The 144,179-nt window shown below is 39.9% G+C and overlaps 9 protein-coding genes and 1 long non-coding RNA gene across 14 annotated transcripts in view; 7 read left to right on the top strand and 3 right to left on the bottom strand.

Annotated features, from left to right (window-relative positions):
- Nucleotides 1-4,463, top strand: part of LOC118234240 — a 4,990-nt gene extending 527 nt beyond the window's left edge. Inside the window, exons 2-3 of the mRNA XM_035430650.1 lie at nucleotides 1,224-1,370; nucleotides 2,942-4,463. Of these exons, the coding sequence (XP_035286541.1) occupies nucleotides 1,351-1,370; nucleotides 2,942-4,463 (1,542 nt within the window). The 5' untranslated portion in view covers nucleotides 1,224-1,350. The remainder of the gene's footprint in view (nucleotides 1-1,223; nucleotides 1,371-2,941) is intronic.
- A 15,767-nt stretch (nucleotides 4,464-20,230) lies between these two features.
- LOC118234297 lies at nucleotides 20,231-83,819 on the bottom strand. Of its 2 annotated transcripts, none has more exons than XM_035430737.1 (3): nucleotides 83,738-83,819; nucleotides 24,383-24,523; nucleotides 20,231-22,841 (listed from the first exon to the last, which is right to left on the bottom strand). In XM_035430737.1, exons 2-3 carry the CDS (start codon nucleotides 24,400-24,402, stop codon nucleotides 21,434-21,436), a joined length of 1,428 nt encoding a protein of 475 aa, XP_035286628.1. In that variant the 5' UTR covers nucleotides 24,403-24,523; nucleotides 83,738-83,819; the 3' UTR covers nucleotides 20,231-21,433. The 2 variants fall into 2 exon arrangements, with proteins under 2 accessions (XP_035286628.1, XP_035286627.1); XM_035430736.1 differs by lacking the exon at nucleotides 83,738-83,819 and adding an exon at nucleotides 27,112-27,344.
- Nucleotides 27,544-30,944, top strand: LOC118234309. 2 transcript variants are annotated; one of them, XR_004766649.1, is made up of 3 exons: nucleotides 27,544-28,112; nucleotides 30,255-30,304; nucleotides 30,621-30,944. It is a non-coding gene; the product is annotated as an uncharacterized LOC118234309 (long non-coding RNA). The 2 variants fall into 2 exon arrangements; XR_004766648.1 differs by lacking the exon at nucleotides 27,544-28,112 and adding an exon at nucleotides 29,226-29,370 and having other exon boundaries at nucleotides 30,621-30,943.
- Nucleotides 35,530-38,116, top strand: LOC118234241. The gene is made up of 2 exons (XM_035430651.1): nucleotides 35,530-35,549; nucleotides 36,946-38,116. The coding sequence occupies exons 1-2, from the start codon at nucleotides 35,530-35,532 to the stop codon at nucleotides 37,772-37,774; spliced, it is 849 nt and encodes a 282-aa protein (XP_035286542.1). The 3' UTR covers nucleotides 37,775-38,116.
- On the top strand, nucleotides 52,631-56,235 carry LOC118234289. Its single transcript, XM_035430724.1, has 2 exons — nucleotides 52,631-52,938; nucleotides 54,419-56,235. Exons 1-2 carry the CDS (start codon nucleotides 52,715-52,717, stop codon nucleotides 55,938-55,940), a joined length of 1,746 nt encoding a protein of 581 aa, XP_035286615.1. The 5' UTR covers nucleotides 52,631-52,714; the 3' UTR covers nucleotides 55,941-56,235.
- Nucleotides 60,621-64,868, top strand: LOC118234292. The gene is made up of 3 exons (XM_035430729.1): nucleotides 60,621-60,820; nucleotides 61,254-61,385; nucleotides 61,752-64,868. The coding sequence occupies exons 2-3, from the start codon at nucleotides 61,366-61,368 to the stop codon at nucleotides 63,274-63,276; spliced, it is 1,545 nt and encodes a 514-aa protein (XP_035286620.1). The 5' UTR covers nucleotides 60,621-60,820; nucleotides 61,254-61,365; the 3' UTR covers nucleotides 63,277-64,868.
- On the bottom strand, nucleotides 73,751-78,854 carry LOC118234293. The gene is made up of 3 exons (XM_035430730.1): nucleotides 78,645-78,854; nucleotides 78,066-78,212; nucleotides 73,751-75,525 (listed from the first exon to the last, which is right to left on the bottom strand). Exons 2-3 carry the CDS (start codon nucleotides 78,083-78,085, stop codon nucleotides 74,010-74,012), a joined length of 1,536 nt encoding a protein of 511 aa, XP_035286621.1. The 5' UTR covers nucleotides 78,086-78,212; nucleotides 78,645-78,854; the 3' UTR covers nucleotides 73,751-74,009.
- Nucleotides 83,343-89,221, top strand: LOC118234286. Of its 3 annotated transcripts, none has more exons than XM_035430717.1 (3): nucleotides 83,343-83,404; nucleotides 83,830-83,872; nucleotides 84,445-89,221. In XM_035430717.1, exons 2-3 carry the CDS (start codon nucleotides 83,853-83,855, stop codon nucleotides 86,981-86,983), a joined length of 2,559 nt encoding a protein of 852 aa, XP_035286608.1. In that variant the 5' UTR covers nucleotides 83,343-83,404; nucleotides 83,830-83,852; the 3' UTR covers nucleotides 86,984-89,221. The 3 variants fall into 3 exon arrangements, with proteins under 3 accessions (XP_035286608.1, XP_035286610.1, XP_035286609.1); XM_035430719.1 differs by lacking the exon at nucleotides 83,343-83,404 and adding an exon at nucleotides 83,572-83,635; XM_035430718.1 differs by lacking the exons at nucleotides 83,343-83,404; nucleotides 83,830-83,872 and adding an exon at nucleotides 83,886-84,014.
- Nucleotides 89,222-121,955: 32,734 nt separating this feature from the next.
- Nucleotides 121,956-126,375, top strand: LOC118232967. Its single transcript, XM_035428251.1, has 2 exons — nucleotides 121,956-122,089; nucleotides 123,195-126,375. The coding sequence occupies exons 1-2, from the start codon at nucleotides 122,070-122,072 to the stop codon at nucleotides 124,558-124,560; spliced, it is 1,386 nt and encodes a 461-aa protein (XP_035284142.1). The 5' UTR covers nucleotides 121,956-122,069; the 3' UTR covers nucleotides 124,561-126,375.
- A 15,052-nt stretch (nucleotides 126,376-141,427) lies between these two features.
- Nucleotides 141,428-144,179, bottom strand: part of LOC118232963 — a 3,513-nt gene continuing 761 nt past the window's right edge. The window contains exon 3 of the mRNA XM_035428240.1: nucleotides 141,428-143,837. Coding sequence (XP_035284131.1) covers nucleotides 142,349-143,837 — 1,489 coding nt within the window. The 3' untranslated portion in view covers nucleotides 141,428-142,348. The remainder of the gene's footprint in view (nucleotides 143,838-144,179) is intronic.

Here is a 144,179-nt window from a genome sequence, read left to right on the forward strand (position 1 = left end):
CACGTCCATCTGTCTTTTATAACCCCCCCCCCCCCCCCCCCCCCCCCCCCCGACTCCATTTTAATGATTGCCTGTGTGGCTCTGCTCAGTCTGTAACTGATTAAATTATTGTTTTGAAATGTGAAGGAAAATAAAAATCAGTATTGTACCTAGATATCTGTGATGATATTGGTTTGTATACGTAAATGAGGGCTTGAAATGTTTTGTTTATGGATTAAACATAACAAATGTGTTCTGTCCATGTCCATCATGTTATTGAAATCCATTGCAATTAAGCTTTAGGCAAAGTTAAAATAGAACCACAAGTACCCTGGACTCATTACTTACAAGAAGATAAAAAAGTGCAAGTTTTGTAACCCAGTTGCAGTTTCTTTAAATTCACCTCAAGCTGGCGTTGTTGTTTGTGTTTCATTTTACCATCATGAGACGATGTCTGCCTCCCTTCCCTGGTCTTGTCTCTAGGCTGCATTTGCATTGCTCGAGATTTTCCAGGTCCTCCTCTGGGTCCTGCTTTAATTCTGCTCTCCTGTTTGTGTCCATATTGTTTTTCTCCTAGCTGTGACTCAAAATATAAGTGGAAGTGTTTTTGACAAAATATGATCATCCCCCTAGAGCCTCTTATCCAAAGAACATGTGAGGATGTGAGTGTTAATTTATTCTTTAAATTGATAGTCAATTGGTTAAAAAACATAGGAGATTATGGCCAATTAGAACACATTTCTTAAGACCAGTATAAAAATACATCCAATCGTGCTTAGTCTATAAAAGTTAAGAGGCTCAGGAAGATGCCTTTTTTGGGGCTGTAGGTGATCTGAGAAACACAGGTGAGAACATGGCTTTGTCTGATTTCTCTTCATTTATTTGCAATTCTTCTTCACCAGATTGTCTGCTTCACAATGTCAGGGAAGATAACATCAAAACAAGCAAATTTACCTTCAGTTTGTAATTTGCATACATTTGTAGCTGGGTGGTTTTTGTAGATGTTTATCTCCCTAGGACTGAACCCACGTTTAGTACACAGATTTCTGAGAGACTACATTTGTACATCAGAACACTTCCGTGTTCTTTGTTTTCTCACCTTGCTTCCTTATGCAGGAGAGGCAGAGGGTGTGTGTGTGACGGATCTGCAACATGAGCAATGGAAGCTAACTTCTGATTTCAATGTGCATCAGTGGGGTTTAGTTTGTCAAACTAAATTATGTTTTTTTTTATCTCTTTTTCAGGTGCAGGGACAGTTCCTCTCATGCACATGCATGCCAGTTTCCTGATTGAGTTTTCACGACTTTCCAAAAATTCTGTCATTGTTTTCTTTCTGTGATTCAAAGAGGACTGGGAACTGCAAACTCTGGGATGGCACAATCTCACACAAGGTAATATGTGACTGCAGTTTCTACAGAACACATACTGTAGAGGTGGTAAACGTAATATTGTTTTACAGTAGCTTTTAGATATTCAAAAGTTCCTTTTAGGTGATGTTTATTGACCGGTAGCAAACTCTACAGATTGTCCAATGAGAACAGAGTATACACAATAGAATAATACAAAACCTCCAAACAGGAGGTATATTATGATGTTCCTACCAACATCAATCGTATGCACCATTCGAATGGACTTTATTCTTTACTTCAGTCTTCTCTAGAGCTTAAGCCTACATTGTATTTTTGAGTTTGTTGGTGTGTGTGTGTGTGTGTGTGTGTTTGTGTGGTGAGTGGTTCTTCAAAACAGAAAAAAAAACACAAGAAAATATATTTCTATTAAACATGTAGTCAGGCTAAAATGAGGGAGCTAAATTAATCAAGTGCCTGAAATAATTACCATTAATAAACTACAATACCTCAAGTAACCACTGAAGTTTATGAGCTTCACTGAGACTGGTAATTCCTGGTCGCATAGTATCGATCTACAACATAATCAATTTTGCAGATTTGAGAAAGGTGAATCCGCCTGATCACAGCCTCGCACGAAAAAATAGGCTTTTTTTTTTTTTTTACATAATACAAAAAAAAGAATTATGGGGCAGCTGCTGCCATGGTTGTTTCTTCAGAAAGACTTCCTTAAATCACAGCATATGATTGGTTGCCCAGATGATGGACTTTCAGCCACAATGTATTATGGTTCTCTTGAACATTGCGTAAGAGGGATTGCATACTCCAAAATGCTTGCTAATCCAGTATACATCTGGCACTTTTCGCCTACTCAAATGGAACATGCTATGCAGGGAGAACACGCTATATACTTATTTTACTATTGGGGCTTATTTAGCATACCAGTAAGTATGCTAAGTACAGGTAGCTTGGAATTTGTAAGGCAGCCGTAGTACACATCCAGGAACTTTTTACGTACACAAAACAGATGTACTATGCAGTGTGAGTTAGTCAGTATGCAGTGCAATAAATTCTAATTTTACGTCACAGTTAGGATGATAAGTATGGATAGTATGCGGTTTCGAACACAGCCTAAGGTGTGTTTTGGGGTCTTTACAAGGTTCTGAATTCACCCGTAACCTTTAATAGGTGCCTAGATATGTACTCAACATAAAGCCCGCTGGACATTTTTGTACAGTTGATATTTTGGAATATTGCAGATTTGTTGCATAGATTGCATTTTTGTCTCTGGTCTGAATTATTTGTTTGTGGGAAAGTTGGTGCAAATCTATGGCAAAGGAGTGTTTTAATTATGTGCATCAAATGATATACTAATTGTACTCTGTGTAAACTGAATAACTCTGCCCATCTATTCATGAATCATGAGGACTATTGACTAAGGCTGAAAAAATTAAAAAATTAAAAAATAATTTTCTCTTCAACTATAATATTATACTGTATCTGTCTCAATGTCCTGGAGGCGTGTGCGTGTGCGTGCGTGCGCGGGCATATGTGTGTACTAATTGTTATAAAGAACAAAATAAAAATAAGTTGTTTTATTTCTCTTAATCTTTTAGTTACTGTACAACAAGAGAAGAAGTTACATCTAAGTGGTCAAATGTAATTAAGAACAGTGTACAGATTGCAACAGAACCCAAACAAACATACCTGCTGAACACAGCCAAGATAGCACTGAATAAAGATGGAACAGCCAGGAGATACACGTTTGGAAGAAAGGACCTCAAAAAGAACAGGACAATCATGATGGTGGGAGAAACAGGAACAGGGAAGTCTGCGCTCATCAATATGATGGTCAACTACATGCTGGGTGTAAAGTGGGAAGACAAGATCAGGTTTGAAATCATTCCAGATGAAAGCAAAACACCTCAAACTGAATCTCAAGCCACTGTGATTACTGCCTATGAGATTTTTGGGCTGGAGGAACTGTCTGTTCCTTTTTCCCTCACAGTCATTGATACGCCAGGTCTGGATAAAGATAAAAACATTGCTCAGAATCTGTACACATTCTTGGAATCTTTAAGTGATGTTCAACAAATAGATGCAGCTTGCTTCATGGTGAAGTCTTCTCAATTTCGCCTAAGTCCCAGCCAGAAATACATCTTTGATGCCATTCTGTCTATCTTCGGGAAGAACATGGAGAAAAACTTCATGATTCTCATCACCTTCTCAGACTGGATGCCACCTCTAGCTCTTCAGCTAGTTTCTGAGTCTGGTGTACCTTTCCTCAAAGATGAAAAAAATGACCCTGTTCACTTCCTGTTCAACAACTTTCCTCCTCAGACGTTTGCTAAGACATACGAAGAAACATTTAAAAAAGCCTGGGATAATGGAGCAGAGAGCTTCAGAGAGTTTTTTAAGGCTTTAGATAAATTGGAGCCGCGAAGCTTGAAGATGACCAAAAACGTCTTGAGGAAACGTTGTCGCCTGGAAAAGGATATCCGGAACTTGGAGAGTCAGATTAAAAAGGAGAAGGAGAAGCACAGGGCACTTGAGGAGCTGCAGAAAAGACTGAAAGAGTACAAAGAGGACATGAGGACAAGTAACACCTATCAGAATACATGCGCAGCTGAGCAACATGCAACTTCCAGCACTGTGTCTGAGGCAAACCGCCACACTCCATGGTGTTCCTGTATATACTCAATGTGGGGTTTTATAAGGCGTCTTGTAATTGCTATGTATAGGAGAATTGGAAGATTAATGGGAAATCAATATGTAGACTTTCCCGAAACCAGCAGCTCCGAGGGCCACCAAAAAAAAGAAGACGAGCCACAATACGAAGAAAGAATAATAACATATGAGGATCCTAAAAAAAATGCCGAGTGCAAACTAGACACAGACATATCCAGAATTAAAAAAGAGCTGAAGGACATAGAGGCTGTGAAGACCGAACTGATGGAGAGTTGTTACCAGTCCGTTCTCGAGCTTGAACAGCTTGCTCTGAAGCTTGATTCAGGTTCTACTCCTCAGAGCGTTCTCAGGCTGATTGAAATGCTGAGGGAGAACGAAGACACAGAGAAGGCGGAAACGCTGCAGGTGATGCTGACGAGATTAGCACGCACGGAGAGCACGCGTCTTTAGTGAAGCCTCTGTAGTTCTATGCGTTTTCTGCAGACAGTAGTACCTGACACATCCACGCCTGCCTCCTGGGCGTTTCTGATCTGTCAGGAAAGTGTTTCTGTATTAGGGTGAGAATTTAACAGTGTAACAAAGCCATTGAAGACACCTGACTAATTAGAAACCTGATGAAACCATTTGTTCTGAACATTATGGTTCCTTGAAATAGGGGGCGGAGGGGGGGGGGGGGGGGGGGGGGGGGGGGGGGGTGGGGGGGTGGTGGTTATATATAAAAAGTAATGTTATTTCTGCATAGTGATACCAACATGTACTAAAATACCCTTTAATAAAAGTTGAGAACTATGCTTTAACCACTTTTGCATTGTTTGAGTGTAAATATAAAATTGTGGAGTACAAAGACAAATCAAGAAAAATTGTCTTTGTCCCAAACATTATGGAGCTCATATATATATATATATATATATATATATATATGCTTTAGCTATTGACAAAGACTATTATTTGCTCAATGAAAATAGTTAAGAATACAAACAATCATTTACTTAAATGCCTTTGTTTCTCAGCTATTTACTGTTTGATTTTCTAAGTGTTGTGTATTGCTGAACTTGTTCGATATGTGAATACCTTTCTATCTGGATAACATTTGACAACCCAACTAATGGACAATGTTTAAACAACTTGCATGTCCATGTGAAATAAGTTAGCCAATGAGGAGTATCAAAGTGAATCTAATTGTAAAATGTAGAAGTGGAAACAAGGGTTTTGGGTTTCATCTTGGTCACCCTCCTTTGGTAAAATCTCACTGATTCCATCCTTTATGAAGCTCTTCCCATCTTCACTGTAGATGTAACATCCCTCTCGTTCTGTCTGATGTTCCAGCTAGATCAGGGCTCCTACAGGAAGCACTGAACTTCACTATCTGCTGAAATGGCAAAATTCACTGTGGTGTGATGTTTTGCGTCCTGTGAAACCTGCACATTTGTGGAGGCCGATGTATTAAAAGTTTAATGTTTTGTGAGTGCTTTAATGAATTAGGGCAAGGCTTTAATTAAAACAATGAAGTTTATCTGTTGTCTTGTAGCCAACTTTACAGCCACTAGCTATATACTGGCATCTAAAAGCTTGTGTTTTTACCACTGGCAAATTATAGAACTATAATATAAATGTAATAAATTCTTGTTTTTTGTGCTAATCAGCACAGCATGGATCTTTGTTCTTTTTCCATTTATATTTGCAAGGGGAGAACTTTACATCAACAAAAACTCACACATCCTGAAAGCACACTCCTCCTGCACAGTCCTTATAAAATGAAGAAAAAACACTAAATATATAATATAAATATATTGAACATGTAGAGAAATACATGGAAATATTAATGTTGTTACTATTTACCAGTAATATGAAGTTGCATTCTGATATTCTTGTTATCGTTTTGAGAGTGGATTGTGGCAGTAGAAAGAAATACTGTTACTTTATTAAACATTGAGCACCAAGAGTGTTCTGCCCCTGCCACAAAAATACTAGCCAACTTTTGTTATTATTTCCCAGTAATATAAACATGTTCTATGGTTCTATCAGTTATATTTTTAGTTCTCCCTTTGTGCTTGGTCCCCCAAATTGCTGCTTGCAGCTATATTTAGGGGGCCAAGCACCAAGCATGCGTAGGACCCCTATTGTTTTTGCTATGATTATTCTTCTTGTATTTTTTCTTATGCTTCTCCCTACATTGTCACCCCTTTCCCATGCTCAAAAACTCATGAAAATTGGCAGGCATGTACGGTATAGCTGCCAATGTATTATGCATGACACGCATGCAACTGGAACTCTACACCTGCAAAATTGCAACATTGAAAAGATTATTACAGCCATGCCATTTGACGTACATCCACCAAAACACCTAATTTTGAACCAATAATATCTAATGTCTGCCACATTAAAAAAACAAACTGACACTCGACAGAGTGACACCCCTGGGAGGGAGATGCCAGAACAGATAAAGAGTTACTAATTACTGCAATGGCCTACATCTGTGGTCTCCGTCTTCGACCTGCAGATGGCGGCCTAACCACACCACCCCTCCAGTTTGAATTAATGAGATACAGACAGTGCTTTGTATGTGTGAGAAACTTGGCATTTTTGTACGTTGAAAACATTTAATTATGAGATTAAACTTTAGCACCAAGAATGTCCTGCTCCTGCCACAAAAATACTTGTCAACTTTTGTTATTATTTCCTGGTAATACAAACTTGTATTCTATGGTTTCATTTTATCACTTATCCTTTTAGAGAGCAGAAAAATGCTGGTAATTTGTGTTACAAGTGGAAAATCAAGGTGATACCATTATAAAGTTAAGATAGGCTGCATTGACTATACATTGCTGCAGGAAACCTTGTATGCAGATGAATGTTGTATATAGTTAGTTCATAATTAGGATATGGTATAGTTATACGTGTGCACATAATGTAGCTCATCATTAACAATGATCACCAATAGGGCTGCAAAGGGTCTGAAAATGTCTGGGTGCACTGTGACCAGACTGAGTGAAACAAAAACAGAATGAATGTAAATAAACCCACTCCGGCCCAAATGCGGGCTGGTGCAGCTTTAGGGGTTAAATAAAAATAATGCTAGCAACTGTATGTCTTGATATTACTGGAGATATAAAACAAATATGTGACAGAGGGTTCTGGGAAGTGGAGATGGACGTGACTTACAATGAAACTGAAAGCAACATGGGCTATTTTAATGACACCACGTGTTTCAGAGGGGAAACCTGGATGTGTACTGTCTCCCATATCAGCAGTAGTGTTCACGAATGAGCTGGGGGTGGTTGCAGATAATTGGGTATACCAAATTAGGGTGAGAACTGAATAAAAACAGCCATACATTAGGCACCAAACCTGGCCTGTTTCTTTGGTCATGTTCTTGGATTGATTAACTGATTAACAGCTTAGCTGGCCAGTTGGTAAAATTCAAAGTAAAGATACGTGTGTCATATGGCTACATTTTGGCAAGTGTGTGTAAAAGAGCCGTGCAGCAGAGACGTGCTACAGGATGTGCCGACCACAAACACCTGCCTGCTCTCTTGCAAAGTGAGACAGAGAAATGATTCTGAGAAGAACGGTCAAGGGACAAACAAGCCACTTCACACATCTGCCGAGATGTCATTTCTAAAATTTATATTACTGAAAATGCACATGTATCCTGTTTATCAGGATTTAATGACAGCCTGTTGCTGGTCATGCTATAAAAAAGGAAGTCTCTGGGCTGAGTCTCAGAGCACTAGGTAAGAGTGTCTCTCAGGATAAGTTAATGTTTGCAAACATTAAAGCTTGAAAATAATTTTGTGTGTAAGTTGTTTGACCCTCTCACCGCCGGTCGATGTAGACAGAATTTCCACCACATCAGCTTAAGAGGAGCTAAAAACCAGAGCTAGGTTTTTGTTACGGGTTTTCTTCATTCTACTTTGTTTGACAAAAATGACACAAACACAAATGGAGCATCGCGTAGTTCTGGCAGGCCACGAGAATCAAGCGCTCCGGCTGAATCAGCTGATGGCTCAGCTGAGTGATGTTCGCCTATCACAGTACATTCACTAACAGGGCGGTCTACTTAAACAGCTTCCCTCTACTCATTTGGCTGCTCCTCCTGCATGCAAGCGCTGCACGTTGCTTTGCAAGTAGCTAGCTCAACAATACGGCACCAAACCTGAGATGCGACTATTGGCAGTAATATCAATACCCGTCATTCTTACCTGGCTTAATTATACAATGTCCATCGCCGACCAAGATGAACATCTCTGGACAGAGGACGATGCCGTAGAAACACAGCCGCAGCCCGACGGTACAACCAGACACGCCCAGGACGAAAACTCCACTTCCGTCCGTAGGAGCTCTCGCCTGGCAACCCATAGCCCCTCCAACCGACGCGCTTCTAACTAGCCGGTGGAGAAAATCCTGGAAGCCCTATTCCGACGTGGACTGCATCCTCCCCTCGGCGCCAGCCACAAAGAACTCTTCAGTTTTCTGACCGAGAAGGTTCCCGATCTGGATACGGCCACAGCCGCAGAAGGTCCCGCAGCCGCTCCACCCGCCCCCAGGAAAGCTACAGCTAAACGCAAAAACTGCGCCAGCGCCCCCTTAGTTCCCTGCCGGATTCAAGCACTGGAAGCTCCCTCTTCTACCTCAGATCCCCGCTCCGCTACCTACTTCCAAGGGAACAACAGACCCGACATCTCCCTGTCCGCCGTCGATGACGTCAGCTACGTGCCACCTCCTACCGTCATGGCACCGCGGAGAACGCTGGCAACTGCAGTCCCCGCGGCCCTGGCTGGGGTGCCCTTCATTCCTCCAGCGGCTGCCATTTCTCCCCAGCTGCGAGCTTCCATTCTGGCAGCTACTGCGGAGACGGGCATCCCAAGTCAGCGTGCCCCAGGTGAATGCGCCTTGTAAACAAGAAAAAGCATTAAAGCCATCTACGCCTGTCAACATTCCAGAGCTGGGCAAAGCTCTGAAGCAGCATCCCAACTGTTGTTTTGTCCATTATTTGATAACCGGGTTGATTCACGGGTTTTTTGCTGGTTTATCCTTTCTCCCTAAAGCGTCCTGTGTTCGCCTAATCTTCGGTCTGCTCTACACGAACCAGGAATAGTAGACGAACTGCTCTCACGAGAGTCTGAGAAAGGTTATATGATCGGTCCATTCGATAGCTCGCCATTTCCGCTTTATCGTATCAATCCCATCGGCATGGCCACATGTAAATACTCTTAATTAAAAAAAACGCTTAATAATGGACTTATCTGCCCCTCATAACAATGACGTCCCTTCTATTAATAGTCTCATTCCTTTGCAACAATTTTCACTATTCTATGCCACAGTAGATCACGCTATCGAATTCATAAAAAAAGCCGGTAAAGGCGCCTGGCTTGGTAAAGCCGACATAACGGATGCTTTTAAAATCATGCCTCTCCATCCATCTCAGTGGCATTTATTCGGCGTAATGTGGCGTCAAAAAATGTATTTCGCGGTCAGGCTCACCTTCGGTTGTCGCAGCAGCCCTCGAATATTCGATACATTATCGGAAGCACTTTGCTGGATACTCTTAAACAACTGTAAACTACCTTTCGTTATACACCTACTAGACGATTTCCTAGTAGTAGATTTCCCCCATTCCCAGCCAGATTGCTGCATTACAGCTTTAAAAAACACATTTAAGGAACTGGGCGTTCCTCTATCGGAGGAGAAAACTAAAGGCCCTGCTAAAGCAATCGAGTTTCTGGGCATTATCCTGGATAGTAACCTCATGCAGGCATCCCTGCCATTGGAAAAACTGGTCCGCATTCGCGAAGCTATTAAATCTGCGGCGGACGCGGAATCTCTTTCAAAAAAGGAGTTGCTCTCATTACTGGGGCATTTTAATTTTGCAACGCGAATAATCCCTCAGGGACGTTACTTTAGATCCAGACTCCTCGACCTCTCAAAAACCTCAAATAACTTGCACGATCATATCACTTTGGACGCAGGTTGCAGATCCGACCCGTGATTTTGGTCTAGGCTATGCGACAATTGGAACGGTATCTCGTTCTTCCACAATGATCAGGTAGAAACGTCAGCCACCCTTAAGTTTTTTACCGACGCAGCACCCTCAATCGGTTTTGGGGGATTCTTCAATAATCAGTGGTTCGCAGATGCATGGCCTAAAGAGCTGCAGTCATTGACTTTAAATGCCCACTCTACAGCACTGCTCGAATTATACCCCATAGTCCTCGCATGTATCCTTTGGGGAAGCCGCTGGCCAAGGAAACAAATTCTAGCCTATTGCGATAATGAGGCAACGGTCAAAATAATTAATAAAGGGCGTTCATTCGTTCCTTTTATCAATAGGCAAATAGGCAGGTGAAAACCCTCTGCATTGACCTGCGACACATGGCCATTACTTTATGAAAGGGCAACAGCAAAGGAGAGGAAAGAACAGGTGATGGATCAGTCGGCTCCAACTGTGATTTGTGTACTTGACATGCCATTGTAAACACAGAAGGGAATATGATTTATCTGTAATTTACACGGTCATATGAAGAACAGCTGCAGACTTACCGACCCCTCTCTCCTCTGGAATTCACCAAAAAAGTGTTTCCTCCTCCCTTATGCTATTGGCCAGAGCTTTATATCATGATCAACGTGTTTTCGTTGGTGGGAAGAATGGCTGTTTCATGTACAAAGCAGTACTTCAGAGAATTGATATTTGGGGTTTATGTCTATTTGGCCATTTTGTACAGGAAAACTAGAAAGTCAAAGTCAAGTAACGCTAAAAGAATTTTTAAAAAGTCAGCAAACCAACTTGCATGAAACAGAGCACAAAATAACTAAAAAGCACTCCTATTAAAATAAACTAATGTTTACAATGGTATGTCTTGACATTACTAGAGATGTAAATAAAAATATGTGACAGCGGGTTCTGGAGCGTGGGGATGACAGTGACTCTCAATGAAACTGAGAGCAGCATCGACAACACAGACACAGATCTTCAGATATGAAATTAAAAGCCAGTTTGTCAGCGACCAGTTGGTACCAGTTCGCGAGGTCACATCAGCCAATAAAGACACAGATTTCAGAAAATTCCATTCACCCTCATGGCCTTTTATTAAGAAACACAGCTAATCTGATATAAAATTGCTGCCAAAATAAAAAACAACAGCAGGCTGATACAGTTTCATGCAAGACTTACGTGGGCACCTCTGTTTTTAATATATGGGACATCAGGGATGTCCAATCTTATGAGAAAAGTGCCAGTCTCGGTGTAGGTTTCTGTTTTAGCCCAACCCTACAACACTTGATTCAACTGATTTATTTATCACGCTCTTCAATCTAGACCTTGATGAGTAGAACCACGCTGTCTAATGCTCAGGTGAAACAAAAAACTGAAGTGAGAGGCCTCGCACGCAAGGGGAGAGACATCATGTGATCTACTCCACTGTGGCCTGAGGACCAGGTTAGGCTCCAGTCACAGGACGACAACAAAACATCCTCAACACACTGGAGACTGCACTGGTCATGTAGCTGAATGTTTAAAATCATTTAACTTCTTAGACAGCACAACGCCCTCACAAAACAGGACAAACTTACTGAATTTTACTATTCTTCAGACTGCACTGGTCATGTGACTGAGTGTTCAAAATGATTTAGGTTTAGATGATGGTAGAATTGTGTACCACTCCTGTAGGTTCTTGATATTTTTCAGTGGAGCACGCTCCTACCAGTGTTTCATAATAAGCATCTGACTGGAATGGAGAAGAAAGAACAGGTGATGGATCAATTGAATACATAGTTGAGGCCAAAGGTTTACATTCACCTAGACTAAAGATATTCAAACTCAGTTTTTCACAACTCTGCACATTTCATGTTACCATACATTTATTTTGGATAGTCCATTACGACATTTATTTTGTTCACATCAGAGGTCATTTTAAAACAATCGATTAGAGACAAATTTATTTCAGCTTTAATTCACTATATCAGAATTCCAGTAGATCAAAAATTTACATACACCAAGTTGTCTGTCTCTTTAAACAGTCTGGAAGATTCCAGAAATTCATGTAATGACTTTTTAGAAGCTTCTGGTTGACCAATTGTCATAGTTAGGAGTTAATTGGGAGTTAATTGGCACCTGTGGCTGTATTTAAGGACCTACCTTTAGAGCCACTCCCTTTTTGCCCTTGATACCATGGGAAAATCCAAGCAACTCAGCCAAGAACCCAGGGAAAAAAATAGTGGACCTTCACATGTCCAGTTCCTCCTTAGAAGCAATTTCCAAACTGCTGAAGGTAACACGAGCATCTGTACAAATTAACTCCCAGGGCTGAACGAACTTTGGTCCGAAAGGTTCAACTGAACCACAAGACAACAACAAAGGAATTGGTGAAGGAGTTAAAGGCATCAGGAACATCCACCATTACGAGAATCCTACATTGCCATGGCCTGAAAGGCTGTCGTGCAAGGAAGAAGCCCCTACTCCAAGACCGGCATAAAAAAAGCCAGGATGTTTCATCTGACCAGAACTGTTCGGCCATAATGATCAGCACTATGTATGGAGAAAAAAGGGTGAGGCTTTTAATCTTAAGAACACCATCCCAACTCTGAAGCATGGGGGTGGTAGCATCATGTTGTGGGGGTGTTTTGCTGGAAAAAAAGATTGGTGCACTTCAGAAAATATGAGGATTATCTAGAAATACTGAAACAACACCTCAAGACATCAGCTAGAAAGTTAGAACTTGGTTGCAACTGGGTCTTCCAGCAGGACAATGCTGTGAAAGTGAAAGTATTGAAGTGGCCATCACAAAGCCCTTCTAGTGCAGCTGTAAATAGTACACGCCATAATGAAATCACTACGAAATGGGATGCCTGCATTTTCTGACTTCACACAGGTGGACCGTGGCCGGAGCCGCAATGTCAAGGCCAAGAGGCGCCACCTCCCACCCCAGTGACCATAGACTGTAGCCCCTACTGTAGCTTAGTCCTCCGCAGTAATCAGGAAGTGGCGCAAACTGTACCTCATTGGTCCACAACAAATATTATAATAGTGCCCAAATGACACAACAAATCATGAAATCGACCCATGGACAGTCATAAGACGAATAAAACACACATATTGTGACTATTTGTTCTCATGAGAAAAATTTATTGACTTTGTATTTTGACCGCATTTGTACCGTAGACTTACATGGAAACCGGATATGAAAACACCTATACTGGAGCCAACAGTAGTGGCGCTAGTGAGCAACCAGGAACAACAAGACCAGGAAATGAGCTTCAAAAACGAAGTCTGGATTTGGCCGCTTGGTTCAGCCTTTAGGATATCAGTTGGGACCGGCAGTTGAGATCAGTTGGGACCAGCTGGGACCAGAGAAGGTAGAGCAGCATCCTGCTAGAGAAGCATTAATTGCCTCCTCCACTTAACAAAATGAGTAGATCTACGCAACGTGATCCCACTGATGCTGGACAGTTTTCTACCGGTTGCAATCAATGGAAACATACAAATTAACATCAATAAGGCATAAACTCTTGTTAGCTCACTGATGCTAGCTTGTTGGCTAGCTAGTTTGGCAGAAAAAAAGAGAGTTTCCTAAAGTTGCATAGCAACCACCTGGCAAAATCTTTGAAAATTTTAAAATTATTCTTGTTTTGAAATTGTTCATAAAAACAAAGACAGGTTTGTAATTATAATATATATATATATATCCAGTGAGCGCCATAATTCATTGGACAGTAACACATTTTTTGTTATTTTGGTTCTGTACTCTAGAACTTTGAGTTTGAAAGGACACAATGACAATGAGGTTGAAGTGCAGACTGTCAGCTTTAATTTGAGGGTATTTCAAAACGGAAGACAATTGGTGAACAAAACACATCAGCATATGCGATTATGGCCAAATAGAACACATTTCTTAACCCCAGGGCAGAAAGAAATCCCACCCTGCTCAGACTATATGAGTTAATAGGCTCAGGAAGACACACCTTTCGGGACTGCAGGTGATCTGACAAACACAGGTGAGAGAGCAGCTTTGTATGATTGATATTCATTCTGTAGATTTAAGCTGTTGGATCCTCATTCATAATTATACTTCATCAGGTCGATGTTACTGATTGGGTGCATTACAATGTCAGTGAAGTTAACTTCAAAACAAGCTTATTTATACTCAATCTGTAATTTGCATACATTTGTAGCTGGGTGGTTTTTGAGGTGGTTGATCTCCTTAGGACTGAACACACGTTTAGTACACAGGTTGCCGAGAGACTACATTTTTACACCCAAACACTTCCATTTTCTTTGCCTGTTTGCCTTGTCTCCTTTTGCCAGATAGGAAGATGGTGAGTGGATTTCTTCCTGAAAGATTTACAACATAGGGAAAGGATGCTACCTTCTTTGAATGTACATCAGTGGGTTTTATTTTGTCAAAATAAATTAATATGTCTTGATCTTTTTCAGAGAAGGTTCCTCTCGTGCACATGAATGTTTGTTTCCTGGTTGGGAAACATTCTGGAGTGTTTTCTTTCTGTGCTTACAAGAGGACTGGTACCTGAGAACTCAACAATGGTTTGTATGCAGCAGTTACTGTAATATTGGTATTTTAGAGTACTGCAGATGGATAATCTGTTACGTAGATTGCATTTTTGTCTCTGGTCTGAATCATTTGTTTGAGGGTGTGTGTTGGCACAACTCTATGGCAAAGGAGTGTTTTAATTATGTGCACTGAATTATTTATTAATTGGATTCATAAGGCTGACAGATTTTTTAAAATTATGTTTTCTTCAGTTATCAGATTATCCTGTATCTGACTGAATGTTCGACAAATGTGTGTGTGTGGCAAATAACAAAGTGAAAACACACAAGTTCTTTTGTTTCACTTTTTTTAGTTTTAGTTACTCTACAACAAGAGAAGAAGCTGCATCTAAGTGGTCAGATGTAATTAAGAACAGTGTACAGATTGCAACAGAACCCAAACAAACATACCTGCTGAACACAGTCAAGAAAGATCTGAATGAAGCTGAAACGGTCAGGAGATACACATTTGGAAGGAAGGACCCCAAAAAACGGAACAGGACAATCCTGTTGGTGGGAGAAACAGAATCAGGGAAGTCTTCACTCATCAATATGATAGTCAACTACATGCTGGGGGTAGAGTGGGAAGACAACATCAGGTTTAAAATCATTTCAGATGAAGGCACAAGACGCCAGACTAAGTCTCAGACCATTGCGATTACTGCCTATGAGATTTATGGGCTGGAGGAACTGTCTGTTCCTTTTTCACTCACAGTCATTGATACACCAGGATTTGGAGACACAGAAGTGCTTGAGAATGATCAAAGAGTTTCTCAGAATATTTACAAGTGACTTACTTCCATAAGGGGCATTCAACAAATAGATTCAGTTTGCCTTGTGCTGAAGGCATCTCAGAATCGCCTCAGTCCCAGCCAGAAGTACATCTTTGATGCCATCCTGTCCATCTTCGGGAAGAACATGGAGAAAAACATCCTGACTCTCATCACCTTCTCTGACTGGATGCCACCTTCAGAAGCTCTTGAGGCAGTTGCTGAGTCTGGCGTACCTTTCCCCAAAGATGGAAATGTTGAACCTCTTCACTTCCTGTTCAACAACAACCTTTCTCTCAGAAGAAATATGAAAAATCATTAAAATTGCACTGGGATAACGGAATTAAGAGCATGAGGGAGTTCTTCCAGACTTTGGATCGAATGGAAACTCAAAGCTTGAGGATGACTGAAAATGTCTTGAGAGTGTAAACACCTCACAGCTAGACCAATGAGGGTTTGTAGCTGGAGGGGAAGGTATCGCGTGTTCTCCCTTGGCTGGTGTGATTCAAAACCGAGATGTTAGTTATTTTTCCTCTGTTCGTAAGAACAGGGCACAATTATAATTAAGAATGCACTGGTTCCGTTGCCACGGGTTAGATATGAAGGCGCTGCTTCATATCCCGCTTAAAACTGGCCCGAAACGGATCAGTAGCATTCAGGTTACTCTCCGTTCGCAAACGGGGCTATGCTGTCATCAGAGATATATCCGATCTGTCGCCGGACTGTCAATATCCCAATGGGAGCATCAGAATATTCACAAATGCGCGGAACAACACATCAAATATATCCATGACCACAGCAAGAAAGCGTAACAGTTACTAGGTTTTACCCTCATGATAATCTGACTCCATATTAATTAATAAGTTATGTTCCAAATTAGAATTTAGGCTTGATTTAGAATGGAACTCAGTTCGTCTGAAGTTCTACACCGAGGGTCAACGCAGTTTCACCCGGTACGCACCGCGGATGCGCCCGTAACGACAATTTCACTAGCTGTTTGCAGACGACACAGCGGTTGTGAGATTTCCCTCATGGGGAGTATAACCTAATTAGGGTTCAGGGACTCCGAAAGGGCCAATATTGGTCATCCCAGGATCAACTTGGTTCTGCTGACGGTCCCGCCTTAACTGAAAACTTGGTGATCAAACAAGTCCAACGGGCAGTTCCCTAGTCATAATTGGGGGAAACCGACTTAGAGGGCTGTTACAAGAACGAAACATTGACCAAGACCACACAAATCAAGTCATTAACAGTTTTAATGTCAGGTAGGTTATACACTTAAAATAGTCAATTTGTAGTTACAGAATTTAGAAAATAGTCTAACAATCAAAGATAAAGATGAGCATACCTGACAGCAGTCTACACACAGAAAGAGTCTTGTGTGGGAAGTCTGATTGCAGACTCCCAGAGGGCCCTGTTCCTCTCCTATAAGAACCCAGCGGAAGGCAGGTGGATGTCGCCACAAAAGGCTCATAAAACCATACTTGGAGGGGGAAGATTGGAATTTGGCTCAGACAGGATCAGACAGATGGATTTACTAGGAGGAGTGTCCCAAAAATACAGTTTACTTCCAAATTTATTAAAATAGATTTTCTATAGGTTTGTTGGTTTTAAAACCTAAACCAGAGCATCACTCGCACAGAGACCATAAAAACCATACCAAATATGAATATTTGTTCTTGTGATTGTCATGAAAACTCTGAAAAACATGAAATAACTGTACAATCTCTTACATGAACCAACTGCCAACTCTCAATGTCTTTCCACAGTGTATCAAGATTGCATAGTGTAGTGTAGCAATGTATTCAACCCAAATCTGGATTTATTTCCTAACAAAAAGTGTGCTTGAGTAAATTTCTTTCCTTATGAAGGTAGGGAGACAAGTTACCCAGTGACACCAGGTGAGGGCACTTTGGCTGTCCCTCAACTGTCCTGAGCAATTTGCCCCATTTCTATCATGTGATTTTATTACTTGCAATCTGAAACCTCCAGGACGTTGGGGTAATTTTAGAATTGCTTTACCGTAGAAAAGAGGTGTCACCTGTTAACTGTCGCAAAACCAGATGCCAAGGTCTTACGGGCCACTCTGTCCCGACAATATCAGACTCTGCACCTGGCGAATTGCTTTACGACAGTCAGAGAGGAAATTCCACTCTATGCCTGTTCCCGTGGGCCTTACAAGAGAATGCCAGAGACTGGAAGCTTGTATCCAGAGCTGTGAGAGTCAGATCAAGGTCGTGGAGATGAAGCTCAAGGCACTTGAGGAAGTCAAGAAAACTCTGGAAAAGCACAAAGAGGACATGAGGAAAAATAACAACTTTCAATATAAATACACAACTGTTGTCATGAAAAAGGTCACAGCTGTTGAAGCTGCACTCCTTTGTCCGAAGTGTGAGGTAACCTGCCACACTCCATGTACGTGGGCACCTGACCTGCGGTGGTGTCATGTAATGGACTGGAGTGGGAAATGTACGGCCTGTCCCGGAAAATGCAGCTACAATGACCATGAAAAAGGACACACAGTATATAAGCCAGAATACAAAGAAATTTGTTTCATTGTCTCCCACATTAATGGTCATGCCATACTAACCTTGTGTCTTAAATATCCAACCTGCTTCCTCAAATATAATAAATTGCTGTAATAACTAATCAGCATCGCATTGATCTTCGTTCTTTTTTCTTCTTTTTTTTGTCGATATTTGCGAGGGGAAAACTGTTAATCAACAAAACTCACACATCCTGTAACCACACTCCTCCTGCACAGTCCTTATAAAATGGAGAAAAAACACTAAATATATAACTAAGGACACCACAATTTATTATGATTTCCAAGCCAGAACTGTCGATCCAGCAGCATACAAGCACATTTTTTACGAATTAGAATAAAGAATGAAGGAAAGAAATCAATATATTAAATGTTACATTATTCGCTATAACATGACATTAAAAAAGCAAAGTTGCGAATATATTTTATAATGCCAAAAAGCTTCAAAGTATTGCAGTCTATGCGGATATCACCAAGCTTATAAATGGCTTCACAGAAAGAAAGGTTTCTTCAGAATTGAGTGAAAAATTCAAGACCTAAATTTTCAAAAAATATATCTGTGCAATAGAATTCATAAATTCACCTCTCCTGAGGTCAAGGAATTTCAGGGGGATGCTTGTACGTACAGGCAAGTCCAAAGAGACTAGTAACATTGCAGTCTTCGGCCTTGATCGTATGGCAGTTCCCGTCAGAAAACCCTGGTGCTCCTAAAATAGTCACATTTCTTATATGTTCTCTCATCACAAGCATGGCACAAGCAAGGGCTTTACGTGCCATACCACTTAAGAAAGCAGGGCAAACACATGGAAACTGTGCTTATATATCTGTTATAATTGATATTTATAAAATAGAACAAAATTACCCTGACGGTGGCTTGTGATCATCGGCAAACTCGTCAACATTGGTCTGGTTGGCTGGAGTGGCCCTTCACCAGTTCAGGTGTTGGTTAATTTATTGTATTTAATTGTTAATTGATTTAATTTGTTAATTAATTTGTAACTGAAACCCAGGTGCAACTGATTGGCTCAGCCTATTTAAGAGACTGTCGAGGCAGGAAGAGGGAAGGTGAGCCACTACTATCATTTGTACTGCTGGTGCTTTTAAAATAAATTATTAGTATTTTTCAAGTCTTATTTTCTCAGTTTTTAAGCTTTTTTAGATTGGCAAAGACAGTGTCCCCAAGCTTCGAGGTTCAACACTCTGCCCTGGTCTTATTTTAAGCTCAGCCCAGGTGCTTAAAGGTGTGCTGGGAGTTCACACCGAGAGCAAAGCCGTGATTTTCGTTTCGTTTTATTTGAGGAGAAAAGAAAAAGCAAGTAATGCTCTACTGGAGTGTTGGAGTAGCTGGAGCCGGCTGGGAAGGTGGGCCAGATACGGGCGGCGCACGGGAAAGTGGTCGCTCTGTTTTACTTTTGTCTTCATTATTTTAGCTTGTTGTTTTAGTTTATTGTTTTTGCCTGGGACCCGCAAGGGGGAAGGGTGAAGGTGTCCGTTTATTTTATTTTGTGTTTGTGTGGGTGCACTCTATCTCTCTCCAACCGTGGGACTGCTGCATCTCCCTCCCAGGGGTGTCACGCTGTCGAGTGTCAGTTTGTTTTTTTAAGAAGTCTAAATAGCAGAAAATCAATGTGGCAGACATTAGATATTATTGGTTCAAAATGAGGTTTTGGTGGGTGTACGTCAAATGGCATGGCTGTAATAATCTTTTCAATGTTGCAATTTTGCAGGTGTAGAGTTCCAGTTGCATGCGTGTCATGCATAATACATTGGCAGCTATACCGTACACGCCTGCCAAATTTCATGAGTTTTTGAGCATGGGAAAGGGGTGACAATGTAGGGAGAAGCAGAAGAAAAAATACAAGAAGAAGAATAATCATAGCAAAAACAATAGGGGTCCTACGCACCCTTGGTGCTTGGCCCCCTAAATATAGCTGCAAGCAGCAATTTGGGGGGCCAAGCACAAAGGAAGAACTAAAAGGATAACTGATAACATGAAACCATAGAACACGTTTATATTACTGGGAAATAATAACAAAAGTTGGCTAGAATTTTTGTGGCAGGGGCAGGACACTCTTGGTGCTCAATGTTTAATAAAGTAACAGTATTTCTTTCTACTGCCACAATCCACTTTCAAAAGGATAACAAGAATATCAGAATGCAACTTCATATTACTGGTAAATAGTAACAACATCAATATTTCCATGTATTTCTCTACATGTTCAATATATTTATATTATATATTTAGTGTTTTTTCTTTATTTTATAAGGACTGTGCAGGAGGAGTGTGCTTTCAGGATGCGTGAGTTTTTGTTGATGTAAAGTTCTCCCCTTGCAAATATAAATGGAAAAAGAACAAAGATCCATGCTGTGCTGATTAGCACAAAAAAACAAGAATTTATTACATTTATATTATAGTTCTATAATTTGCCAGTGGTAAAAACACAAGCTTTTAGATGCCAGTATATAGCTAGTGGCTGTAAAGTTGGCTACAAGACAACAGATAAACTTTTATTTAACAAACATCATTTTAATTCAAGCCTTGCCCTAATTCATTAAAGCACTCATAAAACATTAAACTTTTAATACATTGGCCTCCACAAACGTGCAGGTTTCACAGGACGCAAAACATCACACCACAGTGAATTTTGCCGTTTCAGCAGATAGTGAAGTTCAGTGCTTCCTGTAGGAGCCCTGATCTAACTGGAACATCAGTCAGAACGAGAGGGATGTTACATCTACAGTGAAGATGGGAAGAGCTTCATAAAGGATGGAATCAGTGAGATTTTACCAAAGGAGGGTGACCAAGATGGAACCCAAAACCCTTGTTTCCACTTCTACTTTTTACAATTAGATTCACTTTGATACTCCTCATTGGCTAACTTATTTCACATGGACATGCAGGTTGTTTAAACATAGTCCATTAGTTGGGTTGTCAAATGTTATCCAGATAGAAAGGTATTCACATATCGCACAAGTTCAGCAATACACAACACTTAGAAAATCAAACCGTAAATAGCTGAGAAACAAAGGCATTTAAGTAAATGATTGCTTGTATTCTTAACTATTTTCATTGAACAAATAATAGTCTTTGTCAATAGCTAAAGCATATATACAGCAAGCTCCATAATGTTTGGGACAAAGACAATTTTTCTTGATTTGGCTTTGTACTCCACAATTTTATATTTACACTCAACAATGCAAAAGTGGTTAAAGCATAGTTCTCAACTTTTATTAAAGGGTATTTTAGTACATGTTGGTATCACCATGCAGAAATAACATTACTTTTTATATATGACCCCCCCCCCCAACCCTGCCCCCTATTTCAAGGAACCATAACGTTCGGAACAAATGGTTTCCTCAGGTTTCTAATTAGTCAGGTGTCTTCAATTGCTTTGTTACACTGTTAAATTCTCACCCTAATACAGAAACACTTTTCTGACAGATCAGAAACGCCCAGGAGGCAGGCGTGGATGTGTCAGGTACTACTGTCTGCAGAAAACTTAACGCATAGAACTACAGAGGCTTCACTGAACCTGCGTGCTCTCCGTGTGTGTTAATCTCCTCACACAGTCTTCAGCATCATCTGCAGCGTTTCCGCCTTCTCCATGTCTTTGTTCTCCCTCAGCATTTCTATCAGCCTGAGAACGCTCTGAGGAGTAGAACCTGAATCAAACTTCAGAGCAAGCTGTTCAAGCTCGAGAACGGACCGGTAACAACTCTCCATCAGCTCTTTAAGTCTTTTCTGGTCCTCATATGCTCTTATTCTTTCTTCATATTGTGGCTCGTCTTCTTTTTCTTGGTGGCCCTCGGAGTTGTTGGTTTCGGGAAAGTCTACATATTGATTGCCCATTAATCCTCCAATTCTCCTATATGTAGCAATTACCAGACTTGTTATAAAACCCCAGATTGAGTATATACAGGAACACCATGGAGAGTGGCGGTTTGCCTCAGACGTTGCATGTTGCTCAGCTGCGCATTTATTCTGATAGGTGTTACTTATCATGTCCTCTTTGTGCTCTTCCAGTCTTTTCTGCAGCTCCTCAAGTGCCTTGTGCTTCTCCTCCTCCACTTTAATCTGACTCTCCAAGTTCCAGATTTCCTCTTCCAGGTGACAACGTTTCCTCAAGACCTTTTTGGTCATCTTCAAGCTTTGCGGTTCCAATTTATCTAAAGCCTGAAAAAACTCTCTGAAGCTCTCTGCTCCATTATCCCAGGCTTTTTTATATGTTTCTTCGTATTCCTTAGCAAACGTCTGAAGAGGAAGGTTGTTGAACAGGAAGTGAACAGGGTCATTATTTTCATCTTTGAGGAAAGGTACACCAGACTCAGAAACTAGCTGAAGAGCTAGAGGTGGCATCCAGTCTGAGAAGGTGATGAGAATCATGAAGTTTTTCTCCATGTTCTTCCCGAAGATAGACAGAATGGCATCAAAGATGTATTTCTGGCTGGGACTTAGGCGAAATTGAGATGCCTTCACTATGAGGCAAACTGCATCTATTTGTTGAACATCTCTTAAAGATTCCAAGAATGTGTACAGATTCTGAGCAATGTTTTTATCTTTATCCAGACCTGGCGTATCAATGACTGTGAGGGAAAAAGGAACAGACAGTTCCTCCAGCCCAAAAATCTCATAGGCAGTAACCACAGTGGCTTGAGATTCAGTTTGAGGTATTTTGCTTTCATCTGGAATGATTTTAAACCTGATCTTGTCTTCCCACTTTACACCCAGCATGTAGTTGACCATCATATTGATGAGCGCAGACTTCCCTGTTCCTATTTCTCCCACCATCATGATTGTCCTCTTCCTTTTGTTGGGGTCCTTTCTTCCAAACGTGTATCTCCTGGCTGCTCCATCTGGTATCTTGGCTGTGTTCAGCAGGTATGTTTGTTTGGGTTCTGTTGCAATCTGTACACTGTTCTTCATTACATCTGACCACTTAGATGTAACTTCTTCTCTTGTTGTAGAGTAACTAAAAGATTAAGAGAAATAAAACAACTTGTGTTTTTATTTTGTTCTTTATAACAATTACCACACACACACACACACACACGCACACGCACACACACACGCCTCCAGGACATTGAGACAGATACAGTATAATATTATAGTTGAAGAGAAAATTATTTTTAAAATTTGTCAGCCTTAGTCAATAGTCCTCATGATTCATGAATAGATGGGCAGATAGTTATTCAGTTTACACAGAGTACAATTAGTATATCATTTGATGCACATAATTAAAACACTCCTTTGCCATAGATTTGCGCCAACATTCCCACAAACAAATAATTCAGACCAGAGACAAAAATGCAATCTGTGCAACAAATCTGCAATACTCCAAAATATCAACTGTACAAAAATGTCCAGTGGGCTTTATGTTGAGTACATATCTAGGCACCTATGAAAGGATACGGGTGAATTCAGAACCTTGTAAAGACCCCAAAGCACACCTTAGGCGGTATTCGAAACCGCATACTATCCGTACTTATCATCCTAACTGTGACGTAAAATTAGAATTTAGTGCACTGCATACTGACTAACTCACACTGCATAGTACATACGTTTTGTGTACTTAAAACATTCCTGGATGTGTACTACGGCTGCGTTACAAACTCCAAGCTACCTGTACTTAGCATACTTACTGGTTAGTAAAATAAGTATATAGCGTGTTCTCACTGCATAGCATGTTCCATTTGAGTAGGCGAAAAGTGCCAGATACTGGATTAGCAAGCATTTTGGAGTATGCAATCCCTCTTACTCAATGTTCAAGAGACCCATAATACATCATGGCTGAAAGTCCATCATCTGGGCAACCAATCATATGCTGTGATTTAAGGAAGTCTTTCTGAAGAAACAACTATGGCAGCTGCTGCCCCATAATTCTTTTTTTTTTTTTTTTGTATTATGTAAAAAAAATTGCCTATTTTTTCGTTCGAGGCTGTGATCAGGCGGATTCACCTTTCTCAAATCTGCAAAATTGATTATGTTGTAGATCAATACCATGCAACCAGGATTTACCAGCCTCAGTGAAGCTCATAAACTTCAGTGGTCACTTGAGGTATTGCAGTTTATTAATGGTAATTACTTCAGGCACTTGATTAATTTAGCTCCCTCATTTTAGCCTGACTACGTATTTAATAGAAATATATTTTTGTGTGTTTTTTTTCCCCCCGTTTTGAAGAACCACTCACACAAACACACACACACACACACACCAACAAACTCAACAATACAATGTAGGCTTAAGCTCTAGAGAAGACTGAATTAAAGAATAAAGTCCATTCGAATGGTGCATATAATTGATGTTGGTGTGAATATCATAATAAACCTCCTGTTCGGAGGTTTTGTATTATTCTATTGTGTATACTCTGTTCTGTAGAGTTTGCTACCAGTTAATAAACATCACCTAAAAAGAACCTATCAACTTTTGAATATCTAAAAGCTACTGTACAACAATATTACGTTTACCACCTCTACAGTATGTGTACTGTAGAAACTGCAGTCACATATTACCTTGTGTGAGATTGTGCCATCGCTGAGTTTTGAGTTACCAGTCCTCTTTTAAGAAAGAAAACAATGACAGAATTTTTGGAAACTCGTGAAAACTCAATCGGGAACTGGCATGAATGTGCATGAGAGGAACCGTCCCTGCGCCTGAAAGAGAGTAAAAAAAAAAAGTAATTTAATTTGACAAGCTAAACCCCACTAATGTACATTGAAATCAGATGTTAGCTTCCATTGCTCATGTTGCAGGTCCCTCACACACACACCCTCTGCCTCTCCTGCGTAAGGAAGCAAGGTGAGGAAACAAAGAACACTGAAGTGTTCTGATGTACAAATGTAGTCTCTCAGAAATCTGTGTACTAAACGTGGATTCAGTCCTAGGGAGATAAACTTCTACAAAAACCACCCAGCTACAAATGTATGCAAATTACAAACTGAAGGTAAATTTGCTTGTTTTGATGTTATCTTCACTGACATTGTGAAGCAGACAATCTGGTGAAGAAGAATTGCAAATAAATGAAGAGAAATCGGACAAAGCCATGTTCTCACCTGTGTTTCTCAGATCATCTACAGCCCCAAAAAGGGCATCTTCCTGAGTCTCTTAACTTTTATAGACTAAGCACGATTGGATGTATTTTTATACTGGTCTTCAAGTAATAATCTCAAAGATTTTCATTAAAATAAATGTCTGTTAAGTCACTATCTATCGCTGAATTAGGTAACATAATGGTGATTGAGCCTATTAATGAATATTATTATTATTATAATTTATGATTAAAGAACTGGGTGTCTGTGGCGACGTTCTCGGGAAAAATAACAAGCGACGCATAGATGGTGATGCGTTTTCCATCACCCATCAGTGGTTGGTCCACCAGAGAGGGTAGGCTGAGCTAATGCAACAGGCTTGCTCTTCAACTCACTTGTGTGTGAGCAGCGTACTGTTTTTTCCGGTGTCTGCTAGCGTTAAAGGTGGTGGGGGGGTTATGGAACCCTAGCTAGCTAATGTAATTAACACGATCTAATGTCAGCTGACAATTAGAAAAAACGCTAGCTAACGCTACCGACCTGTACTGACCTCGCAAACCGTCTCTCGAATGCAATGCTACCTTGTTGCAGCGTTGCAATGTAGCTAACTAAAATCCAGTTCAGATCAATGATTCGCAACGAGACTGGGTGAAACTAGCAAAATTCCAAGACATCTGATTGTAAACGTTCTAAAACTGCACTTGGCGATTTGACAAGGTTGGTCTTTTGAGACCCTAGGCAACGGCTTCAGAGGCTCTGCAACTAACCAGTTCACACCGCTGCAATTTTCTCTGCAACATTCTGAAACCGTTTAGTCTCGTTGCGAATCATTGATCTTAACTGGCCTTAACAATGAATGAGTATGTACATAACGTTACTTGTATAACAACCATTTTTTATTCAGTAAATAATAAGTGTAATAGTTGGCGTGGCCCAGGTGCCAACTGACTGACGTCACACAGGCGACACTGGTTGGATCCAGTTGAATCTATGGGAAGTGAGGTCCAAAAACACACCTGCAATTACCGCTTCTCGCCATTGGTACCGCCAAAGAGAACGAAACTGAAATCTTCGAGATTGTAACTTTAAGAAACGTGTTCTAATTGGCCATAATCTCCTATGTTTTTTAACCAATTTACTATCATTTTAAAGAATAAATTAGTAACACTCACATCCTCACATGTTCTTTGGATAAGAAGCTTTAGGGGCATGATCATATTTTGTCAAAAACACTTTCACTTTTATTTTGAGTCACAGCAAGGAGAAAAACAACATGGACACAAACAAGAGAGCAAAATAAAAGCAGGACCCAGAGGAGGACCTGGAAAATACCCAGCAGTGCAAATGCAGCCTAAAGACAGTGCGACAAGACCAGGGAAGGGAGGCAGACATCGTCTCATGATGGTAAAATGAAACACAAACAACAACGCCAGCTTGAGGTGAATTTAAAGAAACTGCAACTGGGTTACAAAACTTGCACTTTTTTATCTTCTTGTAAGTAATGAGTCCAGGGTACTTGTGGTTCTATTTTAACTTTGCCTAAAGCTTAATTTCAATGGATTTCAATAACATGATGGACATGGACAGATAACATTTGTTTAATCCACAAACAAAACATTTCAAGCCCTCATTTACGTATACAAACCAATATCATTACAGCTATATAGGTACAATACTGCTTTTTATTTTCCTTCACATTTCAAAACAATGATTTATGAGCAGAGCCACACAGGCAATCATTAAAATGGAGTGGGGGGGAAGGGGGGGATTCTAAAAGACAGCAGGACATGCACTTATAGGTATATGAGAAGAAAACAAACAACAAAAAATACCTCAACTCTCAAAAAAAAAAGAGTAACCTTTGTTCATATTGCAGGTCCCCCACGCACACCCTCTGCCTCTCCTGCGTAAGAAAGTGAGAAGAGGAAACAAAGAACACTGAAGTGTTCTGATGTACAGTACAAATGTAGTCTCTTGGAAACCCGTGTAATCGCGGGTTCAGTCCTCAGGAGATAAACTTCTTCAAATACCACCCGACTACGAATGTACGCAAATGACAAACTCACAACTAAGTATAAATAAGCTTGTTTTGAAGTTAACTTCACTGACATCTTGAAGCAAAAGATCGGTACTACAGATCCAAAGATCCAAACAGCCTAAAACTCCAGAATGCATCAAGAATGAAGAGAAACCACACAAAGCCGCTCTCTCACCTGTGTTTGCCGGATCGTCTGCAGACCCAGGAGGAGTGTCTTGCTGTGACTCTTAACTCATATAGTCTAAGCAGGGTGGGATGTCCTTCTGCCTCGGGGTAAAGAAATGTGTTCTAATTGGCCATAATCGCATATGCTGATGATTTTTTAACCAATTGCTTACCATTTTAAAGAATACATTAATAACCCCCTGCATTCTTTCTTTCTTTGGAGAAGAGGCAGAAGGGGAATGATCATATTTATTCTGTCAAACACTTTCACTTTCATTTTGAGTCACAGCTAGCTAGAGGAAAAACATGAACCCACAAAAAAGAAAGCAAAAGAAAAGCAGGAGCCATCAAAATAACTGCATCGTGGCAGAGCATCAGCTGTGCCTGATGTTTAAAAAACTCAATTTTCTGCTTTTTGTAACTGATTTACATGGTGCAACAGGACAGTTTCCTTTAGTTCATGGTTCTTGTAGTTCTATTTTAGCTTTGCCTTCAGATTAAATTTAATGGGATTCAGTAAATTCATGGAAATAGACAGATAATACTTAAATATTTATGTTTACTGCACAAACAAAAAACCTCATGCCATATGGTCCTCATGATACAAACCAATAGCATTACAGCAAGTGTAGGTTTGTAGGTTCAATATGTTGTAATATGCATCACTTTTCAAAACTATGATTTTATCTGTTATAAAATGAGCAGAGCCAATTAAGAATTCACTGGGTGGTTGGGGGTGGCTGTTGATTTTAAAATACATGTTGTCCAGTTATACAGGGAGATTAGGAGAAAACTAAACAAACACATCCACTGTCAAATTAAATAATGAAGAGAGAGCACCCCCTTTTCATTTCTGTTTAACTGAAATCTCTTTTCGGTGTTTGTTTGGTGTGAACTCCCCTTTGGGCACGTCGCTGGACGAGCATTAGGCCGAGAGATCGGAGGCAGGTGTTTCTCCAGTGACACGTTTCCCCAGCTTCAGCTCCTTGGGGAGGGCTCTACCTGCTGGAGGTCGGTGGTACGGCACCCAGGAGAGGCCCTACGGAAGCACTACGGAAAATTCCACCCGCACCCAATACGACCACACTGCAGCCTGCAGCAGGAACGTTCCCGAAATGTTTGTTTTGTTTTGCACTTTTTACACCAGCACTGTAAACCAGGTCCTCGGTGTGAGACCAAACCAAACCAAACCAAGACCAAACCAAAACTATGACTGCTGCTATACCAGATCTTGAAATATCAATTATCATAGTGAACTTGCTTGTTGTCTTCACAAGGACAATGACATTATCAAATCACGCTATTACTTTTCACTACAAGTTAATTTAGTGTTCTTGTGTATTAGAATCTTGCCCAGATGTTCTCACCAATTAAGAGATTAATTCAAATGCTCATGCTCTAATTTAATGCTAATCCATCTGTGTTCCCATGTTCTGTTTTAGACCACCTATCACAATAAACACCGCCATTATAAAACGAAAAACAGGTCAGCATAGTTTCATGGCAGTAGAAAACTGGTGTCTATTGAGACTCTGGGAACCTAAGTGACTTCTTGCAGTGTATTCTCATAGTTTGTGTATTTAAGATACACAATAGTTATAAATGCTGAGCCTTATTTCTAATAGAAAAGAAAAAAATGTTGACCTGATACACTGAGTCAGGAAAGTGAACATGGTAGGAACTTCAGATGATACAAAAAAATTTCACACAATTTTTCTTTTAATGTATAAAGCTTTATATGGTTGGCTGCAGAATATCTTAAGGAGTTACTTATTCTTTACTCTCCTCCAAGATTAATTTGTTCACAGGGTGATGGCGATATGAAAATTCCAAGTATATCTAAAATTTTAATGGGCAGCAGAACCAGAGTTCCTGTCTCAAAACATACCTTGTGGGTGTGGCTTCTCACTAAAAAGTACTAAAATATTATTTGAATTCAAAATCAGATCGTCACGAAACTGGATGCATATCTTCGGCATGATTTGGCTCCACTCGGTCAACAGGTAGCCCTGTACTAGCATGCAAAAGATGGTGCAAATCGACCGACAGGGAGTGCTACATTAATTCATAAGGCAATTGAATCCAAATGTATTTGCCTTTTTCACATATATGCCTTATGCCCCCTATCTTTTCTGGCAACGTGAGAAAATGGTACATGTCAGACTGAACTTCTCTGGCACTCAGGAATATGTGAATATCAGAAGAAAAACATGTTTGCCCTTTTAAGACATTTCAGGGCGTTCGTACACTGCCTCCGTCATGTTTCATGGTACTATAACTGCATCATTGTGACTTTAAAACTATTTTAGATAAAGGCACGTCTATGCATCTTATGAACTGACAATTTTATTTCATGTGTCTACAGTTGGTTGTTGCTATTTATATTGTTACATTGATGACGCTGTATTTTCTGTATTAAACTTTGGTATTTACTAACAAGCTGGCCTGGCTATGCTAATGTAACACAGGTCTGGCTATGCTAATATAAAACAGATTTGACTATCTTAATGTAACTCAGGCCTGGCTATGCTAATGTAGCACAGGTCTGGCTATGCTAATATAACACAGATTTGGCTATCTTTATGTAACTCAGGCCTGGCTATGCTAATGTAACACAGGTCTGGCTATGCTAATATAACACAGATTTGGCTATCTTAATGTAACTCAGGCCTGGCTATGCTAATGTAACACAGGTCTGGCTATCTTAATGTAACTCAGGTCTGGCTATGCTAATATAACACAGGTCTGGCTATGCTAATATAACACAGATTGGGCTATCTTAATGTAACTCAGGCCTGGCTATGCTAATGTAGCAAAGGTCTGGCTATGCTAATATAACACAGGTTTGGCTCACACGCAGCACCTTTTAAGGAGATTCATATAAAAGATCAGGGTAGTATAAAAGAACACAGAATCTTGTTAATTGCAGGACAGGCACTGAGATTATATCCAAACATGTACAAGCCTTTTAAAGCCAAATTGCTTGTATTAAAAAATATATTAAAATGTTTGAATGTATATTTAATTAACTGGTTGTGCATCAGGGTTTCATCTGAGCTATTTAATAAATGGATGATAAAACAAATTAAGTACAAACATTTAAAAAGAGTTAAAAAAAAAAAAATTAAAAGTCAGTGTTCTTCCCTGAGGTAGCCAGACATCCTGTTACCATGGCTACTGAAGAACCACAGAACAAAACACAGGTGAGTACAGCTCACCTGCTGGGAAGTTTACGCTGCAAAAAAATAACTTTGAGAAGAAAAACCTCTGGAAATGTGAATAGAATTTCAAAAATTCACCTGTTGCCTAATAATGTATTTGTTACCACATACACTTTAAATGCACCTCTTACAGATATACATTTGTGAAGATTAATTATTGGCTATCATTAGTAGTGTTGAATTATCTGTATCGACAATACACACAGTCTTGATTCATTTTCATGCAACTGCAAATTGAGTCATATGAATATGAAATTATGATGGCAGAGCAATTGTTCAGTGTTCCTCTGTGTTTCAGGGAGACCCCACGATCGAAGCAGGCGACATTCATTACGCTTCTCTGGGCCGTCAGAACTGGAGAGAGAGGCCGCACACTCAGGGCGAGAGACACCATGTGATCTACTCCACTGTGGCTGGAGGGCCAGTTTAGGCCATGGTCAGAGGAGGACGGCACTACGTCCTCACAAAACGATAACAACGTCCTCACAAAACGATAACAATGTCCTCACAAAACAATAACAATGTCTTCACAAAACAATAACAACTTCCTTATCACACCGGAATAAACTATTCCTGGCTAACCCCATAGATCCTCTATCGACAAGCAAACAATTATTAAAAACACTTCCATTTAAAAATAGGGACAGCAGTGAGCCGTAGTGTAGTATAATGGCTAAGGAGTTGGTCTGGTAACCTAAAAGGTTTGATTCCCTGGTAGGACAGTGCCGTTCTACCCTTGAGCAAGATACTTAACCTGCATTGCTTCAGTATATATATCCAGCTAAAGGAAAAATGATTGAATCCATATGTGTTTCTTTCAGAAAGTAGGCTATGTGTGTGCATGCATTTATGTTTATGCATCTTTGTCATAGCCTAAATTTATACATGAATTACTGTTCTCACACATAAAAAACACAGTACAAAAAGAAATTATATCTGATTTAAAACATTTTCAACATACAAAAATGCCAAGTTACTGACACACAAAGCACTATCTATAAGGCATTAATTCAAACCGGCTAAATCTAGGCGTGGCATTAAAAGTATTGATATCAAAAAACAATTTTGGGTAGAAAAATTGGGTAGAATTTCTTTGGAATACAGCTTGTTTAATTTGTGTGAGGAAAGATAGCCAATACTGTTTCTGGTAACTTGGCATCATTTTGATATCAATATTTTTAATGGCAAGCCTAGTGTAACAGGTTCTGGTGTTCCTCTCTCCACAAACCACGTAGTTCGCAAGTCTCAGATGCACACAGGCTTTTATTGTGCATTCAGGAGAAGGAGAAGGGAATAAACAATATATAGCACCAATGTGCATCTCATTCCAGCCCCTGGTCTCACTGCAGGCAGAACAGATAAAGAGTTACTAATTACTGCAATTGCCTACATCTGTGGTCTCCGTCTTCGCCTGCAGATGGCGGCCTAACCACACCACCCCTCCAGTTTGAATTAATGAGATATAGACAGTGCTTTGTATGTGTGAGTAACTTGGCATTTTTGTACGTTGAAAACATTTAATTATGAGATTAAACTTTAGCACCAAGAATGTCCTGCTCCTGCCGCAAAAATACTTGTCAACTTTTGTTATTATATCCTAGTAATATTAATGTGTGTTCTGTGGTTTCATGTTATCAGTTATATTTTTAGAAAGCAGAAAATTGCTGGTAATTTGTGTTACAAATGGATAATCAAGGTGATACCATTGTTTAGTCAAGATGGGCTGCTTTGACTATACATTGCTGCAGGAAACCTTGTATGCAGATGAATGCTGTATATAGTCAGTTCATAATTAGGATATGGTATAGTTATACGTGTGCACATACTGTAGCTCATCATTAACAATGATCACCAATAGGGCTGCAAAGGGTCTGAAAATGCCTGGGTGCACTGTGACCAGACTGAGTGAAAATTTCACAGTAAAAAAAAAACAGAATGAATGCAAATAAACCCACTCCGGCCCAAATGCGGGCTGGTGCAGCTTTAGGGGTTAAATAAAAATAATGCTAGCAGCTGTATGTCTTGATATTACAAGACATGTAAATAAAAATATGTGACAGAGGGTTCTGGGGGGTGGAGATGGCCGTGAATCACAATGAAACTGAAAGCAACATGGGTAATAGAAATAAAAGCTCTGACGTTTGGATAAGAGAATAAAAGCCAGCTTGTCAGCGACAGACAGGTCATAGTTTATTTACTGGAGGGCCTATCTGCTGATAAAGAGATAAAAAGAGCTGATTTTTCAGAAAATTACATTCACCCTAAATGGCCTCCTGAGAGAGCTAAACAACACAGTTATACTGTGATGTGACCTCGTCAAACTCTAAACTCAAATCACCTGCAGTGATAATTCTTTTACCGGCAATGCGATGGAACCCCAGTTGTACGGTGGTACTTGCAGTGGCCATTGAAATAACCTCTGGTTTTTGTTTTTAACCATCTCCATGAAGACTACAGGATTATGATCTATAAAAAAGTCAGACACCCTGTTCTGTTAGAAACTCCTTTATCTATGGGAGAATATGCCTTCTGATGTGTATTCAACATTCTAGAGAAATATGCAACAGGTTTATCTGGTCGATAATTCCTGCAGAAGCGCGACTCCCACATCCCAGACATCTGCAGCTAACTGACATCTCATATTGGTATCGCTGCTTGAGCGAGGGCCCATGGGCTGCATGTTACTATAAATATTAACATTAAGGTATCACCTGTCCATTTCCACCATGTTATTGAAATTATACAATTTAAGCTCAAGACAAAGCTAAAAGAGAACTGCAGCTGCCAGGTGAATCATTCGGTTAAGTCGCCACACTACTGCATTGGGCACCAAAAAGACTAAGAAAAAACTAAAATAAACTGTCCTGTAGTACTTTGTAAGTCTGATACAAAAAATAGAAAATTGTTAATTTTGTTAAATACAGCTGGATGTAAACCAGTCACATTGTTTAAAATTAATCTCAAACCTGTCAGGGTTCTGTTGCCTTCCCCCTTGTTGTTTCTCCGTTGGGCCGCCAGATGGCGGCACCTCGGTTTTGTGTTCAGTTAATTGTTTTATTGTTTTTGATTATCCAATTATTAGTTGCGTTTAGTCTCGTGTTCCCCTCCCTCTCTGTGGCTTGATTGTTCATCGTGCCCTCCTGTGTCTCGTCTGTGTCTTTTCTATTTAAATCTCCCTCTCCCCGACTCAGGCGCTGGAATCTTTTGCTTTGTTTGCTTTGGTTTGGTTTGTAACCTGGTTTGCTACCTGCTTGTTTTGTTCCTGTTTCTGCCCGTTTTTCCAGTTTACCTGTTGTCTGCCTGCCTGTGCCCTGCCTGCCCTGTTTTCCTTCGTTTTTGGGTTTTTGTATTTTTGTTTTTTTTTTCTTGTGAAATTTTGAAGATTTTCGTTGTTTGTGAGTTTTGCCCTGCGAGTCCCTTTGTTCCCTGTTTTTATTAAAGTTTTTGTTTTCCCATTTTTGGACTTCTGTTTTTACTCTGCGTTTGGGTCCATTCCCGCACCCACTCCTGACAAAACCGAATTGTTTCAGCAAGCCCTACCATATTAGGATTCTATTGTCGTTGTTCACATACCATGGCCACAATGCAATTTTCAGCCAGATTATAGCCAGTAAAAAACTAGGAGAGCAGGAGAGCAGAGAAGCGAAGGAGTGCTTTTGGGTTCAGTCCGTTTCAGCTGACTGTTAGTCCGAGTATTTGGACTTGGCTTGTGGAAGAACACGTTTTACTGATTAACCTGACCTGTTTCTTTGGTCATGTTCTTGGATTGATTAAATCTGGGGAACAGCTAAACTGTTAAGAAGAGCTCAAAACCAGAGAGGTTTTTTTTTTCTACATTTGACTTTGTTCTCATCCTGACCACCCCGATCAACAAAACAAAAATATATTTTATGTGTACCTTTACGAGCTGGTATTGCGGTTTGTTTCATTGCGACATGAGGCAACTTCTGCCTCCCGTTGCTGGTCCTGTCCAGACCTGGGTCAAATATGTATATGTACTGGATTCAAATACTTTTCTACGCTTTACTGATCTTGTCTGGTGTATTGGAACCAATGAAATACTCTCAAAAAGTGCAAACCCTGACTTCTGGTCATATTGGCAAGCTCAGTTACACCAGGCAAGATCAATAGAGCACAGAAAAGTATTTGAATCCAAAACAAATACATATTTGACCCAGCCCTTTCCTGTCACACTGTCTCTATGCTGCCATTGCATTATGGGGGATTTTCAGAACCTCCGATGACTTATGTTTCTTATTTTACTCTTTTTGTGTGTTCATCAGGGGCGGTTTTAGTGATTTCGAGGCCCCAGGGAAAGACCATTGTGAGGCTGAGGCCCTTCTCCATTTTGCTTAACGCAATCATAGCTAATGAACAAAAACTATTTGGAGGCAGCTCTTTTCAGTTGACAAAGCCACAGAACTAAAGGACATACCCTAATGAGAATTCTAACTGAAGAACAAATAACCTTCAGTCAGTTAGAAGAAGACAATATGGCAAGAAAAAGATTATAAGTATATAATCTTTAATTCTTTCAACACAAAAGTATAGTACATGCTTTTTGATAAAGCATTTAAACATCCACTATTCTCTAGGGGTAAAGTCTAGGGGTAACAGGCTGAGGCAGCAATAAGGCTGCTAACGTTAGCTAGCTCAGCTTCTTCAACTAACTTTACACCTGTTGTAACGACAGCTAGAGTGAGAGCACCTATTATCAACCAACTTCGTTCGACAGACAGGAAACCGTAAACTGATTTGCAATAGAAAAAATGGGTGACATCTAGCAGTTGGTGCTGGAAGGACCCGGGTGAACCCTGACACAGGGATAGCACATTAGCAACAGCAGCTGGATAGCACATTAGCAGCTGCAGGGATAGCACATTAGCAGCAGCAGCTGGATAGCACATTAACAGCTGCAGGGATAGCACATTAGCAGCAGCAGCAGGGAGAGCACATTAGCAGCAGCAGCAGCAGCAGCAGGGATAGCACATTAGCAGCAGCAGCAGCAGGGATAGCACATTAGCAGCAGCAGCAGGGATAGCACATTAGCAGCTGCTGCAGGGATAGCACATTAACAGCAGCAGGGATAGCACATTAGCAGCAGCAGCAGGGATAGCACATTAGCAGCAGCTGGATAGCACATTAACAGCTGCAGGGATAGCACATTAGCAGCAGCTGCAGGGATAGCACAGCAGCAGAATGGCAGAATGATCAAACGGTATAACAGGTAAGGTTGGTGATTTAAAGAGCTCTCCCATTAAGGCATAAGTATCATTGTGGTATAGCTCCAATTAGGATAAAAATATCTACACACCAAAATGAATATCTCCCCTAGAATCTATTGAGTTAATGCAACATTTCTTGTTTGTTTTGGCTTGGAAGGTTTCTCCAAAAGATTTATTTTGTTTCTTCTTTCTTTACTGATGCTGGCTTCTTGAAGTTTAAGCTGTATCTTTAAGGAAAAAGAATATGAATATTTGATTTAATATATATATTTTGCTGTTTTTTTAGATAAAGCACAATTTACTTTTAGTTTTGATGCTTAAGTACACATACTACACAGATGATTTCAGACTTTCAGAATTGTACATACAGTCTCCGTACCTCCGTACCTGAATTTTAAAAAATCCACCTCAAACACACTCAACCCAGTCGCATTTTTCACTTCAAATTCACTGAATTATTTCAGTGCGCTTTGCCACAATGGAATAATTTTGTCAGCATATTGATTAACCTGGCCTGTTTCTTTGGTCATGCTCTTGGATTGATTAACTTTGGGGACCACCTAAGCTGGTCAGTTTAAGAAGACCTCAAATCCATAGCTAGGATTTTTTAATTTTATTTTGTTCTCATTCTGACAACTCAGCAACAAAACAAAACAAAAATCTTGTGATCTCATTTTGACAACTCACAGTCAAAAAACAGAAATGAATCTTGTTTGGTCCTTTACAAGCTGGTATTGTGGTTTGTGTTCCATCGTGCCATCATGCGACGTCAGCCTCCCTTCACGTGTCCTGTCACACTGTCTCTATGCTGCCTTTGCCCTGCTGGGCATTTTCAGATCCTCTGGTGACTTCTGCTTTCATTTTACTCTTTTTGTGTGTTCATGTTCTTTTTCTTCTGACTGTGGCTCAAAATAAGGAATTGCGTGTTATGCATTCAAACGACAAAGCGCTTCTCGTCATAATATTACCACAAATTAAATCAACTGGCAGTAAACTGCATCAGAGAAATTTTATGTTTCAAATCATCGCTACACAAAACACTGCGCAAAGAATTTATTGCCAGTCATTTCGGTGTCACCCCACTCTGATGGTGCGCACCCCCCGCACCCCCCTAGTGATGCCTCTAGTGCAGATGGCAGATTTGTTGCAAAGATTTTTGTCTCTGGTCTGAGTCATTTGTTTGAGGGTGTGTGTTGGCAAAAATCTATGGCAGAGTAGTGTTTCAATTATTTTCTCTGAATTATTTATTTATTGTATTCTGTTATTTTTTCTTCAGTTTCAAGATGATACTGTATCTGTCTTAGTGTCCTGGAAAATGTGTGTGTGTGTGTGTGTGTGTGGTAGTAACTACGAATAAATGAAAACACATATGTTGTTTCATTTCTCTTTATCTTTTAGTTGCTCTACAACAACATCTAAATGGTCAGATGTAATTAAGAACAGTGTAGAGATTGCATCAGAACCCATAAGAACATACCTGCTGAACACAGTCCAGGAAGATCTGAATAATGAAGGAACGGTTAGAATATACACATTTGGAAAAAAGGACTCCCAAAAAAGGAACAGGACAATCCTGATCATTGGAGAAACAGGAACAGGGAAGTCTTCAATCATTAATATGGTGGTCAACTACATGCTAGGTGTAGAGTGGGAAGACAAGATCAGGTTTGAAATCATTCCAGATGAAGGCACCATACGCCAGACTGAATCTCAGACCATTGCGATTACTGCCTATGAGATTTTTGGACTGTCTGTTCCTTTTTCCCTCACAGTCATTGATACACCAGGATATGGAGACACAGGTGGGCTTGAGAAAGATCAAAGTATTTCTCAGAATCTGTACAAGTTATTCAATTCCACAAGGGGCATTCAACAAATAGATGTAGTTTGCCTTGTGGTGAAGGCAACTGAAAATCGCCTCAGTCCCAACCAGAAGTACATCTTTGATGCCATCCTGTCCATCTTTGGGAAGAACATGGAGAAAAACGTCATGACTCTCATCACCTTCTCAGACTGGTTGTCGCCTTCAGAAGCTCTTGAGGCAATTACTGAGTCTGGTTTCCCTTTTCCCAAAAATGAAAACAATGAACCTGCTCACATCCTGTTCAACAACATTTCTTCAAGGAAATATCAGAAGAAATGTGAAAACGTATATAAAACGAGCTGGGATAACAGAATTGAGAGCATGAGGGAGTTCTTCCAGACTTTGTATCGAATGGAAACTTAAAGCTTGAGGATGACTGAAAATGTCTTGAAGGAACGTACGAGACTGGAAGCTTGTATCCAGAGCTGTGAGAGTCAGATCGAGGTCGTGGAGATGAAGCTCAAGGCACTTGAGAAAGTTAAGAAAACTCTGGAAGAGCACAAAGAGGACATGAGAAGGAATAACAACTTTCAATATAAATACACAACTGTAGTCATGAAGAAGGTCACAGTTCAGGCAACGACACTGTGCTGCACCAATTGTAAGGTAAACTGCTATCATCTGTGTACATGGGTATCTGACCTAAGCTGGGTTCATGTAATGAAAAAAGAGAAATGTACGGTCTGTCCCGGAAAATGCAGCTATACGGTCCATAAATAAGGATGCACAATATATGCGCCAGAATACGAAGGAAAAACAGGAACTTATGAGGACCTGAAAAAAGCTTATGAAGGGATGATATCCACACGTGAGCAAGAGTTGAGGAATGCAGAACCTGAGAAAACCAGGCTCATTGAAAGGTTTTTCCAGAGCATTCTCCAGCTTAGAGACCTTGCTCTGAAGTTCGATTCTGATTCTACTCGTCGGAGTATTCTCCGGCTGATAGAAGTGCTGAAGAGGAGCAACGAGGCAGAGAAGGCAGAAATGCTGCAGAAGATTCTAGAAAATACTGCATGAACAGACAAACAGTTGTGGGGAAGACGTGTTACAAACTCTTCTGCATTTTGTGTACACATTGCATGGTCAAAATTATGTTAGACCTAGCCTGAATATTTATTAACCAAGAAATTCCCCTGTTGCCCCATACTATGAAACAGACACATGGGCAACAGCTACCAAAATAAACCACCAAAGGTGTATTCAGTCAGGATTGTAACTTTCTTTATCTCTACCTCTAGTGGTGGAAGCTGGTGTCACCATAGAAACTACTGAAGAGACACTCCCAGGCTCAACCTAACAACAGATGAGGTGTTGAGAAACGTATACGCAATTTAAGCCAGAAAGCAACTCTATGACAAGGAGGGAAATATGACTGTATGCTTGACTGGTAAAATGGTTTTATTGTTTTGTATTTGATAAATGGTTTTATTGTTTTGTATTTGATTTCTTTTGAGGTGGATCTTCATTTCCTAAGTGTTTTATCATATAGAATTCCACGGAGACCTCAGTAACTGAGCACACATTCTAAAAAATCTTGGTAGTCCCAGACCAATGGCATTTTTTCAGAAAAAATTGTAAAACAGTCTTCCTGTTGATTTTATGATCTAAAATGGTTTGTTTAATGGTCTTTTAATGTACTGTGGGGTGCTTTGTAGATTAGTATTTCCACAGGTCCTATAATCCTGATGAGTAATTAAGAAGTGAGTAGGCCCAGATCCCTTGGAGGATCTGTGTATAGATTTAAAAAGCCTTTGAACTTAAACAAAAGCAGAATATATATATTTTTTCCCTCCTCGCACCAAAGCAGTTTGTGAGAAATGCCATTATTTGTTCAATGAATATAGTGAATATAACCAATCATTTACTTTATTTTTCCAACTATTTCCTGTTTCCTGGAACTGGTAGATCCAAACTGATAACAACTTGCATTGCAATGTGAAAGATGCCAGCTGAAGAGGAGTATGACAGTGAATCTGAATGTGAAATGTAGAAGTAGAAGCAAAGGTTTTGGGTTCCTTGGTCTTGGCCACCCTCCTTTGGTAAAATCTTGCTGATTTCATTCTTTATGAAGCTCTCCCCATCTTCACTGCAGATGTAACATTCCTCTCATTCTGACTGATGTTCCAGTTAGATCAGGGCTCCTACAAGAAGCACTGATCTTCACCACCTGCTGTAACTACTAAATGCACTGTGGTGTAATGTTTTGCATTCTGTGAAACCCATCAGTTTGTGAAGAACTATGCATGAAATAAAAGGTTAAGATAAGATTTGTGTGCGTTTGCTTTATTTGACAATGTGCTCTGAAGCCATTGTTTCATTACCTCCTGCCTTGATGGTCATGCCATACTGACCAGTGCCTTAAATATTCCTGCTTCCTCAAATATAATAAATTGCTGTTATTTGAACTAATAACCACAGTACTGGACCCTGTATAATGAAGCAGGAATATCTGGATAACAGAGAGTAAAATCAGGACACTCCCAAATCTGGAACATGGACTGAAGAAAAAAGAGCTGTTCCGGGTTTTACTCAGCTCAGTAATCCAGCTAATTTAGTAATCCTCTTTCGTGACATGCAGTGGCATCTGTCTGATGAAGCTGCATGTAATTTTATCATTTCTTCTGAAAAGTTCATCATCAGAAACAGAGAGGGACTTATGTATTAAACAGCCGTTGCAGCCTGTAGTGGGTGCTGGGAAAAGGTATTAGAATAGAATAGAATAGAATAGAATAGCCTGATCAAGGTTGGGGAGGGGGGGGATTTTTTTGGGGCATCCTTATAAATAATATTTTTATTTACAACTGAAACAGGAAACAACAGGAATCTTTCATAAATCCAGAAGTGTGTATTAATCATGAATATTAATGTATAAGCTGTCGATCAAATTTTGGAAATAAATGAAGTCAATGTAAATTTATTTTACAATCGTTCAGTACAATCCAATGTTGCATCATTTACACACTGATAACACATTTCAGTCAGACAACTCCCAATTTGAATTTAAAACCTTTTTTTGAGATTTCATGTTGGTGCAACTTTGGCATCAAGACTCTGCCTCTTATCACTTCCTTTTACCATAAACCAGCCAAAATGATAACAAGGAGACTTACTGACACCTCTCACGTCTGGAATTCACCAGAAAAAACCAAGTGTTTCCTCCTCCTCTATTGCTATTGGCTTCATATTACAGTAAACAAAATGACAGGGAAGGAAACAGGCCGAACGGAGCAAGGAGAGGAGACAGACCTTGAGCGGGCTGGCCAGTGCCCCATCACACGCTCCTAACCATTGTTCACTTTGTCTCTCCAGGAGGATCGTACTTACCCTGGAGAGAAAGATTGATACCCCGACCGGGAAGAAGTTATTTTTGCTTCCCCTTCCCCTTCCCCCCAACATTTAAGACAAATAAATGCTTTTTCTGTTAACTGACCCTGGGACTCTCTGCACTGGTTCTTATCCTGCTTTGGCAACTGCAACCTTTGTGGGCGAGGGAGGCCACAATATACACACATATACATACACAAACATACACATATACATACATATCCACACATACATATACACAATATACACAAACAAAATTTTAAATACTGACAGCATATTTAGATATTATGTTGACATTGTTGATTACCTAATAACCAAATTTTTCAATTTTGGGTGAATGTGCCAATGTTGGTCAGGTCTCTCAAGTCTGCAGGCAGGGTGTTCCAAATATGTGATGCTTTAAAAGAAAAGGCTGATTGGCTAAAAGCGCTTTTCCTTAATGGTATTATGCAATCTCCTCTTGTGGATGCCCTAGTGGACCTACTTGTAGTTTTTTCACAAACTCTGTCAGCACAGGCAGTGTGAGACCATTAAGGATTTTAAAAACTAAATGTGCGTCTGCAAATTTGACCAGATTTTCCAAATTTAGGAGGTTCTACTTGGCTAAGATGTCACAGTGATGATATCGGTTTGACCTTTTGTCTAGGACCTTTAGAGCTTGTTTGTATACTGTCCCAATGGGTTTGAGAGTTGTCTTGCATGTCTTTGTCCAACTAGTTTGACAGTAAGTGATATGAGGGAGAATCATGGCATTCAAAAACAATTTTGCAGCCTCTGTCGTAAGATTGTCTCTAATAAATCTAAAATTGGCCAGGTTCAATTTCACTGTGTTCACAATTTTCTTCTCATGGTTTTTAAAATTAAGTTGTGAATCAATTATGAGTCTCAGACATTTAAACTCATGTACCACCTCAAGTTTCTGCCCTATGTGCAGCTGGTGTTCATTTTTTGCATGCGCATGAACAACTGTGTCATCAGCATACATTTGACAATTTATACCAGGAGGACAGACACCTGGAAGGTCATTAACATATAAACTGAATAACAATGGACCTAGAATTGGCCCTTGTGGGACTCCAACTTCATAGTTTAAGTAATCCGATTTTGAATTGCAGACCTGTTACACACTGTTTCCTATTCTCTAGATAACACTTTATCCATTTGATTGTACCTGGTGAAAAGTTGAATTGTGATAACTTGGTGAGAAAAACATTGTGATTTACTGTATCAAATGCTTTTCTCAAATCAAGCTATATAGCACCGACCACACCTCGACTGTCCATCCTGGCTTTCACACTTTCCAAAAAGAAAGAATTGGCAGTTTCAGTGGAATAATGCTTCCTAAAACCAAATTGTAATGGATGAAGAGAGACAGGACTGTTATTAAGATGTGAAATTAGTTGTTTTGCTACCCATTTCTCAGCAACTTTAGAGAGGGAGGATGCTTATGGGTCTATAGTTGTTAACATCTGTGTATTCCCCTGATTTGTAAATAGGTATAATGACCGCATACTTCCACATGGTGGGAAAAACTCCCTGTGAAATCAAAAAATTGGTTAAGGGGCCTATAAGCGAGTCTTTATGAGTTTTTAGAAACAATGAGTCTATTCCATATATATCTTTGGTCCTAGAACTCTTCAGTGAGCTGATAATTGTATCAACTTTTGATGCAGATACCTCTTTAAGAGTAAGCATGGGTATGATGCTATCAATTGTTTCTGGTACAGAATACTGCATCTCGGAGCTAAGGGTCTTTGTAAGAATGTTAATTAAATCCACAAAATAATTGTTAAAAGCTTCTGCTATCATATTGTGATTTTGAGTGTAATTTCCATTCACGTAAAGTTTGATATTTTGTATAAATTTATTACTCTTTCCTGTTAATTTTTTAAGATTCTGCCAAATCAATTTCACATTACCTTTTGCTCTGTTTATTATGTTGATGTAGAAATTTGCTTTAGCTCTTCAAAGTTCATTTGTTACTTTGTTTCTCAAACTGGTAAATATACGCCTGTCATATTCTAATCTAGACTTATTAGAAATTGTTTCAATGCATGGTCCCTTTGTTTTATAAGACACCAAACATCCCCACTTATCCAAGGAAGAGAGTTACGTTGTCCAGATTTGTTTTTCACCTTCCTCATAAAACTGTTTACAATATTCTGAATCACATTCATAAAAACATTTACATCTTCCTCTGCTCAGTTGTGAGAGATACAAAAATACATTTTTTAAGTTGCCAAGCTCACACTTGCGTATTTAAAGTTGATGAAATGCCCTGTTAGAAGAATACTTAAACCTCTTTTTTGTAAGTTTTCTGGTTATGAGTGTTAGATTGTGATCAGACAATCCTGTAATCACGTTAAACGACTTCAATATACGTTCAGGCGTATTACTAAAAATCTGATTAATTTGTGTTTCAGAGGACCTAGTTATCTGTGTGGGGCCTTTACTGAGTTGTGATAGATCAAGACTGCTAGTTATGCTTTTAAGTTTTTTCCTGTTTGATTTATTAAGCCAGTTAATGTTGAAATCTCCAAATAAAATAACCTCTTTGGTAAAACCACACGCCTTTAACAAACTGTACAGCGTATCATAAAAAAACATTACTAGATGTTGGTGGACAGTACACTCCAATTATTATAAAAGACATTTGTGATGAGAGAGAAACATCCAAACCAATACATTCCAAGTCAAATTCATGAGTCCACTGTAGCTGGGTACATTTAATATTGTTCTTAATGTAAAACATGACACCACAGCCTCTAGCCTCAGTTCTGTCTCTTTTGAAAACACTATAACCTGGTATATCTAGCATTGCCGATGGGGAGTGTTTATTCAACCACGTTTCAGATGGACATAAAAAAATCCAGGTTTGAATCAGTTACAGGATGTTTCAGTTCATCGCATTTTGCCAAGACGCTACGTATATTTAGGTGGCCACCCAACAGCCCCCTTGGTTTAGTGTGATGGTCCCACAGAACCCTTGCAGGATTTACAGTTCCGAGCAGTTTGAAGCAACGTTGTTTAATTATCGCTGTATTGAGATTGCACAGTTTGGACCCCATCATCTTATGATTTTGTAATGATACACTGACCAGCGGATCAACTGCAGCCAAAGCTTCTGAACAGTTTGTGTTGTTAGATGTAAACACTGCGGTATAAAGATCAATGTTACAACTTGGCCAAAGCCAACATTTTTGAGGAGGAGGTTCTGGTGGCTATTGATGACGTCTGATGTCCAGGCCATTTCAGCCACCTGTTCCGTCTGCACACAGAGTAAGATTTCTCACCAGTCCCCTGTGGGTTTATCACATCCCTTGCCCACACTCACCCATCTCAAGGTCTCACTTGTCTCTCGATTATATCACTGGTCTCCCTCAGTCGAATGGATTCACCACCATTTCTTGCGATCATGGACTGAGTTCTTCAAGACTGCCCTCTTTGTTCTCCTACCTGATGTAAATAAACCGTGAATGAAAGAGGTGGTCAGTGTATGATTCAGAAAACCAATACAACGCAGTTACCCAACACAAATACAAATATAGCTGAGGCATATCCGAAAATGTCGCTGCAGTTACGCACAGTACGTCATTCAGTAGAATCTGTGAATTATGAGCCATAAAAAACCACCGACTATGGAGCGTTAAACTGAAAATCATGATTTGGTTAGCTATTTTACAACCTGTTTGATCCACTATATAACATTTGCAACAAATCCATAAGCAATTGTCCCACGCTGCTAATTAATGTGTTCTTTTTAATAAAATAAAATAAAATAGCCTCCCCTTCCATTATAAGGAACAAAAGGAGACTCGTGTTCCTGAAAGAAACTGGAATGCCCACCACTATTGGGGATGGCAGTGACACACAATGAAACTGAAAGCAACATCGACAACATAGATACAGATCTTCAGATTAAAACCAGTTTTTTCAGCGACCGGTTGGTACCAGTTCCTGAGGTCACATCTGCCAATAAAGACCCACAGATTTCAATCCATGCACTCTCATGGCCTTTTACTAAGAAACACAGATAATCTGTGTGGAGGAACACCCCTTCTTAGGTTCGGTGGGTGAGTCGGTGATGCAAGAATAAAGACTAGAACTTATGATTTCTTCTAATAACCTTTTTATTCTCTATAATCAATAATCCTTTTCATGCACGTAGGCCTACAGGAGGTCTTTAATACCATAAAGAGAGAGCTTCTTCGCATTATGTTTTTACATCCTTTTTATACAACCAGATCTCCTCCTACCCTGATGCATGTTCCCTTTAAAATAACCAATCCCAGCCTAGGTCAAACATATGTTTCATAAGTTAGTTTAACAATAACTATTATATAATCTTCCATTTTAATCAATGACAGATATTTCACTACACACACTTACAGAGAAATGATATGCATGACTTGAATAACAAGTATTTGTCCTCATGGTTAACAATTGTTCCATCTTCCAGTTTCAAAGTACATGCACTTTACATGCATTCACTACATGCTGTAATCCAACTGAAATATTGACTCATATACACACCACCATGTTCTAACAAAATATGTTTATATCATTACTGTTTCCATGATTACTTTGATTTTCATTCATTCATTTTAATAGAATATAATCTATACATTTACTAGATATAGCCAATCAGTTCTTTCTAGATCAGTATCCTTTCTCTTCTCTTACAACTCAAAGGTCTTCTGCACAAGACTGTTTCCCAACAGAAGTTACTAACAAAATTCCACTAAGTAAATGTTTACAATTTTCCCTCCTGCAACTGGGGTTCAAAGATTCTCTAGGTAGTATGCATCAGTGTACAAGGAGACCACTGTCTTTCCTTAGTTACAAATAGACATAACACAGAATACCTATTGTTCTTCAGAGATCATCCCATAATCACATACATTTAAATATATTCTTGATCAGTACAATCTTTAATAAGAAGAAATGTAAAAACATTAAAAGAATGAAGAAAACCCATACTTCCACATATGATATAAAATTGCTGCCAAAATAACAAACAACAGCAGGCTGATACAGTATCATGCAGGACTTACGTGGGCACCTCTGTTTTGAATATATGGTCTTCATCAGGGGTGTCCAATCTTATCAGAAAAGTGCCAGTCTCGGTGTAGGTTTCTGTTTTAGCCCAACCCTACAAAACTTGATTCAACTGATTTATTTATCACGCTCTTCAATCTAGACCTTGATGAGTAGAACCATGCTGTCTTAATGCTCAGGTGAAACAAAAAAACTGAAGTGAGAGGCCTCGCAAGCAAGGGGAGACATCATGTGATCTACTCCACTGTGGCCTGAGGACCAGGTTAGGCTCCAGGTACAGGAGGATAACAAAACATCCTCAACACACTGGAGTAAACTATTCCTGAGACTGCACTGGTCATGTAGCTGAACGTTAAAATCATTCAACTTCTTAGACACCACAACGCCCTCACAAAACAAAACAAACTTACTGAAGTATACTATTCCTCAGACTGCACTGGTCATGTAGCTGAATGTTTAAAATCATTTAACTTCTTAGACAGCACAACGCCCTCACAAAACAAGACAAACTTACTGGAGTATGCTATTCCTCAGACTGCACTGGTCATGTGACTGAGTGTTCAAAATGATTTAGCTTTAGATGATGGTAGAATTGTGTAACACTCCTGTAGGTTCTTGATATTTCTCAGTGAAGCACGCTCCTACCAGTGTTTCATAATAAGCATCTGACTGGAATGGAGAAGAAAGAACAGGTGATGGATCAATTGAATACACAGTTGAGGCCAAAGGTTTACATTCACCTAGACTAAAGATATTCAAACTCATTTTTTCAACACTCTGCACATTTCATGTTATCATACATTTATTTTGGCTAGTCAATTACAGCATTTACTTTGTTCACATCAGAGGTCATTTTAAAATAATCTATTAGAGACAAATTTATTTCAGCTTTAATTCACTATATCAGAATTCCAGTGGATCAAAAGTTTACATACACCAAGTTGTTTGTCTCTTTAAACAGTCTGGAAGATTCCAGAAATTGATGTAATGACTTAGAAGCTTCTGGTTGACCAATTGTCATAATTAGGAGTTAATTGGGATTTAATTGGCATGTGTGGCTGTATTTAAGGGCCTACCTTTAGAGTCACTGCCTTTTTGCCCTTGATACCATGAGAAAATCAGACTGCTTTGAGATACAGTTTGGGGTCTTGTGCCTTCATCTGGAATGATTTCAAACCTGATTTTGTCTTCCCACTTTACCCCCAGAATCTAGTTGACCATCATATTGATGAGTGAAGACTGTCCTGTGCCTGTTTCTCCCATGATTAGGATTGCCCATTTCCTTTTTTGGGAGTCCTTTTTTCCAAATGTGTATCTCCTGACGGTTCCATCTTCATTCAGATGTTCCTGGACTGTGTTCAGCAGGTATTTTCTTATGGGTTCAGTTGCAATCTGTACACTGTTCTTAATTACATTTGACCACTTGGATGTAGCTTCTTGTGTAGCCATAGAGCAACTAAAATAAGAGAAATAAAACAAGTTATGGGTTTTCAGTTTTTAATTCAGTGATTGCCACACACAAACACACACACACAAACACACGCCCGCCCGCACACACACACACACACACAGGGCCATTTCTGATGCCCTAGAGACCCCCCCCACCCAACAGGAAATAATTAACTATAACAAAATGTGGACATGCATCTTCCACCATGCTTCAGTTACAATGCTAACTACCTACAATAAATATCTTAAACACAAAACAGTTTTTTGTTAATGAATTCACTGAAATTATTCCAGCTATCCAGTATACAGAGTACTATTAATAAATCAATTAATAAGGCCACATAATCAATACATACCTTTGCCATAGATTTGATCAAATTAATTCCCATCAGAAATTCGTTCCAGAGAGTTTTTAGGGTCATATATTTCAGAAGCAGCATTGATATTGGAGGAAAAAACAGGGACACAACAGGCAATACTTTGCACGTGTTACATCCCAGTGTATTATTTAGAACGCAATTATTATTCAGGGATGTTACTGTTTTGGGTTTTTGGCTGGGTATTGCTGGTTATTTGTGTTCCCCTATACAGGTGGAGGTAAACGTGCATCCTTTTGCCGGGTGACCTGACTTGGAGGATGCTGTTGCGAAGGACGCACCGACGACTGTCGCGGAGGAACCGTTTTTGGAGGATGAGCGGTGACGAGGACGCCGGTGGTCGCTCGAAGACCGGACCAGATGCGGCTGTAGTTGGGGACGCCCGGGGACCGTTGCGGAGCAACGCTTAGGAAAGATGCGGGCCTATATAACAGCTGGATGCCGTCATCGCATCAAAGCCGTCTTTTCATCTGCTGCTGAAAGCCACGCCTGACTTCGCTCTGCTCCGAGAGTTCTATCCAACCTTTAAGTTAACAAATGGGTTTAGATTAGTCGCTGTACCCGGCGGTTCAGTACCTGACCAGCAGAGGATGCTAAAGATCACGGGATCCCTGCAGTTGGACTTGGTTGAGAGGACCGGCCTCACGGAGGACTTGGACCGCTGTACTGGCTGCCCGGTGAGGCTCTGATAAATAATTTTCTTTTTTAAAACCTCCGCGTGTTGGTTGCGTCTTCATGTAGGTTAGTGGCTGTGGTGGTTAAATGTTACGATCAGTTCCACTCTCTTTGTTATTGCAACATTGTCGAGCTTTCAATTCGTAACAGCACGTTTACCCTAGAATTTCTGCACCCTCCGGATTAATGTTAAGTCATCTATCATTCACAAAATATTACCACATCATGAACACAGCAGATAAACGTTAATATTTGGTTGTCCGTCCCCCGAGTTTTTTCTCGTTTTAGTTTAGCTGGGTTTAGTTCATGCTCACGTTCGATTTTAGTACTTCAGCTCGCTGGGAAATCGTTACAGGGCGCGCAAACTCGTTGAAACTGATCAATCGCTGACAACTAACATTGGTTAGCTAGCTATGCTACGACAGGCAAGTAGCTGATCCATCTAACGCCAGCTAGCTAGTTGATTTTTAGGGGTCCAAGCAGCGAAGCGGATGGAACCCTATTGTATCTGTTAGGATTATTAGGGGTCCAAGCAGCGAAGCTGGTGGAACCCTATTGTATCTGTTAGGATTATTATTATTATTATTATTATTATTATTATTATTATTATTCTCCGCTAAAAGTGTCTGAGGCTCAGCAACCATAAGTTGTAGACCAACCAAATTTGGTAAGTGGGTTCCTATGACCTCCCACTACTCAGGCACTACAAACCACCTATGTCGGCCAGATGGTGGCGCTATAACAAAGGGTCATGTTTAAAAGGTCATAACTTCCACACCGTAAGTCAGATCAACACAAAACCTATGTCCGCCATATTGTTTGCCTGCCAATTGGGCTTTTTTATTAGGTGGGGTGCGGAAGAGCTGTAGCTCCACATCCAAAGTGTTACGACATCTAGTAAACTTCTTTACGGCAAGTGGCTAGAAGACATCCATGGCGACGCAAGTAATCCGACACCGTAGGGTCGAGTTTGAATCAGTGAGGGGAGGGTCTGAACGTCGGGGAAGCAATGGAAGACCGTGCCAGCCAGAGTGCATGCTAGCCTACCAAAAGTTTGTTAGTAAAAGCTTTTTGAGAGGATGAATAATTACTTTTCTTGAGCTTGGATCCATTTGAAGACAGTATCGGGTGAGTTTGTTTAGTCTTTGAATCTGTCATGCTGAGAAATAGCTAAACCATTTTATTGATAGTATTTGAGTTTCTGTGCAAACGCGCGAAAACACGCTGGTATAATAAAACAATGACGGTAATACATATATAGTCCGCTTCGTTCCGTTGCTACCATAACACACTATCTTGTGTCTACAGCTGCAGTTTCTCGCTGCAATTACTAATATTGAATATAAACAAAAGACGCAATTTATGCTGTAGCCTGAATAAATAGTACGGTACTCTGCGCGCAGGTAGCATGGATGGCGAGTTGGTATTTCGTTTTTTGCTCCTAAAAGTTTGTTAGTAAAAGCTTTTTGAGAGGATGAATGATTACTTTTCTTTGGCGCGGATCCATTTGAAGACAATATCGGGTGAGTTCGTTTAGTCTTTGAATCCGTCATTATGCTGAGAGAAATTGTATTCTGTAGATAAAGATGAACAAGATAAACCCGACATTAGCCCTAAAATATGCCTATAGAGCAAATTGAAAACGCTGCTCACTGAATAACGAAATAAACGAGGCAAGGTTTTTAAAAAATAATACCATGTCATTCTACAGTCAATATCTGGGACTAAACATTGAATAAATATACAATCTTACCATTGGTTTTACGCGTAGAGATGTCCCTTTTGAGACTGAGTGGACATATATTGTGTTGGACAATCCGTTTGTGAAATATATTTTGTGATGCCTATAGGTATATGATCATGAGGACAAAACCATTTAAAAATCACTGCATAGGGGGCGCACTTGTGCCAATGCTTGGACCCCTCCCAACGCCGCTTGCGGCTTTAATTTTAAATAGAGTTGATGCAATAATATTATCTTGGATTGACAGCGCAAATCAGAGACATACGGTGGCATTGCGGTTCCACAAGAAAATGTTAGGTTAAATATCATAAACTTACTTTCACTTTGAGATGCTCTAGAGAATAACAGCATAGAGGCTGGCTTATGTTTCATAACCGCGCCCTGCAGACACTCCAAAGGACAAATGATTCTTTATTTCTAAATGTCATTTTTTGGCATTTCAAAAAATGAGTTTGTTGGCCTGGCAGCAAGTATAGGGGAAATACTGAATGTGAAAAGCAAAGCACAATTATTTTATACCTGACAGGCGAATGAGAACCAGTTCTTGGATCACAAATAAGCAATAGACTTTTCCCTTTTGATTGACAGGACATTGGAGTTGACCATTGGTTGTTTTTAAAACGATTGGCCGACGGTTGATTGAGCAAATTGTTGGTTTATCGGCTGATGTAGATAGATGCATATTACAAAAGAGTATTGAACCTACATAGCTGTAATGATATTGGTTTGTATCAGGTGGACCATATGGCCTAAGGTTTTTTGTTTGTGCAGTAAACATAAATATGTAAGTACTATCTGTCTATTTCCATCAATGTACTGAATCCCATTGAATGTAATCTGAAGGCAAAGCTAAAATAGAACTACAAGAACCCTGGACTAAAGGACCTGGACACTGGCCTGTTGTACCATGTAAATCAGTTACAAAAAGTAGAAAATTGAGTTTTTTAAACATCAGGCACAGCTGGCATAATACTTATTCACTGTGTAGTGCACTCTGCCACGATGCAGTTCCTTTGATGGCTCCTGCTTTTCTTTTGCTCTCTTTTTGTGGGTTCATGTTTTTGCTCTAGCTAGCTGTGACTCAAAATGAAAGTGAAAGTGTTTCTGACAGAATAAATATGATCATGCCCCTTCTGCCTCTTCTCCAAAGAAAGAAAGAATGCAGGGGGTTATTAATTTATTCTTTAAAATGGTAAACAATTGGTTAAAAAACCATCATCATATGCGATTATGGCCAATTAGAATACATTTCTTTACCCCGAGGCAGAAGGACATCCCGCCCTGCTCAGACTATATGAGTTAAGAGTCACAGCAAGACACACCTCCTGGCTCTGCAGACGATCCGACAAACACAGGTGAGAGAGCGGCTTTGTGTGGTTTCTCTTCATTCTTGATGCATTCTGGAGTTTTAGGCTGTTTGGATCTTTGGATCTGTAGTACCGATCGTTTGCTTCACAATGTCAGTAAAGTTAACTTCAAAACAAGCTTATTTATACTCACTTGGGAGTTTGTCATTTGCATACATTCGTAGCCGGGTGGTATTTTGAAGGAATTTATCTCCTGAGGACTGAACCCGCGTTTACACGGGTTTCCAAGAGACTACATTTGTACTGTACATCAGAACACTTCGGTGTTCTTTGTTTCCTCACTTTTCTTACGCAGGAGAGGCAGAGGGTGTGTGTGGGGGACCTGCAATATGAACAAAGGTTATTCTTTTTTTGAGAGTTGAGGTATTTTTTGTTGTTGTTTGTTTTCTTCTCATATAGCCTACCTATATAAGTGCACGTCCTGCTGTCTTTTAGAATCCCCCCCCTTCCCCCCCCCCCCACTCCATTTAAATGATTGCCTGTGTGGCTCTGCTCAGAAATCATTGTTTTGAAATGTGAAGGAAAATAAAAAGCAGTATTGTACCTATATAGCTGTAATGATATTGGTTTGTACCCCGAGTACTTAAATGAGGGCTTGAAATGTTTTGTTTGTGGATTAAACATAACAAATGTGTTATCTGTCCATGTCCATCATGTTATTGAAATCCACTGAAATTAAGCTTTAGGCAAAGTTAAAATAGAACTACAAGTACCATGAACTCATTACTTACAAGAAGATAAAAAGTGCAAGTTTTGTTTAAATTCACCTCGCCTGGCATTGTGGGTTTTGTTTCATCATACCATCATGAGACAATGTCTGCCTCCCTTCCCTGGTCCTGTCGCACTCCATGTTGTTTTTCTCCTAGCTGTGACTCAAAATATAAGCGGAAGTGTTTTTGACAAAATATGCCCCTAGAGCCTCTTGTCAAAGAATATGTGAGGATGTGAGTGTTAATAATTTATTCTTTAAAATGATAGTCAGTTTGTTAACAAACAGGAGATTATGGCCAATTAGAACACGTTTCTTAAGACCAGTATAAAAATACATCCAATCGTGCTTAGACTATAAGGGTTAAGAGGCTCAGGAAGATGCCCTTTTTGGGGCTGTAGATGATCTGAGAAACACAGGTGAGAACATGGCTTTGTCCGATTTCTCTTCATTTATTTGCAATTCTTCACCAGACTGTCTGCTCCACAATGTCAGTGAAAATAACATCAAGACAAGCAAATCTACCTTCAGTTTGTAATTTGCATACATTTGTAGCTGGGTGGTTTTTGAAGAAGTTTATCTCCTTAGGACTGAACCCACATGCAGTACACAGGTTTCCAAGAGACTACATTTTTACAAGAACACTTCAATTTTCTATGTCAAAATAAATTAATATTTCTCTTTTTCAGGTGTAGAGACAGTCCCTCTTGTGCACATGCAAGCGTGTTTCCTGGCTGGCAAAGATTCAATGATTGTTTTTTTTTTTCTTTGCTTACAAGAGAACTGGTACCTGAGAACTCAACAATGGAACAATATGACACAAGGTAAGAAGAGCTAACTGCAGCTTACACTGGGAACAAATGGTTTGCATGCAGCAGTTGGTCACTGTAATATTGGTATTTTGCACTGTCGCCTCATGGCAAAAAGGTCCTGGGTTCGAATCCGGACTGGGCCTTCTGTGTGGAGTTTGCATGTTCTCCCCGTGTCCGCGTGGCTTTCCTCCAGGTACTCCGGTTTCCTCCCACAGGCCAAAGACATGCGGGTAGGCTAATTGGAGACTCTAAATTGGCCAGAGGTATGAGTGTGTAAGTGAAGGGTGAGTGTGTGAGACCTGCGATAGATTGGCGGCCTGTCCAGGCCTGCCTCTTGCCCAATGTAAGAGGGTCCTGGTGTCATGGTTTTGGGGTGTTTACACCATTTCTTTTCCAGCCTGTGTCATTCTTTCGTTTACTACGGCCATTAGGTTTTCCCTGCGCCTTTTCTTCAGTTATTACGGCCTTTTAGGTGTCTTCATTTCCTTGATTGTATTATACCCCTGCAAATATCTTTTTACGATTTGCACCTGTTGGCGTCTATTTAAACTGAATAGCTTTGCTTTAGTGTCACTTGCTTTACACGAAAGCCCGTATCTTTGTCTGTTTGGTAAGAGGTATAGTGTATTGTTCAGTACTAGATCAGTTCTTCTTCTGCGTCCTTTGTTTTACCCGAAGAGTTACTGCGGAACTGAACTTAGAGGTTATTGGATTGTAGGTTCCAATAGGCTACAAAGCACTACTATCCTTTTTCTTTTCTACAACTCTCTAGTGGTTATTTTGGCAGTCCGCTGTGCGAGGGCGGTTTACTTAAAGTTCTCACGTTCACCAATTTTTTCAGATTTGTTTTGGTTGTTATTTCACAATAATCCATAAGCCTTAGTTTCTTCACCCTGTACTTGGGTCACTAAAGCTTTTTCTTTGGGATAGTCTCCCCTAGGAGTATTGTTTTTCTTTTTGTTTATTTTTCCCCTGTCCCTTTGTCTCTTACGAGATTTAGTGGTTATTCCGCCCAGGTGGATATCTTAAAGAATTCCTGCTCAGTCGCGTTTGGTCTCCAAAATTCCCCACTCCCTCACACCTGGAGCCTATAACTCTCACTGACCCTGCCCAGGATAAGTGGGTATAGATAATGGATAGATGGAGTATTGCAGATGGTGGATTTGTTGCTGATTATATTTTTGTCTCTGGTCTAAATAATTTGTTTGAGGGTGTATGATGGCACAGATCTATGGGGAAGTAGTATTTTAATTATGTGTCATAAATTATTTATTGTACTCTGAATTGCTGTCTGTACTTTTTAAACTGGATTCATGAAGAATATTCACTAAGGCTGAAAATGTTTTTATAATAATAATTTCTTCAATTCTAAGATGCTACAGTGTCTATCTCAACATCCTGGACAAAGTGTTTGTGTGTGCGTGTGTGTGTGTGTAGAAATTACAATAAATATCTAAATGAAAGCACATGTTCTTTTCTCTTATTATTTTAGTTACTCTAGGACAAGACAAGAAGCTACGTCAAACTTGTCAAATGTAATTAAGAACAGCAAACTGATTGTAACAAACCCCATACAAATATACCTGCTGAACACAGTCCAGAAAGATCTGGATGAAGATGGAGATATGGTCAGGAGATACACATTTGGACAAAATGACCCTCAAAAAAGGAACAGGACAATCCTGATGGTAGGAGAAACAGGAACAGGAAAGTCTTCACTCATCAATATGATGGTCAACTACATGCTGGGGGTAAAGTGGGAAGAAAAGATCAGATTTAAAATCATTCCAGATGAAGGTTCAATATCCGTGATTGAATCTCACACCATTAAGATTACTGCCTATGAGATTTATGGGCTGGAGGAACTGTCTGTTCCTTTTTCCCTCACAGTCATTGATACACCAGGATTTGGAGACACAAGAGGTCTGGATAAAGATAAAAACATTGCTCAGAATCTGTACAAATTATTGAAATCTGTAAATGGTGTTCAACAAATAGATGCAGTTTGCCTTGTGGTAAAGGCATCTGAAAATTTCCTCAGTCCCAGCCAGAAGTACATCTTTGATGCCATCCTGTCCATCTTTGGGAAGAACATAGAGAAAAACCTCCTGACTCTCATCACCTTCTCAGACTGGACTCCACCTCCAGCTCTTAATGCAGTTATGAACTCTGGCGTACCTTTCCGCAGAGACGAAGGTGGTGAACCTGTTCACTTCCTGTTCAACAACCTTCCTCCTCAGGATTCTTTTGAGAAATACAAAGAAACATATAAAACAGCCTGGGATAATGGAGAAAAGAGCTTGAGTGAGTTCTTTCAGACTTTGGATCGAATGGAAACTCGAAGCTTGAGGATGACTGAATATGTCTTGGGGGACCGTAGAAAACTGGAAGCTTGTATCCAGAACTTGGATAAGCAGATCAAGTTGAGGCACATGCAGCAGAAGGCACTTGTGGACCAACAGAAAACTCTGGAAGAGCACAAAGAGGACATGAGGAAAAATAACAACTTTACATATAAATACAATGTAGTCGTCATGAAGATAGTCGAAATTAAGAGCAAAGCAACTTGCTGCACCGTGTGTGAGGTAAACTGCCACTATCCAGGGTGCTGGTGGGCAGCTAACCTACGATGGTGTTCTGTGATGGAGAACAACAAATGTACTGTCTGCCCCGGAAAATGCAGCTACACGGACCACAAAAAAGGCAATGAAATATATGAGGCAGTAAAAGAAGAAAAAACTGGAACTAATGAGGACCTGAAAAAAGATGCTGAAGGCAAAATACTCTCAGCGAAGGAAGTGATGTCCAAAATTCAGCAAGAAGTGAAGGACAGTGAGGCTGAAATGAGCAAACTGATCGAGAAGTCTTATAAGTCCATTATCCAGCTTAGACAGCATGCTCTGAAGTTTAATTCAGATTCTACTGTTAAGAGTATTCTCAGCCTGATTGAAATTCTGAAGGAGAACAAAGACATGGAGAAGGTGGAAAAACTGCAGGAGATGCTGGAGATGTGAGGAGATTAACAGACACGGGGAAGACGTGTGCTAAGTTGCATGCGCTTCTGCCTTTCAGAGTTGTATGGTCAGAATTATATGGTTGAGCAAACAAAGTAAACAAAGGTATATTCAGTCAGGATTATAACTTTACTTATGTCTACCTCTAGTGGTGGAACCTATTGTCTCCATAGAAACTGCTGAAGAGACACTCCCAGGCTCAGCAGAACAATATATGAGGTGTTCGGAGAAGTAATCACAATTAAATCCAGAAAGCAAGTGTTTGACAAGAAGGAAAATAAGACAGTATGCTTGAGTGGTGAAATACTACAACTTGTTTTAGTTTTTTATATTGGATTGGTTTTGAGTTGATTTTACTAACATTTTACTATTTACTTTTTTATTATTTAATTGCATCCATTAATAGCTTTTTTAGAAGTTGATTTAGTGTGTAATGTAGTTTTGGATTTGTGAAATACATGAAGCCCTGTACTCCATTAAATAAAACTTGACAAATAATTTCAAGAATCTTGCAAAAAATTGTATTTGGGAGGAAGAACTGATGGGGTAGTACTTTACTGTTTCCAATCTCTTATACTGTCAGCCTTCATTGCAGGTAAATATACCGATTCCGTCTCATCTTCCAATTCAGGACTCAAGATTTGACCTGTAAACTTGTAACCTTCAGAGACCTCAAGTGGCCATCAGCACGCATTCTAATAAAAAACTTGTCTAAGGCAAATGACATTTATTCTGAAAACATCATGAAACCCTATTGATTTTCTGATCTGAACTGGTTTGTGTAATGGTCTTTTGTTTTTTAATGTACTATGGAGTGCTTAGTGTTTCCCCAGATCCTATAATCCTGATGTTGCACTGGTAGTCAAGAATTGCACAGGCCCAGATCCCTAGGTGGAGCTGTGTATAGATTTAAAAAAGCCTTTTGACATGAACTGCTTTGGTGGGAGGGGGAAAATATAATATATGCTCTGCTTTAGCTAGTGATAAAAACCATTGTTTTCTCAATGAATATAGTTATGAATATAACCAATCTTTTACTTAATCCCTTTTTTTAGCCATTTACTGTTTAATTTGCTTACATAGGACTGTACGTGATGTATATTGCTGAAATTGTGCAACATGAGAATACCTTTCTTCATATCTGGACAATGAATAACAGGACCAATGGCCCACGGGGAGGTTGATGCAGCTGATGTTCTGGAACCAGAAGAATCAAACTGATACTCCTCATTGGCTGTTGTTTTCAAAGTGAATCTAATTGTAAAATGTAGAAGTGGAAACAAGGTGTTTGGGTGCCATCTTGGTCACCCTCCTTTGGTATAATCTCACTGATTCCATCATTTCTGAAGCTCTTCCCATCTTCACTGTAGATGTAACATCCCTCTCATTCTGACTGATGTTCCAGTTAGATCAGGGCTCCTACAAGAAGCACTGAACTTCACCTTGTGCTGAAAATGTCAAATGCACTATGGTGTAATGTTCTGCGTTTTGTGAAACCCATAAGTTTGTGAAGATCTATGCATGAAATAAAGGGTTCAGATAAGATTTGTGTGCATTTGCTTTATTTGACTGAGTGCTCATGTGTTCTTTATCCTGAAGCCATTGTGTAATATCCTCCCACATTGACGGTCATGCCATACTGACCAGCACCTTAAATATTCCTGCTGTTACTTTACTTTGACCTTCTAGGTTTCCTTTACAAAATGGCCAAATAGTCAGAAACTCCAAATCCCAATTCTTTGAAGAACTTATTTTCCCACTGAAGAAAACACCTTGCTGATTATATATGCAGTAGCCATTCTTCATATGAACGTGTAAACTCCAGGTAAATCACACTCCCTTCGGTGTTTACAATGGCATGCCGAATACACAAACAGTGACGTTTTCAGATTGAGCGTGGCTGCCAAGTATGAACCCAGCTACTGACTCCTCCCTTTCAACTGATCCATCATCTGTTCCTTCCTCTCCTTTGCTGTGGTTTTTTTTTTTTGTTTTTTTTTTCCACAAGACCAAAACTCTTCCTCCAGGAGAAATAAAACCGTAATATTCAAGAAATGACCGTTATCATGTGTTACCTCCTACAAATAAGACCGGAGTCTTGAGTAAGAGAAAAAAACAGGTCCTTTTTACTTATACCGGTTTCATATGTTATGGAAGGAAATAGAAAAAATAAAGCTAGTATTTCCCTAATTCATTAAAATGTTTTGCAATAACATACGACATTTAACATTTCCCCCGATTACTGGTAACAGACTACCAAGCTTGCTTGTGCTTTAGCCTACTCGGTTTGCTGACGGCTTAGAGAAGGGAATATATACCTGAATCACACTTCAATAAGGCACACTGCAATTGGCATCAAAAATCACAATGCACACTTCACAGAGCCAAGTAGGAGAAAATAGTTAGTCAAACCAAACGCATTAGTTAGACGGAGCGTAAAGCAAACCAACAGCATGCAGACAGGCAAGCCCCTCAAATTAATGGCAGGCAAAGCACGAAGACAAGCTCAAGCACAGCTGGGTTAGCTGACCAAGCGAGAGCGGGGAGATCGGGTTTGACGTGAAAACAACAAACAGAAACAAAAAAGAAATGCTCGAGCTAGCTAACGAGCTCCGCGCACTACTTATCAAAATAAGGCCATATACTATGAGCGGACGCATGCTCACTCGCGGTAGCTGGCTAGCTAATTTGCAACATACAAACAAAACGGAAGGAAGGAACGGCGGTCTATTCAAGCATCCGCCGCTTACTCAAAATAAACCTTCAAGCAAAACAAACATACTGCTCAAACTACATGCACAGAAAGCATTTACACCTAAAACAAAAAGCTACCAATCAGTGGCGGCTGGCGATACATTTTTTGGGGGGCGGCCCAGTTTTTTTGGGGGGGGGGGACAAACAAACTGAAGCAGCACTTCATAGCTCAGCACAAAAATAAAAAATAAATAAATCTAAAACACCACAACACACTGTAATGTTGCCTAAACACTGGCCAGTAGCACTACTTGAACACATTTTGCCCTCCTTAATATAAAATATGTAGGTAGAGATGACAAAATGCCCATTTCACCTACATCACCTAAAGTTACCAACAGGCAACAGCTCAATTTCTAAATATGGAACTACTAAAGTCATATTAACTGCATAATCACATCAGCAGCAGCAGGGATAGCACATTAGTAGCAGCAGCAGCAACAGCAGCAGTAGGGATAGCACATTAGTAGCAGCAGCAGCAGCAGGGATAGCACATTAGTAGCAGCAGCAGCAGGGATAGCACATTAGTAGCAGCAGCAGCAGCAGCAGAAGCAGGGATAGCACATTAGTAGCAGCAGCAGCAGCAGCAGAAGCAGGGATAGCACATTAGTAGCAGCAGCAGCAGCAGCAGCAGGGATAGCACATTAGTAGCAGCAGCAGCAGCAGGGATAGCACATTAGTAGCAGCAGCAGCAGCAGCAGCAGCAGCAGGGATAGCACATTAGCAGCAGCAGCAGCAGCAGCAGCAGGGATAGCACATTAGCAGGAGCAGCAGGAATAGTATATTAGCAGCAGCAGGAAGAGTACAGCAGCAGAATGGCAGAATGAGCAAACGGTATAACAGGTAAGGTTGGTGATTTAAAGAGCTCTCCCATTAAGGTACAAGTATCATTGTGGTATAGCTCCAATTAGGATAAACATATCTACACACCAACATGAATAGCTCCCCTAGAATCTATTGAGTTAATGCAACATTGTTTGTTTTGGCTTGGAAGGTTTCTCAAAAATATTTAATCATATTTTGTTTTTTCTTTCTTTACTGATCAGGCCATCACTTCAACAATCAGGCCACGGAAAGGGAAGGGAAAACGAGACAGCCAGAAAACAATGATTGGACAATTGAAAACAATCATACAATTAAACAGGGGGAGCAGGACACAGAACAGAAGTTCCGCCATCTGGCGGCCCAACAAGAAAAACACAGACAGGAACACAGTACCATGACAAATATTAATATTTGATTTTATATATATATATATATATATATATATATATATAGCTGTTTTTTTAGATAAAGCACAATTTACTTTTAGTTTTGATGCTTAAGTACACATACTGCCCAGATGATTTCAGACTTTCAGAATTGTACATATAGTCTCTGTACCTCTGCATGTAACCCAGCTGAATTTTTAAAAATCCACCTCAAACACACTCAACCCAGTCACATTTTTCACTTTTCACATTTGCACTTTGACACAATGGAATAATTTTGTCAGCATATCAATTAAATTGGCCTGTTTCTTTGGTCATGCTCTTGGATTGATTAACTCTGGGGACCACCTAAGCTGGTCAGTTTAAGAAGAGCTCAAAAACAGAGCGAGGATTTAATTAAGGGTTTTTCCCATTTTTACCTTGTTCTCATTCTGACAACTCACAGTCGAAAAACAGAAATGAATCTTGTTAGGTCCTTTACAAGCTGGTATTGTGGTTTGTGTTCCATCGTACCATCATGCGACGTCAGCCTCCCTTCACGTGTCCTGTCACACTGTCTCTATGCTGCCTTTGCACTGCTGGGGATTTTCAGATCCTCTGGTGACTTCTGCTTTTTCTCTTTTTGTGTTCATGTTGTTTTTCCTCTGGCTGTGACTCAAAATAAAAATGAAAGTGTTTTTGACAGAAAAAAGTCAGCCCCCTTATGACTTTTTTTCAATAGGCGTGAGAGAATGCCAGTGCTATTACTTTATGCTTTAAAACCGTTTGCAGTTGGTTAAAAAAACACCAGCATGTGTGATTATGGCCAATTAGAAGACATTCCTTTACACCAGGGTGGAAAAACATCCCACCCTGCTTAGTCTATAAAAGTTAAGAGGCACAGGAAGACACACCTCTTAGAACTGACAAACACAGGTGAGAACATGGCTTTGTATGATTTCTCTTCATTGAGTTTTATGCTGCTGGAGCCTCATTTATGATTATACTTCACTGGATCTATGTCACTGATTGGATGAATCACAATGTCAGTGAAGTTAACTTCAAGACAACCTCATTTATACTGTTGTGAATTTCTATTTTGCATAGATTTATAGCTGGGTGGTTTTTGAGATAGTTGATTTCTTTAAGATTGAACCCACGTTTAGGACACAGGTTTCCAAGTGACTCCATTTGTACACCAGAACACTTCAATGTTCTTTGCCTTCTTGCCTTGCTTCTTTTCGTCGGAGAAGAAGATGACTGGATTTCCTGTCTGAGAGAATTGCACATAAGCAGAGGAAGCTTCTTCTGCTTTCAGTGTGTATCAGTGGGGTCAAAAGAAATGAATATTCCTTGATCTCTTTTTCAGGTACAAAGAAGGTCCCTCTCGTGCACATGCATGTGTGTTTCCTGGTCGGGAAACATTCCACATTTGTTTTCTTTCTGTGATTATAAGAGGACTAGTACCTGAGAATTCAACAATGGCACAATCTCACACAAGGTAAAGATATCTAACTGTAGGTGACATACAGTTTGCATGCAGCAGTTGGTTACTGTAATATTGGTATTTTTGTGCAGTGCAGATGGCAGATTTGTTGTACAGATGCCATTTTTGTCTCTGGTCTGAATCATTTGTTTGAGGGTGTAGGTTGGCATAAATGTATGGCAAGTAGTGTTTCAATTATTCGCCCTCAATTATTTGTTTACTGTATTCTGTTATTTTTTCTTCAGTTTCAAGATGATACTGTATTTGTCTCAGTGTCCTGGAAAATGTGTGTGTGTGTGAGTGTGTGTGTGCGTGTGTGTGTGGTAATAACTATGAATAAAGAAAAACACATACGTTGTTTCATTTCTCTTAATCTTTTAGTTGCACTACAACAAGAGAAGAAGCTACGTCAAACTTGTCAAATGTAATTAAGAACAGCAAACTGATTGTAACAAACCCCATACAAATATACCTGCTGAACACAGTCCAGGAAGATCTGGATGAAGATGGAGATATGGTCAGGAGATACACATTTGGACAAAATGACCCTCAAAAAAGGAACAGGACAATCCTGATGGTAGGAGAAACAGGAACAGGAAAGTCTTCACTCATCAATATGATGGTCAACTACATGCTGGGGGTAAAGTGGGAAGACAAGATCAGGTTTGAAATCATCCCGGTTGAAGGTGAAAGTGACCAAACTGAATCTCAGACCACTGTGATTACTGCCTATGAGATTTTTGGGCTGGAGGAACTGTCTGTTCCTTTTTCCCTCACAGTCATTGATACACCAGGATATGGAGACACAAGAGGTCTGGATAAAGATAAAAACATTGCTCAGAATCTGTACAAATTATTGAAATCTGTAAATGGTGTTCAACAAATAGATGCAGTTTGCCTTGTGGTAAAGGCATCTGAAAATCGCCTCAGTCCCAGCCAGAAGTACATCTTTGATGCCATCCTGTCCATCTTTGGGAAGAACATGGAGAAAAACCTCCTGACTCTCATCACCTTCTCAGACTGGATACCACCTCCAGCTCTTAATGCAGTTGTTAAGTCTGGCGTACCTTTCCGCAGAGACGAAGATAATGAACTTGTTCACTTCCTGTTCAACAACAACCTTTGTCTTCAGAATTATCAGAAGAAATATGAAAAATCATTAAAATTCAACTGGGATAGCGGAATTGAGAGCATGAGGGAGTTCTTCCAGACTTTGGATGGAATGGAAACTCAAAGCTTGAGGATAACTGAAAATGTCTTGAGAGAACACCAAAGACTGGAAGCTTGTATCCAGAGCTTGGATGAGCAGATCGAGGTGAGGCACATGAAGCAGAAGGCACTTGAGGACCAACAGAAAATTCTGGAAGAGCACAAAATGGACATGAGGAAAAATAACAACTTTACATATAAATACAATGTAGTCGTCATTAAGAAGGTCCCAATTAAGAACAAAGCAACTTGCTGCACCGTGTGTGAGGTAAACTGCCACTATCCAGGATGCTGGTGGGTAAAGGACCTACGATGGTGTTCTGTGATGGAGGACAACCAATGTACCGCCTGTCCCGGAAAATGCAGCTACACGGACCACAAAAAAGGCAATGAAATATATGAGGCAGTAAAAGAAGAAAAAACTGGAACTTTTGAGGACCTGAAAAAAGATACTGAAGGCAGAATACTCTCAGCAAAGGAAGTGATGTCCAAAATTCAGCAAGAAGTGAAGGACGGTGAGGCTGAAATGAGCAAACTGATCGAGAGGTCTTTCCAGTCCATTCTCAAGCTTAGACAGCATGCTCTGAAGTTTAATTCAGATTCTACTGTTAAGAGTATTCTCAGCCTGATTGAAATTCTGAAGGAGAACAAAGACATGGAGAAGGTGGAAAAACTGCAGGAGATGCTGGAGATGTGAGGAGATTAACAGACACGGGGAAGACGTGTGCTAAGTTGCATGCGCTTCTGCCTTTCAGAGTTGTATGGTCAGAATTATATGGTTGAGCAAACAAAGTAAACAAAGGTATATTCAGTCAGGATTATAACTTTACTTATGTCTACCTCTAGTGGTGGAACCTATTGTCTCCATAGAAACTGCTGAAGAGACACTCCCAGGCTCAGCAGAACAATATATGAGGTGTTCTGAGAAGTAATCACAATTAAATCCAGAAAGCAAGTGTTTGACAAGAAGGAAAATATGACAGTATGCTTGAGTGGTAAAATACTACAACTTGTTTTAGTTTTTTATATTGGATTGGTTTTAAGTTGATTTTTATTTACTAACTGGTGTGTTTTATTATTTAAAAAATTGCATCCATGAACAGCTTTTTTAGAAGTTGATTTAGTGTGTAATGTAGTTTTGGATTTGTGAAATACATGAAGCCCTGTACTCCATTAACTCCATAACTTTGTTTACTTTTTTTGAAATCCAGTTCTCCTCTGTTTATTGCTTTTAAGGCCAGTTCAGATCAAAACTATGAGGGCAGATCAGACTAGATTCGTTTTTTAACATCATAGAAAGGGTGTGAAGTTAAATCAATTTACTGTTTCCATAGCAACCAGTTAATTGGTTGACCGATTCCGTCTCATCTTCCAATTCAGGACTCAAGATTTGACCTGTAAACTTGTAACCTTCAGAGACCTCAAGTGGCCATCAGCACGAATTCTAATAAAAAACTTGTCTAAGGCAAATTACATTTATTCTGAAAACATCCTGAAACCCTATTGATTTTCTGATCTGAACTGGTTTGTGTAATGGTCTTTTGTTTTCTAATGTACTATGGAGTGCTTAATGTTTCCCCAGATCCCATAATCCTGATGTTGCATGGGTAATCAAGAATTGCGTAGGCCCAGATCCCTAGGTGGAGCTGTGTATAGATTACAAAAAACCTTTTGACATGAACTGCTTTGGTGGGAGGGGGAAAATATATATGCTCTGCTTTAGCTAGTGATAAAAACCATTATTTTCTCAATGAATATAGTTATGAATATAACCAATCTTTTACTTAATCCCTTTTTTTAGCCATTTACTGTTTAATTTGCTTACATAGGACTGTACGTGATGTATATTGCTGAAATTGTGCAACATGAGAATACCTTTCTTCATATCTGGACAATGAATAACAGGACCAATGGACCACGGGGAGGTTGATGCAGCTGATGTTCTGGAACCAGAAGAATCAAACTGAAAACAACAGCCAATGAGGAGTATCAAAGTGAATCTAATTGTAAAATGTAGAAGTGGAAACAAGGGGTTTGGGTGCCATCTTGGTCACCCTCCTTTGGTATAATCTCACTGATTCTATCCTTTCTGAAGCTCTTCCCATCTTCACTGTAGATGTAACATCCCTCTCATTCTGACTGATGTTCCAGTTAGATCAGGGCTCCTACAAGAAGCACTGAACTTCACCTTGTGCTGAAAATGTCAAATGCACTATGGTGTAATGTTCTGCGTTTTGTGAAACCCATAAGTTTGTGAAGATCTATGCATGAAATAAAGGGTTCAGATAAGATTTGTGTGCATTTGCTTTATTTGACTGAGTGCTCATGTGTTCTTTATCCTGAAGCCATTGTGTAATATCCTCCCACATTGATGGTCATGCCATACTGACCAGCGCCTTAAATCTTCCTGCTTCCTCAAATATAATAAATAGTTGTTATTTGAACTAATCAGCACCCCAGAATCACATATTTTTATTTACATCTCTAATAATGTCAAGACATACAATTGTGAACATTAGTTTCCTTTAATAGAAATCCTTTTTAGTTATTTTGGGCTCTGTCTTATGCGAGTTGGTTTGCTGACTTAAAAAAAAAAAATGTAGCGTTACTTTACTTTGACCTTCTAGGTTTCCTGTACAAAATAGCCAAACAGTCAGAAACTCCAAATCCCAATTCTTTGAAGAACTTCTTTTCCCACTGAAGAAAACACCTTGCCGATTATATACGCAGTAGCCATTCTTCATATGAGCCTGGCTGCCAAGTATGAACCCAGCTACTGACTCCTCCCTTTCAACTGATCCATCACCTGTTCCTTCCTCTCTTTTGCTGTAGTTTTTTTTTTGTTTGTTTGTTTGTTTTTCACATAAGACCAAAACTCTTCCTCCAGGAGAAATAAAACCGTAATATTCGGGAAATGACCGTTATCATATGCTACCTCCTACAAATAAGACCGGAGTCTTGAGTAAAAGAGAAAAAACGGGTCCTTTTTATTCTATACCGGTTTCATATTTTATGGACGGAAATACGGAAATACTAGCTTTATTTTTTTCTAATTCGTTAAAATGTTTTGCGGGCAATAACATACGACATTTAACATTTCCCCCAATTACTGGTAACAGACTACCAAGCCTGCTTGTGCTTTAGCCTACTCGGTTTTTGACGGCTTAGAGAAGGGAATATATATCTGAATCACACTTCAATAAGGTACACTGCAATTGGCATCAAAAATCACAATGCACACTTCACAGAGCCAAGTAGGAGAAAATAGTTAAAGCCAAACCAAACGCATTAGTTAGGCACCGCAACCCAGACGGAGCGTAAAGCAAACCAACACCATGCAGATAGGCAAGCCCCTCAAATTAATGGCAGGCAAAGCACGAAGACATGCTCAAGCACAGCTGGGTTAGCTGACCCAGCGAAAGCGGGGAGATCGGGTTTGACGTGAAAACAACAAACAGATAAACAAAAAAGAAATGCTCGAGCTAGCTAACCAGCTCCGCGCACTACTTATCAAAATAAGGCCATATAGTATGAGCGGAAGCATGCTCACTCGCGGTAGCTGGCTAGCTAGTTTGCAACATACAAACTAACAAAACAGAAGGAAGGAACGGCGGTCTATTCAAGCATCCGCCGTTTACTCAAAATAAACCTTCAAGCAAAACAAACATACTGCTCAAAAACTACATGCACAGAAAGCATTTACACCTAAAACATAAAGGCTACCAAGCAGTGGCGGCTGTTGATAAAATTTTGGGGGGGACAAACAACCTGAAGCAGCACTTCATAGCTCAGCACAAAAATAAAAAATAAATAAATCTAAAACAACACAACACACTGTAATGTTACCTAAACACTGGCCAGTAGCACTACTTGAACATATTTTGCCCTCCTTAATAATATAAAATATGTAGATAGAGATGACAAAATGCCCATTTCACCTACATCACCTAAAGTTACCAACAGGCAACAGCTCAATTTTTAAATATGGAACTACTAAAGTCATATTAACTGCCACTGTTACATTCTATGAGGTCATAAAAAGAGTAGGAAAATATTAGCTAACTCCAGGTCATTTATAGAGCCTTCTGCTGGACAAAATATGAATATGTGAATGCTGAAGTTTAAAGGAGACAACAAAATTCACCAACCCACGGAATATCCCGGGATTATCGGAGCTCTCACTTTCATCGTGGCCACCCAAAGCCAACTCAAAGGCTCCACAAAATTTCACACAGTCTATTATTCTGGACAGAATGTGCTGATTATGTCACCTCGTCGTTGTGCCTTCTAATGCCAATCCTGTAGCCTTCACCTAGCTGTTCAGCAATGCTAAACCTGCCAAAAAATGTAGTCTCATACTATTGTCTAGATGGCTGCGGCTACTTTCGTAGGTGACAAAGATGCGAACCCCTTAGAGGGGTCCGGGGGCATGCCCCCTGGGAATTTTTTTTTTTTTTAAATATCAGATTTAAAATGTGGATTTATAGTTGATTTTAGCATGAGGATATAGGGAAAAACTCACCATAGAATAAATGTAATCTTACTGCTACAAAAGTAATGTAAGGGGGACATCAGTTTTTATAATGGCGTGGCAAGGTGTGTTCTATTACACACATTATTTAACTGACTGGTACGGACTAGTTTAACTTACGGCACAGTGGTGACTGTTGAGCTGAAAATCGAGGAGGCAGAAAACTTCGCCTGATTGATTGAAAGTCAAGACTAATATTTTCCTTGATTAACAATTCTGCCCACGATCTGAATTGTCATGATTTTCTGGGAAATGGACCCAAATGCAGAGAGTAAAAAAACTCATGTGTCAAAAAGGGAAATGCACATAAAGACTTTAATTTCAACAGGAGCAAAGACGGAAAACAAAAAGGAGGCCACGCAGGGCAACTCTCGAAAAAACACAAAGAAATCCTTCAAAAAACAGAAAACAGAATAAAAATCCAAAAATCCCCCCTCCCCAAAAAAAAAAAAACACAGAACTAGGGCAGGGCAGAACTCAGGAAGGCAGAAAAAGGGCAGGAACGCAGGCAGGAACACACAGGCGAAACTCACAGATGGAAACACAGTCAGAAACACACGCTGAAACACAACAGAACACACAGGCAGAAACACAAATGCAAACACTCACAAGGAACCAGCACCCAAGTCAGGGAAACAAAGAACTTAAATAGACAGGGCAAATTATCAGACACAGGTGAACTCAAAGAACTATCAATCCAAAGAGGGAAGGGATAGCAAGACACGAACAAATACAATTGAACAGTTGAATAATTGAAAACAATAAAACAATTAAACAGAGGGGAAACCAATGAGGGAGAACGAGCTGAAACACAAAACTGAAGTGCCACTATCTGGCGGCCAAAAAAGGAAAAACAAAAACAGAAACACAGAACCATGACATGAATAATTCAATTGTAGATAAACACAGTTTCTTTCGTCACGCCATGTTCTGAAGATAAAATAAATTCAAAATAAATTATAAACTCAAAAATGCCCTCTAACCTGTGCTCGTTCAAATGACAAAATCTGCATAAGATATTCCAGATCTTTGCCACGATGACATTTTCGGAGTGTGTACATTTATCCAATTTTTAATACGCTAATGTCGATTGAAATGTGCACAATTTTGCAATGCAAATAAAATGTTTATTCATCTAAACGAATTGAGGAGAACTGTCTCTCGAGTTATACGGGACGTTTATTGCTAATGTGTGAGCTAACCATGGCTAGCCTACCTAGCTCTGGCAAGCTGGTACAGATTTTAGTTTTGTTTCATCAATGGCTATCTCAGAAAAAAGTTGGGGGGGGGGGGGTGGAGTCATGTTTCTGTGAAAGTGCGGGTGTCACAACACACGCGGGTGCGACGCGCCTGGCGATGTGATCAACTCGTTAGTTCAGTTAATCAAAGACCTAGGAATTCCAACTTTTCACAATGTTTTCAAAAATATTTTAGCCAAAGACCTGGAGCTGCCATCTAATATGGATTCATGAAATATACATATAACGTGTGTCATGTTTAAAAATTGCATGGGGAAAATAAAAGTCAGTGAGATGGTAGCCTATTTCTAGGATAGCAGTGGACAAGTAGAGCTGTAGCCTGCCTGGGCTTCTACTCTATTTAGCTCAACCATATGAATGAGCCATGTTTGCTACATTTTTTGATGAGCTCATGAATCACATAATGGTTTTGACTTTTTATTTAGAACTGGGACTGAAAACAACAGAAAGCCTCAAGAAATATTAAACCTGGCAGCCAAAAATCACAGGCAAAGGCAGAGTAAGAAGTCTCCAACAATGCAGAACCAGCCTCAGCCGCACCAGCAGCTATGCAGGAAAGGGCTCCCTCTTTAGGCCTGACGGTGAAGCTACACTATACGCGGCTATAGAGCGCGCTCTTCTGCTTTCCATGTAGATGTTGTAGGGCCAAAATTATTTCAGAGCAAACAGTTACACTTATTTACCAAGGACTTCTCGTTGTCCCTAATGTGAAACAGGCAATAGCAACAGTAGATGACAGCTACCAAAATAAACTGTCAAAGGTGTATTCAGTCAGGATTGTAACTTTACCTCTAGTGGCAGAACCTGTCCATCTCTCCATAGAAACTACTGAAAAGACTCTTAGGCTCAACATAACGACGTGACAGGAATTTTTTATTTTTGAATTGTCTTGAAGTGGATCTTTATTTACTAGCTGGTATGTTTTATCATTTGAACAAATATCCACGAATAGAAGTTTGTATTTAGTGTGTAGTGTAGTTTTCTATTTGTGAAACGCATGTAGTGTCAAGTAAGAATCTAGTGAAAACTGTAGTTGGGAGTGAGAACTTCCGGGGAAGTACTTTACTGTTCCAGTATCTTGAGTACTGTCAGCCTTCATTGCAGGTAGATAGAACTTTTTTAAACTGTGTTTGAAATCCAGTTCTCCTGTTTACTGCTTTAAGGTCGATTCAGATCAAAACGATGAGTGCAGATCAGACAGGATGAATTTTTTAAAAATAAGAGAGAGTCGGCACTGAATTTATCTCATCTTTAAACTTGGGACTGAAGATCTGACATACTGAATCCATGGAAAACTGGATGGTATAAGACAAATGGCATTCTGCACGCATTATAAAACAGAATTGCACAGGCCCAGAGTATCTGTGTATAGGTAAAAAACAAGCCTTTAGACTTTAACTGCTCTGGTGGGAGGGGGAAATCATCTTTAGCTAGTGACAAAGACCATTATTTGTTCAATGAATAAAGTTATGAATATGACCATTTACTTTTTTCCGCCCTGCTATTTACTGTTTGAATCTGTTTTACATGGACTGTCGAGTTATATGTTATATGTATATGTATACATATGAAGTTATATGTATTGCAGAACTTGTTTAACATGTGTATACCTTTCTATTTATCTGCACCACAAATAACAACAGCACAAAAGGACCATGCTTGCATTCATGGGATTACATCTGCAATTGAAAGATGTGTTCTGATTCTGACTGATGTTCCAGTTAGTTTGGGGCTCCTACAAGAAGCACTGAACTTCACCATCTGCTGTAACTACTAAATTCACTGTGGGGTAATGTTTTGTGTTCTGTGAAGCCCATTCGGTTGTGAAGATCTTTGCATGAAATAAGAGGTTCAGATTAGATTTGTGTGCGTTTGCTTTATTTGATTGTACTGATGTGTTCTTTATCTTGAAGCCATTTCATTGTTTCATTGTCTCCCACATTAATGGTCACGCCATACTAACCTTGTGTCTTAAATATCCAACCTGCTTCCTCAAATATAATAAATTGCTGTAATGTGAACTAATCAGCATCGCATTGATCTTCCTTCTTTTTTCTTCTTTTTTTGTCGATATTTGCAAGGGGAAAACTGTTAATCAACAAAACTCACACATCCTGTAACCACACTCCTCCTGCACAGTCCTTATAAAATGGAGAAAAAACACTAAATATATGACTAAGGACACCGCGATTTATTATGATTTCCAAGCCAGAACTGTCGATCCAGCAGCATACAAGCACGTTTTTTATGAATTAGAACAAAGAATGAAGGAAAGAAATCAATATATTAAATGTTACATTATTCGCTATAACATGACATTAAAGAAGCAAAGTTGCGAATATATTTTATGATGCCAAAAAGCTTCAAAGTATTGCAGTCTATGCGGATATCACCAAGCTTATAAATGGCTTCACAGAAAGAAAGGTTTCTTTAGAATTGAGTGAAAAATTCAAGACATAAATTTTCAAACAATATATCTGTGCAATAGAAGTCATAAATTCACCTCTCCTGAGGTTAAGGAATTTCAGGGGGATGCTTGTGCTTACAGGCAAGTCCAAAGAGACTAGTAACATTGCAGTCTTCGGCCTTGATCGTATGGCACTTCCCGTTAGAAAACCCTGGTGCTCCTAAAATAGTCACATTTGCTTGTATGTTCTCTCATCACAAGCATGGCACAAGCAAGGGCGTTACGCGCCATACCACTTAAGAAAGCAGGGCAAACACATGGAAACTGTGCTTATATATCTGTTATAATTGATATTTATAAAGAACAAAATTACCCTGACGGTGGCTTGTGATCATCGGCAAACTCGTCAACATTGGTCTGTTAAGGAGTAGTCCTTCACCAGTTCAGGTGTTGGTTAATTTATTGTATTTAATTATTAATTGATTTCATTTGTTAATTAATTTGTAATTGAAACCCAGGTGCAACTGATTGGCTCAGCCTATTTAAGAGACTGTCAGTAGAGGCAGGGAGAGGGAAGGTGAGCCACTACTATCATTTGTACTGCTGGTGCTTTTAAAATAAATTATTAGTATTTTTCAAGTCTTATTTTCTCAGTTGTTTTTAAGCTTTTTTAGATTGGCAAAGACAGTGTCCCCAAGCTTTGAGGTTCAATACTCTGCCCTGGGGACCTCTTTCTAAGACAAACTAAAGAGCCCATCTGACAGTGACAGTCCTATTTACCTGTACCTACTTTAAAAAAAGCTGTGATTTTTGTTTCATTGTATTCTGGAATTGTGTTCGAGGAGAAAAGAGAAAGCAAGTAATCTTCTACTGGGGTGTTGGAGTAATGGTAAATGGACTGCATTTATATAGCGCTTTTATCCAAAGCGCTTTACAATTGATGCCTCTCATTCGCCAGCGCAGTTAGGGGTTAGGTGTCTTGCTCAAGGACACTTCGACATGCCCAGGGCGGGGTTTGAACCAGCAACCCTCTGACTGCCAGACAATCGGTCTTACCTCCTGAGCTATGTCGCCTCCGGAGTAGCTGGAGCCGGCTGGGAAGGTGGGCCAGATATGGGCGGCACACAGGAAAGTGGTTGCTCTGTTTTACTTCATTTTGTCTTTGTTATTTTAGCTTGTTTTAGTTTATTGTTTTTGCCTGGGACCCGCGAGGGGGAAGGGTGAAGGTGTCCGTTTATTTTATTTTGTGTTTGTGTGGGTGCACTCTATCTCTCTCCATACAACAATCAACGGTGTTCCGTGGGACTGCCCCCTCCCAGGGGTGTCACACTGTCGAGTGTCAGTTTGTTTTTTTAAGAAGTCTAAATAGCAGAAAATCAATGTGGCAGACATTAGATATTATTGGTTCAAAATTAGGTGGTTTGGTGGATGTACGTCAAATGGCATGGCTGTAAAAACCTTTTCAACGTTGCAATTTTGCAGGTGTAGAGTTCCAGTTGCTTGCATGTCATGCATAATACATTGGCAGCTGTACCGTACATGCCTGCCAAATTTCATGAGTTTTTAAGCATGGGAAAGGGGTGACAGTGTAGGGAGAAGCATAAGAAAAAATACAAGAAGAAGAAGAAGAATAATCATAGCAAAAACAATAGGGGTCCTATTGCAAGCAGCAATTTCGGGGGCCAAGCACAAAGGGAGAACTAAAAATATAACTGATAACATGAAACCATAGAACACGTTTATATTACTGGGAAATAATAACAAAAGTTGGCTAGTATTTTTGTGGCAGGGGCAAGACACTCTTGGTGCTCAATGTTTAATAAAGTAACAGTATTTCTCTCTACTGCCACAATCCACTCTCAAAATGATAACAAGAATATCAGAACGCAACTTCATATTACTGGTAAATAGTAACAACATCAATATTTCCATGTATTTCTCTACATGTTCAATATATTTATATAATATATTTAGTGTTTTTTCTTCATTTTATAAGGACTGTGCAGGAGGAGTGTGCTTTCAGGATGCGTGAGTTTGCAAATATAAATGGAAATATAAATGGAAAAAGAACAAAGGTCCATGCTGTGCTGATTAGCACAAAAAAACAAGAATTTATTACATTTATATTATAGTTCTATAATTTGCCAGTGGTAAAAACACAAGCTTTTAGATGTCAGTTTATAGCTAGTGGCTGTAAAGTTGGCTACAAGACAACAGATAAACTTCATTATTTTAATTCAAGCCTTGCCCTAATTCATTAAAGCACTCATAAAACATTAAACTTTTAATACATTGGCCTCCACAAACGTGCAGGTTTCACAGGACGCAAAACATCACACCACAGTGAATTTTGCAGTTTCAGCAGATAGTGAAGTTCAGTGCTTCCTGTAGGAGCACTGATCTAGCTGGAACATCAGTCAGAACGAGAAGAATGTTACATCTACAGTGAAGATGGGAAGAGCTTCATAAAGGGTGGAATCAGTGAGATTTTACCAAAGGAGGGTGACCAAGATGGAACCCAAAACCCTTGTTTCCACTTCTACTTTTTACAATTAGATTCACTTTGATACTCCTCATTGGCTAACTTATTTCACATGGACATGCAAGTTGTACAAACATTGTCCATTAGTTGGGTTGTTATCCAGATAGAAAGGTATTCACATATCGCACAAGTTCAGCAATACACAAACAGTAAATAGCTGAGAAACAAAGGCATTTAAGTAAATGATTGCTTGTATTCTTAACTATTTTCATTGAGCAAATAATAGTCTTTGTCAATAGCTAAAGCATACATACCGTGAGCTCCATAATACATTTTTCTTGATTTGGCTTTGTACTCCACAATTTTATATTTACACTCAAACAATGCAAAAGCTGTTAAAGCATAGTTTTCAACTTTTATTAAAGGGTATTTTCATGTTGGTATCACCATGCAGAAATAACATTACTTTTTATAAATGCCCCCCCCCCCCCCCCCAACCCTGCCCCCTATTTCAAGGAACCATAATGTTTGGAACAAATGGTTTCATCAGGTTTCTAATTGGTCAGGTGTCTTCAATTGCTTTATTACACTGTTAAATTCTCACCCTAATAAAGAAACACTTTTCTGACTGATCAGGAATGCCCAGGAGGCAGGCGTGGATGTGTCAGGTACTACTGTCTGCAGAAAACTTAACGCATAGAACTACAGAGGCTTCACTGAATATGCGTGCTCTCCGTGTGTGTTAATCTCCTCACACAGTCTTCTTCAGCATCATCTGCAGCATTTCCGCCTTCTCCGTGTCTTCGTTCTCCCTCAGCATTTCAATCAGCCTAAGAATGCTCTGAGGAGTAGAACCTGAATCAAACTTCAGAGCGAACTCTCTCAGCTGGAGAATGGACCGGTAACACCTCTTCATCAGTTTGGTCTTCACAGCCTTCATGTCCTTCAGCTCTTCTTCAAGTCTGGATATGTCTGTGGCTAGTTTGCGCTCGGCATCTTTTCTAGGATCCTCATGTGTTATTCTTTCTTCGTCTTCTTTTTGGTGGCCCTCGGAGCTGCAGGTTTCAGGAACGGCTTCATATTGATTGCCCCATAATTTTCTGTATATAGTAGCACATAATCTACGTATAGCATGCCATATGATCAATCCCAGATTCTTTAAAATTAAGTATATACAGGAACACCATGGAGTGTGGCGGTTTGCCTCAGACACAGTGCTGGAAGTTGCATGTTGCTCAGCTGCGCATGTGTTCTGATGGGTGTTACTTGTCCTCATGACCTCTTTGTGCTCTTCCAGTCTTTTCTGCAGCTCCTCAAGTGCCCTGTGCTTCTCCTCCTCCTCTTTAATCTGACTCGCCAAGTTCTGGATACCCTCTTCCAGGCTCCAACGTTCCCTCAAAACGTTTTCGGTCATCTTCATGCATTGCGGTTCCATTTTATCTAAAGCCTGAAAAAACTCTCTGAAGCTCTCTGCTCCATTATCCCAGGCTGTTTTAAATGTTTCTTCGTATTTCTTAGCAAACTTCTGAAGAGGAAGGTTGTTGAACAGGAAGTGAACAGGGTCATTATTTTTATCTTTGAGGAAAGGTGCACCAGACTCAGAAACTGGCTTAAGAGCTGGAGGTGGCATCCAGTCTGAGAAGGTGATGAGAATCATGAAGTTTTTCTCCATGTTCTTCCCAAAGACAGACAGAATGGCATCAAAGATGTATTTCTGGCTGGGACTTAGGCGATATTGAGATGCCTTCACCACGAGGCAAACTGCATCTATTTGTTGAACATCACTAAAAGATTCCAAGAATGTGTACAGATTCTGAGCAATGTTTTTATCTTTATCCAGACCTCTTGTGTCTCCATATCCTGGCGTATCAATGACTGTGAGGGAAAAAGGAACAGACAGTTCCTCCAGCCCAAACATCTCATAGGCAGTAATCACAGTGGCTTGAGATTCAGTTTGATGCCTTTTGCTTTCATCTGGAATGATTTCAAACCTGATCTTGTCTTCCCACTTTACACCCAGCATGTAGTTGACCATCATATTGATGAGTGCAGACTTCCCTGTTCCTGTTTCTCCCACCATCATGATTGTCCTGTTCCTTTTTTGGGGGTCCTTTTTTCCAAACGTGTATCTCCTGACCACTCCCTCTTCATTCAGAGGTTCCTGGACTTTCAGCAGGTATGTTTGTTTGGGTTCTGTTGCAATCTGTACACTGTTCTTAATTACATCTGACCACTTGGATGTAACTTCTTCTCTTGTTGTAGAGTAACTAAAAGATTAAGAGAAATAAAACAACTTGTGTTTTTATTTTGTTCTTTATAACAATTACCCCCCCCCCCTCCCCGACACACACACACACACACACACGACATTGAGACAGATACAGTATAATATTATAGTTGAAGAGAAAATTATTTTAAAAATTTGTCAGCCTTAGTCAATAGTCCTCATGATTCATGAATAGATGGGCAGATAGTTACTCAGTTTACACAGAGTACAATTAGTATATCATTTGATGCACATAATTAAAACACTCCTTTGCCATAGATTTGCACCAACATTCCCACAAACAAATAATTCAGACCAGAGACAAAAATTCAATCTGTGCAACAAATCTGCAATACTCCAAAATATCAACTGTACAAAAATGTCCAGTGGGCTTTATGTTGAGTACATATCTAGGCACCTATGAAAGGATACGGGTGAATTCAGAACCTTGTAAAGACCCCAAAACACACCTTAGGCTGTGTTCGAAACTGCATACTATCCGTACTTATCATCCTAACTGTGACGTAAAATTAGAATTTAGTGCACTGCTGTGATGTTCTGTGCAAGGACCCACACGCAGACCAGGGAAATCCAAAAAACGTTGTCTTTATTCAGTCCGAGGTTCGAAGCCAGGTAATCAGAGAGAGTACGGTGCCGAATCGAGTTTCCAAAAGAAGAGTGAAAAAACAAGCGAAAAATCAAAAACTAGGAAATCAGAGCGGCCAAGGTACAAAGGGACAGGCAAAAGAGAAGTCAAGGCAAAGCGAAGGTCAAACCAGAAGCAAACAAAACCAAAAGGGGCAGGCAAACTCGAAGTCGTACAAAGGGGTGTCTCAGGAATCTCAATAGACAAAGGCTTACTAACAATCGGCACAATGAATTCGATCAACGTTCTGACGCTGAACTGGTGGAAAAGACTGACATTTATACACTGGGGAAGGTAACAATCAAGGAGGGGTTAAGTGAGTGAGGGAGGAGTAACAAACAACATCCAGGTGAAGAACATTAGGATAACTAATAAAATGACAGGGGATTGACAAAACGCGGACTGGAATCACATAGATAACAATGATAATAGACGGCCTGGGTGAAGCAGGTAAAACACGTGCAGAGAGAGAGAGGTGCAGTCAGAGCAAGAGACAGGTGCAGGCAATTGCAGAACTCAGCGTTAGAGCAGGCTAGAAAGAAAAGGGGCGGAGCTACAGCGCAGCATGGAAGAGGGGAGACTGGTTAATGTATTAGTATAGTGATCTAAACTATCAAAAACCCAAAACTAGTGTGTGTTAGTCCATTAGTAATATTCACATGTTAGTATATTAGTGAGGTTAGTATCTTACAATCTACAAATTAGTAGGGATTAGTAGAAATTAGTAAAACTAGAAATAAGCAGGAAGTAAGTAAAGCGAGACTGGAAAGAAGGGGGGAAACCACGAAAACCCGGAACCACCCGAATAGTGAAATCACACAAGTACAGGGGAGTGAAGCAGCTCAGGGAACACAGACACAGAGACAGTACTGGGGAGACAAGTGACCGGGAATACAGACTACAACAACTGCATACTGACTAACTCACACTGCATAGTACATCTGTTTTGTGTAGGTAAAAAGTTCCTGGATGTGTACTACGGCTGCGTTACAAACTCCAAGCTACCTGTACTTAGCATACTTACTGGTTAGTAAAACAAGTATATAGCGTGTTCTCACTGCATAGCATGTTCCATTTGAGTAGGCGAAAAGTGCCAGATGTATACTGGATTAGCAAGCATTTTGGAGTATGCAATCCCTCTTACACAATGTTCAAGAGACCCATAATACATTGTGGCTGAAAGTCCATCATCTGGGCAACCAATCATATGCTGTGATTTAAGGAAGTCTTTCTGAAGAAACAACTATGGCAGCAGCTGCCCCATAATTCTTTTTTTTTTTGTATTATGTAAAAAAAAATTGCCTATTTTTTCGTTCGAGGCTGTGATCAGGCGGATTCACCTTTCTCAAATCTGCAAAATTGATTATGTTGTAGATCAATACCATGCGACCAGGATTTACCAGCCTCAGTGAAGCTCATAAACTTCAGTGGTCACTTCAGGTATTGCAGTTTATTAATGGTAATTACTTCAGGCACTTGATTAATTTAGCTCCCTCATTTTAGCCTGACTACATGTTTAATAGAAATATATTTTTGTGTGTTTTTTTTTTTTTTTTGAAGAACCACTCACACAAACACACACACACACACCAACAAACTCAAAAATACAATGTAGGCTTAAGCTCTAGAGAAGACTGAATTAAAGAATAAAGTCCATTCGAATGGTGCATATAATTGATGTTGGTGTGAACATCATAATAAACCTCCTAGGTTTTGTATTATTCTATTGTGTATACTCTGTTCTCATTGGACAATCTGTAGAGTTTGCTACCGGTCAATAAACATCACCTAAAAGGAACCTATCAACTTTTGAATATCTAAAAGCTACTGTACAACAATATTACCTTTACCACCTCTACAGTATGTGTACTGTAGAAACTGCAGTCACATATTACCTTGTGTGAGATTGTGCCATCCCAGAGTTTGCAGTTACCAGTCCTCTTTGAATCACAGAAAGAAAACAATGACTGAATTTTTGGAAAGTCGTGAAAACTCAATCAGGAAACTGGCATGCATGTGCATGAGGGGAACTGTCCCTGCACCTGAAAAAGAGACCAAAAAAAAAAGAAAGTCATTTAATTTGACAAGCTAAACCCCACTGATGCACATTGAAATCAGAAGTTAGCTTCCATTGCTCATGTTGCAGGTCCCTCACACACACCCTCTGCCTCTCCTGCGTAAGTAAGCAAGGAGAGGAAACAAAGAACACTGAAGTGTTCTGATGTACAGTACAAATGTAGTCTCTCTGAAACCCGTGTAAACGCGGGTTCAGTCCTCAGGAGATAAACTTCTTCAAAATACCATCCGGCTACGAATGTATGCAAATGACAAACTCCCAACTGAGTATAAATAAGCTTGTTTTGAAGTTAACGTCACTGACATCTTGAAGCAAACGATCGGTAATACAGATCCAAACAGCCTAAAATGCCAGAATGCATCAAGAATGAAGAGAAACCACACAAAGCTGCTCTCACCTGTGTTTTCCAGATCGTCTGCAGACCCAGGTGGTGTGTCTTGCTGTGACTCTTAACTCATATAGTCTGAGCAGGGCGGGATGTCCTTCTGCCTCGGGGTAAAGAAATGTGTTCTAATTGGCCATAATCGCATATGCTGATGATTTTTTAACCAATTGCTTACCATTTTAAAGAATAAATTAATAACCCCCTGCATTCTTTCTTTCTCATTGGAGAAGAGACAGAATGGGAATGATCATATTTATTCTGTCAGAAACACTTTCACTTTTGAGTCGCAGCTAGCTAGAGGAAAAACATGAACCCACAAGAGCAAAAAAGCAAGAGCCATCAAAAGAATTGCATCGTGGCAGAGTGCACTGCACAGTGAATAAGTATTATGCCAGCTGTGCCTGATGTTTAAAAAATTCAGTTTTCTGCTTTTTGTAACTGATTTACATGGTACAACAGGACAGTTTCCTTTAGTTCATGGTTCTTGTAGTTCTATTTTAGCTTTGCCTTCAGATTAAATTTAATGGGATTCAGTAAATTAATGGAAATAGATGATACTTAAATATTTATGTTTACTGCACAAACAAAAAACCTCATTCCATATGGTCCCCTTGATACAAACCAATATCATTACAGCAGGTGTAGGTTTGTAGGTTCAATATTTTGTAATATGCATCACTTTTCAAAACTGATTTTCTGTTATAAAATGAGCAGAGCCAATTAAGAATTCACTGGGTGGTTGGGGTGGCTGTTGATTTTAAAAGACATGTTGTCCAGTTATACAGGGAGATTAGGAGAAAACTAAACAAACACATCCACTCAAATTAAATAATGAAGAGAGAGCACCCCCTTTTCATTTCTGTTTAACTGAAATCTCTTTTCGGTGTTTGTTTGGTGTGAACTCCCCTTTGGGCACGTCGCTGGGGACGAGCATTAGGCCGAGAGATCGGAGGCAGGTGTTTCTCCAGTGACACGTTTCCCCAGCTTCAGCTCCTTGGGGAGGGCTCCACCTGCTGGAGGTCGGTGGTACGGCACCCAGGAGAGGCCCTACGGAAGCGCTACGGAAAATTCCACCCGCACCCAATACGACCACACTGCAGCCTGCAGCAGGAACGTTCCCGAAATGTTTGTTTTGTTTTGCACTTTTTACACCAGCACTGTAAACCAGGTCCTCGGTGTGAGACCAAACCAAACCAAACCAAACCAAGACCAAACCAAAACTATGACTGCTGCTATACCAGATCTTGAAATATCAATTATCATAGTGAACTTGCTTGTTGTCTTCACAAGGACAATGACATTATCAAATCACGCTATTACTTTTCACTACAAGTTAATTTAGTGTTCTTGTGTATTAGAATCTTGCCCAGATGTTCTCACCAATTAAGAGATTAATTCAAATGCTCATGCTCTAATTTAATGCTAATCCATCTGTGTTCCCATGTTCTGTTTTAGACCACCTATCACAATAAACACCGCCATTATAAAACGAAAAACAGGTCAGCATAGTTTCATGGCAGTAGAAAACTGGTGTCTATTGAGACTCTGGGAACCTAAGTGACTTCTTGCAGTGTATTCTCATAGTTTGTCTATTTAAGATACACAATAGTTATAAATGCTGAGCCTTATTTCTAATAGAAAAGAAAAAAATGTTGACCTGATACACTGAGTCAGGAAAGTGAACATGGTAGGAACTTCAGATGATACAAAAAAATTTCACACAATTTTTCTTTTAATGTATAAAGCTTTATATGGTTGGCTGCAGAATATCTTAAGGAGTTACTTATTCTTTACTCTCCTCCAAGATTAATTTGTTCACAGGGTGATGGCGATATGAAAATTCCAAGAATATCTAAAATTTTAATGGGCAGCAGAACCAGAGTTCCTGTCTCAAAACATACCTTGTGGGTGTGGCTTCTCACTAAAAAGTACTAAAATATTATTTGAATTCAAAATCAGATCGTCACGAAACTGGATGTATATCTTCGGCATGATTTGGCTCCACTCGGTCAACAGGTAGCCCTGTACTAGCATGCAAAAGATGGTGCAAATCAACCGACAGGGAGTGCTACATTAATTCATAAGGCAATTGAATCCAAATGTATTTGCCTTTTTCACATATACGCCTTATGCCCCCTATCTTTTCTGGCAACGTGAGAAAATGGTACATGTCAGACTGAACTTCTCTGGCACTCAGGAATATGTGAATATCAGAAGAAAAACATGTTTGCCCTTTTAAGACATTTCAGGGCATTCGTACACTGCCTCCGTCATGTTTCATGGTAGTATAACTGCATCATTGTGACTTTAAAACTATTTTAGAAAAAGGCACTATTTTCTGTATTAAACATGGTATTTACTAACAAGCTGGCCTGGCTATGCTAATATAACACAGGTCGGGCTATGCTAATGAAACACAGGTCTGGCTATGCTAATGAAACACAGGTCTGGCTATGCTAATGTAACTCAGGCCTGGCTATGCTAATGAAACACAGGTCTGGCTATGCTAATGTAACTCAGGCCTGGCTGTGCTAATGTAACACAGATTTGGCTATGCTAATATAACACAGATTTGTTAATCTTTATGTAACTCAGGCCTGGCTATGCTAATGTAACACAGGTCTGGCTATGCTAATATAACACAGATTTGGCTATCTTAATGTAACTCAGGCCTGGCTATGCTAATGTAGCACAGGTCAGGCTATGCTAATATAACACAGATTTGGCTATCTTAATGTAACTCAGGCCTGGCTATGCTAATGTAGCACAGGTCTGGCTATGCTAATATAACACAGATTTGGCTATCTTAATGTAACTCAGGCCTGGCTATGCTAATGTAGCACAGGTCTGGCTATGCTAATATAACACAGGTTTGGCTCACACACAGCACCTTTTAAGGAGATTCATATAAAAGATCAGAGTAGTAAAAAAACACAGAATCTTGTTAATTGCAGGACAGGCACTGAGATTATACCCAAACACATACAAGCCTTTAAAGCCAAATTGCTTGTATTAAAAAATATATTAAAATGTTTGAATGTATATTTAATTAACTGGTTGTGCATCAGAGTTTCATCTGAGCTATTTAATACATGGATGATAAAACAAATTAAGTACAAGCATTTAAAAAGAGTTTAAAAAAAAAAAAACTAAAAGTCAGTGTTCTTCCCTCAAGTAGCCAGACATCCTGTTACCATGGCTACTGAAGAACCACAGAACAAAACACAGGTGAGTACAGCTCACCTGCTGGGAAGTTTACGCTGGGAACTATGAGAATACACTACAAGAAGCCACTTAGGTTCCCAGAGTCTCAATAGACACCGGTTTTCTACTGCCATGAAACTATGCTGACCTGTCTTTCGTTTTATAATGGCGGTGTTTATTGTGACAGGTGGTCTAAAGTAGAACATGGGAACACAGGATACTACGATGGATGAGCATTAAATTAGAGCATGAGCATTTGAATTAATCTCTTCATTGGTGAGAACATCTGGGCAAGATTTGAATACACAAGAACACTAAATTAACTTGTAGTGAAAAGTAATTGCATGATTTGATAGTGTCATTGTCCTTGTGAAGACAACAAGCAAGTTCACTATGATATTTGATATTTCAAGATCTGGTATAGCAGCAGTCAAAGTTTTGGTTTGGTTTTGGTTTGGTTTAGTTTGGTTTGGTCTCACACCGAGGACCTGGTTTACAGTGCTGGTGTAAATAGTACAAATTTACACCAGTACAAAACAAACATTTTGGGAACGTTCCTGCTGCAGTGTGGTCGTATTGGGCACAGCTGGAATTTTCTGGGGTGATGCACGTGAGGGCCTCTCCTGTGTGCCGTACCACCGACCTGCAGCAGGTGAAGCTGTCCCCAAAGAGCTAACGCTAGGGAAACGTGTCACTGGGGAAATACTTGCTTCCGATCTCTTGGCCTTATGGTCGTCACCAGCGACGTGCACAAAGGGATGTTCACACCAAACGCTCACCGAAAAGAGATTTCAGTTAAACAGAAATGAAAAGAGAGTGTTCAGTTTTCCTTTTCTAATTTGAGAGCAGAGGTATTTGTTTAGTTTTCTCCTACCATGCCTATATAACTGGACAAGTTGTGTTTTTGAATCAACAGTCCCCCTTCGCCCCACCCTCCAACCCCCCCGCCCCCCCACCCCCCACCACCCCCTCGCCACCCCTCTTGGTGAATCCTTAAATCCTAAAGTGACTATACTCATTCTATAACAGATAAAATCATAGTTTTCAAAAGTGATGCATATTAAAAAATATATATTAAACATACATAACTGTAACAATGGTCTGTTCTCAGAGGACCATATGGCCTAAATTTTTTGTTTGAAAAAAAAGCTGGAAATGTAGTTTTTTAAACATCAGGTACTGCTGGTATGTCCCATATTCACTCTGCACAATTGAATAAGTCTGATAGCTCCTGTCATTATCTTAATTTTCTTTTGCTCATTTTTGCGGGTTCATGTTGTTTTTATTCTAGCTGTGACACAAAATAAAAGTGAAAGTGTTTTTGACATAATAAATATGATCATGCCCATTCTGCCTCTTTTCCAATGGGAAAGAGGGGACGCAGGGGTTTATTAATTTATTCTTTAAAACTGAAGGTAATTGATTAAAAAAAAAACATCACCATGTGTGATTATGGCCAATTAGAACACAACATCAGGGCAGAAAGACATTCCTCCCTGCTTAGACTAAAAAAGTTGAGGCTCCAGAAGACACACCTCCTGGGTCTGCAGACGATCCGGCAAGCACAGGTGAGAGAGCGGCTTTGTGTGGTTTCTCTGCATTCTTGATGCATTCTGGAGTTTTAGGCTGTTGGATCCTTGGATCTGTAGTACCGATCGTTTGCTTCACAATGTCAGTGAAGTTAACTTCAAAATAAGCTTATTTACCTGCAGTTGTGAGTTTGTACTTTGCATACATTTGTAGCCGGGTGGTATTTGAAGAATTGCTTGCTCTGCTTCCTTTTGTAGGACAAGAAGAAGGTGAGTGTCCGAAAGATTTGCCGCATAAGCAAAGGAAACTACTTTCTGCTGTGAATGTGCATCAGTGGGGTTTATCTTGTCAAAATAAATGTATATCTTTACCTTTCTCAGGTGCAGAGACGGTCCTTCTCGTGCATGTGTGTTTCCTGGTTGCCAAAGACACTGTATTTGTTTTCTTTCTGTGTTTACAAGAGGACTGGTACCTGAGAACCTGAGAATGGCACAATCTCATGGAAGGTAACAATGCAGTTTCTACGGTACACATACTGTTTGTTTGCAACAGCTGGTTACTGTAATATTGGCATTTCGGTGTATTGCAGATGACAGATCTGCCACGCAGACTTCCTTTTTGTCTCTGGTTTGAATCATTTGTTTGAGGGTGTGTATACAGTTCTCACAAATCTCTGCCAAAGGAGTGTATTAATTATGTGCACTGAATTATTTATTATTGTACTCGGTGTACACTGAATAGCTGTCTTCACTTTGTAAACTGGATTCATAAAGAATATTCACTAAGGTTGACATTTTTTAAATGATTTTTTCTTCAATTATAATATATGATACTGTACATGATAAGTGTGTGTGTATGTGTGTGTGCAAGTGTGTCTGTGTGTGCCTGTGTATGTGTGTTTACCTGTGTGCATGTGCATACGTGCATGCGTGTGTGTGTCTGTGTGTGTGTATGTGTGTGCATGTGCGCGTGTGTGTATGTGTGTGTGACTGTTTGTGTGTGTGTGTGTGTGTGTGTGTGTGGTAATTACTATGAATAACAAAATGGTTCTTTAGAAAAAAAATTCTCTATCTTTTAGTTGCTCTACAACAAGAGAAGAAGCTACATCTAAGTGGTCAGATGTAATTAAGAACAGCAAACAGATTGCAACAGAACCCATAAGAACACACCTGCTGAACACAGTCAAGAGAGCACTGAACAAAGATGGACTCATCAGGAGATACACTTTTGGAAGAAAGGACCCCAACAAAAGGAACAGGACAATCATGATGGTGGGAGAAACAGGAACAGGGAAGTCTGCGCTCATCAATATGATAGTCAACTACATGCTGGGGGTAAAGTGGGAAGATAAGATCAGGTTTGAAATCATTCCAGATGAAGGCAAAAGACCAAAAACCAGTCTGATTACTACATATGAGATTTTTGGACTGGAGGAGCTGTCTGTTCCTTTTTCCCTCACAGTCATTGATACACCAGGATTTGGAGACACAGGTGGGCTTGAAAAAGAGAAGGGAATTGCTGAGAATCTGTACAAGTTATTGAATTATTTAAGCAGCATTCAACAATTAGATGCAGTTTGCCTTGTGGTAAAGGCATCTCAGAATCGCCTTACTTACAGCCAGAAATACTTCTTCGATGCCATCCCGTCCATCTTTGGGAAGAACACGGAGAAAAACATCTTGACTCTCATCACTTTCTCTGACTGGATGCCACCTTTAGCTCTTGAGGCACTTCTTGAGTCTGATGTACCTTTCCTCAAAGATGAAAACAATGAACCTGTTCACTTCCTCTTCAACAGCCATCCTCTTCAGAAGTTTGCTAAGAAATACGAAGAAACATATAAAACATCTTGGGATAATGGAACAGAGAGCTTTGGAGAGTTTTTTGAAACTTTGGATAAAATGGAACCGCAAAGCTTGGGGGAGATTAAAAATGTCTTGAAGCAACATCACTGCTTGGAAGATTTTTTCTCGAAATTGGAGAGTCAGATCAGGGATGTGGGGGAGAAGCACAAGGGACTTGAGGACGTTCAAAAAACTCTGAAAGAGTACAGACAGGACTCGGAGAAAAATAACTTTGAGTATAAATACAATGAAGTTGTCAAAAAGAAGGTCAAAACTACATCTAAGTGGTCAGATGTAATTGAGAACAGCAAACAGATTGCAACAGAACCCAAACAAACATACCTGCTGAACACAGCCAAGATAGCATTGAATAAAGATGGACTCATCAGGAGATACACTTTTGGAAGAAAGGACCCCAACAAAAGGAACAGGACAATCCTGATGGTGGGAGAAACAGGAACAGGGAAGTCTGTGCTCATCAATATGATGGTCAACTACATGCTGGGTGTAAAGTGGGAAGATAAGATCAGGTTTGAAATCATTTCAGATGAAGGCAAAAGACCAAACACTAAATCTCAAACCAGTGCGATTACTGCATATGAGATTTTTGGACTGGAGGAGCTGTCTGTTCCTTTTTCACTCACAGTCATTGATACACCAGGATATGGAAACACTACAGTGAAGGATGATATAATTGCTGAAAATCTGTACAGATTACTGGAATATTTCGACATTGTTCAACAACTAGATGCAGTTTGCCTTATGGTGAAGGCATCTGCAAATCGCCTCACTCCTTTCCAGAAGGAAATCTTTGATTCCATCCTGTCCCTCTTTGGAAAGAACATGGAGAAAAACATAATGACTCTCATCACCTTCTCTGACTGGAAATCACCTTCAAATACTCTTGAGGCAGTTATCGAATCTGGCGTACCTTTCCCCAAAGATGAAATTGATGAGCCTGTTCACTTCCTGTTCAACAACTGTCCTCTTAATTATTATCAGAATAAATATGAAAAATCATTCAAACAACACTGGGATAACGGAACTGAGAGCATGAGGAAGTTCTTTCAGACTTTGGATCGAATGGAAAGTCGAAGCCTGAGGATGACTGAAGAAGTCTTGAGAGAACGCCGGAGACTGGAAGCTTGTATCCAGACCTTCGAGAGTCAGATCAAGGTTGTGGAGATGAAGCGCAAGGCACTTGAGGAAGTTAAGAAAACTCTGGAAAAGCAGAAAGAGGACATGAGGAGGAATAACAACTTTCAGTATAAATCCCAAACTGTTGTCATGGAGAAGATCCCAGTTGGTAAAGCTGCAACTTCCTGTTCAAAGTGTGAAGTAACCTGCCACACTCCATGTATGCAGACAAATAGCCTATGGTGGTGTCATGTAATGGACTGGAGTGGGAACTGTACGGCCTGTCCCGGAAAATGCAGCTACAATGACCATGAAAGAGAATGCAAAATATATGCACGAAAACATGAAGAAAAAACTGTAACTCATGAGGGCCTGAAAAAAACTTGTGAAAGGATGATAGCCACACAAGAGAAAGTGATGTCCACACGTGAGCAAGAGTTGAGGGATGCAGAAGCTGAGAAAACCAGCCTCATTGAAAGGTGTTTCCAGAGCATTCTCCAGCTTAGAGAGCTTGCTCTGAAGTTCGATTCTGATTCTACTCGTCAGAGTATTCTCAGGCAGATTGAAATGCTGAAGAAGAACAACGAGGCAGAGAAGGCAGAAATGCTGCAGAAGATTCTGGAGAACACTGCATGAAGAGATGAAGAAATGTTTAGTTGCACATTCTTCTGATGTTGCATGATCAAAATGATTTGTTTTAGAAAACCTTAACAGTTTATTTACAGAGGAATCCCCCTGTTTACCCTTCTGTGGGACAGACACAGTCAACAGCTACCAACAGCTAAAGGTGTATTCAGTCAGGATTGCAACTTTATTTATCTCTAACTCTAGTGGTGGAACCTGTCATCTCCATAGAAACTAATGAAGAGATACTTCCAGGCTCAACAGAACAACAGACGAGGTGTTCTGAGAAGTAATCTCAGTTTAAGCCAGAAAGCAAGTCTTCGAGAAAGGGTAAAATATGACAACATGCTTGACTGGTAAAATGCTCGACTGGTTTTATTGTTTTATATTGGATTTGTCTTGAGGTGGATTTTTATTTACTAACCGGTATGTTTTATCATTTAATTAAATATCCATGAATAGAAGTTTGTATTTTGTGTCTGGTGTAGCTTTGGATTTGTGAAATAGGGGAGAGTGCAGAAATAACTAATGGTTTTTGTATTTGGCTCAGTTCTGAAAACATCACTAGAGATAGATTTATCATTTTTTAAAACAAACAACCTACATCCCTTGGCTATGATTACACACCACAATGAAATTTCTGGGACATACCATTCACTAGCAACCTGACCGAAAGTACTGAGAGTGGAATGTTACATTGATTACATTTATATGTTTTTCATGGCCTACCTAGATCCGTGAAAATCTATCACAAGACTGTACTTTATTCTCTGGTTCCCGTCTAATGTCTGTTCAATTCAAACGGCTGTATCTGTCGATGTCACGTCACCACATAGCCTAAAGTTGAAGTTGTGTTAAATATATTTACAAAGATCCAGTCTGAGTTGAACAAATCCAATCAATTTGTTCATTAAAAACCCTGTTTGCTTAAACCCTGAAGGGGGGGGGTGTCTGCACCTTTGCCTGCCTAGCAATGCCAGCAAGCTAGCACGCTACATCAAATCTAAAGAAATCTATTTGTCACTAAAAGACTGTTTATGATGACATACATTTGGATTCCATACGCACATAATATAGTAGCCAAAAAACACTTCCGGTAAAAAAAATTCACTTGTATACAGCCAAAACAAGACTTTTGGCAATAACTCCTGAAATAGTTATTAAACTCTCCTGCCATTCGTTGGAGACAGAGAGATGGTAATTCTGCATATTTAACCTGAAATATGTTGTTCAAGCTCGATGCATCTACCTAAAAAGTCTGTTACATTTTATCCTGTCTTAGATTTTGTCCCACTCTCCCCTACATGTAATGTCAAGCATGAATCTTGCACAAGTTGTTCTTGGGAGGAATGACTGCTGAGGTAGTACTTTACTGTTTCAAAATCTTGAGTACTGTCAGCTTTCATTGTAGGTAGATAAACTGTTTTTATTTTGTTTGAAATGCTGCGCTCCTCCATTTACTGCTTTTAAGGCCAGTTCAGATGAAAACTGAGGGCAGACGAGACTAGATGAATTTTGTCTGCAGTTAAATGACATTACTGTTTCCATTACATTAAATTTCTCATCATTAACTTGGGACTGAGAGTCTGACATACTGAATTCATGGAAACCTCAGTGGCTGAGCACATATTCTAAAAAACTTGGTAGTATAAGACCAATAGCATCTATTCTGCAAACATTCTAAAACAGTCTCGGATGATTTTTTGATCTGAACTGGTTTCTGTAATGGTTTTTTTGCCTTCTAATGTACTATGAGGTGCTTAGTAGATTAGTGTTTCCCCAGGGCCTATAATCCTGATGGGTAGATTTTTAAAAAAACCTTTTGACTTTAACTGCTCTGGTGGGAGAAGGAAAATATATATCCTCTTACTTAAATTTTTTCCTGCTATTTACTGTTGAATTTGTTTTCTGTGGACTGTCTAATTACAGGTTATATGTACATGTATATATATGAAGTTGTATGTATTACATAACTTGTTTAACCTGTGCATACCTTTCTATTTATCTGCACCACAAATAACAACAAGACCAATGGACCATGCTTGCATTCATGGGATTACATCTGCAATTGAAAGATGTAATGTTCTTCTCATTCTGACTGATGTTCCAGTTAGTTCAGGGCTCCTACAAGAAGTATTGAACTTCACCATCTACTGTAACTGCCAAATGCACTATGGTGAAATGTCTTGCATTTTGTGAAACCCATACGTTTGTGAAGATCTATGCACGAAATAAAAGGTTCAGACTGGATTTGTGTGAGTTTACTTTGAGTGCTGATGTGGTCTTAATCCTGAAGCCATTAGTTCATTGTCTCCCACATTGATGGTTATTTATTGACTTCATGTCATGAATATTTAACCTGCTTCCTCAAATATAATTCAAGTTTCAAGTTTTATTTGTCATATGTGCAATAACCTCAGCAGAGCAGTGTTATGACAATTAAAAGCATTGGTTCCAGGCATCCCCAGATAAATATAAGTAAAAATTAGTTTTTAAAAATGTAAGAAATTAAGAATAGACTATAAACAATAATATGACATATCACTATAAGTAATAAAAATATACAATAAAAACTAACATGTAAAAGGTGGCCAGTGCAGTTCCAGTAAAGTGACTGAGTGTCTGTGGGAGAGGGAGGGAGAGAGAGAGAAAGAGAGAGTGCAGAATGGCAGTGAGTGAGGCAACGGCCGAATTAAAAGAGCTGCAGCAGGACAATGAAGCTCTTAGAATGCAGCTGGCCAGGGACAATGTGCACAACACGGAGCTGCAGGACTGTGTGTGTACCTGCAGCTCCACAGGTACACACACAGCACAGCCCTCCCCGACACACACACGCTCCCGGACACACAGGCCCTCCCCAGAACACAATCCCCTGCTGACACACACACACACCCTAACACAACCACAAACCTTACATTACAGCCCCTCACTGACACACAGCCCCTTACTGACGCACACACACACGGTAACACAACCACAAACCTTACATTACAGCCCCTCACTGACGCACACACACATACTGAGACACACATACCCCCTAATGCACAACCTCCTACTGACACACAGCCCCTTACTGGTGCACACACACATACTGAGACAAACACACCCCCTAATACACAACCTCCTACTGACACACAGCCCCTTACTGATGCACACCCCCTAACACACAACCTCCTACTGACACACAGCCCCGTACTGACGCACACACACACATACTGAAACACACACACCCCCTAACACACAACCTCCTACTGACACACAGCCCCTTACAGACACACAGACAAAGCACCCCAATGCCGAGGTGGTCCTATTAATGGACTCCAACGGGAAACACCTGGACACACGGAGGATGTTCCCAGGCCGGCGGGTCAGCACACTGCGCTGTGCGAATACAGGACAGGCCCTGCAGCAGCTGAAGAGGGACACACTGGGGAGCCCGGCCTGCATCATCATACACACTGGCACCAACGACCTGCGAGCTCTGCAGCAGCACACCGCTCGCGCTGTGAGTAAGGTAGCAGTGAGGGCCACACAGGAGTTCCCCGACTCCAGAGTGGTGGTCTCCACACTGCTGCCCCAAGCAGACACACCCCCACACATCATTGCAGCAATCAATGCTGAGATCATCAGAGGATGTGCCACCCTACCCAGTGTACACCTGGTACACCACCCTACCCTGGGCCCTTGGCACCTGCATGACGCTGTGCACCTGAACAGACCAGGAGTCAGGATCTTCGCCAAGTCCCTTAAGGACATCGCCCTGGGCCGCAGCCCCGCCAGCACTCCCCACCTCCTGCCCAGCAGAGCCCCATACAGCAGGAGGCCACAGCCCCACCAGCACTCCCCACCCCCCCCACCTCGCCCCCAGCAGAGCCCAGTACAGCAGGAGGCCCCCCCCTTCTCCCAGCCCCACCTCACCAGCAACATGTGGGTACCTGCTGCCCATCAGTGCCCCGCCCAGCCCAACCCCCCAGCTTCCCCATCCACAGGCCCAGAGCCCACCAGGAGCAGCAGCTCAGCTATGCTGCAGTCCTGAGCCAGCCAACCAGCCAACACCCTCTGCCCCCTGCCCCCGGCCTCGCCCCCACCACCACCGAGCTGGGAGAGATTATGAGCCTTCTCAGCCTCCTCTGCAGTAAACTGATGGGTCACCAAAGCAGGTAGGAAGGACGCTTACTGTCCCAAAATAATAATAATAATAATAGTAATAATAGGAAGAAGAAGAAGAAGAAGAAGAAGAAGAAGAAGAAGAAGAAGAAGAAGAAGAAATAATAATAAATAATTTATTCTCAAGAGCACAAACTCTGACTTTATTAATAATGTAAATAGTTATGATGTAATTGTTTTTTACATTACATTACATTACAGGCATTTAGCAGACGCTCTTATCCAGAGCGACGTACAACAAGTGCATAGTTTTGTTAGAAACATGGTGTCGTTTGGATGCACTGACTCACTGTCCCTCAGGTTACAGGGAAATCATACTGCCATCATTGAAATTAAACCATGTCAAGCACGGCAGAGACTCTGGGGGACTCATAATATGGTTTAAGGAAGACCTGGCAGCACACATCACCCCAGTAAAACGAGGCCCAGCACACATATGGCTAAAGTTTAAAACAGGAATAGTCATGTGCGATAATGATGTGTACCTGTGTGCGGCCTACACCCCCCCTACTGAATCCCCTTATTATGATGAGGAATTTTTCCGTAACCTCTGCACAGAAATCAGCCATTTCCAGGCCCAGGGACATGTGCTACTGTGTGGAGATTTTAACGCTAGGACTGGAACAGAGCCAGATTGCATAAATAACAACGGAAATAGACATATATTCGGACAAACCCCTCTAAATTTAATACCAACCCCAACACAGAGAAACAACCCTGACCGTGCTGTGAATAAAAATGGTAGGGAGTTAGTGCATCTCTGTCGAGCCCTAGGCCTGTACATTTTTAATGGCAGGATCAGAGGGGACTCTTTAGGGAGGTTCACTTACTGCTCAGTTCTTGGGTCGTGTAGTCGATTATGCTATCACTGACATGGACCCCTCTTTCATCAGTGCATTCACTGTCAGACCACAAACCCCATTTTCAGACCACTGTCAAATCAATGTGTACCTGAAAAGAAATGGACAACCCAGGAATACTGAAACACAGCCCTCTAAGCTGTACAATCTCAATCCGACATACAGATGGGCTGCAGACAGCATGGACGAATTCACCAAACCAACAGTTCCACTGAAATTACTAACCATATTAACAGTTTCATTTTAACACAATTTAAACCCGACCAAACTGGCGTAAATCTGGCAGTTAAAATGATAAATGATATTTTCCATCAATCAGCAATTAAAGCTAAGCTCAAAATAATTAAACAGAAAAATAATCAAAAATCAACTTCAAAAGAAAAATGGTTTGATGACGAAAGCAAATCAATAAGGAAAAAATTAAGACATCTATCAAATCTGAAACATCACCAACCACAAAACCCAGATGTTAAATGTTAGATGACGACTCATAACTGGTATTTCAAAAGGCCAAAATAGCTTTAATGTTCCTGTGGAAAGTACGTATGTACACATACAGTGCTGCTAGAAAGTATGTGAACCCTTTGTGCAAAAAGTATTTATTTTTTTATCATGAAATCTTTATTTAGTCAGTACAATCTTTTTTTATCTGACACAACAGGTTTATATTTACCAATTCCATATGTTATTTTAGAGGATATCATGCATGTAGTAGAAAAACTAAACTAAAAAGGAATTATTGCAGGTGCAAAAATAAGTAAACCCCACAATGCATTGGTTAAATCAAGTAGGTAAGTAGAATCATGTGGGTAAATAATTGTGTGCCAAATTATCCAATAAAAGGAGAAATCTTTAGGAAAAAGTTTGGGTGGAACTCGGATTAATAAAGATAACAAACTGGGTCAGTTTGGTGTTACCCATACAGCTGAATGCAAAACAAACCATGCTGAGAGGAAAGAACATTTCAGAGATCAGAAAGAGGGTAGTGAGAACACATCAGTCTAGGGAAGGCTATAAAATCATCTTTAAAAAATTTGAGCTCCATCAGTCCACTGTAAGGCAAATAATTTACAAATGTAGAACATTTTCCATGACAGCAACTCAGACTAGAAGTGGACGCCCTTCCAAAATAGCCCCAGGAGCCACAAGAAAAATAATGAACCAGGTAAAAGTCAATCCAAGCATAACATCTGGAGATTTTCAGACCTCTCCTTGCTGCATTTCAGTGTAAATCTGTGTGCTTCAACAATAAGAACACTGAATTTAAATGGAATTCATTTCATTTCAGTTCATGTTGGTGGGAAGAAGCCTCTGTTGTCAAAAAAAAACCCAAAAAAAAACAAACTACAAACTGTCTTAACCTCATAACGCAAAGCCCCTAGTGGTCGGCACACAGGCATTTGCCGAGATTACTGAACTCAGACATTCAGTGCTATTGTAACCAAAGTATGAGTTAACAAGACCTAGGTTAAAACCTAGTATATGGCTGGACCTAACAGTGTTTCCTGTTAGAATGTTTTTCAGTAGCGGGGGAAAGGGTTTTGCTGTACCTGGGCGGTGCGCACGTGCCGCCGGCGTCGCAGTGAATATCAACAGGTCATTTAAAAATATGAAATAAAATGACACTTGACTGAAAAACAAACTGTAGAACATATTTATTGATATCTATTTATTCATACATAATGGCTCTTTGACCCACTACTTACAGGGGGCACTGTATATTAGCCTCAGTGACAAAGTTTGCAGCCTGGCTGAGAGCCATGGGTGGAACCTTGTCTTGACTACCCATTTAGGGTCCCAGCCTGATAGCCTGTGCTTAGTCTTCGTTTTCTCTCCTCTCTCCTGTCCTCCTCCACTCTCCTCTCCACTCTGATCTCTTTCTGCCCTCTCTCCTGCTTCACTCTGCTCTCCTGCTCCACTCTGCTCTTCTGCTCCATTCGTCTCCACTACTCCTGCCTGTCTACTTGTATAATAAGTAGAGCCTGACCGATATATCGGATGGCCGATATATCGGGCCGATATGTGCATTTTTGGACCATATCGGTAGTCAAGGCTTCGAGAGTCGTCTGGTCTCCCCCACCTCTGCGGTCCAGCCCCTCTTTCATCATTGCCTCCGCCCTGCCCACATCTGTCGCCACCTGCTGTTCCCCATCACCGCCTCCCGGCCCCACCCATCATCTGAGCCACATCATAAACCTTATAAAACTGACTGACATGTTGGTCACCAGTCTGCACCCTGAGCCGACCAGAGGAGGATGGGTTTCCCCCTTGAGCCTGGTCCCTTCCAAGGTTTCTTCCCATCTGCCACAGGGAGTTTTTCCTAGCCACTGTTGCCTTAGGCTTGCTCCTGTGGGGGTTTAGGCCAGGGTTGTCTGTAAAGCGTATTGTGACAACTGCTGTAAAATACGCTATACAAATAAAATTTGATTTGATTTGATTTGAACAGTATCCATCAGACAGAGCTAATTTCCCCGTTGATTTAACGGATCCCACGGTGAAGAGGACCATACTTGACTTGGGTTCATGTAAACCAGAGGGACCCTTTCCCAGGGACAAAAACGGCAGGTATTTCTCAACAGAATATTATTGCAAGCGATCTATACTGTGTTGTAAGGTCCCTCGTAAATGGCTATGTTATTCTCCGAAGATGGACCGTGTGTATTGCGAGCCTTGTTGGCTCTTTTCGGATAGGAGATGTCCATCCCACCAACTCTCCTGGACTGTAGGCATTAATGACTGGCAATGACAAAAGAGGGGCTGGACCGCAGAGGTGGGGGAGACCAGACGACTCTCGAAGCACTCTCGAGGGTTGGGGCAAGAGCCCCGCCGGCAGCGTGAGGAAGAGGGTAGAAAGGCAATTAGGGAATTTGCAATATAGCAGACAGTGGGTAAAGTAGCAGGAGTATGTATTGGGGGGACCCTGCCAGGAGTAGTATATGGCTGCATAGCTACTAGGACAGGGATGGAGAGCCCATGCAGTCATGAGGGGTAGACAACCATACCCGCCTAGCCTATCAAGAGCCAGCCCATGTAAAGTCGGGTCACAGCTGATTGACAAGTGACAGTAAGGAAAGGATTGCCACCTACAAAGCTCTATGACTACAGGCTTCTCGCACCCTGTCTCCAGACTACAACTGATTATAAGCCTGAGCATAGAGGTGCGTTTTTAATCTAGATTTAAATATTGAGTCTGAGTCTGACTCCTTTATAAATTTTGAACGCTGGTTCCACAGTAGTGGGGCCCTGTAGGAGAAAGCCCTACCACCTTTTAGGTTTTTGGAAATTCTTGGGACTACCAAGTAGCCTGCGTCTTGGGATCGGAGTGACCTCGTGGGCTTATAAGGTAGGAGCAGGTTAGATATGTACACAGGTGCACGTCCATGCAGAGCTTTAAAAGTCAAGAGCAAAACCTTGAAATCTATCCTATGCTTAATGGGTAGCCAGTGAAGTGACGCTAGTACTGGTGTTATGTGCTCATACTTCTTAGTTCTGGTCAAGATACGAGCAGCTGCATTCGTATTCTGGTTAGACTCTTTAATGAGTTACTAGGGCAGCCAGAAAGCAGGGCGTTACAGTAATCTATCCTAGACGTAACAAACGCATGGATCAATTTTTCAGCATCCCCAACTGAGAGGAAATGTCTAATTTTAGCTATGTTGCGTAGCTGAAAGAAGGCAATTCTGGATATGTTTTTTATATGGGTGTCAAAAGATAGATCAGGATCAATGGTGACACCAAGGTCTTTAACGACCATATTAGGTTCAGCCAAACAAACATCACAGTTTAAGGTGAGAGTAGACAATTTCTCTCTTAATATTATGGGACCTAAAACCAACATTTCAGTCTTATCTGAATTTAGGAGCAGAAAATTTGAAAGCATCCAAACCTTGATATCTACAATACAGGCCTCTAACCGTGAAAGCGGCAGTGCTTCGCCAGGTTTCATTGAAATATAAATCTGAGTATTGTCCGCATAACAGTGGAACTCCACGCCATGTGCCCGGATAATATTGCCAAGTGGTAGCATATATAGCGAGAAGAGTACTGGTCCTAGTACTGATCCTTGTGGAATACCGTATTTCATTATTGAGGAGCTGGACTCTTCTTCTTTTAATTTGACAAACTGTTTCCTGTCACATAGGTATGATCCAAACCATGCGAGTGCCTGTCCATGAAGTCCAACACAGGTCTGGAGTCTGTCCAGTAGAATTCCATGATCAATTGTGACAAAAGCTGCACTCAGGTCGAGGAGCACAAGAACCGACAGAGTTACGGTCGGCTGACAGTAGTAAATCATTTGTAACCTAAGTGCGGTTTCTGTGCTGTGGTGGGGTCTAAACCCTGATTGGAATACTTCAAGGATACTGTTAGAGCTAAGGTATGCACTTAGTTGCTTAGCAACAGTTTTCTCCAATAATTTTGATAGAAATGGAAGGTTTGAAATACGTCTATAATTTTGATAATTTATCGGGTTCTAGGTTTGGTTTCTTCAATAATGGCTTAATAACTGCCACTTTTAGGGACTCAGGTACGTATCCTGTGACTAGAGATGTATTAATGATTTTTAGTATATTCTGGCCTAGTACCGGAAATAGTTCTTTAATCCAATTTGAAGGAATAGGATCGAGTAGACAGGTCGGCGGTCTTGAGGACATAACTAATTCGGATAACTCGGCCATGCTAATGGGCGTAAAACAGTTTAGTACCGCAGTCTGTAAATCTTCCTGTTGTAACCAGGTGCGGGGCTGTTTATTAACATGAACAGGAATAGTGCATGATGGAGACAGTTTGGAAATCTGGGGCCGTATGTATCAAACATCTTAATAATTACACTTAAGAATCTTATAAGAGCTTACTTTGGAGTGAAATCATTCTTCGCTTAAAGTGGTCGGTAAAACATAGTTATCAAGCAGCTCACACTTTCTCATAGGTAAATCTTGAGACATTCTCAAGAGTAACGCTTAAGTGTGTTTTTGCGACAATCACAGGTGCTGCAAATAAAAGGATTAAGATGATGTCATCAATTGCCGAAATTGCTAAGATAGAAGAACCAATCAGCTTTTGGGAAATATGTGTTCTATTGATGGGTCAACAGAAGTTTTCAATAAAGTTAAACACACTCTCATTATGAAAGCTCCCTCGTTGTCTAATGTTAGTCTAAGCAAAATGGATGTGAAAAGAAAGCCGAATTGGACTGTGGAAGAAATGGTGATGTTGGTAGAGGAGGTGGAGGCAAAGAAGGAAATAATTAAGGGAAGATTTAGCCCCGCACTTACAAGTCGACACAAAAAAGTTTGGAAGCAGATCGCAGACAGGATTAATGCGAGCTTCTCCTCAACCATTCGGAGTCCACAGGAATGTGAAAAGAAATGGTACAATGTTTTATCCAAAGCGCATCAGGAAATCTCCGCTTTCAAGAAGGCAACATCTGGCACTGGTTCGTAGTCTACGTTATTTATGCATCTATTTATTTATTTACTTATTTATGAGACACGTTTGCTACATATTGCTGATGAACATTAATGTAGTTGTATTTTTTTATTCAGGTGGAGGTCCTGCGCCTAAACCTTTAAACGCAGTGGCAGAAGTAGTTCTCCGCATCCTCAGAGAAAATAATGCCACAATCAGTGGAGTGGGTGACTGTCAGGATGCTGCACTACTCAAACTGCAGACCGTAGTAAGGTTGGCATGCTATTATAAAAGAACTGTAGCTCAATACTCAATACTCAATACTTATTTTATTGATACAAATGCATATTCACAAGAATAAACTAACTTAACAAAATGAATTCTGTTTTCAGTAATGTAGATGAAAACACCATCTTGTCCCCTCATGAGCTGCCTGTAGAGCTTCCAGGCCCATCTGGCATTCCCTCTCCAGCAGCAGGCCCAGAGCCCCAGCTCCCTGAGCCCCCACTGGCCACTGCCACTCAACCCGGACGAGGTGGAGGACATGGATGCACTGCGGAGAGAAGAGTTGCGGATAAGCATTAAAGTTTTAAGGATGAAGGAGCATTATTATGAACTAAAAATAAAAAAGATGAAACCTTGCCTATTGCTGTCTTTTAAAAAAAATCCACTCAGCACTTATAATCAATAGATTGGGGGCGGGAGTGTGACAGGAGCAAAATAAAAATGTATTTCTTACCCAAAATGAAGGTTGGCAAAGTGCTGCCTAAACACAATGGCATCAGAGGCAAATGGGATGTTAGGAGGGTGGTTGTCATCATCATCATCATCATTATTATGATCTCCCTCATCAGGGAGGAGAGGAATGTTGCGCATTTTGCATATGTTATGCAAGACTGCACATGCCATTATAATATTGCTAGCCTTTTGTGGTGTTTGGCGGATTTCCCCGTGAAGGACATGGAACCGGCGTTTCCATTGGCCGATGCCCCTCTCCACAACGCTTCGGGTGCATCGGTGAGCCCTGAAAAGTCCAATTACATTTAGATGACTGTCAAAAATAACTATAATGGTGAGATGATTCCCTATTATAATTCATAGGCTTAGTTAATTTGTACCTGTTGTAATTTTGTTGGGCCCCTGGTTGTGGTGCCAAGGAGATGGCACCCGGGTGGAACAATGTTCCTGTCAAACAGCTGTTGCAATCCACTTTCATTCAGGATGCGTGCGTCATGGGTAGATCCTGGCCACTTGGACACAACATCTAAAATACCACTACCCTGCTGATGGTGGATTGTGATGGTCCCAAATCTTCAGCATTGCATAACTGTATTTTCCCCGTGGCTAGGAAGCGCAGCGTTAAAATGACTTGCATCTCTGCCGTAATTGCGCTACTTCTCAAAGTTGATGGTGATATTACATCCCGCACAAGATCGGTGACAAAGATGATTCCCTGATGATCTAAGCGATAATGTTTGATTAACTGTGCATCATCAAACATTTGTAAAACATTCTTCCTGTCTCGGAAGGTGCGTGCGCGTCTCCATCCTCGCAGCTCAGCCATCTTGCCTACTCCTAGCCAAATTAAGAGAGCCCCAGAGGTCTCTTAAATACCTGAGAGGTTAAGAGTATTCTTAAGTCAAGAGAAATTTGATAAATCACTTATATTCTTGAATGTGAGTGTAGGAGTAGAAGTCACCAATTCTTACACTTAAGTTACACTTGAGACTCATTTTTTACTTTGAGCGGCTTGATACACATGGCCCCTGGTCTCTAATAGCCTCAATTTTCTGATCGAGAAAGTTCATGAAGTCAATGCTGCTAAGATTGGAGGGATAAGTTGAAAACTCTGATGATTGCTTTTTAGTTAATTTATCCACAGTACTAAATAGAAATTTGGGGTTATGTCTGTTTTGTTCAATTAGTTTTGAGAAAAAGGCAGATCTAGCAGAAGCAAGAGCTTGCTTATACTGAAGAAAGCTGTTTTTCCATGCAAGATGAAATACTTCTAGCTTTGTTGACTGCCATTTTCGCTCTAATTTTCTAGTAGACTGCTTCAGGGCCCGGGTGGTATCGTTGTACCATGGAGTGTGCTTTTTCCGACTAGGGTTTCTTCTTTTAAGGGGGGCAACAACATCAAGAGTGTTCCTGAGGGTAAGGGTTAGCTGGTTAGTCAATTGGTCCAGTGCAGCTTCATCAGCATTTTCATCAGCCTTTTCTTCTGTGGAGAGGAATGACTCCGGAAGCATATTTATAAACTTTGGAATAACTTCAGGGTTTACTGATCGGCTGTAGTAATGTCTAGGCTCTGATACAGGAGGACTGGATGCCTTAATATTAAACGTAATGAGGAAATGATCTGATAGTATAGGGTTATGAGGTGCGATGGTAAGATTTACCACACTAATACCATGGGACAGAACTAAGTCTAACGTATGGTCATGGTAGTGAGTAGGCTCACAAACATTCAACCAATGGAATCAATAATAGAGGCAAAAGCTGTTCCTAGGGGGTCACCGTTTTTATCCACATGTATGTTGAAATCACCAACAATTATGACCTTATCTGCTGAAATTGCAAGGTATGATAAAAACTCAGCAAATTCCCTTAAGAAATCAGAATAAGGCCCCAGGTGGCCTGTAAACAGACACAAGAAAAAAGAACTGCCCGCTAGCACTTTTATTAGCTAGATCGGGCTGTACACAGTTAGTAATAAGAACTTCAAAAGAAGAGAACATATCCGTGCTTAGGCGCTAGACTCAGTAAGGACTGATAAATAGCTGCAACGCCTCCCCCTCTGCCTGATGGACGTGACACCTAAGTACCTATGAAACCCACAGGAGACGCTTCATTAATCACAACATATTCATCAGGTCTTAGCCAAGTTTCAGTCAGACATAATACATTGAGATTATGGTCTATTATCAATTTGTTGACAAGATCTGCTTTTGGAGCGAGTGTTCTAACATTTAATAGTTCAATTTTTAAGGATGGTTCACTATGATTAGTAGCAACGTGCCGTGTTTTTATGACAATTATGTTATCCACATCAATACCACGGTTAGCTTTACATTTGGCATAGATGCGTGGAACAGACACAGTCTCAATATAACAGATATTAGATTCTAGTTTAAAACTATTAGTTAAAGGGGCTTTTGAAATACTATTTCTGTTGGCTAGCTCTGAAACGCACCTTGCAGACAGAGGCGTAGGGCCATATGTCTGGGACACAGGTATAAAGAAATTAGCAGGCAAACACGTAGGGTTCATACTTTTCTGTATGTGTTGCCTCTTGATTAATCAGGTTCAGTCTCCTCGTCTACCTGTTGTTCAGGGGGAGTACAGCTTGTAGACTGGTCAGGTGGGTCCTCTGAGTTGTCTTGCAGGGTCAACCTGCACCATGCCTGCTGCAGTAGGCCTAACATTAGCCTCTATGTTTGTCCCAGCGCTAACAGGAGCATCCACGACGTTCGTCCCAGTGCTAACTGCACCCCCACGTTGGTAATCGCAGCTGCATCTGGTCGATTTTGGAGAAATATCAATGAAATTTTCGGTAGTTTTGCTATATTTTGTTTTTTTTGTTGCTGTTCTTGCAGTTTTTGCGCACCACTGGGTATTTTCACTTGCTAATTTTGAATTGCTTCAGCAATATTTACGTGACTGCTAGCGTCAGGTAAAAGTTCAAAATCATGTGAGGATTGGATAATACAGGCTACCGTCTTTTTAACTTACATTTATTTTAACAAATTGCAAGGTTGATAGCACAATGAAGGGTCGCTTCCTAACTTTATTTTTTTTTTTTAACGAAATACCAAAATCTAGCCAACATGTACTTGTTTGTATGCAACATTAGGGGCCCCGAGACACTGGGGGCCCACCCGCAAGGCGTGGCTTGCGTGCCCATCCCCTACGCCATTGCATGAGGGGCCACCTTCAGAAGCTCTTGAGGCAGTTACCAAGTCTGGCGTACCTTTCCCCAAAGATGAAAATGATGAGCCTGTTCACTTCCTGTTCAACAACCTTTCTCTTAAGAATTATCAGAAGAAATATGAAAAATTATTAAAATCGCACTGGGATAACGGAATTGAGAGCATGAGGGAGTTCTTCCAACTGTTGTCATGAAGAAGCTCACTGTTCTTGAAGCTGCACTCCTCTGTCCAAAGTGTGAGGTAACCTGCCACACTCCATGTACGCGGGTGCCTAACTTGTGGTGGTGTCATGTAATGGACTGGAATTGGAACTGTACGGTCTGTCCCGGAAGATGCAGCTACAAGGTCCATGAAAAAGGATACAGAATATATAAGCCAGAAAACGAAGAAAAAACAGGAACTTAAGAGGACCTGAAAAAAACTTCTGAAGGGATGATAGCCACACAAGAGGAAGTGATGTCCACACGTGAGCAAGAGTTGAGGAATGCAGAAGCTGAGAAAACCAGCCTCATTGAAAGGTGTTTCCAGTGTATTCTCCAGCTTGGAGAGCTTGCTCTGAAGTTTGATTCTGATTCTACTCGCCAGAGTATTCTCAGGCTGATAGAAGTGCTGGAGAGGAACAACGAGGCAGAGAAAGCGGAAACACTGCAGGATATTCTGGAAAACACTGTGCAAAGAGATTAACAGAAGTGGAGAAGATGTGTGTTCAGTTGCGCGCTCTTCTGCTTTCCATGTAGATGTTGTAGGGTCAAAATTATTATAGAGCAAACAGTTGCGCTTATTTACCAAGGACTTCCCGTTGTCCCTAATGTGAAACAGGCAATAGCAACAGTAGACGACAGCTACCAAAATAGACTGTCAAAGGTGTATTCAGTCAGGATTGTAACTTTACCTATCTCTTCCTGTAGTGGCAGAACCTGTCCATATCGCCATAGAAACTACTGAAGAGAGAGACTCTTAAGCTCAACAGAACAATGTGACTGGAATTATTATTTTTGAATTGTCTTGAAGTGGATCTTTATTTACTCGCTGGTATGTTTTATCATTTGAACAAATATCCACAAATAGAAGTTATTTTGTGCTCTGTCTCATGTGAGTTGATTTTCTGACTATTATAAAGTTCTTTAGTGTTACTTGACTTTGACTTTTTAGTTTTCCGGTACAAAATGGCCAAATAGACCGCAACTGTGAATCCCAATTCTCTGAAGTACTGCTTTGTGCATGAACCAGCCAATCTTCCCAGCGACGAAAACACCTTGATCATAATATGAAGCTCTGGTCAATAGCAACATGGGAGGAGGAAACGCTTGATTTTATCTGGTGAATTCTGGAGGAGAGAGGGATTGGTAAATCTGCAGCCACTCTTCATATGACCGTGTATATTACGGATAAATCACATTCCTTTTCCTGTTTACAATGGCATGTCAAGTACACAAACTGCAGTGAAGCATCAGTTGGAGTCTGGCTGCCAAGTACAGTTGAGGCCAAATTTTTACATACACCTAGGCTAAAGACATTTTTCACAACTCCACACATTTCATGTTACTATACATGTCCTGTGTTAAGTCAATTAGGGTATCTACTTTATTTCCGTAAGAGGTAATTTCAAAATAATAGCTAAAAGACAAATTTATTTCAGCTTTTGTGTACTATATCACATTTTCAGTGGGTCAAAAGTTTACATGCACTTTGTTAGTATTTTGTGGAATTGCCTTTTAATTGCATAACTTGAATCAAACGCTCGGGGTAGCCTTCCACAAGCTTCTCACAATACTTTGCCGGAATTTGTCCTGCTGGAAGGCCCAGTTGCAACCAAGTTTTAACTTTCTAGCTGATGTCTTGAGGTGTTGCTTCAGTATTTCTAGATAATCCTCCTTCCTCATGATGCCATCTATTTTCTGAAGTGCACCAATCTTTTTTTCCAAAAAAACACCCCCACAACATGATGCTGCCACCCCCATGCTTCAGAGTTCAGATGGTGTTCTTCAGATTAGAAGCCTCACCTTTTTTTCTCCATACATAGTGCTGATCATTATGGCCGAACAGTTCTGGTCAGATGAAACAGTTTTTTTTTTGGCTGGACCGCAAGAGCGGGGCCAGCCCTACAAACGCGAATGTGACTGACTGAGTGACTGAGTGAGTGATGAAGTTGCACCATTGGTCAGCCGTGTTATGAAGTTACACCATTGGTCAGCAGAATCACGGATCATACTAGATTTTAACCTGGTCTTGTTTCATCTGACCAGAGAACACTCCTCCAAAAGGCTAGATCTTTGTCCTGGTGATCACCTGCAAACTTCATCCTGGCTTTTTTATGCAGGTCTTGGAGTAGGGGCTTCTTCCTTGCATGACAGCCTTTCAGGCCATGGCGACGTAGGATTCTCATAATGGTGGATGTTCCTGATGCCTTTAACTCCTTCACCAATTCCTTTGTTGTTGTCTTGTGTTTCAGTTGAACCTTTCGGACCAAAGTTCGTTCAGCCCTGGGAGTTAATTTGTACAGATGCTTGTGTTACCTTCAGCAGTTTGGAAATTTCTTCTAAGGAGGAACTGGACATGTGAAGGTCCACACTATTTTTTTTTTTTTTTTTTTTTGAGGTCTTGGCTGAGTTGCTTGAATTTTCTCATGGTATCAAGGGCAAAAAGGAAGTGGCTTTAAAGGTAGGTCCTTAAATATGGCCACAGATACAAATTAACTCCCAATTAACTCCTAATTATGACAATTGGTCAACCAGAAGCTTCTAAAAAGTCATTACATCAATTTCTGGAATATTCCAGACTGTTTAAAGAAACAGACAACTTGGTGTATGTAAACTTTTGATCCACTGGAATTCTGATATAGTGAATTAAAGCTGAAATAAATGTCTCTAATCGATTGTTTTAAAATGACCTCTGATGTGAACAAAGTTGACTATCCAAAATAAATGTATGATAACATGAAATGTGCAGAGTATTGAAAAACTGAGTTTGAATATCTTTAGTCTAGGTGAATGTAAACCTTTGGCCTCAACTATGTATTCAATTGATCCATCACCTGTTCTTTCTTCTCCATTCCAGTCAGATGCTTATTATGAAACACTGGTGGGAAAGTGCTTCACTGAGAAATATCAAGAACCTACAGGAGTGTTACACAATTCTACCATCATCTAAAGCTAAATCATTTTGAACAGTCAGTCACATGACCAGTGCAGTCTGAGGAATAGCATACTCCAGTAAGTTTGTCTTGTTTTGTGAGGGCGTTGTGCTGTCTAAGAAGTTAAATGATTTTAAACATTCAACTACATGACCAGTGCAGTCTCAGGAATAGTTTACTCCAGTGTGTTGAGGGTGTTTTGTTGTCCTCCTGAGACTGGAGCCTAACCTGGCCCTCAGGCCACAGTGGAGTAGATCACATGATGTCTCTCCCCTTGCGTGCGAGGCCTCTCACTTCAGTTTTTCTTTTTTTTTGTTTCACATGAGCATTAAAACAGCGTGGTTCTACTCATCAAGGTCTAGATTGAAGAGCGTGATAAATAAATCAGTTGAATCAAGTTTTTTTAGGGTTGGGCTAAAACAGAAACCTACACCGAGACTGGCACTTTTCTGATAAGATTGGACACCGCTGATGCAGACCATATATTTCAAACAGAGGTGCCCACGTAAGTCCTGCAAGATACTGTATCAGCCTGTTGTTGTTTTTTATTTTGGCAGCAATTTTAATATCAGATTAGCTGTGTTTCTTAGTAAAAGGCCATGAGGGTGAATGGAATTTTCTGAAATCTGTGTGTCTTTATTGGCTGACGTGACCTCAGGAACTGGTACCAACCGGTCGCTGACAAACTGGCTTTTAATCTCATATCTGAAGATCTGTATCTGTGTTTTCGATGTTGCTCTCAGTTTCATTGAGAGTCACTGTCATCCCCATGCTGTTATGGTACGGGGGGTGGGACCCAGGCGCAGAATGGGAAAAAACCCGGAACTCAAAAAAGTTGATACAAACAAGGCTTTATTTAAAAAAAGCAGAACAAACAAAGAGCCACGAGGGGCATAAAACGAAAACTAAAAAAAAAATACAAGAAAACAGAACTACACCAGTACAGAAAACAAACGGCAGAAACGCACAGAAACACACAGGCGGAAACAAAGTCAGAAACACAAACAGGTCAAAAACACAGGCAGGTACGTACGGTCTGAAACACAAGTCGGAAACAAACACAAGGAACCAGCACCCGAGTCAAGGGAACAAAGAACTTAAATAGACAGGGGGTAACAAGACACAGGTGAACTCAAAAAACAATCAACCCAGAAAAGAAGGGGATAACAAGACACAGGTGGGAACAATGATAGAATAACGAGACAACAATAATACAATTAACAGGGGGGAGCAGGACACAAAACAGAAGTGCCGCCATCCGGCGGCCCAACAAGGGAAACACAGACAGGAAAACACAGAACCATGACACATGCCCCAGAACCCACTGTTACATATTTTTATTTACCTCTCTAGTAATGTCAAGACATTCCATTGTAAACATTAGTTTATTTTAATAGGAGTGCTTTCTAGTTTTGTGCTCTGTCTCATGCAAGTTGGTTTGCTGACTTTTTAAAAATTATTTTAGCGTTACTTGACACTGACTTGACTTTCTAGTTTTCCTGTACAAAATGGCCAAATAGACTTAAACCTCAAATCTCAATTCTCTGAAGTACTGCTTTGTACATGAAACAACCATTCTTCCCACCGACGAGAACACCTTGATCATAATATGAAGCTCTGGTCAACAGCAACATGGGAGGAGGAAACGCTTGATTTTTTCTGGTGAATTCTGGAGGAGAGAGGGATTGGTAAATCTGCAGCCACTCTTCATATGACCGTGTGTATTACAGATAAATCACATTCCTTTTCCTGTTTACAATGGCATGTCAAGTACACAAACTGCAGTGAAGCATTAGTTGGAGCCTGGCTGCCAAGTACAGTTGAGGCCAAATTTTTACATACACCTAGGCTAAAGACACTCAGACTCAATTTTTCACAACTCCACAAATTTCATGTTACTATACATTTCCTGTGTTAAGTCAATTAGGGTATCTACTTTATTTCTGTAAGAGGTAATTTCAAAATAATAGCTAAGAGACAAATTTATTTCAGCTTTTATGTACTACATCACACTTTCAGTTGGTCAAAAGTTACATGCACTTTGTTAGTATTTTGTGGAATTGCCTTTTAATTGCATAACTTGAATCAAACGCTCGAGGTAGCCTTCCACAAGCTTCTCACAATACTTTGCCGGAATTTTTGCCCATTCCTCCTGGCAGAACTGGTGTAATTCAGTCAGGTTTGTGGGCCTCCTTGCTTGGACACACTTTTTCAGTTCAATCCACAAATTTTCTATGGGATTCAAGTCAGGGCTTTGTGATGCCCACTCCAATGCTTTCACTTTCACAGCATTGTCCTGCTGGAAGGCCCAGTTGCAACCAAGTTTTAACTTTCTAGCTGATGTCTTGAGGCGTTGCTTCAGTATTTCTAGATAATCCTCCTTCCTCATGATGCCATCTATTTTCTGAAGTGCACAAATCTTTTTTTCCAAAAAAACACCCCCACAACATGATGCTGCCACCCCCATGCTTCAGAGTTCAGATGGTGTTCTTCAGATTGAAAGCCTCACCCATTTTTCTCCATACATAGTGCTGATCATTATGGCCGAACAGTTCTGGTCAGATGAAACTGTTTTTTTTGGCTGGACCGCAAGAGCGGGGCCAGCCCTACAAACGCGAATGTCTGTGACTGACTGAGTGACTGAGTGAGTGATGAAGTTGCACCATTGGTCAGCCAAGTTACACCATTGTTCGGCAGGATCACGGATCATACTAGATTTTGACCAGGTCTTGTTTCATCTGACCAGAGAACACTCCTCCAAAAGGCTAGATCTTTGTCCTGGTGATCACCTGCAAACTTTATCCTGGCTTTTTTATGCCGGTCTTGGAGTAGGGGCTTCTTCCTTGCATGACAGCCTTTCAGGCTATGGCGATGTAGGATTCTCGTAATGGTGGATGTTCCTGATGCCTTTAACTCCTTCACCAATTCCTTTGTTGTTGTCTTGTGTTTCAGTTGAACCTTTCGGACCAAAGTTCGTCCAGCCCTGGGAGTTAATTTGTACAGATGCTCGCGTTACCTTCAGCAGTTTGGAAATTGCTTATAAGGAGGAACTGGACATGTGAAGGTCCACTATTTTTATTCCTGAGGTCTTGGCTGAGTTGCTTGAATTTTCTCATGGTATCAAGGGCAAGAAGGAAGTGGCCCTAAAGGTAGGTCCTTAAATATGGCCACAGGTGCCAATTAACTCCCAATTAACTCATAATTATGACAATTGGTCAACCAGAAGCTTCTAAAAAGTCATTACATCAATTTCTGGAATCCTCCAGACTGTTTAAAGAAACAGACAACTTGGTGTATGTAAACTTTTGATCCACTGGAATTCTGATATAGTGAATTAAAGCTGAAATAAATGTCTCTAATCGATTGTTTTAAAATGACCTCTGATGTGAACAAAGTTGACTATCCAAAATAAATGTATGATAACATGAAATGTGCAGAGTGTTGAAAAACTGAGTTTGAATATCTTTAGTCTAGGTGAATGTAAACCTTTGGCCTCAACTATGTATTCAATTGATCCATCACCTGTTCTTTCTTCTCCATTCCAGTCAGATGCTTATTATGAAACACTGGTGGGAAAGTGCTTCACTGAGAAATATCAAGAACCTACAGGAGTGTTACACAATTCTACCATCATCTAAAGCTAAATCATTTTGAACAGTCAGTCACATGACCAGTGCAGTCTGAGGAATAGCATACTCCAGTAAGTTTGTCTTGTTTTGTGAGGGCGTTGTGCTGTCTAAGAAGTTAAATGATTTTAAACATTCAGCTACATGACCAGTGCAGTCTCAGGAATAGTTTACTCCAGTGTGTTGAGGGTGTTTTGTTGTCCTCCTGAGACTGGAGCCTAACCTGGCCCTCAGGCCACAGTGGAGTAGATCACATGATGTCTCTCCCCTTGCGTGCGAGGCCTCTCACTTCAGTTTTTTCTTTTTTTTTGTTTCACCTGAGCATTAAGACAGCATGGTTCTACTCATCAAAGTCTAGATTGAAGAGAGTGATAAATAAATCAGTTGAATCAAGTTTTTTTAGGGTTGGGCTAAAACAGAAACCTACACCGAGACTGGCACTTTTCTGATAAGATTGGACACCGCTGATGCAGACCATATACTTCAAACAGAGGTGCCCACGTAAGTCCTGCAAGATACTGTATCAGCCTGTTGTTGTTTTTTATTTTGGCAGCAATTTTAATATCAGATTAGCTGTGTTTCTTAGTAAAAGGCCATGAGGGTGAATGGAATTTTCTGAAATCTGTGTGTCTTTATTGGCTGACGTGACCTCAGGAACTGGTACCAACCGGTCGCTGACAAACTGGCTTTTAATCTCATATCTGAAGATCTGTATCTGTGTTTTCGATGTTGCTCTCAGTTTCATTGAGAGTCACTGTCATCCCCATGCTGTTATGGTACGGGGGGTGGGACCCAGGCGCAGAATGGGAAAAAACCCGGAACTCAAAAAAGTTGATACAAACAAGACTTTATTAAAAAAAAGCAGAACAAACAAAGAGCCACGAGGGGCATAAAACGAAAACTAAAAAGAAAATACAAGAAAACTGGTGTAGGTGCCCACGTAAGTCCTGCAAGATACTGTATCAGCCTGTTGTTGTTTTTTATTTTGGCAGCAATTTTAATATCAGATTAGCTGTGTTTCTTAGTAAAAGGCCATGAGGGTGAATGGAATTTTCTGAAATCTGTGTGTCTTTATTGGCTGACGTGACCTCATGAACTGGTACCGACCGGTCGCTGACAAACTGGCTTTTAATCTCATTTCTGAAGATCAATGACAGAGCATCTTTTAACAGTTGTGCAACAAAGTCCCTAGGCTTACGATCCTTTTCCTCGCCCTCTTTGATATTCAGTATCCGTAGGTTCTGTCTTCTACTCCGACCCTCTAAATCCGTGCATTTTTCTGTGAGCTGTGATACCGTTTTGTTGAGCCGTTGTACTTCTTGTTGTAGCTCGGTAACTGTGTCTGAGTTGTGTGATGCCCCGCGCTCTACTTCGACCATCTTGTCAGTCAACTTGTCCACTGTGGCTTTCATAGTAGCGAATGTGGAATTAGTCTCATTTTTTACAGCAGACAGTTCTCTTCTCATAGAGATCGCAAACTGTTCAAATCTTCTGTCAATCATCTCACCAATCTCAGTCTTAGATGCGCGTACCTCGCTGCTAAGAGTTGCTATCGCATCCAGTATATGCTTGCTAGTGCAATCTTGGCTGTGTTCGTCATGGCCGCCAGCGACAGACTCTCCAGAGCCCTGTCCAGTGGTCGTAGTATTCCTTGTTGTTGGCATTTTTGTTGTCGCTAATGATTCGCGGAGATTAATACGGGTTTACCTTTTGTTGAATCAGTTTTGAGTTTCAAAATGTAAGAGTTATTCTGTTCTGTTTCGAGTTTCTGTTATAAATTGTAGGAGCTATCGAGTATGCGTCTTACTAACACATGGTGCAACCGGAAGTCTCAAGTCTAAAGTGATTTATCAAATTTCTCTTGACTTAAGAATACTCTTAACCTCTCAGGTATTTTGGCTAGGAGTAGGCAAGATGGCTGAGCTGCGAGGACGGAGACGCGCACGCACCTTCCGAGACAGGAAGAATGTTTTACAAATGTTTGATGATGCACAGTTAATCAAACGTTATCGCTTAGATCATCAGGGAATCATCCTTGTCACCGATCTTGTGCGGGATGTAATATCACCATCAACTTTCAGAAGTAGCACAATTACGGCAGAGATGCAAGTCATTTTAACGCTGCGCCTCCTAGCCACGGGAAAAATGCAGTTATGCAGTGCTGATGATTTGGGACCATCACAATCCACCATCAGCAGGGTAGCATTTTAGATGTTGTGTCCAAGTGGCCAGGATCTACACATGACCCACGCATCCTGAATGAAAGTGGATTGCAACAGCTGTTTGACAGGAACATTGTTCCACCCGGGTGCCATCTCCTTGGCACCACAACCAGGGGCCCGCAAGCCTATGAATTATAATAGGGAATCATCTCACCATTATAGTTATTTTTGACGGTCATCTAAATATAATTGGACTTTTCAGGGATCACCAATGCACCCGAAGCGTTGTGGAGAGGAGCATCGGCCAATGGAAACGTTGGTTCCATGTCCTTCATGGGGAAATCCGCCAAACACCACAGAAGGCCAGCAATATTATAATGGCATGTGCAGTCTCGCATAACATATGCAAAATGTGCAACATTCCTCTACCCCCTGATGTGGGAGATCATAATAATGATGATGATGATGACCACCCTCCTAGCATCCCATTTGCCTCTGATGCCACTGTGTTTAGGCAGCACTTTGCCAACTTTCATTTTGGGTAAGAAATACATTTTTATTTTGCTCCCGTTGCACTCCTGCCCCCAGTCTATTGATTATAAGTGCTGAGTGGATTTTTTTAAAAAGACAGCAATAGGCAAGGTTTCATCTTTTTAATTTTTAGTTCATAATAATGCTCCTTCATCCTTAAAACTTTTATGCTCATCCGCAACTCTTCTTTCCGCAGTGCATCCATGTCCTCCACCTCGTCCGGCTTGAGTCGTGGAGTGGCAGTGGCCAATAAGTATTGAGTATTGAGTATTGAGCTACAGTTCTTTTATAATAGCACGCCAGCCTTACTACAGTCTGCAGTTTGAGTAGTGCAGCATCCTGACAGTCACCCACTCCACTGGTTGTGGCATTATTTTCTCCGAGGATGCGGAGAACTACTTCTGCCACTGCGCTTAAAGGTTTAGGCGCAGGACCTCCACCTGAATAAAAAAATATAACTACATTAATGTTCATCAGCAATATGTAACAAATGTGTCTCATAAATAAGTAAGTAAATAAATAAATAGACAGATACATAAATAACGTAGACTATGAACCAATGCCAGATGGTGCCTTCTTGAAAGCAGAGATTTCCTGATGCGCTTTGGATAAAACATTGTGCCATTTCTTTTCACATTCCTGTGGACTCCGAATGGTGAAGGTGAAGCTTGCATTAATGCTGTCTGCGATCCAAACTTCTTTTTTGTGTCGACTTGTAAGTGTGGTGCTAAATTTTCCCTTAATTATTTCCTTCTTTGCCTCCACCTCCTCTACCAACATCACCATTTCTTCCACAATCCAATTCGGCTTTCTTTTCACATCCATTTTGCTTAGACTAACATTAGACAACAAGGGAGCTTTCATAATGAGGGTGTGTTTAACTTTATTGAAAACTTCTGTTGACCCATCAATAGAACACATATTTCCCAAAAGCTGATTGGTTCTTCTTTCTTAGCAATTTCGGCAATTGATGACATCATCTTGATGACACAATCCTTTTATTTGCAGCATCTGTGATTGTCACAAAAACACACTTAAGCGTTACTCTTGAGAATGTCTCAAGACTTACCTATGAGAAAGTGTGAGCTGCTTGATAACTATGTTTTACCGACCACTTTAAGCAAAGAATGATTTCACTCCAAAGTAAGCTGTTATGAGATTCTTAAGTGTAATTATTAAGATGTTTGATACATACGGCCCCAGATTTCCAGACTGTCTCCATCATGCACTATTCCTGTTCATATTAATAAACAGCCCCGCACCTGCTTACAACAGGAAGATTTAAAGACAGCAGTACTAAACTGTTTTACGTCCATTAGCATGGTCGAGTTATCCAAATTAGTTATGTCCTCAAAACCGACGACCTGTCTACTCGATCCTATTCCTTCAAATTGGATTAAATAACTATTTCCGGTAATAGGCCAGCATAAACTAAAAATCGTTAACACATCCCTAGTCGCAGGATACGTACCTGAGTCACTAAAACTGGCAGTTATTAAGCCATTATTGAAGAAACCAAACCTAGAACCTGATAAATTATCAAAATTATAGACCTATTTCAAACCTTCCATTTCTATCAAAATTATTGGAAAAAACTGTTGCTAAGCGATTAAGTGCATACCTTAGCTCTAACAGTATCCTTGAAGTATTCCAATCAGGGTTTAGAACCTACCACAGCACAGAAACCGCACTTATCAAGGTTACAAATGATTTACTACTGTCAGCCGACCGTAACTCTGTCTGTTCTTGTGCTCCTTGACCTGAGTGCAGCTTTTGACACAATTGATCATGGAATTCTACTGGACAGACTCCAGGCCTGTGTTGGACTTCATGGACATGCACTTGCATGGTTTGGATCATATCTATGTGACAGGAAACAGTTTGTCGAATTAAAAGAAGAAGAGTCCAGCTCCTCAATAATGAAATACGGTATTCCACAAGGATCAGTACTAGGACCAGTACTCTTCTCGCTATATATGCTACCACTTGGCAATATTATCCGGACACATGGCGTAGAGTTCCACTGTTATGCGGACGATACTCAGATTTATATTTCAGTGAAACCTGGCGAAGCACTGCCACTTTCACGGTTAGAGGCCTGTATTGTAGATATCAAGGTTTGGATGCTTTCAATTTTTCTGCTCCTAAATTCAGATAAGACTGAAATGTTGGTTTTGGGTCCCAAAATATTAAGGGAGAAATTGTCTACTCTCACCTTTAACTGTGATGGTTGTTTGGCTGAACCTAATATGGTCGTTAAAGACCTTGGTGTCACCATTGATCCTGATCTATCTTTTGACACCCATATAAAAAACATATCTAAAATGGCCTTCTTTCAGCTACGCAACATAGTTAAAATTAGACATTTCCTGTCAGTTGGGGATGCTGAAAAATTGATCCATGGGCTTGTTACGTCTAGGTTAGATTACTGTATCGCCACCTGCTGTTCTCCATCACCGCCACCCGGCCCCACCCATCATCTGAGCCACATCATAAACCTTATAAAACTGACTGACATGTTGGTCACCAGTCAGCACCCTGAGCCGACCAGCGGAGGATGGGTTTCCCCCTTGAGCCTGGTTCCTTCAAAGGTTTCTTCCCATCTGGCACAGGGAGTTTTTCCTTGCCACTGTTGCCTTAGGCTTGCTCCTTTGGGGGTGTAGGCCAGGATTGTCTGTAAAGCATATTGTGACAACTGCTGTAAAATACGCTATACAAATAAAATTTGATTTGATTTGATTTGAACAGTATCCATCAGACAGAGCTAATTTCCCCATTGATTTAACAAATCCCACGGTGAAGAGGACCATACTTGACTTGTGTTCATGTAAACCAGAGGGACCCTTTCCCAGGGACAAAAATGGCAGGTCTTTCTCTAGGAAAAGAGAAAAAGATTTTGGAGTCGGTCGATATAGTATCCAGGTTATTGCAGAAGAAGGATATTGACCTTTTTCATGCAACAGGCCTACTGGGCACTGCATGCAACACCTTACCACAGCTAAGGGATGAGTTTGAGCACATCAAAAGCACAGCACAGGGACTTGCAGCTTCTTGGGGCACTAACTGTCATTTAACTCAGAAACGGGCACGACGCACAAAGCGACACTTTGGTGAGCTCTGTGAGGATCAGCGCCTCACAAGTCCAGAGGAAAGTATCAAAGTAGGTGTCTTTTATGTGTGCATTGATACCATTGTTTCCCAACTCAGATATCGATTCAGAGGAATGGATGAAATTACAAAGCGATTCCGTCGTTTACGTCCCAGTGAACTCATACAGGTAAACGATGATGCGTTGCACGCATCCGCCGAGACACTAGCCTTGATCTACAAGAATGACCTTTCGTCGGATTTTCCATCACAACTACTTTCGTTCCAAAATGCTCTGAGGTCAGAAATAAAAAGTATTGAAATGGGTTCAATTAAAGATCTGACCGAGCTCCTGCTCCTGAGACATGCATTTATTCTGCCTAGTGTCACAGACGTGGCTACTGCTCTCAAACTTTTCTTAACCATACCTGTCACTGTGGCAAGTGCCGAGAGATCTTTTTCTAAACTGAAAATCATCAAAAACTATCTAAGAAGCACTATGTCCCAGGACAGACTCTCCGGACTAGCAATACTCAGCATTGAAAACCAGCGCGCTCGCCAGATGGATTTAAGAAACATTGTGAAGGAATTCGCACAGAAGAATACAAGGAGGAAAGGGCATTTTGGTCATTGGTAAGAATATTTTTTATTCTATTAGGGATTATTAGGGATATTTATTAATCGTGGAATCTAATTAACTCTGGCTAAGATGTTGGCCTAGCCTTAGGCCTATTTGTAGGTCTGTTCTCTGTGCTCGTGTGTGTATGGATGTGTATAGCTGTGTGGATACCCACACACATACACGCACTCCCACAGTGACACATACACATTCCTATGTGTCGGCATTCTGAGCAAACAGGCAGCGCGGTGTAGCTGATACAGCTGTATATACCATACGGTCAACGCCGTATGCAGCCATAAAATAAATTTACTGCTATAACCGTTTGAGATCCACCTCTGTAGCGAAAGGGCCCCTGCCCCCTCCACTTTCCTCATGGAATTAAATAATGTGTACAGATTCTGAGAAACTTTCTGATCTTTCTCAAGCCCTTCTGTGTCTCCAAATCCTGGTGTATCAATGACTGTGAGGGAAAAAGGAACAGACATTTCCTCCGGTCCATAAATCTCATAGGCAATAATCGTAGAGGTTTGAGATTCGGTTTGGGGTCTTTTGCCTTCATCTGGAATGATTTCAAACCTGCTATTGTCTTCCCACTTTACACCCAGCATGTAGTTGACCACCATATTAATGATCGAAGACTTCCCTGTTCCTGTTTCTCCTACCATCAGGATTGTCCTGTTCCTTTTTTGTTGATTCTTTTTTCCAAACATGTATTTCCTGACTAATCCATCTTTATCCACATTTTCCTTGGTTGTGTTCAGCAGGTATGCTTGTTTGGGTTCTCTACACAGTTTTTAATTACATCTGACCACTTAAAAGAATAAGAGAAATAAAATAACGTGTTTACATTTTGTTATTCATAGTTATTACCACACACACAAACACACATACACATTTTCTAGGACATTGAGACATTGATATATTATCATCTTGAAACTGAAGAAAAAATAACAAATAAATAAATAAGGGCACATAATTAAAATAATACTTTGCCATAGATTTGTGACAACACACACCCTCAAACAAATGATTCAGACCAGAGACAAAAATGCAATCTGTGCCATAAATCCTCCATTTGCAATACTCCAAAATACCAAAATTACAGTAACCAACTGCTGCATACAAACTGTGTCGCCTACAGTTAGATATCTTTACCTTGTGTGTGAACTCGTCGTTGAGTTCTCAGTTACCAGTCCTCTTATAAGCACAGAAAACAATGAGAATCTTTGCCAACAATTAAACACAAATACATGTGCACAAGCTGGATCTTCTCTGTACCTGAAAAAGAGATCAAGAAATATAAATTTATTTTGAAAAGATGGGTAAAACCCCACCAATACAATTTCAAAGAACAACGTAATGTTGTCTGCTTATGTGCAAGTCTCTCAGACAGGAAATACAGTCACTATCTCTTTTTCTGACAAAAGGAAGCAAGGCAAGAAGGCAAAGAACATTGACGTGTTCTGGTGTACAAATGGAGTCTCTTGGAAACCTATGTACTAAATGTGGGTTCATTCCTAAAGAAATAATCTATCACAAAAATCACCCGGCTATAAATGTATGCAAAACAGAAATTCACAACTGAGTATAAATAAGGGGGTCTTGAAGCTAACTTCACTGACAATGTAAAGCATCCAGACAGTGACGTAGATAGACATGAAGTATAAGCACTGTACCCAGCGTCTCCAAATCTACCCAAAATGTCTAAATTATGCATTGCTGTAAATCAACATATTAACGTATTTCACGACAAATCAACTGTTTTGACTCAAGAAACTCACTGTTGCATCATTTTCAAGTGGGAATTACAAGCTTTCCATCAGTACAGTGGTCCAGAAACATATCCAAAATCTCTCCAAAAATGAATAAAATGCTTTTTGTCCATTATAAAGCATATAAATGAGCCACTTATGAAGGTTTAAGATGAAATATTGCTATCAGATTAAAAAATAATGCAAAATTATTGTCACACAATGCAGTACAGTACCTAAATGTGTAATAATTAACTCCTGTATGTATTTCTATAGTCCGTACTCTCGTATGTTTTCTTGTATGGGGATGGGACAACATGAAAACAATTTTCAACCGTCCACCACGTTTTGGCAATGTTCCAACTCTCACGTCATCACTGTTGCATGCTTCACAAAAACTATTACATTAAGCCGGGCATGCAGATTCTTCCTATACAACATCCGGAGAATCCTCCCCTTTCTCACCACCTACTCAACCCAGCTCCTGGTCCAAGCAATGGTTCTATCCCGCCTGGACTACTGCAACTCTCTTCTGGCTGGCCTACCGGCATCTGCCATCAGACCCCTGTAACTCATTCAGAATGCTGCAGCTCGTCTGGTCTTCAATCTCCCCAGCCACTCCCACGTCACCCCCCTGCTCACTACCCTCCACTGGCTGCCCGTTATGGCTCGCATCAAATTCAAAACATTGATCCTAGCATACCAGGCAGTCAAGGGATCAGCCCCAGCATACCAAATGAAATACACCCACACATTTGGCTGTTCCACTTTCGGCCTTTTCGTTACCTATCCTGCTAATGAGACGACAGACTGAGTACATAACGTTATAGTAGCCTATGGCCACTTCTGAAATTAAGCACTAAAATCTGCATTGCCATTTGGTCCAGTAGGTAACATTATGCCGCTCATATAGAAACTAGCGTAAGATAATGACTTCTTCATGCCAGGAATATTGATTTTCTTTAAGTCAAAACAGTTCACATTCACCTGTACTGATAACTACTTTTTAACTAGGCTACTGTTGCTACCCTGCAATGCCACATTTCTAAATTAATGTTGGCTAACCCCATAGATCCTCTATCGACAAGCAAACAATTATTAAAAACACTTCCATTTAAAAATAGGGACAGCAGTGAGCCGTAGTGTAGTATAATGGCTGAGGAGTTGGTCTGGTAACCTAAAGGTTGCAGGTTTGATTCCCTGGTAGGACAGTGCCGTTGTACCCTTGAGCAAGATACTTAACCTGAATTGCTTCAGTATATATATTCAACCATATAAATGGATGCAATGTAAGTCACGTCAGCTAAATGCTTGTAAAAATATGACATACATTTTCATTTATTTGTCATTCATGGCAAAGGAAAAATGATTGAATCCATATGTATTTCTTTCAGAAAGTAGGCTGTGTGTGCATGCATTTATGTTTATGCATATTTGTCATAGCCTACAATTATACATGAATTATTGTTCTCACACATAAAAAATCTGATTTAAAACGTTTTCAACATACAAAAATGCCAAGTTACTCACACATACAAAGCACTATCTATAAGTCATTAATTCAAACCGGCTAAATCTAGGCGTAGCATTAAAAGTATTGATATCAAAAAACAATTTTGGGTAGAAAAATTGGGTAGAATTTCTTTGGAATACAGCTTGTTTAATTTGTGTGAGGAAAGATAGCCAATACTGTTTCTGGTAACTTGGCATCATTTTGATATCAATATTTTTAATGGCAAGCCTAGTGTAACAGGTTCTGGTGTTCCTCTCTCCACAAACCACGTAGTTCGCAAGTCTCAGACGCACACAGGCTTCTATTGTGCATTCAGGAGAAGGAGAAGGGAATAAACAATATATAGCACCAATGTGCATCTCATTCCAGCCCCTGGTCTCACTGCAGGCAGAACAGATAAAGAGTTGCTAATTACTGCAATGGCCTACATCTGTGGTCTCCGTCTTCGCCTGCAGATGGCGGCCTGACCACACCACCCCTCCAGTTTGAATTAATGAGATACAGACAGTGCTTTGTATGTGTGAGAAACTTGGCATTTTTGTACATTGAAAACATTTTCTTATCAGATTAAAATTTAGCACCAAGAATGTCCTGCTCCTGCCGCAAAAATACTTGTCAACTTTTGTTATTATATCCTAGTAATATTAATGTGTGTTCTGTGGTTTCATGTTATCAGTTATATTTTTAGAAAGCAGAAAATTGCTGGTAATTTGTGTTACAAATGGATAATCAAGGTGATACCATTGTTTAGTCAAGATGGGCTGCTTTGACTATACATTGCTGCAGGAAACCTTGTATGCAGTTGAATGCTGTATATAGTCAGTTCATAATTAGGATATTGTATAGTTATACGTGTGCACATACTGTAGTTCATCATTAACAATGATCACCAATAGTGCTGCAAAGGGTCTGAAAATGTTTGGGTGCACTGTGACCAGACTGAGTTAAAATTTCACAGTAAAAAAAAACAGAATGAATGCAAATAAACCCACTCCGGCCCAAATGCGGGCTGGTGCAGCTTTAGGGGTTAAATAAAAATAATGCTATCAGCTGTATGTCTTGATATTACAAGATGTAACTAAAAATATGTGACAGAGGGTTCTGGGGAGTGGAGATGGCCGTGACTTACAATGACACTGAAAGCAACATGGGCAATAGAAATAAAAGCACTGACCTTTTCATAAGAGATTAAAAGCCAGCTTGTCAGCGACAGACAAGTCATAGTTTATTTACCTGAGGGCCTATCTGCTGATAAAGAGATAAAAAGAGCTGATTTTCCAGAAAATTACATTCACCCTAAATGGCCTCCTGAGAGAGCCAAACAACACAGTTATACTGTGATGTGACCTCGTCAAACTCTAAACTCAAATCACCTGCAGTGATAATCCTTTTACCGGCAATGCGATGGATCCCCAGTTGTACGGTGGTACTTGCAGTGGTCATTGAAATAACCTCTGGTTTTTGTTTTTAACCATCTCCATGAAAACTACAGGATTGTGATCTATAAAAAAGTCAGACACCCTATTCTGTTAGAAACTCCTTTATCTATGGGAGAATATGCCTTCTGATGTGTATTCAACATTCTAGAGAAATATGCAACAGGTTTATCTGGTCGATAATTCCTGCAGAAGCACAACTCCCACATCCCAGACATCTGCAGCTAACTGACATCTCATATTGGTATCGCTGCTTGAGCGAGGGCCCATGGGCTGCATGTTACTATAAATATTAACATTAACGTATCACCTGTCCATTTCCACCATGTTATTGACATTATAAAATTTAAGCTCAAGACAAAGCTAAAAGAGAACTGCAGCTGCCAGGTGAATCATTCGGTTAAGTCGCTACTGCATTGATGAGCCCCATGGCCTCAGCTTGAATCTGGGCCACACCAGTGCCGACTGCAGGCGGTCACTACATCGGGCAACACGCACTTGCTGATTGAATTGCCCAGGGAATGGGAGATCTCAGTTGGTTAGTGTTTGCATTTCATATTGCACTGGTTGATCGGGGGCCCGTGGGCTGCATGTTAAAGGTCTTCCTCTGACTCCGCTCTATGCAAACTCAGCCAACTTTAATGACACCACGTGTTTCAGAGGAGAAACCTGGATGTGTACTGTCTCCCATATCAGCAGTGGGGTCCATGAATGAGCTGGGGGGTGGTTGTCAAATTATGGTGGGAATAGGAATTTAACATGTACAGCTTTGGTCCGAAAGGTTCAACTGAACCCCAAGACAACAACAAAGGAACTGGTGAAGAAGTTAGAGGCATCAGGTACCAAATTATTTACATCCACTATTAACAAAATCCTACATTGCCATGGCCTTAAAGGCTGTCACGCAAGGAAGAAGCCCCTACTCCAAGACTGGTATAAAAAAAGCCAGAATGAAGACTGCAGGTGATCTCCAGGATGAAAACTTGGCCTTTTGGAGGAGTGTTCTCTGGTCAGATGAAACAAAAATTGAACTAGCCATAATGATCAGTGCTATGTATGGAGGAAAAAGGGTGAGGCTTTTAATTCAAAAAATACCAGCCCAACTGAAGCATGGGGGTAGCAGCATCAAGTTGTAGGGGTGTTTTGCTAGAAAAGGGACGGGTGCACTGCAGAAAATAGACGGAATCATGAGGAAGGAGGTTTATCTAGAAATACTGAAGCAACACCTCAAGAGATCAGCTAGAAACTTCCAGCATGACAATGATACTAAGCACACCTCCAAAGTTGTAACAAAATGGCTTAAAGACAACAAAGTGAAAGTATTGGAGTCGCCATCACAAAGCCCAGACCTGAATGTCATAGAAAATTTATGGACTGAACTGAAAAAGCGTGCCCGAGCAAGGAGGCCCACAAACCTGACTGAGTTACAGCAGTTTTGTCAGGAAGAATGGGCAAAAATTCTGGCAAAGTATTGTGAGAAGCTTGTGGAAGGCTACCCCATGCGTTTGATTCAAGTTAAGAAATTAAAAGGCAATGCCACCAAATACTAACAAAGTGTGTAAACTTTTGACCCACTGAAAATCTGATATTACATAACAGCTGAAATAAATCTGTCGCTTAGCTATAATTTTGAAATGACCTCTTATGGAAATAAAGTGGATACCCTAATTGACTTAACACAGGAAATGTATGGTAACATGAAATGTGTGGAGTTGTGAAAAATTGAGTTTGAATGTCTTTAGCCTAGGTGTTTGTAAACTTTTGGCCTCAACTGTAAGTTGGTCAATTTAAGAAGAGCTCAAAACCAGAGCGAAGTTTTCAGTTTGGGTTTTTCTCCTTTCTACTTTGCTCTCTTTCTGACAACTCAGTCGTCAAAACACAAATCAATTTAGTGTGTTCCTTTACAAGCTGGCATTGTGGGTTGAGTTCCATCGTACCATCATGTAATGTCTGCCTGTCTTCACTTGTCTCGTTACACTGTCTCTAGGCTGCCTTTGCTCTACTGGGGATTTTCCTGATCCGCCTCTGGACCCTGCTTTTATCCTGCTCTTTTGTTTGTGTTCATGTTGTTTTTCTTTTGTGACTCAAAATAAAAGTGGAAGTGTTTTTGACTTTTATGGCTCATGTCCAATAGGCAAGAGATAATGATAGTGCCATTAATTTATTCTTTAAAACCACAGGCAGTTGGTTAACAAAAAACACCCACATGCGTGATTATGGCCAATTAGAACACATTTCTTAACACTAGGGTGGAGCATCTCACCCTGTTTAGACTATAAAAGCTAAGAGGCACAGGAAGATTCACCTCTTAGGACTGACAAACACAGGTGAGAACATGGTTTTGTATGATTTATCTGCATTCTGGAGTTTTATGCTTTTGGATCCTCATTTGTAATTATACTTCATGTCTATGTCACTGATTGGATGCTTTACAATGTCAGTGAAGTTCACTTCAAGACAACCTTATTTATACTCAGTTGTGAATTTCTATTTTGCATACATTGGTAGCTGGGTGGTTTCTGAGATAGTTGAGCTCTTTAGGACTGAACCCACATTTAAGACTACATTTGTACATCAGAACACTTCAATGTTCTTTGCCTTCTTGCCTTGCTTCCTTTCGCCAGAGAGGAAGCTGGTGACTGGATTTCCTGTCTGAGAGACTTGTACATAAGCAGACACAGTTACCTGTTTGAACTTGTATTGGTGGGGTTTTACCCCTGTCTTTTCAAAATAAATTATTATTTCTTAATCTCTTTTTCAGGTACAGAGAAGGTCCCTCCTGTGCACATGCATGTGTGTTTCCTTGTCAGTAAAGATTCTGTGATTGTTTTTTTCTGTGCTTACAAGAGGACTGGTACCTGAGAACTCAACAATGGCACAAGTTCCCTCAAGGTAAAGATATCTAACTGTAGGCGACACATACAAAAGTTCGTTACTGTAATATTGCCGTTTTTTGAAGTATTACAGGTGGCAGATTTGTTGCACAGATGCCATTTTGTCTCTGGTCTGAATAATTTGTTTCAGGTCGTGTGTTACATTACATTACATTGATTTGGCAGACGCTTTTATCCAAAGCGACGTACAAAAGTGCATTTTCATGCACAATTTGTGTGTTGGCACAAATCTATGGCAAAGTACAAAGTACTGTTTTAATTATGTGCCCTGAATTATTTATTTATTGTGTTCTGTTATTTTTTCATTAGTTTCAATATGATAATGTATCGTGTGTGTGTGTGTGTGTGTGTGTGTTGTGACACCATGAGAGAGGTTGGTTGTCAGGGTGGCAGGCATGGGTAGTGTAAACAATGTTGAGAAGTACACAAAACCAGGGTTTCAAAAAAATAAAGCTTTTAATTTTGTCAAAGGGGTTGGAAAAAGGTTAACTCAAAAATCTTCTTCATAAAAAATGCATTCATGGAAAAAAGGTCTCTTCAGCCATCAAAATACATCCTTGAAAAACTAAAAAAAAAAATATATATATATATATATATATATATATATATATATATATATATATATATATATATCAGTAAGAAGAAAAACTAAAACGTAGGTTTTACCAGCTGTTGATGGTTCACCACATACAAGGTTCCTTCCACCACTTCCCTTCCTTTGTTTGTTCACAATGGTGAAGATATTGGCCAATCACTGGACTTGATATCCCCCAGGTGCGCTGACCCGTTCACAGTCTCCAGGGGATTGTAGTTTTTTAGAGGAAGGCCATTTATATAGTCATTACATTACATTACATTACATTTATATAGTCCCAACCATGGCCACCAGATGGGGATATAGCAGTCATCAGCCAGTTAGATTTGGTGTTGGCTGCAGCCACTGGGGGGAATATCTTCCCCCAAGAACCCTTGTGGTGTCATAGTGTGTGTGTGTGTGCATGTGTGTGTGTGTGTGTGTGTGTGTGTGTGAGTGTGTGTGTGGCAATAACAATGAATAACAAAATGAAAACACATACATTGTTTTATTTCTTTTATTATTTTAGTTGCCCTATGACAAAAAAAGAAACTACATCTAAGTGGTCAGATGTAATTAAGAACAGTGTACAGACAGCAACAGACCCCAAACAAATATACCTGCTGAAAACAGTCCAGGAACTTCTGAATGAAGATGGAACAGTCAGGAGACACACATTTGGAAGAAAATCCCCCCAAGAAAGGAACAGGACAATCCTGATGGTGGGAGAAACAGGAACAGGGAAGTCTTCACTCATCAATCTGATGGTCAACTACATGCTGGGGGTAAAGTGGGAAGACAATATCAGGTTTGAAATTACACATGAAAACCGAAAAAAAGACCAATATGAATCTAAAACCACTGCGATTACTGCCTATGAGATTTATGGGCAGGGGGAACAGTCTATTCCTTTTTCCCTGACAGTCATTGATACACCAGGATTTGAAGACACAGGTGGGCTTAAAAATGATCCAAGAGTTTCTCAGAATCTGTACACATTATTGAATTCTGTATATGGCATTCAACAAATAGATGCAGCTTGCCTTGTGGTGAAGGCATCTCAGAATCGCCTCAGTCCCAGCCAGAAGTACATCTTTGATGCCATCCTGTCCCTCTTTGGGAAGAACATGGAGAAAAACCTCATGATTCTCATCACCTTCTCAGACTGGTTGCCAGCTTCAGAAGCTCTTGAGGCAGTTACTGAGTTTGGCATACCTTTCCCCAACAATGTAATTATTCACTATCTGTTCAACAACTGTCCTCTTACAGATTATCAGAAGGAATATGAAAAATTATTCAGAACACATTGGAATAATGGAATTGACAGCATGAGGGCATTCTTTCAGACTTTAGATCAAATGGAAACTCAAAGCTTGAAGATGACTGAAAATGTCTTGAGGGAGCGTAACAGCCTGAAAGCTTGTATCGAGAGCTGTGAGAGTCAGATCAAGGAGGTGGGCTTGAAACACGAGGCACTTGATGAAGCTAATGAAACTCTGAAAAAGCACGAAGTACGTGCAACTTTCTGTTTAAAGTGTAAGGAAATATGCCACATTCCATGTACTAAAGCATCAAACCCATGGTGGTGTAAAGTAATGAAATGGAATGGGAGCTGTGAAACCTGTAAATGCAGCTACGAGATCCATGAAACCAGCTCACCTGTAAAATTCTATGAAGAAAAGAAAAGAAGATGTGAGCAAGAGTTGAGGAATGCAGAAGCTGAGGAAACCAGCCTCTTTGAAAGGTGTTTCCGGTGCATTCTCCAGCTTAGAGAGCTTGCTCTGAAGTTTGATTCTGATTCTACTCGTCAGAGTATTCTCAGGCTGATAGAAGTGCTGAAGAGTAACAACCAGACAGAGAAGGCGGAAAAGGTGCAGAATATTCTGGAGAAGTAGGAATGGACAAGCAGTGTTAGGCTGAATGGCTTGTTCTTGTGTTGTGTTGTGTTGTTATATGTTTTGTTATGAGGTTAACAGACACAGAGAAGATGTGTGTTTAGTTGCACAATCTTCTGCTTTTCACGTAGATGTTGTAGGGCCAAAATGATACATTTCAGCAAACCTGAACAGTAGAGTTTATTTACCAAGGGATCCCCCCATTGACCCTTCTGTGGGACAGATACACAGGAAACTGCTACCAAAACAGTTAAACAGCCAAAGGTGTATTCAGTCCAGATTGTAACTTTGCCTATTTCTCTCTAGTGGCGGAACTTGTCCATTTCTCCATAGAAAGTACTGAAAAGTCTCTTAGACTCAACAGAAAAATGGGACTGGAATGTTTTACTTTTTAATTGTCTTGAAGTGGATCTTTATTTCCTAGCTGGTAGGTTTTATCATTTGAACAAATACGAATAGAATGAATAGAAGTTTGTATTTAGTGTGTAGTGCAGTTTTGTATTTGTGAAATACGTGTCATGTAATTAAGAATCTAGTGAAAACTGTAGATATGAGTACGAACTGCTGGGGAAGTACTTTACTGTTCCAATATCTTGAGTACTACTTGAGAATTGCAGGTAGATGGAACTTTTTTTTAAAAATGTTGTTTGAAATCCAGTTCTCCTCGATTTTCTGCTTTTAAGGTCAGTTCAGATCAAAACTGAGGGCAGACTAGATTAGATTAATTATTAAAAATCATAAAGAATCTTCGGTTAAATTAAATTACTGTTTCCGTAACAGCTAATTAGTTGGTTGCCCGAATCCATCTCATCTTTAAACTCGGGGCTGAAAATCAGACATACTGAATCTTTTAATGTACTATGGGGTGCTTAGTAGACTAGTTTCCCTAGGTCCTATAATCCTGATGGGTAGTTAAGTGAATGGGCCCAGATCTCTCCGAGTATCTGTATATAGGATTAAAAAAAAAACAAAAAAAAAACAAAAAAAACAACTTTTAGAATTAACTGGTTGGTAAGGAGGAGGAAAATATATATTCTCTGTTTTAGCTAGTGACAAAGACCATTATTTGGTCAATGAATATAGTTATATGATGAATATATAACCATTTATATATTTTGTTTAGCTATTTACTGTTTACCTTGCTTTCTTAGGACTGTATAAGTGATATGTATTGCAGAACCTGTCCAACAGGTGAATACATTTCTTCATATCTGGACCACGAATAACAACAGGACCAATGGACCATGCATGCATTTATGGGGTGGGGGTGAAGCAGATGAAATAAGTTCTGGAACCAAATGTACAGAAATAAGAACAACTTGCATGGCGATGTGAAAGAAGTTAGTCGAAGAGGACTATTAAAGTGAATCTAAATGTAAATTTTTTGTGTGGAAACAAGGGACTTTCATTCTTATCATCCCTCCTTTGGTGAAATCTGATTCCATAATTTACAGAAGCTCTTTCCATCTTCATTGCAGATGTAATGTTCCTCTCATTCTGACTGATGTTCCATTAGTTTGGGGCTGCTTCAAAAAACACTGATCTTCACCTTGTGCTGAATATGCCAAATGCACCGTGGTGTAATGTGGTGTTTTGTGCTCTGTGAAACGCATTAGGTTGTGAAGATCTTTGCATGAAAGAGGTTCAGATAAGATTTGTGTGTGTTTGTTTTATTTGACTGAGTACTGATGTGTTCTTTATCCTGAAGCCATTGTTTCTTTTTCTCCCACATTAATTATCATGCCATACTAACCTTGTGCCTTAAATATTCAACCTGCTTCCTCAAATATAATAAATTGCTGTAATTTGAACTAATCAGCATCGCACTGATCTTCGTTTTTTTCATTTGTATTTGCAAGTGGAGAACTGTTAACCAACAAAACTCACACATCCTGAAAGCACACTCCTCCGGCACAGTCCTTATAAAATGGAGAAAAAACACTAAATATATACCTAAGGACACTGCAATTTATTATGATTTCCAAGCCATACCTGTCGATCCAGCAGCAATAGTAATTAAAATCAAACAGAATTGAACTCCTGTCCTGTCAAATTGTTCCACTATTAAATCTTCGATCTTGATTTTAAGTTCCAAGATGTACCAATCTACAGAATTATAAATTTGTCCGCATGTGTATAATAAAGAATTATACTCTGAAGATTCAAGAATTGCAAAAGTTTTAGTAGGTGTGCATTTTTCGGAAGATACCAAAGATACTAATACTAAATATATAATACTTATATATGAAAATAAATAGCAGCTTGGAGCTGGTGAGCAAAAAAAGGAACTCAAAAATATATATATAAAACTGATTAAATTCTTCACAAACTCCATTTGAATGGCATGTCTTCCTGTTGCTTCAGGTGGCAAATGAATGCAAACATAGCCTCTTTTATGAAATTCAACATTTTCAACTAGGTAGCCTACAAGCTAGTGGTTACCCTCACAGGTCATTTGTCAATGCAATGAAAATATTCATCTATAAACGATTATGTAAATATTACCATTGTGAAAACCACTCGCAAATGTTATCTGTACCTGAATAGAACCCTCCCTTAATAGTGTTCCACTCTGCATGGCCATGAAATCTGAGGGACACACTGTTATGCCTTTTGAATTTTGTACACTTTCCTAATTGGTATGGGAGGCTATAAGCTTACTATGGCTTTGTTTATATTGTCATGTCTTTGGCTTTAATGATTGCCTGTTTTTTTTATTTCTTACAATTTTGGTCTGCCTTTTTTAATTTCCTCATTTTACAACTGTATTTATTGTGTAATCTTGTCTCCTGTTTGATAGTTTTATCAAGCTTTTGTCCTCAAATGTGAAGCACCATGCGTTGCATTTTATGTACAAAACACATAAACACAAAGTTTATTATATTTTCAGCTTCGCAAACAGAAACAGTATATAAAAATGTACCAGTGCAAAGAAGCAGAGCTCAATACAGTTGACTGTATCGTTGTTAGGGCTCACTTCGGTCTGAGCTGGCAACATGGACTACAATTAATAGCTGGAGGAAAATAATTTTGTCATGACTAAATCTGTAGAAGTCAAAAAGATAATCGTAGAAATGCCTTTAAGGGATCTTTTGGTCTTAAAAAACCTGTTCCCTTATAAATGCAGGTCTTATAATGATGGCTGCTTCATCGACCAGAACCTAACAAAGGTGACTATTGATGGGTTATGATTAAATAGTTGACTTACAGAAAGTGTTATATAAGCAATTATATGAAAAATCATATAGATCTTATGGTAACTTGATAAATGTATTTCTGAAGGTGTATTTTTAAAAGTATACATATCTGAGTGTACGCCATTTCACCCCATGCCATGTCCTTGTTGGAATGTAAGCTAGAGGAGATAGACTCCAGCTGTGGTATGAATAAAAGTGTTTTAGTGGATTAAAGGCCTTCCAAGCTTGCATGGTCAGTCTTGGTATGGACTCCCTGATTCTAACTTATGATTGGCTAGTAAATGAAATCTTTGCATATGATGATTAAATGAATCTTATAGGCTGGAACAACAGTTCTTTGCCTCTGAAAACTATATGAACTCATGTATTGGACTTTATATTTTTGAAGACTGTAGTAGTACTTCTTCCCAACCGGTTGTTTTATAAATTTATACAAAGGAGCTCCTGACTCTGTCGTTTGTTATCTTTATCTTCAACAACATCAATTTTGGTTAAGAAATTCCTACACTATGATGTTTTCTTGCCATACTACCCTCAATTTAAAAACTTGAATTATAAACATCTAAAACAATCTATAAATTTGCACAGCTAACTTATAACAAGCTTCTCTAATATTAGATAATGCTAGTAGCATCTAAAAAAATGTTGCTTTGCTAAGGTCCTCCAAATGAATAACAAGCATAACTCCTGTTACAACCTCTCATTCTCGCCCAACTCAACTAAAAAAAAAAAAAAAAAAACAATTTTAAAAATCTATATATTCGCACAACTACATTTTATCACAAGCTTCCCTCTCTATCTTTTCTCGAAATCTCTTCATACTTCACAACTGAGAATGACAGCTCACATGGGATGTAGTAGGCCTGTCATTTTTGTATTTAGATTTTTCGGGGTTTGTTTATCCTAGATGCTCAGAAATGGATATGAATGTGATTTGTGGCATTGTTGTTTTTATAAAATTATTTTTAAAGATTTTTGTTCCCTGCAAATTCTTGAGCATGAACCCTTGTATCCTTCACAGACGAACGGTGGTTTTATATTTAGTACGCGTTTCAGCATGGCAAATTCAAAGTTCAACCTGTCACTAGTTACCCAGACTGAAACAAATACAAAATATAAAGCCATTGTTTGTCTATACATATGTAAGCTACAACCCATGACATGCCATGTATATACAAGAATACATGGTATGACAGAGTAGTGATCGGCCCGAGGCTGAACGAGATATCTTGTTGTTTATATTCATGTATTCAAGTGCTGTATATTCTTGTATACGCACAAGTTGTTTGTATCCTTTTAACCATGGCTACAACTAAAATGGATGGGAAAAATTTAAATAAAATGGTATTCTGATTACAAAATTAAAATCATTATGTACACATCCACCACTGAGTTATCTATCACTGTCAGCTATCATAAACATAAGAGAAAAAAACATTCACCATTGGTATGATGCATTTAGGTACCGACATTGTGAGCAGACTGTCATTTATTCTACTCCACATAACTACGCTACATTAATATTTCCAAAATTAATAAATAATGTGTTAAACTTAAAGTGGGGTGTAGCATTCGGTCGGTCAGAGAGGCGGATTGGTCTCGGCTGAGCTGGCTGGTGGAAAGAGCACTCGCACCTGGGCTGCGTTGGCTAATCAGCCAGGTGCTTAAGGGTGTGCTGCTCTCCACAGTTCGGGGGCGTACCGAGAGATTTTCTTTATTTGAATTGCATTTAATTTTTTTTTTTTTTTTTTTTTTTTTGAAACGACGAAGAAAAGTAACCGCCATTGAAAATTTGGAGGAGCTGGTCTGCTGGAAAGCAGTGCTGCTACAGAGCAGGGAAAAAAGAAAGTTGCTGCTCTGTTTTGCTTTCTTTTGTTTTTGTTATTTTAGGGTGGCGGCAGTACATCCACTCCTCTTATCGCCAAGGCCAAACTTCACGCCAGCAGACTAGAGTCTGTGCGACCCACGCAGCCTAGGCTAACAGCATGTGAGTGGAAAAGTACTGGTGCAAAGGAGTGTGTGTGTGCACACCAAGTACTGTGTGTTTTTGACATTCACTTCCCAAGCTCCTGCGAGAGCTCTGGAACTGTGTCTCCAGGGGCGTAAATATAGACAGTGCAGGCAGAGTGGTTGCACTGGGGCCCGTGGGGTGTGGGGGCCCATAGAGAGAGCAGGCCCTCAAACAATGTGTTGGGTGGAAACGGGCCCTTGGAGTGATTCAGATTGCCACCTCGGAAGTACGCCTGTGTTCAAAGAAGAACTCATATATGCCCTCAAAAAGGTGTAAGGTAAAATTTCAATTTAAAAAATTCATTTTAAAATTTCAATTTCATTTTAACCCCTTTGCGCAAGCCCCCTAGTGGTCAGCACGCCAGCGAGCCCAGATTACTGAACTCAGACATTCAGTGCTACTGCAACCAAAGTAAGAGTTAAAAACAAAAACGTGTTGTTTTAGTTTCATAAGTAGATGATACACTACAACTATGCCAAATACGGAGTTTCGCAGCGCCACCATTGTCACTCTGGTCGTTCATTTAACACACCCCCCTCCCTGCAGTCTCATCTACAACTACACCCCCCACCCATGACATAATGGACAATATTGTCTATCTTGTCATTCATAAAAATATTCTTTCACCACTAAAAAATCGTATTCCGTCATAGCAACAAGATAAACCCGACAATAGCCCTAAGATATGCCAATACAGCAGTGAAAACGCTGCTCACTAAATAACAAAATAAATGAGAAAAAGTTTAAAAATGATACCATGTCATTCTACAGTCAATATCTGGGACTAAATATTGAATAAATATACAACCTTACCGTTGGTTTTACGTGTCCCTTTTGAGACTGAGTGGTCATACATTGTCTTGGACAATCCCTTCGTGAAATATACGCGCATTTGTGATGACTGGGTACCTTCCAAAATAGCTGTGTGTAATACCACACGTGTTGTTTACGGTGTTGCCTTTTTTAGTACAGTCTGGCTTGATTGACAATTAATTTATTCAGTAGGTGAGAGTATAAGCTTTCTAACGATGTATAACGTCTAATTTTGCTTTTGGAATAGCGTTATAGGTCAGCGTAACCGAAAGTTTTCTCATCATCACATTCACTCTGTGGTAGCAGTAAAAGATGCTGCATCTGATGAAACGTTGTCAACGATTTTTCATTTTAGCTTTCGATAACACTAGCCAACATTACCAATTTAGCTAGTTACTTATGTAACATTAAGAAATTGATCATAAAACTTTTGTCTTTAGGTAACATTAGTTAACACGTTAGCTCTCTGTGTCACGTGACAGTAAAGTGCTGCGAAAGGGAGTGATTGAAGGCTAATATTAACCAATCTAAAATCAGCATTAACGGTAAGAACGTCAAGCTCACGTTTGATTGGTTGGAATGGTCACTGTTCATACTGAGTGTACTAACTAGCGAATGTATTGAGAAAGGGACGTTCGACTAGTTAAAAAAAAAAAAAAAAAAAAAAAAAAAGGTCGCACCAGAACAATTATTTGCACTCACACAAATGCTCCCAATTATATTTTGAGGTCGCACAGATTACATTTTGGGAGCATATGCGACCAAAACGGTCGCAATTTTGATGGCTGTATATAAATAAAGATTGATTGATCGATTGACTGATTGACTTCACGTGGGCAAACTTGTGTTCCTCTCCCACAATATGTCAAGGTTGAAGAAGAACACTGCATAACTTGGGAAAGTAAGACCACCCCTGTTAAATCATTCATTTTATTGGCCACACTGTAAGCGCTGAGGGGCCCAGGGGCCCTCACACTGTAAGCACTGAGGGGCCCAGGGGCCCTAGTGGTCAGCTTACATTTTAAACACCAAGGGGTCTGTGGGCCCTCACATTGTAAGCGCCGCGGGGACTGGGGGGCCCTAGTGGTGAGCTCACATTTTAAACACCAAGGGGCCCGGGGGCCCTCACATTGTAAATGCTGAGGGGTCCGGGGAGCCCTAGTGGTTAGCTCATGCTATAAGTACCCAGGGGCCTAGTGGTTAGCTTGCGCTGTGCGCACTGAGGGCCCTGGACGTTCCACTTCCTTCAGAAGTCTTGGGCCATGCACCGCGCACAGCTTGAGGCTTGGAGGCCCCCTGGCAGTCCGAGGCCCCGGGGCACTGGCCCCACTGGCCCCACTGGCCCGGTCCATAATCCAGCCATGCTGAACAGTGATATCAACGTTAGCAAACTGTCAAATGTTAAATACTGTTCTAGTGTGCTTGCTAGCTAACAGTAACATTAGCTAGCTATTTATCTAGTAAACTAAACCACTACCAGCAAAGACCCTTATTCAACACAACACTACAACAAAGTACAGCAACAATAAATTAGTAATTCAATTTTAACAAGAGTAAGCTTTAATAAGAATAAGCTAATATTCCTCCTCCACTGTCACAGGCAACTACAAATGCTCCGCAGAATGATATTGGAGTTAAGGCATCCCCATTGTTTATTGTTTATGGGTTAAAGACGTATAAGGCTTTCAAAGTAGCAAAAAAATAAAACAGCAATTACAATTCCCTAAAAGGCTTTTTTTAATGTTAATTGGAGTGTCACCTATGCTCTTATATTAGTTATATTCAAGAATAAAGCCAATAATTCATTTTTATTGTGATTCAGTATAACACTAAGTGTTTTTTCAAAAAATGTAATTTTATGCCCATTTTTCAAAATCACAAGTTTATATATCCATGCTTAGACTGGCAGAAATATAACTACCCAGAAAAAATGACAATTTTATTTTTGAATACCACATATTTGATGTGTCATGGGTACAACTCAAAATTTGTTGAAGGTCTTTTAGAAAAATTTTCTGCCTTACACTGAAAAAATGCAAAAATCTATGAAAATACTTCATCCTTTAAGATTTGTTTTTGATTCTCTGAGTCAACAAAACAAAGTTATTGTATTTCAATACAAAATGCTGGTGTTACACTGTATGACAATATTGTGTTACCCCTGAATGACACATATCACTACAGCCCACAAATATTGATTAAATGTGATTCCTTCAGCAATAACAATAATGATTTTATGAACTATTATTAGTAGAAGCAATAGTATTTTTCTTTTAGCTATTTTTTATGTTATAAAACTGTAAAAAAAAAAAAAAAACAGGATAAGATGCTTAAAATGTGCAGGCTAGCTGAACTTAGATCACTTCCATACTAGAGAGAGAGAGAAATTATCCATACGCCACACACATAAAGAACACGGGTTTTACTATGCAACATAGTTTAGCTGGCACATGAGGTACAATTTCATTCACGTAGGATTAAATCAGCATTGAACATTTTCTTAATTAAAAAAACATTCCATAAAAATTCTGAAAAAAAACTAGTTTTGCTTAAAATCATCACAAAAGAATAGATATCTTTCTCAGTAATATTATGACATTACATCACATCAGGCATTTGAAAGAAAATGCATAAAAAATAATTCCACCAACATCAAACAAAACATTTATGTATTCTGAACATCAGAATATTAACCAAATCCATTGTCATCAAATGGAACTCATCAACGTTCTCAAACTGAACTCATCATTCAATAACATCTTTAAAACATGGATCTTTAACACACTGCTTGTGTATGTCGTTTTCTTGTGTAGGCCTATGTAGTGTTCTGTTGCCTAACTGGTGTGTAACTTGGAATTTGGACTAATGAAGCTCTGTAAACTTTTCCCAGTCAAAGTGGCAGGGTTTTGAATTCCTTCGTTTTGTAGTAAACGGCTCTGGTTCGGAGATTACTGCTTGGACATCCGACTTGAAGTAGTATGTGATGTCCTTAACTTGGGCCCACGCAAATGAATTCTTTCTTTCAGCTGCTTGTTGCATGCAACTGATTTCCATCTTCTCTCCCACAACCTTGGCCGACAAATGGCTGGTAATCGTAATTGACTATTACAAACTTTCCTTTTAAGTCCTCTGGTGGTTTCACCGTCGTGGACAGTGTCTTCTGTTTCTGCCTCTGCATTTTGGTTCTGAAAGTCCACCTCTGTTGGAGCATTGCACTCGCAGGAGATGCCTGCTCGGGAGCAGAAGCAGGACTCCTCCCGATGGTGGATCTTTCCAGGTTCCTTTGCGATGATCTGGTGGATTTTTAAGGTTCCATTGACAGCTGGATGCTCTTGCCTCGTAAGAGCATCCAGTTTCTCATTGAAGTTTTTAACCAGATCGAGCCACGTGCCCGTTTTTTTTCACAAAATTTGTGAATGACCTTTCTCCGTTGCTTTATTTCTCCCTTTGCCACTGTTGCCATGAAATCGGTGCATTCTCTTCAGGTAGGGCCAGCTCTGTTTCTTCATAGCAACACTTTGCACAAACACGGTACATGCATTGCTTGTTCTTGAAATCACAGACAATTGAAGACAGTAACTCAGCAACCCACTTTGGCTAAACCTGTCAACTAGCAGTTTCACATTCTCGTGATCGAGACACGCACAGGTGTTGCAGTCATGTGCCTTCGGCTCTGTAATGTAAAATGGCCGCAGTCGTAAAATCTGTCTGTATGACAGCGAGAGTGTCCCATCCACCTCTGAATTGTACTTCATGAGTATGTGCCTCTGAACCTTCTTCTTCTTTTGCATGATCGTGTCTTTCTTCCCTGAGAGAAGGTGACTATTTTCGTCTCTACTGAGAAATGCAATGACCTGTGTTTTCCTCACTAAAGACATTTTCTTTAGCCCTCATGGCCTGTATTTTTCACTTAGATTGCATTTTAATTTATTTGACCTTTGCATGCCCTTTCGTAATTTGTCACTTTTTGTTGTGATTGTTTTAGTTGCATTTCTAGTTGGAGAATTTTCTTTAGTTCTCGTTTTTCGTTTTGCAGCCGCTTTCAATGCTTTGATACCTGTTTCACTTTTTCTGGAGTGGAGGAAGCAAGTAGTTGCTCCAGTGTTTGAGATTGAGGCTCAAGGGATTGCTCTAGTTCTGGAGTCAAGGACTCAGATGGTTTCTCCAGCTCTGGACGTGCAGGTTCATGTTGTACTTGTACAATTTGTTCAGGGGGCTGCTCAAAAGTGTTTCCTTCAGTGGACACAGGAGTTAAGTTTATCACCATGTTCATTTGTTTGATTTTTTCATGGTGCCTCCTCAGATTTAATGTTCTTTTTTCCCTCTTTTTTTCAGCATCAGATTGTATCGTTGTATGGATCGGTGGATGATCAGGACTGACATCCTTTTTTCTTCTCTGATAGCTAAAAAACGAAAATTTAATAGTTATGACACTGGCACAGAATAGGATTCGCATCCATTAAATGTTATTAGTAGTGTATTCATAGTAGGCTATACAATGATAACATTTAATCAAAGTTTACAAGTTAAATCAACTCCCTCTCCCTTTCTCTCTCAAACATGTTTTGTTACTATTTCATTGCTAATGTTAATAATAATCACTTTACTATAATTTGAGCCTGCAGCAACACTTTATGTTGTATTAAGTTGCATTATTACATGATTATTACATGATAGTTAATGTTGTAATTATGCAGTGTTACACTGTCACTGGTAAATTTCTATTCAATGCTGGTACACAAATGCAATTTCAAGAGACCTACACAAAATAGCTACATAAAATGGTCATCATACTACTTCAATTCAAACTTGTACAGTCTTGATTTTTCATAAAGCGCCCCAAATGTGAAGCAGCTATTAACTAATATAATTCATAATCCATTTTTTATCCATAATTGTGTTTGTGTGTAATATTATATTAATTAATATAATTCATCAGTTATACCTTAAAGTAATAATCTTGAATATTTTCATTAAAATAAATGTCTGTTAAGTAACTATCTATCACCGAATTAGGTAACACAATGGTGATTGAGCATATTATTATATTCATTAATATTATTATTATTCTAATCATTTATGATTAAAGGACTGGGTGTCTGTGGCGACATTCCCAGGAAAAAATCACAAGCGGCGCATAGTTAGTGACGCGTTTTCCATCACCCATCATTGGTTGGTCCGCCAGAGAGGGTAGGCGGAGCTAACGCAACAGGCTTGCTCTTCAACTCACTTGTGTGTGAGCGGCGTCCTGTTTTTTCCGGTGTCTGCTACATTAACAGAGAAAGTTATGGAACCCTAAAAAGTTCTTGTGTAACATGAGAGGTCATAATATTTGTTGATGTAGATTTCGTATTACATTTGATGACAATGTAACGTTACTAAATTACATAGCTATTTGCACAGCTAACGCTAGCTACCGGACCATGTCAAGAAAGGCAACATTAGTTTAGACAAACGTTGCGCACAGTATCCATCTATCATATCAGGTAACGTTGCGTTAGCTAGCTAGCTAATGTAATTAACACATTCTAATGTCATGGTTGCATGGAAAAAACGCTAGCTAATGCTACCGACCTCACCAACCGTCTCTCGAATGCAATGCTACCATGTTGCAACATTGCAATGTAGCTAACTAAAGGGGCAGGCAACGGCTCTGCTACTAACCAGTTCACACCGCTGCAGTTTTCTCTGCAACATTCTAAAACCGTTTTGTCTCGTTGCGAATCATTGATCTGAATTGGCCTTAACGTTACCGTTATTTACATTGCCATCAAGTTCATCAATATATTATAATGATAGGAATAAAGCCGTCTTTACACAGAGCATTAACCAGGGGTATAGGTGGAGCAGAGCGGGGTCTGATTTCTGTGTAAAGATGTCAAGCCGGAGAAAACTAAATAAAAGAATACGGCAGTATAGATTAGCGTTGTTATTATTTTATTACGCTTCCTCATATGTTCCTTCAGCCTTGATGCCCTTTTTTGATGAAATATCCTTTGTTTTTGTTTGATTCTTCTTGTTCTGATTGCTAATTTAACACCCAGCTCAGCTTTATTCTTGAACAGTTTAGCTAGCAAAACCAGAAACACCAGGGGTAACATTTTGTAAGGCAGTTGTTTCAAAAATATTACACAACAGTCATTCATGAAAAAGACTGTTTATTGTGCACGAGATACATAATTGCACAAGGCACAGCGAATCCCGCAAATTCTTCTCTGCAGTGTAAAGATGTTCATACTGGGCAAAAGGTGGGTAAAGAATGTGTGTGGAAATTGATCATCACTAATTCTACCCCAGATCTGCTACAGCATTTTAACCTGGCTCGGCAGTGTAAAAACAGTTCAAGTTAGCCTAATGTTAGACAATGAATGAGTATGTACATAACATTACTTTTATAACAACCATTTTTTGTCCAGTAAATAATGTGTTATAGTTGGCGTGGCCCAGGTGCCAACTGACTGACGTCACACAGGCGACAATGGTTGGATCCGGTTGGATCTATGGGAAGTGAGGTCCAAAAACGCACCTGCAATTATCGTTTCTCGCCATTGGCACCGCCATAGAGAACAAAACTGAAATCTTCGAGATTGTAGCTTTAACTGCAGTGCAATAAAACATTAACTACAGTGTGATTTGCATTAACTGCAACTTAATGTTAAGTGTTATCCACCCAGCTTTGTATCCTACTATTTATCTTATTCTGTTGCTGACAGTAGCATGAAACCATGAAAACAATACCTTGCCTTTCTTCTGGCTAGTCTTTCCTCCCTAGCAACTGGATCTGTGTTAATCTTTTGTCTGTGCCGTGCAGCCCTCTCCTTATTAGACAATGGCATCTACAGTATAAAGATAATGTGCCTTGAAATACCTTAAAATGCCGTAAAATAGTTTAAAATGATAATATTCAGTTTTCATACAACAAGTAAATATGAATTACATGATTAAATGTTGTAAACTAGTGAAGACATGGGATAGCAAAGCTACTGTCATTAAGCATAACGGGTGACATTGTGGTATAACATGAAACTTTTGTTGTGCTGAAGGACAAAAGCGTGATACTGAAGGACGAATTTCATACATAAACATATTCAACCGGCAGTTCCTTGGCCACCAATATAAAGTAATGACCTTGACCTATAAAGAATATCATTACTCTTTGTATTTAGTATAGCTTTTTATGAAATAATAACATTAAAAGTATGGTTTTTGTGTTGTACTGAAGGACATGCATTTTTGTTACAAAGGTTACTAGAGGGTGAAAAGGTGAAATCATCCAATATTTAGAGAGATTTACTCACCTCATCACATTAATAGGGGGTCTTAAATGGGTCTTCTTTGTGATTTCATATGATTACCATCATGTGATATGCTTTAAAATGGCTTTTTACCTTTGTTATGCTGAATGACATTGATGAAGCGCAAAAGTCCAAACAAAAGTTATTCAAGTTGTTAAATATTTTTCAGATACAGTAGGTTTTATAGGTCAGTATTTTTCTATATATTGTTGCAAACACTAATACAATTATGCCATGGGTGTTCATTTATATTTTTAGGATGAATTTCTACATTTTAAAAACACTTTTGTCATTGAAATTTTAACCCGGACAGTTACACTGAAGGACATTTTGACATTTGGACATTTTGACATTTGGACATTTTTAGAGCTCAATAACTCCCTTAATTTAATAGTTTGCAACACAAATATTTCTGGGTCAAAAGAAGGGTAGGAGTTGAGTGATTTAATATTATATTTATACATATTTATCTTTGTATGTTAAATGAATGGCCTTCGGACACCAAATTTACACGTCTCGTCTTTGACCCATATACCGTTGGAGGTAAGAGCGGTTGTCTGGCAGTCGAAGGGTTGCCGGTTCGATCCCCCGCCCTGGGCATGTCAAAGTGTTCCTGAGCAAGACACCTAACCCCTAATCGGTCCCAACAAGCTGATTGGTGCCTTGCATGGCAGCCTTTCACCGTTGGTGAGTGAATGGGTGAATGAGAGGCATCAATTGTAAAGCACTTTGGATAAAAGCACTATATAAATGGAGTCCATTTACTATTTTATTCTGTCCAACCAGCAAATCAGAAATTACAAATTCTGACAGGGTGAATGAAATAAAAGTGATTGGCAGATTCAAATGGCGCAGAATAAAGTTGACCAATTGGGTGGGCACAGCAGAAATTTGGGTGGGCACTGCCCACCCCTGCCCACTTCCAGACCCAGCCCTGATCACAGATTTAACATACAAGTGAAATATTTAATAACATTTAGTTAGTTATTTCATTTAAATGAAATAAAAACAGTTTTTTATTTATTTGTGCAAGGAATAAATAGCTAATTTATCAGATTTAATTTCTAAATCACAGGGAAAAACTGCTCATTTTAAGTATTTGGTTTAAATATTAAAATAGCTAAATATATGACCTATATCTCAATGCGAGTCATGTAACTGAATATTAGAAAATAAAATATATATTTAGCGCTTTAGTCTTATATCTGTTCTGCTAAATAAATATTTAGTGACAAATTGTACATTTCAGTTAAATATTATATCTGTAACAGAAATTTAGTTTGACGCTACATGTCTAGCATATATAATAAATATTGGGTTTGCAAATTAATATTGAACTTAAATTTAAATATTAGAAGTTTACTTTGTATGATTTATTTATTTGAATGGGGAGTCCTATAGCAAATTTTTAAATGTGGCAAAGTGCTTAAGGGATATTTAGATTTAACTTAAATATTTAATCTAAAAGCCCCAGATTTAAGACTTAATATATTTATTTAGTAGTTGTCATGGTTCTGTGTTTTCCTGTTTGTGTTTCCTTGTTGGCCCGCCAGATGGCCAGATGTTTTCTATTATCCAGTTATTGTTTGTTGGTTGTCTCGTTTTCCCATCCCTCTCTGTGGCCTGATTGTTCATTGTGCCCTCCTGTGTCTAGTCTGTGTCGTGGCCTATTTAAGTTTCCCATCTCCTGAACTCACTGCTGGATCCTTGTTTGTTGGTTGTGTTTCTGATCATGTTCCTGCCCTGTGTGTTCCTGTCCTGTTCTGTTTCCACGTGCTTTTTGGATTTTTGGATTTTCTTTGTTCTATGTTTCTGAAGTTTTCCTTTATTTTGAAGAGTTGCCCTGCGAGGCCTTTTGTTCCCTTTGTTCCCCTTTTGTTTAGTACAGTCTTTTGTTCTTACCTTTTTTGGAGTTTGGGGGGTAGGGCAGGGCAGGGCAGGGCAAATATTTACATCCTTTACGTCCGGCACTGGTTTAAAATAGGGTTAGGACCCCTCATCTAACAGTCATAAGTTCACTAATAGTCTCTTTAAGAAAATGTGGTAAATACATTTTTCTCCAAGGTCAGTTGATGGGTGTGTTTAGTCTCAATTATATTGGTCAGATTTTTCAGCTGGGAGATAACAAGCTGATAAGAGATAGCTTTGTTAAATATTAGATGACAGGTCATAGCTGGTTATTAAAAAGGCAAATCGGGCAGTGGATGTGGATCCATGAATGGGGTTGGGGGACAATTCGCAGCCATGTTGGGTGCCAAATTTAAAAAAAAATTATATTACATTAGATTACAGGCATTGAGCAGGCACTCTTATCCAGAGCGACTTACACAACTGTTTACCTAGCATTTACATCACATCCATTTATGCAGCTGGATATACTTTTTGTATGCCGCTTTGGATAAAAGTGTCTGCTAAATAAATGTAATGAAATGTAATGATATATACCAAAGTACCTGGGAATTGAACCTGTGAGTGTGTGTGTGTACGTGTGCGCGCACAACTAATATTTTAGACTTCTGCCATGCATCACACAATTATGACTTTCATTAGACAGCAAGATGCTATATTGTTTGCAAATGAATGTCTTGAATTTTTTGCTCAGATCAAAGGAGACATTTCTTTCTGGGAAACCATTCATAAGCTTGATGATATCCCGTAGACTGCAGTAGCTTGAAACTTTCTGGTATTGTAAGACATATTTGCAACTTTTCTCTTTCATGTTACAATGTGTGACATCAAATAATTTATTTAATGAATAGATTATTTGATAATACATTTAATATCTTGATTTTTTCCTTCTTTCTTTGTTCTTATGCATAAACAAATGTGCTTGTATGTCACTGAATCGACAGGTCTGGCTTGGAAATCATAATGAATCTTTGTGATATATTTTGTGTTTTTTCTTCATTTTATAAGGACTGTGCAGGAGGAGTGTGCTTTCAGGATGCGTGAGTTTTTGTTGATGTAAAGTTCACCCCTTGCAAATATAAATAGAAAAAGAACAAAGATCCATGCTGTGCTGATTAGCACAAAAAAACAAGAATTTATTCCATTTATATTATAGTTCTATAATTTGCTAGTGGTAAAAACACAAGCATTTAGATGCCAGTATATAGCTAGTGGCTGTAAAGTTGGCTACAAGACAACAGATAAACTTCATTATTTTAATTCAAGCCTTGCCCTAATTCATTAAAGCACTCATAAAACATTAAACATTTAATACATCGGCCTCCACAAACGTGCGGGTTTCACAGGATGCAAAACATCACACCACAGTGAATTTTGCCGTTTCAGCAGATAGTGAAGTTCAGTGCTTCTTGTAGGACCCCTGAAATAACTGGAACATCTGTCAGAATGAGAGCTATGTTACATCTACGGTGAAGATGGGAAGAGCTTCATAAAGTATGGAATCAGTGAGATTATACCAAAGGAGGGAGACCAAGATGGCACCCAAACCCCTTGTTTCCACTTCTGCATTTTACAATTAGATTCACTTTGATACTCCTCATTGGCTAATTTATTTCACATAAACATGCAAGTTGTCCAAACATTGTCCATTAGTTGGGTTGTCAAATGTTATCCAGATAGAAAGGTATTCACATATCGCACAAGTTCAGCAATACACAACACTTAGAAAATCAAACAGTAAATAGCTGAGAAACAAAGGCATTTAAGTAAATGATTGCTCGTATTCATAACTATTTTCATTGAGCAAATAATCGTCTTTGTCAATAGCTAAAGCATATATACAGTGAGCTCCATAATGTTTGGGACAAAGACAATTTTTCTTCATTTGGCTTTGTACTCCACAATTTTATATTTACACTCAAATAATGCATAAGTGCTTAAAGCACACTTCTCAACTTTTATCAAATTTTAGTACATGTTGGTATCACCATGCAGAAATAACATTTTATAAATGACCACCCCAACTCCGCCACCCATTTCAGGGCAACATAATGTTTGGAACAAATGGCTTCATCAGGTTTCTAATTAGTCAGGTGTGTTCAATTGCTTTGTTACTGCAAGTATATGAGAGCTTTCAATATCTTAGTTTTGATTCTAGGCTTTTGATTGCCTCTGTTATTGCCATCTTTCAGCATAAGCATAAGAACCAGATTGGTGCCAATTAAATTCAAGAAAGCCACTATGAGACAGAGAAATAAAAAAATAAAAAAGTCAGAGCTATAAGCCAAACCACAGGCTTACCAAAACTAACTGTTTTGAACATCATTAAGAAGAAAGAGAGAACTGCTGAGCTCAGTAATCTTAAAGAGCCTGGTAAGCTAAGGAAGAACTTCAGTTTATGACTGCAAAATTCTCACCCTAATAAAGAAACACTTTTCTGACAGATCAGAAACGCCCAGGAGGCAGGCATAGATGTGTCAGGTACTACTGTCTGCAGAAAACTTAACGCATAGAACTACAGAGGCTTCACTGAACACGCGTGCTCTCCGTGTGTGTTAATCTCCTCACACAGTCTTCTTCAGCATCATCTGCAGCTTTTCCACCTTCTTTGTGTCTTTCTTCTCCTTCAGCATTTCAATCAGCCTGAGAATGCTCTGAGGAGTAGAACCTGAATCAAACTTCAGAGCAAGCTGTTCAAGCTCGAGAACGGACCGGTAACACCTCTCCATCAGTTTGGTCTTCACAGCCTCTATGTCTTTCAGCTCTTTTTCAAGTCTGGATATTTCTGTGGTTAGTTTGTGCTTGGCATCTTTTTTAGGATCCTCATCTGTTATTCTTTCTTCATCTTCTTTTTGGTGGCCCTTGGAGCTGCAGGTTTCGGGAATGGCTTCATATTGTTTGCCCCGTAATTTTCTATAGTTTCTATATATAGTAGCACATAATCTCCATATAGCATGGCGAATGATATATACCGAATTCTTTAAAAAACCCCACATTAAGCATATACCGACCCACCATTTACAGCGGCGTGTCTCTGATGTATTCTGATAGATGTTACTTTTCGTCATGTCCTCTTTGTGCTCTTCCAAACTTTTCTGCAGCTCTTCAAGTGCCCTGTGCTTCTCCTTCTCCACTTTAATCTGACTCTCCAAGTTCCGGACACCCTCTTCCAGGAGACAATGTTCCTTCAAGACGTTTTCGGTCATCTTCAAGTTTTGCGGTTCCATTTTATCTAAAGTCTGAAAAAACTCTTTGAAGCTCTCTGCTCCATTATCCCAGGCTGTTTTATATGTTTCTTCGTATTTCTTAGCAAACTTCTGAAGAGAAAGGTTGTTGAACAGGAAGTAAACAGGTTCATTGTTTTCATCTTTGAGTAAAGGTGCACCATACTCAGAAAGAGCTAGAGGTGGTATCCAGTCTGAGAAGGTGATGAGAATCATGAAGTTTTTATTCATGTTTTTCCCAAAGTTGGACAGAATGGCATCAAAGATGTATTTCTGGCTGGGACTTAGGCGCTTTTGAGATGCCTTCACCACGAGGCAAACTGCATCTAATTGTTGAACATCACTTGAAGATTTCAAGAATATGTACAGATTCTGTGCAATGTTTTTATCTTTATCCAGACCTCTTGTGTTTCCATATCCTGGTGTATCAATGACTGTGAGGGAAAAAGGAACAGACAGCTTGTCCAGTCCAAAAATCTCATAGGCATTAATTTCAGTGTCTTGAGATTCAGTTTGGGACCTTTTGCCGTCATCTGGGATTATTTCAAACCTGATTTTATCTTCCCACTCTACACCCAGTATGTAGTTGACCATTCTATTGATGAGCGCAGACTTCCCTGTTCCTGTTTCTCCCACCATCATGATTGTCCTGTTCCTTTTGTTGGGGTCCTTTCTTCCAAACGTGTATCTCCTGGCTGTTTCATCTTTATTCAGTGCTCTCTTGACTGTGTTCAGCAGGTATATGTGTTTGGGTTCTGTTGCTGTCTGTACACTGTTCTTAATTATGTCTGACCACTTAGATGTAGTTTCTTTTTTTGTCGCAGAGTATCTAAAAGATTAATTGAAATAAAACAAAATAAGTCTTTTCATTTTGATATTTATAGTTGCCACATACACACATATTTGTCTCGGACATTCAGACAGATACAGGATAATCTGATAATTGAAGAGAAAATTATTTTTAAAAATTTTCAGCCTTATGAAACCAATTTTAACATTGCAGACAGCTATTCAGTGTACACAGAGGACAACTAATACATAATTCAGTGCACATAATTAAAACACTCCTTTGCCATAGATTTGTGCAAACACACACTCTCAAACAAATGATTGAGACCAGAGACAGAAATGCAATCTATGCAACAAATTAGCCATCTGCAGTACTCTAAAA

The sequence above is a fragment of the Anguilla anguilla genome, chromosome 8 (genome assembly GCF_013347855.1).
Source record: "Anguilla anguilla isolate fAngAng1 chromosome 8, fAngAng1.pri, whole genome shotgun sequence".
In the NCBI taxonomy this organism is placed as follows: Eukaryota; Metazoa; Chordata; class Actinopteri; order Anguilliformes; family Anguillidae; genus Anguilla; species Anguilla anguilla.

Bases quoted from the DNA above. Each gene is read 5' to 3' on its own strand.
- LOC118234297 (XM_035430737.1), bottom strand. From the start codon at position 24,402: ATGGCACAATCTCACACAAG. The intron at 22,842-24,382 runs GTAATATGTGAC...TTAATCTTTTAG, and splicing joins ATGGCACAATCTCACACAAG to TTACTCTACAACAAGAGAAG.
- LOC118234241 (XM_035430651.1), top strand. From the start codon at position 35,530: ATGATCAAACGGTATAACAG. The intron at 35,550-36,945 runs GTAAGGTTGGTG...TTTATCTTTTAG, and splicing joins ATGATCAAACGGTATAACAG to TTGCTCTACAACAACATCTA.
- LOC118234289 (XM_035430724.1), top strand. From the start codon at position 52,715: ATGCAGTACACAGGTTTCCAAGAGACTACATTTTTACAAGAACACTTC. The intron at 52,939-54,418 runs GTAAGAAGAGCT...TTATTATTTTAG, and splicing joins ATGGAACAATATGACACAAG to TTACTCTAGGACAAGACAAG.
- LOC118234292 (XM_035430729.1), top strand. From the start codon at position 61,366: ATGGCACAATCTCACACAAG. The intron at 61,386-61,751 runs GTAAAGATATCT...TTAATCTTTTAG, and splicing joins ATGGCACAATCTCACACAAG to TTGCACTACAACAAGAGAAG.
- LOC118234293 (XM_035430730.1), bottom strand. From the start codon at position 78,085: ATGGCACAATCTCACACAAG. The intron at 75,526-78,065 runs GTAATATGTGAC...TTAATCTTTTAG, and splicing joins ATGGCACAATCTCACACAAG to TTACTCTACAACAAGAGAAG.
- LOC118234286 (XM_035430717.1), top strand. From the start codon at position 83,853: ATGGCACAATCTCATGGAAG. The intron at 83,873-84,444 runs GTAACAATGCAG...TCTATCTTTTAG, and splicing joins ATGGCACAATCTCATGGAAG to TTGCTCTACAACAAGAGAAG.
- LOC118232967 (XM_035428251.1), top strand. From the start codon at position 122,070: ATGGCACAAGTTCCCTCAAG. The intron at 122,090-123,194 runs GTAAAGATATCT...TTATTATTTTAG, and splicing joins ATGGCACAAGTTCCCTCAAG to TTGCCCTATGACAAAAAAAG.